The sequence below is a fragment of the Sorex araneus genome, chromosome X (assembly GCF_027595985.1).
Source record: "Sorex araneus isolate mSorAra2 chromosome X, mSorAra2.pri, whole genome shotgun sequence".
In the NCBI taxonomy this organism is placed as follows: Eukaryota; Metazoa; Chordata; class Mammalia; order Eulipotyphla; family Soricidae; genus Sorex; species Sorex araneus.
The window spans coordinates 156425565-156568527 of record NC_073313.1 but is presented as its reverse complement, the minus strand read 5'-3'; the positions used below and the strand labels follow the sequence as shown (position 1 = coordinate 156568527).

Genomic DNA, 142963 nt, shown 5'->3' with positions numbered 1-142963 from the left:
CCTCTCTCCTCCTCCCCCTCTCCTCCCCTCCCTTGCCCTCCCATCCCTCCCTTTTGCAGGTGCAGGTCAGGACAGGCCAAGGGCAGTAACCTATTTCAGTCGAGGTCTACTTAAAACCCAAGACTTCAGCAGCTTTCCCTGTAGCTGGGCAGGGTGGGAGCATGTTCGGGGCCCAGATTCTTGGCAGTGGACACCAATGGACCCACTGTTCAGTGTCGTTTGGAAGACCAGGATGGGCGTCTCAGTGGATGCCTCAGGATTGCTGCGGGGCTGAGTGCTGTGTTGGGCTCCCCAGGACGGTGATGATAGAAGGGGGCCTGAAGCTGAGTAACTGAGGCTTTCCAGTTCTCTGCTTGGTGCTCACTGCCCTGCTCCAGGCACGCAGGATGGGAAAGGAGAGGCAGGGGAGTTCCGGTGTGCGTCTGGGAGGGACTTTTGTTTGTTCAGCTTCCTGAGCATGCCCTCGGGTTCCGAGATCCTGCTTGGCCTTCCGTTTGTGGAATCCCGGAGTCTGGGAACCAAAATACCACATTTTAAAACCACAGGCTCAGAGAGCCTTAGAAATTGGGTCTGTTTGAAGCAGATCACAGACTCTCGGAGTGTGACTGGAGCCGGGGAGTTGTTACGTGAATGGTGAGTCCCGCGTGTCTGGAGCCATACTACTGCCCTGCTCCTTTCCCCGCTGACTTGGCTCCCGTGGATCCCTTTGACCCACGAGACACATCTGTTATTTGTGTCACGTCTGACACAACTACAGCTGCGTCTCCAGCTGCCGGGGATTAAGAGGTGCTGGTGCACGTGGCTGCCCTCTGGCTCCCCGGAGGTGGAGGATCAAGCAAGCCTCTTAGAGGAAGAGGAGAGAAACAGGTCCGCTGCTGCCCGGACTGCTAGTGCCCTGCTTCTTAAATGGTCCCACTCATGACCCCTTTTCACCCAAGAGAATGACAGCGTGGGTGAGTGTTGCCAGAAACATCACGGATTTGTACCTGGTTATTTTGGCATTCATTTCTGGTTGATGCACATTCAGAAGCCATCGAGAAGCTCTGTGTGTGTGTGTGTGTGTGTGTGTGTGTGTGTGTGTGTGTGGTGGGGGTGATCCCCCGTGTTCAATTACAGAACCCCCACTTGCGATCTCAACCCACAGGTTAAGCAGTAGGTTCTAGAACAGCCAGCTCCAGATGATCTTCCAGCTGCCTTCAGCTGCCCTGGGTGACCTTGGGTTGTAAGAGTACAGAACTGCCCAGCTGGCCTAACCCCAAATTGGTGACCCACAGAATTGGGAATAAAAATCGCTGCTGTTTTTTGCCAGGTAGCTGTAGGTGATTTGTTACACAGCAGTGTACAAGTGGTCAGGAGCCTGAATTAGGCTGATAGACTCTTGATTTTGGAGTCTCTGACCACTACAGTGAGAACATTATAGATGCATTATAGATTCCTGGGGCCAGAAGTGGAGATCTCTGCAGAATCTCTGGTGAGGAGGGTCTGTGAACTCGCCCCTCTGACTCCTACCCAAGGGCTAGAGCAATAATACAGAGGGGAGGGCACTTGCCTGGCGTGTAGTCGACCTAGGTTCAATGTGTGGCATCCCATTTCGTCCCTTTTGTCCACCAGGAGTGATTCCTGAGCAGAGAGCCAGGAGTAACAACCCCTGAGCATCTCTGGGTGTGGCCCCAAATAAAATCAAGCCCCAAAGCCTCCGATCCAGCGTTACTCTCTCTTTTAGTCCACAGACCAGCTCATCTGCTCATATTACCCCACCCATGGGGGGCCCTCCTCTTCCTCTTGTGCACACATTGTCAGTCTCGTTGCACACTTCACCCGGCATCTCTGTCCCTCCCTTCCAGGTCAGAAAGACTTTCCATGTTCATCTGTTTCTACACACCTCAGAGCTGATATGGGCTTGGTAGACATTTGCCTTGGCAGTTCTCCCTGTTCCTAGCACAGTTCCTGGCCTGGAATAAGGGCTCGTGAACTAATTTGGAGGTAAACCACCATTACCAAATTCTTCCTGGCCTATCCCCAGGCGCTGGGTCTTGTGATCTGTCCCTGTTGCTGACTGTCTCCATCCTTCTCGCCACTGCATCAGAAAGGTGAGCTTGCAGGGAAGGAACCCTTCTCATGGCTTCAGCTCCAGTTCAGTCTCCTCCACTCCTCTTCATTTCTCCTCTCTCTCCTTCCATACAATTTGCCATATAAAAATTACTGGCCTGGGCTAGTTAATACAAACAATATGTGGTGATAGATACTCATTTGGATTAGGTTTGGCTGTGCATCAGAAAGCCCTAGCCAGTCTCTTAAGTGATTTAGAGATAGGAGTTAATTTTCTCTTATAAGATAAAGTCCAGATGTCCCAGTCCAGAGTCTGAACTAGTCTCTAAACAGTCAGGAAACCACACTCTTCATTTTCCTACTGCCCTGCCCCTGCTTGTGGTGCAAAACAGCTGCGAGTGTGCCTGCCATCATGCCAGGTTGCAGTGGAAGGAAAAGCATCCACAGGAGCATCCTCTCCCTTTATGAGCACTTTCTATAATTTCATTCAACACTTGTCACTTACTTGGTCGCATCTGACTTGTTCCGGAGGGTCTAAAAATAGAACCTCTAAACCGAGAGGCAATACCCAGTTAAAATGAACATGGTCCATGTTACTGCAGAAGGAGAAAGAGTTGTTGGAAAGTTATTGGAATTATTTTGCATTAGCCACAGAACAGTGGGTGCAATGTGGGCCTAGGGGTGATTGTAGTAGTACAGAGGCTGGCAGTGAAGGGGGTGAAGGAAAAGGTGGTGTGAGGATGGGGTGAAAAAGCCATCCACATGGGAGCTGGGTTTGGTGACCCCAAGGTTTCTGGAGCCTGAGGGCCTCCAAGCCCCAGGGGAGCAATTTATGCTCTCACACTGATGTGCAGATCTTTAGCCTCCCACCTTCTTGATCTCTGCCCCTCACCCCCCAGCAGGGCATGGGTCAGAGTCCTCTTGCTTGTTCTGGAAATAATGCTGGGATGAGAACCAGAGGAGGGGCGCAGGAAGTTTGTGAGCCCACCGATGCTGGGGAACTGAGACAGTGACAGGACCCACGGGCCAAGCTACAGGTACATGGACAGAATTGGGCACCTGGGCCCAAACTGTCCAGGAAGGCAGAGAGGCAGTGTTCCCCGCCGCCTCCTTCCAAAGGACAGCTCCAGGCCTCTCTGAGCCCCAAATGATGGAGCCAGCAGTGACAGGGTCCGGCCAGAGTGATAGCACAGCGGGGAGGGCGCTTGAGTTGCACATGGCAGGGCTGGGTTTGATCCCCGGCATCCCATATGGTCCCCTGAGTAGCACCAGGAGTGATTCCTGAGCACAGAGCCAGGAGTAACCCCAGAGCATCACCAGGTGTGCCTCCCCCCAGAGGGGAAAAAACCCAACAGACAAGTGACAGGGCAGAAGGACTCAGAGGTGCGGGGGACTATGGGCAGGAGGTGCCCTGAGCTGCCCTCCAGCACGGGGAGAGGACGCACAGTGCCAGGTGGCCCAGGGCTGTTGCTGAAGGTGACTGTAGGGTGGGGCTCGGATAGGAGGGGCTGTCCTCTGGGGTGTCGCCCTGTGCCCCAGTGCCCAAGAACACATCTGGAAGCCATTAGCCCTGGAGCTGCCAGGAGTGAAGTCTTGCTGGGGACATGTGGCAGCTTCCCACCTGCTGGGGCGGGAATGCAGAGGACACCTTGGCCCGCTCAGCTCTGCATCCCCCTACACAGGTGGTCTCAGCCTCCGTGCCCTCCAGCCTGCATGCTGGACCTCAGAGGGATCCCCTCCTCCAGGAAGCCTTCCCGTGGCTCTTCTGCCCCACTCTGCCTGCGTCTCCTCTGCCTGCTGCTGTTCGGAGCTCTTGAGTGAGGCGACCGCCTCTTGCTGTCCCTCTGTGCTTCTTGGGAGGCGGCCACCTCATGGGACTGCAGCCTCTGTGCCTTCCCCTTTGCCTGGTGAGGGCAGGTTTGGTTCACTGCAGTTTCTATTCGGGGGCCACACCCAGCGGTGCTCAGGGATGATTCCTGGCTCTGTGCTCCGGGATCACTCTTGGCGGGGACCCGTGTGTGGTGTTGGGATCAAACTAGGCTCAGCTGCTGAGAGGCAAGCCCTTTACCCCCTCTGCTGTCTCTCCGGCCTTAGCGACCGGAGCTAGTGGGTCTCAGCTCACTTTGCTGTAGCGCCTTGCCCGGGACTATTGACGAGGCCACTGCTAGTCGCAGGAGCGTCTCTGGGGTCCTGCCAGGTGCCTGCACTTGGAGACAGATGCTGTGCCTCTCCCAGGGGACTGCAGGTTCCCTGCCCTCCTCCCTTCCAGCATTTTTCAGGCCACTGGCCAGCGAGGTGGTCTCTGAGCCTTCCCACGAGGCCTGCTCTGGGGTGCCTAGATTGCCCCAGTCTTGTCCCCAGATGGGAGAGAAATAAATCCTGCCTCAGGTGCAGTGGAGACCAGCCTGAGCAGGACTGTGTGTGTGTGTGTGTGTGTGTCCGGGCAGGCACACCAAGCCTGGGGACCACCGGCCTGAGCAGGACTGTGTGTGTGTGTGTGTGTGTGTGTGTGTGTGTGTGTGTGTGTGTGTGTCTGGGCAGGCACACCAAGCCTGGGGACGGCCTGAGCAGGACTGTGTCTGTGTGTGTGTGTGTGTGTCTGGGCAGGCACACCAAGCCTGGGGACCGGCCTGAGCAGGACTCTGTGTGTGTGTGTGTTTGTGTATGTGTGTGTGTGTGTCCGGGCAGGCACACCAAGCCTGGGGACGGCCTGAGCAGGACTGTGTGTGTGTGTGTGTGTGTGTGTGTGTGTGTGTGTGTCCGGGAAGGCACACCAAGCCTGGGGATCGGCCTGAACAGGACTGTGTGTGTGTGTGTGTGTGTGTGTGTGTGTGTGTGTGTGTGTGTGTGTTGGGGGCACCAGGCCGGGAAGGGGTGCAGAGCATTGGCTGTTCATACCCCATCTTTCTGGATGGAGGCCCCGAGCCTTGGGACAGATGGATGGTCAGAGCACTCAAGAAACAGTTCCCCAGGGGGCACCCCCAGACTCATGCCTCAGCAGCCCCAGGCACGCCCAGGACACAGGCCCCCTCCTGAGTGCAGGCCCCCAGGGAGGTGGGGCTTGGGATGGGGGTTGCCCTGCCAGCATCTCCCAGCCCAGCCCCAGGGAAGGAGAGAGAAAGTCAATTGGAAGTTCAGAAAAGGAAAGGCTGAGTGGGAGCCACAATAGGCAGTGATTAGCGGAGGGAAAGGAGGTCAGAGGCCTGTGGGAAGAAGCACCTGCCCTGGCAGGCTGGCACATCTGACCCAGGATCGACCCCTCGGTCCCACCCACAGGGGGCAGTGCTCCACAGACCCTGTGCCTGGTCTCATCTGGCCTGCCGGCTAGTGGCAGGAGGGAGGGGAGGGGAGGCAGGCAGGGGAGCAGCGTCCCGGGGCCCCTCCTGCCCTGTGGTCCAGCATGCTCCTCACCGCACCACCTTTCATTCTCGCAGTGGCCCTGCAGTGCAGGTACTTCAGCCCTGAGTTTAGCTCAGAAATGGACATTCAGGTTAAGTAGCTGACCCGAGGTCACACTGCTTAAAAGGGGCCTTGCAGAGCGTGGGGGGGTGGGGTGGCGGGCCTGCCAGGCAGCTATGCTTCTTGCTGTAAGTTGAGTGCCTGGAGGGCAGGGCCTGGGCCTCTGCAGCGGGGGAGGGGGGTGGGGTGGGGGGGCTGCTGCGCCTGGGGAGGGGCAGGCGAGAGGCAGCTGCCAGAGGAGCATTGACGTCATGGGCAGGACAGGCTGAGCCCAAGAAGGGTGTGGTGGGGAGGGGACAGAGGTGGGTTGGTTGAGTGCCGCCCTTCTCTGACACCAGCCAGGGTTCCCTGCAGGGACCTCGTCTGGACCTGGGGACCAGGCCACACTGAGCACAGGCCATGCCCATTTGAGGGGGTGGCACAAGTGTGGAACCGTGTGTTGCTTCTCCCCTCTTCACCCATGCCAGATGTGAGGCACCTGGGGTCCTGAGACCCCTGTCCCCCACTCCCCCCCACACAAACACCACCTCCGTGCTTAATCCAGGAAGATCACAGGCAGGCCGTTGCAGTGTGGCTGGAGCAGAAGGGAGGGGGACACTGATCACAGGTCAGGTATGGCTGAGTGTCCCTCACAAGGGCCAAAGACATCCCCTACATCCCCGCCCCTGAGCACCCTGTAGCTCAGAGGAGAGACATGTTTGGGGTCACACTTCTGCGACTGCCAGTTAGGGTCTCCCAGTCACGGCCTGCAAGGGAGCACATTCAGCCCTGCTCTGAAGCGGAGGGAAACGGGCCCAGTGGGGGCCCAAGAGGGGAAGCCACTTGTTCAAGGTCATGGAAGAGGAGGAGGACTGAGGAGGAGGAGGAGAAGGAGGAGGGCGAGGCTGGGTCTACCCCGCTGTTTGGCTGCAGGCCCGCTCCGCTCCTAATCACTGTGATCTCCTGCAAGGAAGTCAGCCGTGAGCCTGTCTGCACCCACCAGCAATTAGGGGCCCTGAGGTAGTGAGAAACGAGAGACGTCAGTGGAGTGTGTCTGATGAGGCTCATCAGGGCCCAGCGTGTGACACGTGTGTTTTTAAGACGGATCACCCTTCTCCTCGACCGGAAAGTTGCGTGGGGCTTTCTAATTACAGATCATTCCTGCTGGATTTGGAGTGGTGTTCCCTCTCCTCCCGGCTCTGTGTGTTCTGAGCAGGCCGCAGAACTTGGAAACCCGGAGTTGGCTGAACTTGTCTTCTGGATATTCATGGCTTAGCTTTTAGGAAGCCCCGGTGTTGGTTTATTTTTAACAAAGGTATGACTCAGTATTTTGAGAGGACGGTGGTGGTAGTGGTTTTATTTATTTATTAAATTTAAAAAAAACCTTATTTTTATTAATAACACTGTGATTTACAAAGTTGTTTATGATACAGTCATTTCCGACATTTAGTGTTTCAAAACCACCAGTGTGACCTTCCCTCCACCACTGTTCCCATTTTCCCTCCCGTTCCCAAACTGCCTCGTTCAGTGCTTAAAACATTTACTCTGTATTGCTTGTTCCAACAAAACTTTAAGAAACGGCAAATAGAGTGATCAGAAAATGAATTGGTAAGAGCGAATTTATGATTGCTATATGATTTTAATATATGTAAATAAGGAAAATAAAACCCTTTGATACAATGTAATAAAATGCTTGTTTTTATTTGCATTAATAAGTTTTCAACTCTGGAATCTGAAGGATATTGCATTACATTTTATATTTGGATCTCATTATGGTAATAATCATGCCTTCTCTGTCGTTAATAAAACTTTTAAAGAAATTCTGTGCTAATACACTTTGGAGTTTATATAAAATAGGTAAGGCCTATACATATAAATTCTCCCCATAGTTTGTATAAACTCTGTGGTTTGCAAAGTTGTTCATAATGATTTGTTACAGGCATTCAATATTCTAACACCAATCCCTCGACCATTGTCTCCATTTTCCCAACCACTCCTCAATTCTGCCCCTATTGCAGACCCACAATCATTTATTTTATAATTGCCGTTTATCAATAAATTGCTAACAGTGATCAAAAAATATTTCCTTTGAAGAAACTTACTGTAAATTGTTATATCTTACCATGGAGACATTAAGTCCTTATCTGAGGGATTCTTAAGTGGTTATTACAGGTTAAGCCTTCTGTATTACCATTTGGTTAGTCGAGATTGGTTGCCTTCTGTGTTACATCTCATCCATTCTGGTGTTCTACTACTGGATTATCAGTGTAGTTTGGAGATGTCACTGCAGGAAATCCAGAATGTTTAACTGGGTGGTAAAGCTGGAATAAAATTTTTAACTGGGCAGTGGCTTTGGGGGTGATGTGACTACGGGGGAAGTGAGTGTGGGTGGGAAGGTGGGCTCATCCCAACTCTGGGAAAGCCTGAAGATTTCAGTCACCAAGACCTGCATGCCTGAATTTTCAGCAGGTCAGTTTCTAAGCTTCTGGGTGAGGCTTGGTCCCGAGACAGTGGGGTCCGGCAGAGGCATGGCAGCGACATTCAGTGTGGGAGAGAGTGGCAGCCAGGGCTCAGTTTGGGCGGGTGCTGGGCTGGCCCCCCAGGGTGCCCCCGATGTCTCAGCCATGAGTGGGTGTCCGAAGGATTTTTGGTGGCTGGTTGATATCTCTTGGGTTATCTATGAGTCTCTGGAACAAGGCCAGCAGATGATCTTACATGGTGCCAGAGGTGCTTCGTGGGCGTCACTGGCAGGGCTTCCGGAAGTACAGGAGGATGGGGGGAGGTAGCCCATCCAGACTAGGATGCAGTATTTTGGATTTCACTGTGCTGCATATAAAAGGAGACAGAGATGCCAGATGGAAATTGACAGGCAGTGGAAACCTTGCTTTGTTCAGCAAACACCAGTCATCGAGGGTTTCAGCCAACAGCCAACCTTGTAGGCAGGTGGCCTGTGTGGATGCATTCCCTTATTATGCAAGTTATTTAATAAGACAAAGAGAAGAAAATGAATGATGGGGCCAGGATAGTGCAGCGGGTAGGGCATTTCTTGCAAGTGGGAAACCCGGCTTCAATCCCCAGCACTATGGCACTGTCATCCCATTCATCTATTTGCTCGGGCACCAGTAACGTCTCCATTGTGAGACTTGTCATTACTATTTTTGGCATATTGAGTATGCCATGAGTAGCTTGCCAGGCTCTGCTGTGTGGGAGGGACACTCTTCATAGCTTGCTGTGCTCTCCGAGAGGGGACCCATGTCGGCCACATGCAAGGCAAATGCCCTACCCACTGTGCTTTCGCTCCAGTCCACGTGGCCAACCCTAATCCCCAGCATCTCATATAATCCCTCAAGCACTGCCAGGAGTAATTCCTTAGTGCAGAGCCAGGTGGCCAGGAGTAACCCCTGAGCATCACTGGGTGTGACCCTAAAAGCAAAAAAAGAAAGGAAAAAAAAAATGAATGACCAGGAAGATAGCTCAGTGGTCAGGGGCGTATTTCTGGCATGCATGGGACTCAAGTTTGATCCCTGTTACCACATGATCCCCCCAATGCACAGCTGGGTTTGGACCTGGAAGCCCCCAAGTATTCCGAGGCCTAAGGAGCATCACATTGCTGGGCCTGAGCATTGAGCTATCTGGCCTGATTGGGTCCCTGAGCACTGTTTGGGAGTGCCCCTAAAAATGATTAACATATGATCAAAAAGAGAAGAAAATGGCATCGTCACTGGAACTCAGTGCAGGTCTATTTTGAGGAAGGCCTTGGCTTTGGGAGGACCTGAGTGGCAGATCGGGGCTGTTGGCATCTCAGGAATCTCCCGAAGGCATTTGGAACATCTCCCAAGATTCTTAGAGCGCAAGATGAGGGGCACTACCCAATAGCGGTGCCTCAGGGGACTGCTGGCTGCTGGGGGAGCTGGGTAGGAGGATTGACTGGAACAGGGAGGTGGGGGGGGTCACTGGCAGCCTGTGGGGCAGATGAGCACCCTCTGTGGGGCTCCATGGTTTGCTCAGTCTGGTGTATTTTCGAAGGATTGGGATGAAGTCACATAAAATGTGTGTCAGATGGTTGGGAGAAGGTAATGGCATCTGATGGCAGGATTGGGTTCCCCAGTGACTTATTCTGCCGTGACCTTTAGCTGACACTGCAGGTTCAAGTTCTTCATACTGATGGGACTCGGGCTGGGATGGAGGAGGGGCTATAAGCAGAGTGGACCTCGGGACTTTGCACGGGAGAGTCCTCTCATATGTAAACTCAAAGAGGGCAGCTTCTCCTTTATGGAGGTGACACCGAGGCTCCAGGGAGCTGAGTATTGGTCGCAGGTCCCGTAGCTCAGGAGTGGCAGACGCCAGATCCAAATGGTGCCTGGGGCTGGCGAGGCAGTTCAGCAGTCAGATGCTTTCCTTGCCTGCAGCCGACATGGGTTCAATCCCCAGCATTACGTATGGTCCCTGTGCCCTGCCAAGAGTGATCCCTGAGCACAGAGACAGGAATAAGCCCTGAGCAGTGCCAGATGTGACCCCCGCCCCCGACAAACAAAAACCAGAAGATGGTCAGGCCTAGGGCAGCTCCTCTGCAAGTGCTCAGGGCCAAGCTAAACAGAAGTGAGACTCCACATTTACGTGATGGTGCACCCAGATCTCATTGAGAGCCTTTCTGAGGCACTTTTGGGGTCACCCTTTAGCCAGCTCTGGGTGCAGCGACAAAAACATTGGGTTCCAGAGCCAAAAAAAAAAAAACAACAAAAAACACAAAAAACCACAACTAAGAATCAAGCTATGTTCCTGGTCTGTGCGATGAAGCTTAAGGGCTCAGGGCCATTGACGGGGCGGCAGGGTCCCTGGCAGGAAGTGCCCAGGGAAGGCCTGGCAGGCTGTGGGAGGCAGTGTCAGGTCCCAGGCCCTGGAGCTTGGGGAACATGTGGGCTGCAGGTTCAGGCAGCGCACACCAGCTGGGCCCTGCAACTGTAAGGCCCAGCAGGGAGGCTGGGCAGCGGTCAGTCTACACCCCTGGGCCCCAGACAGCCCTGGATGGAGAGGCAAGCTGCAGGGAGGGGCTGTACTGGAAGACGGAAGACGCCTGGGAGCCAGACCAGGGCCAGCTGCTCGGACCCCTGGGTAGCTGTGGGACCTTGGCGCTGGACATGCAGTTACTTTGTAGTCACTAGCTCGGTCTCCTACCGTCCTGCAGGAGCAGGGCCGGAGATGGTGTCAGGGCAGTAAGTTGCAGCCCCGCAGTGGGGGGTCATGCTAAAAAGGTACAAGGCCCACTGAGGTCAGGGGTCCCGGCTGTAGGTCGGAAAGGTGATGCTGAGATGTGTGTGTGTAGGACACTTGCCTTGCACACTGCTGACCTGGGTTCGATCCCTGGCACCAGGTGGTCCCTTGAGTCCTGCTGGGATTGATCCCTGTGCACAGAGCCAGGAGTAGGCCCTGAACACTGCTGGAAGTGGCTCAAAAACCAAAACCAGAAAGAGACGGAGGAAGGAGAAGCTGGGCTGCAGCAGCCAAGTTGTGCAGGGGCCGGGCACACTGGTCTGCCCCGCTCTGGCTCAGGACTGAAATCCCGTCCCAGGCCAGGAGAAGCCTCTGCTAGGTTTTAAGGAGAGTGATGGCCTTTCAGAAGCGTCACTGTCCCTGCAGGATGGACGGGGACGGGGTGGGAGGAGACGAGAGGTGCTTGGAGGCCGGAGTTTGGGCGGTGTGGAGAAGGGGAGAGATGATGAATCTGTCAGTGGCCACGGACGGGCTGGGGAGGTGAGGGAATAGGATGACATGGGGTGTCTTGACCCTCTGGAAGGGGGTCCCTGTCACCGAGACAAGTGACCTGGTGTGGGGTAGGCCGAGAGGTGGGTGTGGCTTCCCTCTGGATGAGTCAGGGGTGCTGAGAGCTGCAGATACTGGGATTGATGTCGGAAGTCTGGGAGCTACTCAGGGCTGGAGATGAGGGGGCCTGGGGTTCTCCAGCTGCCCCTGGGCTCCCAAGTGCTCCCTGTGGCTGTGAGTGGGCCAGGAGGGCCGAGACCCCGGTGGCTGCTGATAGGGGGTCAGTGGCGGGGTGCTTTAGGGAGACACGGAGCTTCCTGCCTCGAAAGGAACAGCGCGGGACCCTGTGGCCATGGGGTGGGTGCAGCACTCAGCAGACACATCCGGCCCCTCCCCCCCCCGCCCTCTCAGCACCTTTGAACCCGTATCACTGCCTGTCAGGGGGAGCGAATGTCACTTCCTCCTTCCAGGCTCCAGTCTCTGGGGCCTCGTCCTTCCCTGCAAGAGTTTCTGGAGGCTGTGCTGACCTCAGCAGCTGCCACCGCCCCCACGGGCTCCCGCTTCGCTCCCCGTCCTGCAGGAGCAGGGCCGGAGATGGTGTCAGATGCCTTGCTAGAGTTTCGCAGAAGCTGCTGAGGTAGCTTTGGCCTGGACTCGGAGGGTTTGGCCACCTGCCCTGCCCACCTCCGCAGGCGACCTGGGCCCGGGCCTCCGCCCTGCGCCCTACTGGCCCTGCCGCAGCTGCCCCCCCACCCCCCGCCTACTGCAGCGGCCAAAAGGGGGCCTGCGAGTGGAGCCTGGCAGGAAGGAGGAGGAGAAGGAGCAGGCGGTGAGGTGCTGGGGAGGCAGAGGCAGGCAAGAGGTCTGAAAGGGACCCAGAAGGGTGGAGGACGCCCAGGGTATCTGGCTCCCGGGATTTTCCTCGGGGAAATGGAGAAATGGGGTGGACGCACAGGCCTAAGAAACCCGGGTGTTTGGGGGGAGGGCAGCAGGCCTAGAGGGCAGGGGAGACCGTGACAGAGACGGGCTGAGTCCGGTTTCTTCCCATGGGAAGCCAAGAGGGCCCCTGCCCCCCACCTCCACCCCCAACCCATTTCCCATGCCTTTATCCCTGTCATTGGGAGCTTATGGAAAGTGGAGGCTGCCTCCTCCATCAGATTGGCACACTCCCAGGGGAGCGGAGCATGTGGAGACCCCTGGAGGCTTCAGCACAGATGGTGCCTCCAGCCTGTGTCCAGCCACAGAGCTGGGTGTTGGGCGGCACAAGGAGAGAGCCTGACCCCTTGGATCAGGAGATGCAGAAGCCCTCTCACAGGGGCCTCGTGCTCATACCACTGACCAACCCTAGCCTGTCCCCAGTGCTTGGGGGACGTGTTGCAAAGCTGCTAGGGAGGAGTGTCCGTGCCTGGCAGAGTCGTGAGGAGCCCAGTAACCCACACACTGTAGCAGAGGTGGGAGTAGGGCTGTTCCCGCCAGCTCTGTCCCTTCATCCTGAGATTAGCAGTGACTAACCCAAGGCAGTTCGGCCAGGGCACTCTGCGGGGAGGCCAGGCACCCTGACGGTCCCCATCTGCCTCTGCCGCTGAGATAGTTGGGGACACAGCTTTCCCAGGTGTCACCATTGCTTTCTTAGTTCATCTCTATGTTTGGGGTTTTTTTCTTTGGGGATTGCACCCAGCAGTGCTCTGGAGTCACACTGGCAGGTCTTGGAGACCCCTGTGCAGTGCTGGGGATGGGAGTGGGTCAGCTGGGTCCAAGGCAAGTACCCTGCCCTGTACTGTCTCTTGAGGGTTGGGCCATGCCTGGCAGTGCTCAGGGCTTGCTCTTGGCTCTGTGCTCGGGGATCACTCTGGCAGACTCGGAGTCATGTGGAGTACCGGGAACTGAACCCAGGTCATTTATGTGCAAGGCAAGTGCTTTACCTGCTGTGCTATCTCTCTGGACCCCTATGGCTTGTTTCAAAAGGAGACTTGAATTTTTTTGGTCTGTGTTTCACTATAAAATGTTTGAAAAATAGGGCCAGAGAGAAAGCCTGACAGGAGGCCAGGTTCGGTGTTGGCACCAGCTGGTCTCCTAAGCACAGCTAGGAGCCGAACATGACCAGGAGCAGCCCCAAAGCACTGCCAGATGTGTCTCCCCCTCCACCCAAAACTGAAAGAAAAATTGGAAAATAGAAATTGAGGGGGCTGGAGTGATAGCACAGCAGGTAGGGCCTTGCACAAAGCCGGCCTGGGTTTGATTCCCTCGAGCACCGCCAGGGGTAATTCCTGAGTGCAGAGCCAGGAGTAACCCCTGAGATCACCTGGTGTAACCCAAAAAGAAAAAAAAATTAAACATTTCCGCAGACTTAAGCTTCGACAGCTTCCTTGTCTTTTGTCTCGGCCTGTTTTCTCCAAGGTGGAGATAACAATTGTGCTAATCTTTTAAATTGCTCTATTTATTTTTTCTAATGATCATTAAGGTGATAAGGTGATGCATGCTCTTTTTTTTTTAAACGGAAAGTATACAGTAAGATATAGAGAAGTATAAAAAGTTGCTTATAATCCCACTATTCTGTCAAATGTTCATTGAAGACATTGGAATATTTGCTTCTGGTCATTTTTCTGAATCTCACAACTCTCTTTTTTAGTTTATTTTTGGATTTTAGGCCATACCTGGTGATGCGCAGGGGTTACTCCTGGCTCTGCATTCAGGAATAACTCCTGGCAGTACGTGGGCGACAATATGGGACACTGGGGATTGAACCTGGGTTGGCAGCATGCAAGGCAAGTGCCCTCCCCACTGTACTAGCTCAGGCTCCATGAACCTCATGCTTAAGAAAAACCTTTCTAGGTCTCTGCCTGCCAGCGCTCTCTGCTTACAATCTGGGAAACAAGATATTGTGCTTTTAGTAACAAAACCTCCATATCCTCCTGGCTTGGTGAGGGACTAACAGAGCAGCTTTGGAGTGTGGCTTCCCCTCAGTTTCTCATAAGACCTTCACTCCCTCCACGGTAAATGGATCAACCACCACGCAGCCTTGAGAGCCCCTGTACACTCAGGGCGCCCCACACTTAGTTCATGAAAGCTAGTGAGTGTTCATACTTTAGGGGGGCTGTCCCCAGAGAACCCATCGCAAGAGAGTATTTGGGGCAACTCTCCCCCTTGGTGAGTCCTTAACAGACTCTAGGACAACTCCTTTTGCCTCCAAGTCAAAGGAAGTGAGTTCCTTTCCTCCCCCCCACCCCCCTGCTGGAATGTGGCCCAGGCTCCGGACCAGTGTGATAATCCAGGCAGCTGAGAGGCGGATCCTCAGCTTTCATCTGGGCCTGTGTGATGACGCTGGGCCCAGGGTGGGTCTGCAGGGAGCTGGGGACGTTCAAAGGCTGCATCGGCAGAGGGACAGGAACCAACCTGAGCTCTGCGAGTCCAGCTTCCTGCTCATTGGCTTCTCCAGTTTTCTCGATCATTGGAACTGCCCAATGGAATATCCCCCCATCTCCCCTCCCTCCCTCTCCCCTACCTGCCTCCCTCTCCCCACTCTCTCTTTCTCTTTGTCTTCTCTCCTGGCACCTAGGGGGACTCTGGCTTGGCATGGGTAAATGTACGTGTGCCGTTCGGGAGGCAGGGCCCGAGTCTGGGCCCTAGTTTCCATCCCCTCAGCTCCGTCCCACCTTCCAGCACACGCTGGGTCCTGCACAGGCACTGGGGACATAGATTGATCCGAGGGTCTGGGATCATTGCCTTGACCTTTCTTGGCATCCCCTCGAAACAAGACCCAAACCTGTCTCCCTCTCCTGCCTTATCTCCCCCATTTCAGTTTCTCACACTGGGTTGCCACCGCCTCGCTCCCCAAGTGTGTGCCAGGCCACCTCCCTGCCACACTCTGTATGAGGCAGATGATGCCTCCCACCAGTCCGTCCTTCCTGTGGGGTTCAGAGACGCCAAGTCCTGCGTGCCCTGGGCCTCCTCGGAGCCCCTCTCTTAGGGGTCCCCGCCAGGTCTGCCTACTGCAGGCACAGGGACAGTGGCCTGTGCCCCCTCCTTAGGTGGCACTCCCTAGGGCCCTGATCTCCTGCTTTCTGTCCCTGCCGTGCTTGGCGAGTTCCTGCCCTGGAGGGAGAGCCAGGACCCGTTTAGTTCTCTCTCTGCCCTGCCCAGCCACTCCCGTCCCGCCAAGAGCTTGCAGGGCCTCTGGTGAGACCAGCAGGGAGGCTTGCTCAGATCCTCACCGAGGAAGGCTCCTGCTGGCCGGGAACATGCTTACTGTGGGGAGGGAAGACTGTTTCTCGGCTCCCCGTTAGCCCTTTCCCAAGGTCAGAGAATGGGGATTTGGTTCTCAGGAGGGCGGTGGGAGATAGACCCCCTGGCCCCGGTCCCTCCAGCCCGCTTTCCCCTTCTATGTTCTGGCCCAGGCTCTGAAGTCTCCACGCCAAAGGCCCCAGGTCTGGGATCCATCCCCTCTTTGGAAGGCCAAGTCCAAACCTTAATCCCTTGTTACGTAAGTGAATTATCTACTGTTCCCAACCAGCAGCCAGGTTCCCCCTGCCCCCCACTGCCGGCGCCTCCTTCTCCTCCTCCTCCTAATTGATTTAATCTTCTCATACCAGAGAGGTGGGTGGGGTTGGGAAATGGCGCGGATCAGAAGCCAACACATCAGTGATGTAGGCTCATTAATTACGGGGAATCTAGGTCACTGATTGGCTCCAGGTGACTGACCCGCCCTGTCCCCAGTCATTTAGGCTCCCAAAAAGTCATATTCAGCCCTTTTTGGTTCCTCAAGCCCCCATCCCTGCCTCATAATGGCTGTGTGTCCCCCGAGACCCTGTCTGTCCCTCAAATCTCCCCAGCTCCTTAGCTCCGGACAGAAATTCTTTGCATGCAGTCGGAGCAGGAGCACAGTTAAACCTGGTCAGTGAAGGAACAGAGGGGGGAGTGGATGTTGTCATTTGCGGGTGGGGTGCAGTCCCAAATTCCTTGTATTTATTAACCCAGTCTCTGACAGAGGACGTGTGGGTCCACCTTGTGCTCCCCACACCCCTGGATGAGGTGCCTCACTCCCTCTTGCTCTTCCCCTGTGTGAGTTTCCTGTGGGGCCGAGACATCAGCCATGTGACTTCTCTGGGACCCAGCTCTGCCACCAGAGATCCGGGACGTGCCCAGAGACCCCCAGCTAGATTCTGGGACAGGGTAATTGTCGCCCCAGACTCGGCTCTGGAGGCTGAAGCCCCCGGTTCTCTCAGCAGCTCAGACTCGAAGATTCTGCCTCGCTGGGTTGCCCACAGGACACGCCATGGAGTTCCTCATCCCTCCAGAGGCACAGAGCAGGGCACACATTTCAGGACAGGGTCAGCACACAGGTCAGGCTAAGGCCAGCTCCTTTTAGCAAAATAAATCTTGGTTTTTGTTTGCCTGTTTGTTTGGGGGCCACACCCAACAATGCTGAGGGCGTACTCCTGGTTCTGCACTCAGGAATTACTCTGGTGCTTAGGAGACCCCATGGGGAGGCTGGGGATTGAACTCCAGTCGGTAACATGCAAAGCAAACGCCCTACCTGCTGTGATGCCATTCCAGCCCCCAAATCTTGCTAGTAGGCTTTCACTGGACAGCCTGCAGTTCCCTGAGATCTCCTGGGGCCTTCAAACACTTTGATCCAGCATTTGCTCACCCCACAGCCATTTCTATGATGTTAGCAATGGGAAACCTCCACGACAATTAGCTTTGTAATAGTCGAAATATCTCCATGTTTTTTTTTTGTCTATAATTCTTCTGACATTCATCTTTCCTGACATTCATCTTTTCATAAATTCATGCAATTATCCATCTATTCACCCACACAACTATCTAATTATATCTCAACCCATTTATTCGCCAGCCCCACCACCCACCTATGTGTTCTTCCACCCATCTGTCCAGAGTCACTGTGGACTCACTCAGCTGACCAGCCTTAGCTAACCTACCTGCTAACTCATTTACCTTATAGGATTATCTGTTCATTCCATCATTTAAGTATCATTGATCACTAACAATGTACCCACCAACATATTTATACCTTTATTTAGTCCCTTTCTCAGTTACTTGTACATTTGTATGTACCATCCATCCATCCATCCATCCATCCATCCATCCATCCATCCATCCATCCATCCAAAACTTACTAAGATTATATTACATTAAAAATATTGTGTTTATGTTTCTCAAAATTTTGGATCACACCCAGCAGTGCACGGGGTGTATTCCTGGCTATGCACTCAAGAATAATTCCTGACCATCTCAGGGGACCATATAAGATGCCAGGGATCGAACCTGGGTTGGCTTCCTGCAAGGCAAGTACTGCCTGCAAAGGACAGAACAAAGTATTGCTCTGTCCCCATTGTGTAGTATTCTGATTCTAACATGAATAAAATTCATATTGTTCATAGCACAGCGATAGCACAGAAGTTGGGCATTCGCCTTTCACACGACCAACCCGAGTTCGATTCCTCCGCCCCTCTCGGAGAGCCCGGCAAGCTACCAAGAGTATCGAGCCCGCATGGCAGGGCCTGGCAAGCTACCCGTGCGTATTGAATATGCCAAAAACAGTAACAATAAGTCTCTCAATGAGAGACGTTACTGGTGCCCACTTGAACAAATCCATGAGCAAAAGGATGATAGTGACAGTGACAGTGAATATGAATAAAATAGAAGCCCTTCCTTCCTTCCTTCCTTCCTTCCTTCCTTCCTTCCTTCCTTCCTTCCTTCCTTCCTTCCTTCCTTCCTTCTTCCCTCTCTCCCTCCCTCTCCTCTTCCTCTTATGAGGAAATGGAACCAGCAGATTCTGTTGAGTACTATAAAATAGGAATAAGGAAAATGCTCTGAGATGCACTGGAAGTAATTCTATGGAGATGAAGCAGTGCATTAAAGATATGGGAAGAAGAAAGAACATCTTAAAATGTACTTATAGAAGAGCCACGTGGAGAGAGCTGGGGGCATTCTAGAAACCTACTATCTACTTGCTATTTGACATTTTCTCTTCTTTTTTGTGACATCCCTTGATTATGACAAGAGTTCACTTTTTTTCTCTTGAAGGAGATTCTGTTATTGCCTTGCAGGATGACTGAGGGCAAGTCACAAAATCTTTCTGAGCTTCTCTGAGTTTGCTGTTCAATTCCTGTCTCCATCAGGCCGTCTTTCCCCCAACTTTTAAGTATTTTTCTATGCTCTTGCAGAGAGATCAACATTTCCTCATATTTTAATTGTTATTTTCTTTTCTTGGCACTAATTATCTCAGTCCCACCTGTCTTCAGCTTTCTAAGCTCCATCTTCAGAGAAGAACTGTTGTGATATTGGGGCCTGAAGGATAGTACAGTGGGCAGGGCACTTGCCTTGCATGTGGCTGACCTGGGCTCTGTCCCCATCATCTCATACGGTCCCCTGAGCCCACCAGGAGTGATTTCTGAGTGCAGAGTCAGCCACCTCTGAGCACTGCAGAGTATAGCCTCCTCAGGAAAAAAAAAGAAATTTTGTTATGTGGGTGAAAGATTCAGTGCAAGGGGCATAGCACTGAAGTAGAAACCAGGAACCCGTGGATTCAAACCCAGCTTTGCCACGAAACTTTGTTATATAACCTCAGGCACATCACAGTCCCTCTCTGTTTAGAAACCCTCACACCATTAGGTTATTAGCATCGGATACTGCGTTTGAGATCGTCTAGTCCAAGGTCCTCTTCATCTTCAGTGGGTAAATGGGAAAACAGGCTCTTGAAGGACATGGAACCTGCTCCAAGGGCAAAGCCAGAACTAAACTTCAAATGTTGACGCTTTCCCTTACCCTACCACCACGTTTCCATTTCTTTCCACAGCCCCTGTATCTAACAGGGAGAACATTCTCTCCCACCTCCATCTTCCAGGAAAAAGTGTGTGCATCTTCCAACTGTTCTGTCTGTGTTACTGATTTTTGCTGGGGTGGGGGCTGGGTTTAAGAGCAAGTATTCCCAGCCCGACGGAGTTAATTATGTTCATCAGGAAGAGAGGAGAGAAAGGAACAAGGCGCTCTGGCTATCTACTGGGCTTTAATCAAATTGAGAAACGAGGAAATCCATCACCCAGAGAGAGGCTGAGGGAGCTGGAGAGCTCGGCTCCTGCAGGCGCAGCTCTGTAATGGTCTGGGAGCTGTCCAAGGTGCTGACATCTTCACTTACTGTTCCCAGTTTCAGCAAGGAGCTAGAGGGTCCTCTCCAGGCCCAGATAAAACAAGAAGGGTTCTGGGCACACTGGGGCAAGCTTGAAATCCTGGTCTGGACCCTAAATCTTAAATTTTATATTTATCTACAGGATTTAGCAATACGTCGTTTCTACGTCCAGAATTCAGGGTTGGTATTGAATAGAAAGAGGGGAGAACCCTAGACCCTTTGCCCTCAGGGAGATTATCTCACCCCATAAAATTGGATGCATAGTTACTGACTTTGGGAATTTACTTGCCTTGGGGGAGTATATGTGGTTTTTGATTTTTAAAAAAGTAGCTAATCAGCTTTATTAAACAAGTCATGAATTAGATGTTACCCCCTCAAGCACATAAAAAGGCACTATCACCAGATTTTTGCTTTTAATTCTGACTCAGAAATTCAGAGGTAAATACAGTACCAGGAGGCATGACCTGTGTCTATATGGAGCCCTGACTTTGATGTTATTCTGGAAGGTTCCCAGTCTGATTCAACTGAGGTAAAGTATCAACTATGATTAGGGGATCAGTTTGTACAGATGTCCCAGTAACCAAGCAAAGAACTCATATCTTTGAGCTTGCTGAAATTATTGGTGCTAGATATTTAGTGTCAAACAAGGAAGTCTTCCTGGTAAAGGGATGTTTGTGTTGAGCTTAAGGAAATGTAACAATTCTTCCCAAAGTTCCCTAGATCTTAAGACCCCTGAGGTCTCAGTCACAGCCATGCCTTCTCAATCCTTTACATTTATTCAGAAATAGCACAACCCTGGGCAAAGAGAAAGCTATTCTTTGAGGAACAATCTCAGGTAGAAAGAGTGGATGGATGACTGCAGAGTGAGGATAGGGAAAGGATCAGACGGGGTCCTGAGTCTGGGGTGGGGGGATGGCAATGGGATGGTAACAGCACAGAGGGAAGATGTTAATGAATTCCCAAGCTACTGATGCACAGTATTTGATTCATGTCCATTGTGTTTTGGAGCTGGTAAGAGGCATTTTATTGAATCTTGGATTGTTCAAGCAAGAGACTATCAAATTACAAGCTCATAGACTGCTCAGCTTCTACAGTCACATAATCATAGAAGGCCAGGGTATTAAAATCATATCATTGAGCAGAGCAGAACCACCATGTGTTGAAATGACAGAACTAAAGAACATGAGAGCACCTTTATCCAGAAGTACATATTCAAGAGTCTTAAGGTGCAAGCACTGCAGTATCAGCATGGGAAGAAAACACGGTTTATTGAACCCTCCCACATACTGATGTATACTGTTCATATCCAGTGCAGTGCTAGAAGTATTCTTATATATGTAGCACTGTCATCCTGTTGTTCACCAATTTGCTCGAGCAGGCACCAGTAATGTCTCCATTACGAGACTTGTTGTTACTATTTTTGGCATATTGAATATGCCACAGGGAGCTTGCCAGGCTCTGCCGTGCAGGTGGGATACTCTCAATAGCTTGCCGGGCTCTTCAAGAGGGATGGAGGAATTGAACCTGGGTTGGCTGTGTGCAAGGCAAACACCCTACCCTCTGTGCTGCCACTCCAGTCCCATTCTCATATATAATCCACTTAATTCCTACCATGAATTCTGAGCAGTTGCTCTTCATGCCTATTCAACGTGCACAGAGACTTATTAAACCCACACTTGTCTGAACTTTATCATGGGGAGGGCCTGACTCTGGCAGCCTATGTGGCAGCTAGAACATTTCCTTCTATGTCAGCCACACTCTCTCGCTGAAGGTCCCCATACTCATTCACATCCTTTGAGCTACACTCAGTCTAATCTCATACTAATATGCAGCTTTTCTGATGGGTAAAGAGTCCTTACTTCTTTCTTCTCTTGGATAAGCTGGTTTGTTCATCATGTAGCTAAAAATGGACCAACAAGACTGAGGATATATGTGATGGAATGGCCTGTAGTGGTCATCTTGTTCAGAGACCCTTTCCCCACCAGCCAGTAGAGGATGATGGCTGGGACCTGTTCAGAGTCCGGAGACCCAGCATTCCCTGGCTGTATAATTCTGGGCAAATGAGCTCCTGTCTCTGGGCACTCGTGTCTGCATCCATAAACTAAAGAGACCGATGATACTGTCATAGCAGAACTGACACAATGATTGAAAGAGATAATAAAAGAGAATTCCTTAGCAGAGTGCTTGGCACACAATAAGCAGTCGATAAATATTAGCTATAATTGCTGGAGGCCCAGAAGCGTGAGGACTTGCTGGAGAGCACAGAGTCACTCAGAGGCAGAGCAGAGGTCAGACCAAGGACTCCCGTCTCCTAGACGGGGAGTGGGGGCACCTGCCTTAGAGTAGCTTCAATCCATTATTTCCTTAACAAGGAGGTCTGAGTCATGCAGATCTAGGGTTTTACTGGGATCCTACTCTATTTCATGATAGGCTTTTCCCATTATAAATTTTGTGTATTTATTTTTGGGGGCCATACCTGGCAGTGCTGAGGGCTTGCTCCTGGTTTTGTGCTTAGGAGTCACTCCTGGTAGGGCTCAGGGGAGCATATGGATTGCTGGTGAATGAACCAGGTTTGCTGCATGCAAGGCAAGTGCCCCACCTGCTCTACTACCTCTCTGCCCTGGACATTCTGAGTTTTTAAGAGACTCCTGTGCTCCTAAGAGCTCTGATATAATCTCCAGCATAAGCTCCTCCCAGGAATGAAGAAGGATGCAGGGAACCAAATGTATCTTGTCCTTTTATGTGTCTGATCCAGGAGGGAAGCTTCCCAAACAGACCAAACCCACTGTGAAACCACCTCCCCACTCTTAGACCACTGGGAAACGGGGAAGGCCTTTGTGGGTAACTTGGACTCGTGACTAACTCTGACCATCCGTGGGGCAGGGCATCTATGTCAGGATGAGGAAGGGAGAATTGGCTCCGGGATGAAAATGAGCTTCCCCACCTCACCCCACTGCACATCTGCCAGGGAACCTCACAGTGTACCCACCTCTATCACGTGATTGGGCATAGCCCAATTCAGGTCATGGTTGACTTTGCCAACCCTCCCATCTTTTCCTGTTGGACTGTGAGCATTGGGAGAATAATAGTGGCTGTTAATTTAAAAAAAAAGCACCTACTAAATTAGAAGCAACATGGGGACAAGAGTCAAGATACATCTGTGGTGTAATGCACGATGGAGCTAAATATCCAAACCAGAGTCACCAACACCAAAATCTTGAGACCACAAACTTGTGAAGGTGCCTGTTGAGTTGGTAGGCTGGGCTGGGACGGGCTAGGAGAGAAACCTGGGAACACAGTGGGGGAGGATGAAACTGGTGGCGGGATCAGTGAAGGAACATGGCCATGTCTAAAACCTAACTATGAACATCTGTAAATCACAGTGCCTTTATAAAACAAAATTTGGAGTAGGGTAAGTAAAAGTACCTATCGTGGGTCAGCATTGTTCTAGACACTGTGGTAACCAGCTTCTGTTGGGCTTTCAGCGACCCATACCTCTTGGACACACCATGTATCAGGGTGTATCTGTGAAAACGATGGTGCGTCCCTTCCACATTAGATTATAAAGGACCCTATTGACTTTCATCTTGGTAGTACATGCTGGGTTATCTCTCCTGAACCACCCATTCGACGGGGAGAGACACCCTATCAGGAGTTCTGTTATGGACAGGCTCATGGCAGGAGGATCCAGACCTGTCCACACACCGCCCTCAAAGACCAGAGTTCTGACTACGCAGTGAGCTTGCAGGTGGCGCCTGCAGCCCCACTTGAGCCAGCTGATGAATACTCTGCCTGGTACTCAATGGCAACCCCACGCATGTTCTCGGCCATGACCTCTCAGTTGCTAACCCTGGAGTCCTTCCTGCTCATCAGAGATGAAGTGTGATAACAGATCATTGTCTTGGCTGTGAAGGTTTAAGGAAATTTATTCTGAAGCAGTCATGAGCCAATAGGACCACGCTATGACATTCAGTCCTCACCACAGCCCTGATGGAAGGAGCTTGTTTCTCTTCTTTCCAGGTGAGAAGACCAAGGCAGTGGTCATCCTGCTCCCATCAGAGAGCACTGGAATTGTTTTCCACTGGAGTCAGAAGTAGAATGAGCACCACTGTCTCAGTCGGAACGCCCTATCGTCAGCTCCCCAGAGATGGCTGAGTCATCGGGGCCAGAGGAGGAGGGCTCTCTCTGATGTGTTGCCTCCTTTAAAATTCATTTTTTTAGCAAGTAGGATGTTTGCCTTATACACAGCAAACCGGGTTCAGTGCCTGGCACTTGGTATGGTCCCCCAAGCCCCATTACAAATAATTCCTGAGCTCAGAGCCAGGAATAACCCCTGAGTATTATTGGATGTGCACCAAAAAGAAAGAAAGAAACAAACAAAACACCTTTTTAAAATTCCAACCAAATTAGTATCTACATTTTGTTTTTCTTTCTTGGTGCCAGGGATCAAACCCAGAACCTCATCCATACAAGATATAGGGTGGGTCCTTTAATAATTGAGTCACATCCTCTTTTTTTGGCTTTTTTTGGTGGGGGGACCATGCTTAGGGGTTACTCCTGGCTCTGCACTCAGGAGTTACTCCTGGCAGTGCTCGGGGGACCACATGGGAGACGGGGATGGAACTCAGGTCGGCCGCTGTGCTATCACTCTAGCCCACATCCTATTATCTTGTTTGTTTTGGGAATTTGACTCTATTTTATGTATGTGTGAGTCAGGGACAAGTAGGTTTATTAGAAAACGCATCGGGCAATTTTAGAGAGGGCGCTTTCCTCTTGAGCGGCCTTGGGCTGGTTCCCTGCCTTCTCAGGCATCGTTTTCTCTCTCCACTCTCGGGGATAATAATGGCCCCTGCACTCCTTCCCGGGAAACCAGGAGGAGTGGTGAAGGGGTTTTTGTTAAAGGCGCAGGGCTGTGATCATGGAAGGCTGGTTTAGAGAACGACGATCCCTCACCAGGCTCACACAGTTCCTCTGTCTGAGTGCTCCCGACTTCTCCCACCTGGGCGCACTCAGGAGACAGAGCAGAGGGGAGAAGCAGGAGCCCCAGCCGACTTCTCCAGCCTCCACCTCCCCCGGGCTCTCTTGGCCGTCCAGCAGCCCTGCTGAACTTAGTGGAAATTTCCTAAGCCTACCAGAGCGTTCTGCCGGCCGAGCCTTATCTGTGCCGTTTCTTGCCCTCGGACACTGCTCCCACCTTCTCCACCTGGCATGGCCCTCCTCATCTTTCAGGACTCAGCTTAGATGTCCCCACTTCCAGGGCGGCTCCGCTGACCTGGTTCTGGGCCTCACCACAGCTCAGGGGGGCCCCCGGCTCCCCTCCTCTGCTCAGAGAGGCCGTGGCACAGCCGGAAACCCAAACCGTGTCAAGTCATGCCCGGCTCAAAATAACCGGTCAATGGAATCAGCCATCAATCAATGTTTCAAGGGCTCCTCGGTGCCCTCCGGAAGACGTCCAAAACTGGAACTCGAGGCTTGCTCCCAGCCACAGCCTTCGGCTGTGGCTCCCCTCTCGCTCCTGACCCCCTGCGCCCACCGTGCTTTCCAGCCCGGAGAGTCTCGGATACACCTCGCTCCCCTGGGCCTTCCCATGCAGCCCTTTCTCGTGTCCATTCCCACGGCCACCCCAGACTGCTGCTCCACTGGTCAGCCCGGTTCTGCCTCCTCTGGGAATCCTTTCCCAGTGCCCTTGGGGAAACCCCCGGCTTCCTCTTTCCTCTGTGGCTGTGCTGGCTTCTCTGACAGCACAGCAGGCTGGCCGCTGGCTCACCTGGGGACTTCCCATGTCTCTCACTCAGCAGCACAGGCACACGGGGTGCCCACACAGCACCGGGTGGCTGGGTGGGTGTCGGAGGGAATGAATGAGGAGTGAATGAATGAATGGCAAATGAATCCATCCCGGCATCATCACTTCTGGGCCAGACCCAGACGGGCTGCTTCCCTGGGGTAATTCCATTTTGTAGCGAAAGGGGAAGCTGAAGGAAGGGACTGCTCAGAAGGGAGAGAGAAAAATCAATAAAAATGTAAATCTGGTTGAGAAAAGTTGGTCCCACGCTGGCTGGTGGGAGAGATAAGACAGGGCTGACGGAGGCCGGCTGACAGTGGAAGAGAGATTAGGGGACCAGCAGAGCTACAGCTAGGGCAGGGCAGAGGAATTCTGTCCCCCTCCACGCTGCCTCTGCCCTGTCCTCCCTCGACCCTGGCCAGCCCTGTGCTACCTGCTCGTTCATCTTTCAGGGGCAGGAGAAGAACCGACCAATGCTAGTCTGGTCAGGGTGCCAATGTGGTGGTGGTGGTGGGGGGGGACATACCGCCTCTATTTGGTCCTCACAACTTTCGGGGGACAAGAGACAGCAGTCATCAACTCACTTTCCAGGCGAAGAAACTGAGATGTGAAGTGGAATCCTTCGACTGAGTCACACCTGAGTGGCAGAGTCAAGATTCGAACTCAGATCTACTGGACTCTCCAACTGTGCCCTGATGGGAGACAACCTGTCTATGGTGACCCCCTCTCCAACAAGTTTTGAACTCACAGGCACTGTTGTACATATGTCTGTGTGCATTTCTCTGGAGTGGGGGTTTGGGTGCTCTCAGGGGCTCCAACTAAACATTTGCTCTACCACTAGGTTACATTTCTGGTTTTGTGTGTGTGTGTGTGTGTGTGTGTGTGTGTGTGTGTGTGTGTGTGTGTGTGTGTGTTTGCAGGGCCAGGACTCAAACTCAGGCCTCACATATACGAAGTACTTTCTCTGTCACTAAGTTACATCCTTGTCTCCTGGGTAGATAGGTTGATGGATGGATGGATGGATTGTACCTGGGCTCAGATTCAGGGCAAGTTCCTGAGCCACATTGCCAGCCCCTTCTATGTATATTTTTATGAAGGGCCTTCATAAAATGTTTTGCCTGGTTCCCCTTTCTCTGTATTGTATTGCCTTCCCAGAGAGGGTGGCCTTAGAGCTGGGCCTGGGGGATTGGGTGGGTCTGCACAAGGTCAGCCGGAAAGGCAAGCAGGGGGCCCAGGAAGGGTGTTTTAGAGGGGAAGAATCACATGCCTGAAGAGTAGTGAGGTTCCGAGGGTTCGCACTGCTCATTTATTTATGTTCTTATCATAGCTCCTGGCTCCCCAGGGCCTGACTTCTCTGGAGCTTTCGGCATAGATGGATAGGGCAAAGGCCAGGCATTAGGACATCTCTGCTGGTGTGGGATTTTACCACCCGAGGCCAGATCTACCCTCCCCGATATGCCCAGGTACAGGGGGCAAAGGTCACAGTGGCAGGTACTTGTGACTCCTCAGGGCTGGAGGCCAGATGGGAGAATCCCCTTCCAGGCCCACATCTCCACACTCCCTCCGAAGGGGGGATTCAAGCACGGGGCAGAGCCTGGAGAATCAGGCGGGTCCTCATCCTCTCTGTCAGTAGCAGACCCGCGGCGACCTAGGGCTCCTCGAGCACCAGGCTCACACCCCAGCCCAGGAAGGGGCCTCCCCTTGCGTGCTCGCATTTCTGTGTTTTTGTGCAATCAGCAGAGGAAGGACACTTGAGCCACAATCAGGGAAGATGGTTAAGTCTGTTTCTTCTCTCCGCCGGGCTTCCCCTGGGTCCTGATTTCCTGGATGTGGCTGGAGTGACCCCGGGGCCTTTCTGAGATCTGGCTAAAGGGGAAATGGTGGCGGGGTGGGGAGAGGTTTAATTTGTTCGATATTGTGCACGGGTTCTCAGTTCGCTCTGAGTGTAGGTCAGCACTTCGAGCCACACACATCCACGGCGGGACCGGCATGGGGGCCCCTCCCTCTTCATGTGCCGTCTCCCTCACTGGGAGGTCATGCAAAGAGCCCCTCAGTACTAAGGTGTCACATCTAGGGGGCATCTCAGGCCTGCGCCTTCACCCCGTCCCTGCCCTTCATCACCGTTGTGGCAATGACGGGGGGGGGGGGGGGGGGGGGGCTGCCTACACCGGGCGGCAGGGCTCACAGGGTTCCTGCTCGGGCTGCTGTGTGTGCGCTGATCTCCTGGGGGCTTCCTCCTTGAGTTGTGAAGCTCCAGCCGGTCCCGGCTGGAGCATTGCTGGGGCTTATGCTCCTGGCTCACATGTCTTCCGTGGACGCACTGCACACACCCAGCAGCGAAATGGGGTCCTCAGAGGTGCCGGGACAGAGCTGTCAGGACTGTGTGTGATGTCTGTGGCCGGCAGCAGGGCTACACACAGCTGCATGCTGCACGCACATACTTCCTGCCGCAAAGCCAGCCCCAGGGCCCCGGCAATGTGCTCTCGGTGTCATCTGCACCACAATACATGGGTCGTTGGGGGAGAATGGGCTTGAAACATAGGGGGGCTGGGCCAGCATGTGAACAAGATTCCTGGGCGTTGCGGAGAATGCACTTTGGAAGTGAGCGGGGAGCTGTGAGGGTCTGATGTGCGGGGCTGGGGGCCACCCGGGCTAGACCTGGTGATGCTCGAGTGTGACTGTGGGGGTGCAGGGAGTGCAGGGGACTGAGCTTGGGGCCTGGTGCCTGCCAGACACGTGCTCCAGCATGCTGAGCTAACTTCCGGTCCTGTGTTCTCTGAGGGACCTGAAAATTACATAATTTTCATTTCCCACAAAATCTGAACCTCACCCTGCTTAAAACCAGGCCCTGCTACTGATTTTAACTCTGCTCTTTGTCTGGAGTGTAGAGGCAGCAGCTCCCTCCTTGCAGGAAGGAACCACATCAGACAGGACAGGCTCTTCTTCTCACTGTGCTCTTGGGCAAGCCAGTTGTCATTTCAGGACCGTTTCCTCACCTGTAAAGTGAGATTGACAATCATTTGGACAGGTGAGGACTGGAGTGATAGCACAGCGGGTAGGGAGTTTGCCTTGTATGCGGCTGACCCGGGTTCGATTCCTCTGTCCCTCTCAGAAAGCCTGGCAAGCTACTGAGAGCATTCTACCTCACGGCAGAGCCTGGCAAGCTCCCCGTGGCATATTCGATATGCCAAAAACAGTAACAACAAGTCTCACAATGGAGATGTTACTGGTGCCTGCTCGAACAAATAGATGAGCAACGGGACGACAGTGCTACAGTGCAGTGCTATAGAGGATTTAGTAAACCTGTGACTTCCCGCCAGCCCCCAGGCCATTTCGAAAGGAAGTTGTCCAGCCAGATGAAAATTAGACCAGAATATAGAGAAGGGGCAAGGTGTCATGCCCAGGAAATAATGGTGAGCGATGAATCCAGTAAAACTTGGATCTAAATAGCTGGAAATAATGTGGTTGCTACAAACCCTAATGTAGTTTATAAGAAAGGACTTTTCCAATTGAAGAGACATTATGCAAGAATAAATTTAATAATAAGCTGTATCTATAACTCCAGCATATTTCTGCAAAGTCTGGGAGGGAGAAAGAATTATAAACTTACAAGCAGCCTCATCTTGTTGGAGAAGAGTTTGAAATTCTTGTCATTGATAAATACGGGCTCAGATATTTGTTCAACATTATCAAGCATAGCATCGAGCAAGAGAATAAAAATAGGAACGAGAACTTCCGTACTGCCCTCATCTTTCGTGTGAGAGAACCTCAAAGTCTTCTTGGTGCCCAAGAGTCATGTGGACCCCATCCCCCACCCCCACCAGCTTCTCCCCAAGTGCCCAGCTCAGGCCTCTGTCTCCTGCATCCCGACTGGCAGACCCCAGCCAGGTGTGATATATGGTAGCCACAGAACAGTCTAGAAGTAGGTCCCTCCTTGCAGGGAAGGAACCACATTGGCTAAAACTGGCTACAAAACAAGACCAAGTCTGATGCAGGAAAAGAACCAGGGGGGTTCAGAGCCAAGACCTCTCTCTGCCCATCTGCTCAGCGCCCCGAGCTGGCGCTGCTGCCCCCAGCCAGCCAGGCCTCCCAGAGAACAGAGCCTCGCCCACAGGCATCCCGGAGATCCCCAAACTCGAGAGACATGGAACCACACTTCCTGGAGACTCAGTCCCCAGCCCCTGGGAGGATGGAATGGTGAAATCGGAGTTCAAGGAACGGGAGTCACTGTGACGTGAGTAGGCCTCGTCACTCATATGAGATCTTTTATTTATTCATTTATTTTTGGTTTGGGGTCACACCCGGTGATGCTCAGGGGTAACTCCTGGCTACACGCTCAGGGATCACTCCTGGTGGTGCTCGGGAGACCATTTGGGATGCGGGGAATCCCGCCCAGGTCGGCTGTGAGCCAGGCAAACCTTCAGCCCCAAGTCCTGTGGCTCTGGTCTCCCCTCCAGGCGAGATCTCTTAGGTACATGTTTTGGGTTTGGGGCCACACCTGGCAGAGCTCAGCACTTCCTCCTGGCTCTGCACTCAGGTTGCTCCTGTGGGGCTCAAGGCCCTCCGCGGTGCTGGGGGTTGAAGGCAGGTTTCAGCCCGGCCGGTGCCTGCTGTGCAGTCCTTTGCTCACTGTGAGAACTTGACCATGACGGTCCCGGCCAGTGTCTGCCACCGGCGTTTGGTCCTTAACGGTAGAAAAAGCCCCAGTGGGGCCCAGTTTCTCTCTTCACAGAGGCCCAGGGTGAGCGGAGACCCTGACGTGGCTCCAGGGCTGGGCTTCCGAACCGTGCAAACCCCCACCTCCAGGGGGCGCCAAGCGGTTGGTTCTGGACTGGGGCCCTGGGGCCCGGCTCCAGGAGGAGGGTCAGGGGAGGAGACCTGAGTCCTCCAGATGGACATATACCACAGCTGGACTCAGGCTGAAGCAGGCAAGTCCATTTCTGCTGGACTGGGGAGGCAACTGATGCTCGGGGCTGGGCAGGGCAGACCCCTCCTATGTCCACTTCTCCAGCTTCAGGCAGACCTGATTTCGGGGCTGCCTGTCTGGCGGGGAGAAACTCATGTTTTAGAAGCAGCCGCCATGGCAATTTGGCTTGAGTTTCCTACGTTCAGACAAGCAAAGGCCCAGAGAGGGTCAGTGACTTGTCCAAAGCCACACAGCAAGTCAGCAGAGGGGTGAGAACTGGAGCAGAGGCCTGCACTGCCAAGGGCTCGGAGGCCGTCCTGCCCTGGGTTCCACTCACACCCGGGACTCTTGTGTCTTCTTGGGTTCCAACGCCTGCTGCTGCAGGGCCGGGGTGGGGCTGGTCTCCGGGGAGCCCCCCTCCTTCTGGTCCTGCTGCCTGAGGATGACCCAGATCAGGAAGAAGCAGATCAGGCAGCCCGACTTGAAGAAGAACTGGAGGCCGATGAACCTAGGGAGGCAGAGGGGTGGTGGGAGGGGGGCCCCAGCCCCGGCTGCGTCTGCTCTGGGGGGTGAGCAGGCCCGGCCATGGCCACCCACTGACCCTCCAGCCGCAGGGAGTTCAGGGGAGCCCTGGAGTGGAGCCCCGGGACACTTCCCAGGGGCTGGGGAGCAAAACCCCGGTTCCCTCCAGCTGTCTGTCTCAGAGGCTGATCATCACGAAGGGGCTTCCCGCTGCCCTGCCAAAGCCCTGGGCTGACCTTCTCTCTCTGGGAGACCCCAGAGCCCCAGTGGGAGACACATCTGAGAGGCAGTGTCCACTTCTGCTCTGGACTCCGGCCGGCCAGCCCCCAGCCCCGCTCCCCCACCCCAGGGGCAGCTGTGGGTACGGGAGCCTGTCCACATCCTCGGCATTACGTTTCTTTGAGCTCCCAGCTGAGCAGAAGGGGAGACCGAGTCCCAGGAAAGGCAGGTCATACCATGCAGAGTGGGCGCCTTCTCCCCGCCGCACCCCAGCTTCCTCCACCCCCCACTCCCTCCCTCCCTCCCTCCGTCAGCGTCTGCGATAGGCTGCTCCTGCTCCCTCCAGGCTCAGCCCTGCAGACACGCCTCCTGCAGACGGTGACCAGGAGCTGGGATTCGGCAGGGATGGCCGGCTCTCGGCTTTCCTCCTCCCTGACAATCCTTGCACCTCTCCCTAGCACCCCTCCAGCCGTCCCCTCGCCCCTCACCGGTTCCGGAGCAGGTCCAGGTCGTAGTAGCGGCAGACAGCACCGCGGCCACAGCTCTGGGCCCAGTGCACACAGGTGGTGTCGATGGCACTGCCATGGATCACGGGGCTGGGCATCCAGGCTGGAGGAGGAGGCACTGAGGCGGGGCTGGACCCCTGCACACGCCCCTGCCCCGACAAGCCACCAACCCGTGCCCACCCCCAGGACACCCCCCCGCCCCCCGTAGAACCCCGGCACTCTCCGGAACCCTGGATCAGCAGGTTCTTTACCCAGAACTCTCAGGAGCATGAACTGGATCCCCACGGCAAGGGACTTGTCCTCCTTCTTCACGCCCCTAGCAAGCAGGAATGGTCACTTGAGGACAGGGTCGCTGCCCTCAGGGCTCCAGACCCTCCTCTCCCCATTGCCCAGTACATCTCTTAGTCTGAAAGTCTAGGGGTCAGACCCTGCCCCCACTCCTGGCAACCTGTCCCAGCACACCCGTGACCAGGAGACTCTGCGCTCAGGCCAGGAAGGCCCTGGACACCTCCCTTCTCCATCTCTGCACCCCGGGACATTCCTCCCCACAGTGTCACAGCCAGTGGGGGGCTTGCACCCTGTCAGCGCCTACTCCCTGCTAGCAGCAGTGGCGGGCATTTCTGGGTCACTCACAGATGGTCCTGTCCTGCCTCCCGTCCCCCACGAGACGGGCATGTCATTCACCCCACTTCATAAAGGGAGACTGGCCAAGGTGGCAGAACTGTGGGGTGTCTGATCCTGAACCCAGGCACCCTTGCATCCATTCACCCCTATCCAGGTTGCCCCCTCACCCTATTTCCTTTTTCCTTTATTAATTTTTTTGCTTTTTGGGTCATACCCGGTAATGCACAGGGGTTACTCCTGGCACTGCACTCAGGAATTACTCCTGGCGGTGCTCAGGGGACCATATGGGATGCTGGGAATCGAACCTGGGTCAGCCGCGTGCAAGGCAACCGCCCTACCCGCTGTGCTATGGCTCCAGCCCCGCTCACCCCATTTTCTGTGACCAGCACCCGCCTCACCCCTGTGGTCTGCCTCTGGGATGCTCCCGTCTCTCTCTGACATTAGCATGGGGCTCCATGGTCTTCTGGGTTTTTTAGAAAGTGGATAGGGAATAATCACATAATCATGCAATAAGCAAATACACAAAATTGTTGGTAGAAATGTGAACATTAATAACCAGCACAGCAAAAGCTTGGAGCCATCCTGCTCTGAGGCTCCTCCCTTGCCCCAACCCAGATGCTGGCTTCAGCATCAGGTGACATTCATTGGTCAGGCACTGCGGATCTCCTGGGGACAATGGCAGAAGCTCTTAGAGCAGGAAGCAGCCCTCAGCCTGGGCTGAGCATGTGTGTGTGTGTGCATGTGTGTGTGTGTGAGGGACACTCTGAATCACAGGCCAACACCCATCTGCACGCACTTCGTAGGCCCTCTTTCTGCTTCTCTGACTGCAGTGGGGTGGAGGGAGACCACATCCTCCTCCCCATCCATGGAGGGTCTGGTCAGAATTACCCCAACCCCACTGTCCCTGACCTGGGCTGCTCTGACCCAGGAAAAGTGTCCTCCCCAGAGGTCACACCAGAAGGGCCTGTGGGGGGCCCAGGACACCGGGTCACCCTTTCTCTGGCTTCTTCCTGTGAGACCCACCAGCCGGCCTCTGCATTCACTCACCTGAGAATGAGCATGAAGGACGGGGTGTGAGTGAGGCTGGCCAGCGCTGCGGCCACGCTGGTCAGGAGCATGTAGGGCAGCAGCAGGTGGCCGCAGGCCGAGTCGCAGGAGCCCGCCAGCACGTGGCCACCTCCCGTCACGCAGCTGCAGTTGGTGTAGTAGACCTGGGGGCAGAGAGAAGGACATCAGCTGCAGGGATGGGGCTGAGCAGGGGGGCTCAGGGAGCCCTGCAGTGGGGGCACAGGTGGGGTACACACAGGGCAGAGCCCGCTGCAATGGGAGGGAAGAGAGAAGGGAGAGAGACCCTCAACACACACAGACACACATACACAACCACACCTATACAAACACACAAATGACACACACAAATGTACACAATCACACCTATGCACATTCACACATACACAACCACACCTATGCAAACACATAAATCACACACACATATACACACATGCACACTCACACATACACATTCACACATATACAAACACACAATTGCACACACATACAATCACACATATACAAACATGCACAAATCACACACATAAACATTCACACACAATCACATACACACATGCACACATTTACACTCTCATACAGTTACACACATACATAGTTCACATACACATACATGCACACACTCACACATACATGCACACACAAATCACATACAGATACATACAAACACAGTCACATATACATATACACGTAACACATACACACTCCCACTCCTATACACTCTCACACCTATACATGTATACAAACTCTCACAGACAAATACCCACATACACAAATTCTCACACCTGGGCACACACATATATACTCACATGCATACATACACACATGTACACTTTCACATGTATACATACACCCACACATACACATTTTCGCACATATGCATACTATCAATATGCAAATTTGCACACATACATATGCATACACATAACCATCTATACTGCATACAGCACACACACTTTTGTCTACTGACACCAGAATGTTCCAAATTTCTGATCATCTTTGCAAGGAATCAAAGCAACAAAAGAGTGTTTTGGGGAGGAAATGTATAGGGGACTCTCTCCATTCTCTTTCTCTCTCTCTCCACCCCACTCTCTGTCTCTGTCTCTGTCTCTGTCTCTCTTTCTCTCGGGTCGAACCCAGGGCTCCCATATGCAGGCATATGCAGGGCAGGTGCTCCCTGGCTCCTGGCTCTGTGCGTCACAGGTGTCAAGGACAGCTGTGGCTCAGGAGGGACTGAAGGCAGCACTGCAAGCCCGGTGACACTGGAAAGGAAGAGGAGGAAGGAAGCATGGCCAAAGAGGGTTCCTGGGCCAGGCTTGGAGAGTGGACAGGAGTCTGCCCAGAGAAATGGGAAGGAACAGGGGAAGGGTCAAGCTTAAAACCTCTGGCCCCCAGAACCCAACAAACCTTTCCCTCTGCTTGCAGAGGAGCACGAGGGTGGGGGGCTCTCAGTGGGGTGCTGGCAGGTACTGAGGTGCCTGGGAAACAAAACAGGAACCTGGAATGCAGCTCCCAGAGGTGTCCTGCCGACCAGCTGACCAAGTGTGGGCAGGGATTGAAAGCCTATTCCCCATACTCTCTACTTTTGGGCATCATGGCTTGCAACACAGACACTGAGAGGCCATCAACGTTTGGTCCATTATCTACTTTCGGCATGCATCTCCCATCCCGACTGGTTCCTCCAGCCATCATTTTCTTAGTGATCCCTTCTCTATTCCAGCTGCCTTTTCCCCTCCGCTCATGAAGCAGGCTTCCAGCTGTCTGCCATGGAGGCAGGGGGAGGGTGGGAAAGGGGGGCGTATACCAGGGATATTGGTGGTGGGGAATGTGCACTGGTGGAGGGATGGGTGTTTGATCATTGTGTGATTGTAACCCAAACATGAAAGCTTGTAACTATATCATGATGTTTCAATAAAATAAAAAAAAAAATCCTATTCTGGAAGCTTCCATGGGCTGGCGGAGAGCAAGCTGTCGCGTTCAGCCCTCAGTGTAGTGGGAACCAGAAAGGCCAGCGGGGTCCGGGAAGGAGCTCTGACCCAGGGCGCAGACTCTGCAGAGATGCAGTCAGACAAGGTGGTGCTGAGTCCCCTGGGTGTTGGGGGCCAGAGGGCGAGGCCTGGCTTCCTTCATATCAGCAAATGAAGCCCCTAGGAAACCAGGACCCCTAAAAGGGATGAAATATGAGAAAAGGCCGACCCTATTCCAAGGTGCAAGTAGACATCTGGCTGGGATGGGCTGGTGGCAGGAACCTGCAGCAAGGACCCCTGCCAGAGTGGTCTGGATACCTGTCCACCCTATGCCCACTGGAGCCAGTTGGCCGGAAACTCAGACTTTTCATTTCTCCCCGTAGGCAGAACTTCTTTTGGCCAGTGTGCTCCAAGAACTTCAGGTGTGCCAGGAGGATGCCGGAGACAGGTGTGCCCAGGAGGATGCTGGGAGACTTGTAAAGCTCTACACATGAGTGACAGACTGACAGACAGGATGGAGGTGCTCCAGCCTCTGCACGAAGGCGAAGAGACCCCAGGAAAGACACATCTGGAGGCAGGAAGGGGAGGGAGGAGGACGGAGGAAAGGGAGAAAGCAGGTGAGCACGCAGGGGGCAGGACTAAGGGTCCCAAACAAATAGCTCCACAGCCTGGGAGGTGCCTGCCCCAGGCAGTACCATCAGGACTTTTGCCCAGGAACCAGCCCGGGTCCCCTGCTCTCCTGCGGATTCCAGCCTGCATGAATGTGGGGTCTCTGCAGGGGAAAGCTCTTGGGGGAGGGTCTGACGACCCGCCTGAGACCAAACCACCCCTGTCCCGCTTCCTCTGGGCCTTAGTGGGGTGAGGGCCATCCTGAGCGATGTCTGGGGAACTGAGGAAGGCGTGGAGAAGCCCGTGGGTTCCAATGCCCTTCCAGGGCTCACACTAGATCCCTGTTGGTTCCGGCCGCTCTCCACCCACAGGCAGAACCCTTGAGAGAAGGGCCCGTAGCTCTGAGTTCTTAGCACCCTGCAAAAAGGGTCTTTTCCACAGGGAGTGCTTGAAGGCTGCTGCCTGCCTACGGGCAGAATGCACGCACTGCCACCCCCCAGGCCACCGGATCTCCTGGCCTGTACCTTGCTCTCTCCAGCCACAGAGCACCTCCACTGTGACCAAACACAGATGTGACCCCGCCACTCTGCAGCTGAGACCCACCCCTGGCTCCCCACCCTCGGCCCTGCACTCAGTCCCTTCTGACCTCACCCCCCTCCTCCAGGAACCCTCATGCTCTGCTTCAGCAAGTTCTCTGCAGTTTCCTGAGATACCGTGTGTGTGAGTATATGTGAATGTGCCCATGTGTGCACTCACATGTGTGCTGTGTGTTGGTGTGTGCACACGTGTATCTACATGTGCACCCACATGTGTGCCTGTGTGTTCATGATTGTGCACATGTCTCATGTGGGTGTCTGTGTGTGCCTTGGTGTGCCCCCATGTGTTTATGTGTGTTCATGCCTTTGTGCCCACGTGTGCATTCATGTGTACGTGAACCTGCATCTATTGATGCATCTGTGCCCACGTGTGCATGCATGTATACATGTACCCACACGCGTTGATGCATCTGTGCCCATACGTGCATATGTTGTGTGTTGGCATGTGTTCACATGTGTGAGTGCATCTGTGCCCACAAGTGTATGTATGTATGTGCCCACATGTGCCCGTGTGTGCCATGCACATGTGCTGGCCTCCAGCCCTGCTTCTGCCTCTCTGCCTGGAAAGCCCTTTCCTGGCTGGCATCTCCCCTGGCAGATTCTGGCTGTTCCCCTGGCAGACCCAGCATAAATGCCCCTGGGCCCTCCTGGACAGGCTGTCGGTCCCTCCTTCTGTGCATGCAGGGGGACCGCTGCGCCTGCCCAACAGCACCCCTGCAATTCCTGAGGCAGTGTCTTTGCCCAGGTTCCTCTAGGCTCCCTGGCACGAGGTTGCACCCAGGCCAGAGAGAAAGGCAGATCAGGAGAATAACATCCTGCACCTGCCCGCAAGGGGGAGAGAAAGAGGGGGGAGAGGAAGGGGAATGAGTGAGAGAGAAAATGAATAAGAGAAAGTGGGAGAGAAAATGGAAAGTGAGAGGAAAATGAGAAAGTAAGAGTGAGAAAAAGTGAGAAGGTGATAGAGAAAATGAGAGAAAACAATAGCAAAAGTGAGAGAATGAGAAAGAGAGAAAGTGAGAGAGAAAATGAGAAAGAGAAAATGAGAAAGTGAGAGAGAAAATGATAGAGAAGGAGAAAATGAGAAAGAAAGTGAGAGAGAAAATGAGAAAGTGAGAGAGAAAATAAGAAAGTGAGAACGAGAGAAAAGAGAAAGTGAGAGGGAAAATGAGAAAGTGAGAGAGCACGTGAGGGGAGAAGGGAGGAGTCAGAGGCGGGAGGGCGGGCTCAGGACTGCCCTGGCCTCGCACCCACCTGGTCTTTGCTCGGGCCGAGCTCGGTGGCCCGGGCTGTGCAGCCCGCATGGCATGGTGTGAGGTACTCCACACGTGTGCTGGTGTCACAGGTCGGGTTAAAGTCCCCCGAGGGGCAGGCACAGGCCTCCCTGCAGCCTGGATAAGGCTCCAGCTCTGTCTGGGCCCTGTGAAGAGAAAGGCCCGACGGGATGGTCTGCTTCCGCCCCTGCCGGCTCCCCTCTGCCCACCTCCCCGCCTGAGAACAGAAGCAGAGGCCCCGCCCCCTGCACAGTGCTCACTGCTCAGAGGGGTGTACAGGGCACAGGGCCAGCGCCGGGAGCCCCACCCCGAGGCTGAGGGCCTCCACCTGCTGTGCAGGCCCCACCCCCACCCACCCCCCCCACCCCCCGGCTCCTCCGCGGGCATTCTTCGGGAGCACAAGTGAAAGTCCTCTCAGGACTTAGTTCTGGAAAGAAAGAACCATTTCTGGGTGAACCAGATTGCTGGCTTTTGTTTCTTTGGGGCCACACCCAGTGGCTTACTCCTAGCTCTGCACTCCTGGGTTACCCCTGGTGGTGCTCGGAAACCATGTGAGGTGCCGGGGATCAAACCTGGGTCAGCTGCACAGGAGACGCAGCCATACCTGCTGCACTATCACCTGGCCCCTTTCATCAGCAAGTTTGAGCTCTGAGTGTGGTCAGGGACGCCCCTAGCTGTGCCCTCCCCCACACCTCTTCCTTCTGGCTCTGGGTCTCAGATTCTCAGTCTGTCGTTGCTCCTGGGCATCTCGTGATCTCCCGACTGTCTCATTCCTTGGCTCACTGAGTCCCGGGCATGATTGGCAGAGGACCCCAGTCTCACAGACCAGAGCAAGGTGCAGGCCAGGCGCCCCCTACGAAGGCAGAGGGCCGGAGCACTAGTAGAGTGGGGAGGGCATTTGCCTTGCATGTGGCGGGCCCAGGCTCCATCCCCTGCACCCCATAGGATCCCCTGAGCACCCATAGGAGTGATTCCTGAGTGCAGAGCTGATACTCAGCTCTGAGCGTCTTTGGGTGTGGTCCAAAAACAAAACAAAACAAAAAATCAAACCAACAAACATAAAGGAGAGGCACAGAGTTGGCCCCTGGGACTCTGAATATGACCTGGCTTAAGGACTGGGCAAACTGATTAGGAACCCAAGGGTCAGGCTGCACGGTGGAGACCAGACAGGAAGCGGAGAGTCTGTGGGCGTGGGGATGGCTGGGTAAAGGTCCTGTGCCCCAGCGACCAGAACGATCAGGATGGGGAGAGGCGGGAGGTGGGGCCATGCTGGACGGCCTGCAAGTAGAGTTGGGGTCGGAAGGGCCAGGAGCAAAGGGGAGACTCTTCCTCCCTTAGGTGGGAGGGTTTTGCATGTGGGGGCATTGGTCTGACACTGTCTCTGCAGGAAGGGACAGTCCCCATCTGAGCCCAGCGGGTCTCTGTCCAAGGCCACTGAGCTGCCTTGTCTGGGCACCGGTCCTCACCCTCCCGCACGTCTGGGCCCTGGGTCTCCACACTCACCCTAGCCTGTCGGTGACACCCGCAATCTGGTGGGTGGAGCAGCCCATGAAGAAGAGGGGCAGGCTGAAAAGCAGGCAGAACAGCGCCCCCAGCAGGCACAGGACGGTGCTGTGCCGGGGGCCCAGGCGCAGGCGCTTGACCAGGACCCCGCCCACCACGACTCCCAGGATGGCCGCGGGGATGGAGAGGCAGCCGATGAGCATGTTGGCGTAGGATGCGGTGATGGAAAACTGGCGCTCCAGGAACTTGGGCAGGAAGGTGGCCATGCCCGCCACCGTGCAGGACAGGCACACCTGCGACAGGACCACCAGCAGGAAGATGGGGTGACGCAGGGTCCGCAGCAGCACCCTGGGGAAGACTGTGGGGGCAGACAGGAGTCGGGGGGTGCCAGTCACCCCCTCTGTCTCTCGCCTGTCTGTCCTGTTCCCCTCAACTGCTGTATTCCGTCCTTGCCCATTTATTGCATCTAATTCTATTTTGCAGGGTAGGGCGTGAGGGTAGGAAGCTGGTTGTGGACTCCTGGCTCTGTGCTCAGAGATCACTCCTGGGGGTGCTCAGGGGATCCAGTTGGGTATTGGGGATCAAACCTGGGTGTCACACACGCCAGGCAAGCACCTGATCCACTATACTATCTCTCTGCCCGTCCCGCACCTAATTCTATTCCTCTCCATGACATTTCCCATGTCCTGTTGACGTTTGACTCCTTTTCTTTCAGTGCCAATTCATTTCTGAAATCCTACCGCTTCCTTCCCTTGTATTAGATTGCATTTCATTGTGTTGTTTCTTTTTATCTCCTCCCATCTCATTCCATTTCTTTAGTTCTCCTTATTCAATCCAATTTTTCTCCTCTAACCTCCGTTTTTGGGGGCCACACTCAGTGATGCTCTGCACTCAGGGATCACTCCTGTCAGGGCTTGGGGACCATATGGGGTCTGGGAATCAAACCCGGCTCAGCTGTGTGAGAGGCAAGCGCCCTCCCTGCTGTGCTCTCGCCCTGGCCTGTCCTCTGGCCCTTTTCATCCCCTCCCTCTACAGTACTTTTCCAGCCAGCCGCAGCCTGCGCTGTCCCCTCGGTCCCCAGCAGGGTCCTGCATCCCTGCCCCTCCTCCCTAACCCTGCTTTATGTCTCACTATTGTACTTTACCCGAGAGACTACACACTGGACTTCTGTTGTTTGTTTGTCTGTTCTTTGGACACCCCACCAGAGAGCGGAACTTCTTTACGGCAGGTATTTTTGGCTGTTGTGTTCATTGGCTGAATTTCTAGAGCGTGATGTGCAATGGGCAGAAAACCAGCACTGCACATAATGAGTAAAGGAATGAATGAAGGAAGGAAGGAATGGCCAGACCAACTAAATGGGAGCAAAGATGAAACTGTTGGGGTCGACCCAAGACCTCCGGAGAGGGCCTGCGAGACAGCTGGAGGGGTATAACATTGGCCTAGTGTGTGTGAGGCCGAGTGTGGGCCCCAGCCCCCCCCCCTCTGCCCTCTCTCTCCCCCAGGACTGGATTTTAAAACAAAAACCTAAGACCTCCAGAGTAAGTGAGGCCTGAGCAGGCCGGATGCTGAGGGTCTTCTTAGCGAGGTTTTGGGGGACAGAGGGGAAGAAATGAAGGGCCTGGAGAGGGGGGACGCAGAGAAGGAATTCCTGGCAGGGCCAAAAGCCTGGAGAGAGGGAGAAAGGTAACTGCCCTGGGGTTGAGGACAGGCCCCCCGCCCCCCACCGTGCCCCGCCTACTGCTAGCTGCTAACACAGTGCCTTGCTTAGACGTTTCCCCATCAGAGCTGGCCCCTCTGAAGGGCACGCAATGGAGAATAGGTGCCAGCTCGGGGCTCTGGCCGTCAGCACCAGGGGCAATCAGTGTCCTCCCAGACGTGTCAGCTCTGCCCTGTGCCCTCCTCTGCATCAGTAAGAGGGTGCAGGGTTTCTGCCAGCAGGAGGCGAGGGGCGAGGGGCGAGGCCTTCCGAAAAGCACAGGACGAGGATCACTTCCATGGTGGGGTGGTGGCCTGGCCAAGGGGTCCTGTGACTCAGTGGGGGTGTCCCTGTGTTCCCACTGTGGCAGGACCAGCCACCGTCAGGGGAGATGCTGTCACCAGTGTTGCTAAACCCAAGGACTTCCTAAGACCAGCAGCTGTTTCCCTGGGAGCCCGAAGATTAAGACAAACATTGCAGGCAGGGGTGGGGTGGAGCTTCCCCTCCTCTGGCCCAGGTCGGCTTCCTGGCCCTGGGTCCTTGCCATGAGTGGATGCTTCAGGAGGTGTGTGAGGTGCCTGCGTTCTGCGAACCCCAGGGAGTGGCTACCAGGACCCTGGCCAGGAGGGGCCGGGGCTCCGCTAGGCTGTACAGGCCCCTCTTTGCAGGGCCCAGGCAGAGGTGGGAGCTCATCTAAGGCCAGGGCAAGGCCGAGAGCCCCCAGATTCCCCAGCTCCTTGTGGTTATCCTCCCTTCCCGTACCCACCACCCCATGGTCCTGTGCCCGACGCCTGAGGGTCCCCTCGACCCGTCTTCACCCCCTTCTCCTGCGCTCATCTTGGGACTGTGCTGTCTTTAGCGGGGCAGTCAGAGAAAGGGGGTCTCTGAATGGCAGGCCAGGGGCATCTCCAGGGCAAAGCGAGTCTGCCCGTAGCTGAATATTGTGCTCCTCCTAATGCCTCCTCAGTCTGTTCCTCAGAAGACCCTCCTCTGGGATTCCTCCACTCAGGGGCTGTCTCCCCCATCAGACAGGGAACTCGGGGTTGTGTCTCCCTCATCAGACTGGCTTCCCCCAGGCCTCCTCCTCCAGCCAACAACCCATGGCTTCTCCTCCCTCCCTCTGCCCGTTCCCCACCCCAACACACACACACACACACACACACACACACACACACACACACACACACACACACATAGTTCCAGAGGCCTCAGGGCTAAGCCTCAAGACTCAAGGTCAGACTGGTCCCTCTGGAGCTGGGCAGGAAGTGAGAGGGACTGTCTCCAGCCCTGCCCCAGTCCGCTCCGGACTCAGGTAGAAGCTGCAATCACCAGAGACAATCTGGCCCCGGCACCCGAGCAGCTGCCCCAGGTTCCCTCTGGGCAGGAGCCCAAGCAGTGATGAATAAAGTCTCCCCGGAGCAGATCCAGCAGCCAGGGTCACCTGAGGTCAGAGAGAGCAAGGCAAACGCACTCCCCACCGTAGGCCCCAAGAGATGGATCTTACACCCTCGGGTCCAGCCCTCACTGTGCAAAAGGGAAAATGGAGGCCCAGAGGAGGGTCAGGACCCACAGCCAAACTGAGGCTGTTGGGTTTGGCTCCAAAGAGCCCTTCACCCAGGCCGCAGCCTAGGGAGAGAGTAAATATTTACTGCAGCCTCCTGTTTGGGGCAGGGAGAGGGGCCGAGCGGAGTTAGCACAGGCCCTGACCTCTGGGAACTCGCTCCCGAGAAGGGCTGGATGAGGGTTGGGGTAGCGGAGAGGTCGGAGAGTGAAGAGGTGGGAGGGAGAGACAGGAGGAAGGAGAGAGTCCCTGAGCGGGGCCTAAGGGATGAGGGAGAGTGGGATCGATCTCAACAAAGATGATGTTGCAGACATAGAGCATCGTGGGAGCAGAGATGCAGGGCAGGGAACTGAGAGGCCCATCGGCTGGGAAGAAGGATGGAGAAGGCAGGAAAAGCTTGGGGCTGGCCCTGTGTTCCTGTGTTCCACGGCCCCACCGCGCTCACTGACCTTTGATGAACTGGACCACAGTCAGGTCAGGCGCCATCTGGGCTAGGCCCTCTCGCTTCTCTGGGACCTCTCCAGGGCTCTGTTCACGGGGATGGTCCTCGTCCTGGGGAAACACATAACCGATGCCATCAGCCAGACAGAGGCACTCTGCACTGCACTGTTTGTGGGCAGGGGTCAAGGGCCCTGGGAGAGGAAGTTTCCAGAAAAGGGGCGGGGCCCACATCAGGAGCCATTATCTCTCTAGCCCCAACCCCCACCTTCAGTGTTCCATTTGTTCTGAGAGATTTAGCCAGTATTTACAAAGAGTGAACAAAATTCCTATGATTCAACTTTTGACATTCTTCTTTTTTTTTTTTTTTTTTGCTTTTTGGGTCACACCCAGCGATGCACAGGGGTTACTCCTGGCTCTACACTCAGGAATTACCCCTGGTGGTGCTGGGCTACCATATGGGATGCTGGGAATCAAACCCGGGTCGGCTGTGTGCAAGGCAAATGTCCTACCCACTGTGCTATCACTCCAGCCCCAACATTCTTAACATTCTAACATTCACCCCCAGTCTCCCGGAAATGAACCCTATAACTACCATCATCATTGCTTCTCCTGAGAGAGCACCCCCTTCCCTTCCCGGATACGGTCATGAATAAAAGACTGAGATTGTGCTTTTCTGTTTGTTTTCTTTTTGCTTTGGAGCCACACCCGGCAGTGCTCAGGGCTGACCCCTAGCAGGGTTCTGGTGACCATATGGGGTGCCCGGGATCGAGTCCAGGTTGGCCACACGTTGAGGTGCACGTCCTGGCCGCTGTGCTGTCTCTGCAGCTCTGACACTGCCCTTCCTATCGCGTGGTTGGTTATGTTGCCATCCCCAGTGCAGGCCTGTCACTGTCACCCCACCTCCAAAATCACCAGCCCCCCCATGGCGCTCAGGGTCACGACAGCCACGATCACCGCCTCTAACACCATGACTGCTGTCTCCACCATACGCTTCACCACCATCTGCAACACAGCCTCTGTCCAAGGTTGTCACAGCAGTGACAGACACTGGGCCACCATGGCAGGGATGGGCAGAAAGCTCTCAGTGTGGTTTCCAGTTGCCATAGCATTGATTTCCTGAGAGAGTGAAGCTCTCTGGGTCTTTTTTTTTTTTTTTGAGTCACACCCAGCGATGTTCAGGGGTTACTCCCAGCTTTGCACTCAGGAATTACCCTTGGCGGTGCTTGGGGGACCATATGGGGTGCCGGGGATTGAACCTAGATTGGCCATGTGCAAGGCAAATGCCCTACCCACTGTGCTATCGCTCGGGCCCCAGCTCTCTGGATCTTACACAAGCTTTCATGCGTGCTCCCCGACCGAGCCTGGCTCTCCAAAAGCAGGGCTCATGCTCTCTGTCGAAACCCTGGAGCCTAGCACAGGACCTGCAGCAATGCAAGGGCTGTCTGATAAATATCAATAAACATCGAAGAAAGAAAGTGAGGAAGAGGGGCTGGAGTGATAGCATAGTGGGTAGGGCGTTTGCCTTGCACGCGGCCGACCCGGGTTCAAATCCCAGCATCCCATATGGTCCCCTGAGCACCGCCAGGAGTAATTCCTGAGTGCAGAGCCAGGAGTAACCCCTGTGCATCGCCAGGTGTGACCCAAAAAACAAAAAAAAAAAAAAAAAGAAGAAAGTGAGGAAGAGACGGTTCCACTGGCTGACCGCATCCAGGTCAGACTCGCGGGGGAAGTCACTTCATCCACAGGCATCACTCCCGAGAGTCAGGAGAGCTCTTAGATTGCTGCCCAGAGCAGGCGGAGGATTTCCCTGGGTGAACGGACAGAGGGAGGGTCTGGGCACGCCTGGCCTTGGGGCTCTGCTGCAGAACCCCCTCCTCCTTGCTGGCCCTTCTGTGGGAGCCAGCTTGGTGCCCGGCTCTGCAGGACTCAGATGGGGTCTCAAGCTGGGCTGAGGAGGAAACTCCTGCTTTATCTGCTAAACCCCTGAGTAGAAGGCTTGCCCAAATGAAGAGGTACCTCTGTGGTTCAGCCATGTAGGGGCCTGCCATCAGCACTTGACCCTCGGTCGTGTGTGAGGCGAGGGGCCCACTCTGCGTTCATGCCTGAGCACTGGGCTAGCTGGGGCAGGAGCCACCGGAACCAGAGCTCTGGAACTGTGACTGGGGCAAAGCACCCGTGGGGTTTTGAAGAGTTAGTCAACAAAATGCATTAGAAAGCAGCTCATCGTTCATGTTTAGGGTAGGATAACAGAGAATATCTTTGGTCTGTGGGTTAAATAAAATAACTGAAATTTCCCCAATTAATTCCGTTTTCTTTGAGCATGGTTCCTAGAACATTTAGAATGATATGTACGCCCCTGCCTTAAAGAGAATCAGTCTATCTGATCCCCTCAAATAGGCATTGTTATTTTACTGCAAAATGGAATAAAAGAGCCTGCTATAAAGGATAAAATGAGATTTTTAAGAATTACAAATATTAAAAAATTTAAAAATAATTCAAGAGAGAGACAGACAGACAGACAGGCAGAGAGACTCTTCTTGATCCTTTCCCAGTCCAGGAGAGAGTGTGTGGGTGGCAGGAAGGTCCCAGATGCCCGAGGCAGGGGCATCTGCAGTGGCACTGTTCCCCAGAGCAGGGTAACCCTTCCCCCACCCCCTGCCCTACCAACTTGAGCATTTATCTCAGGGCGGGGCAGGTTCACCCACGAGACACACCTGCAGGTTTCAACGGAAAACATGATAAGTGCAATCCCTGTTCTTGGAGAAGGGGAGAGGCACCGAACAAGGCTTGACTCTAATCTAAGAGTCAAGTGCGCATGCGGGAGAGATAGAGATAGAGAGACACAGAGACAGAGACACAGAGAGAGACACAGGCACAGACACAGAGAGGCAGAGATAGATAGAGACAGAGATAGGAAGCTCTTTATCTCATGAGTTCTGCTTCTGCCAGGGGGTCCTTGGCTCATATAAACAGGAAAGCCAGCTGTCATCTGCTGCCATCCTTATCCCCCAAGCCAGCCACACAGCACTTTCCCATGCTCATCGTGCCACCACTGTGCCCACAACCTCTCATGTAGGGGTGTGGGGACCCCAACTTTTCAAATGTAGATTGTTTGATTTCCTAAGATTTCGTAGGGTTTTCTTGGAGGGGGGCGGTGCTGGAAACATTATTACTATTTATGTTGCATAACTTTCCAGCATTCTCAGCCCCCAGAATAACCTACCACATCATACCAAATAGTCACATTCAGCTTTAAAAACTCCATTCTTGCACCTTTTTAACAGAAGGGAAAAACTGAGGCCCTAAGAGGTCACTAAGGAATCACCAGTAGAGCAGATTCGGAAAGCCTATTTCAGGCCCTTAAAAACAGCAGAAGGGGCTGGAGCGATAGCACAGCAGGTAGGGCGTTTGTCTTGCATGTGCCTGACCTGGGTTCGATTCCCAGCATCCCATATGGTCCCCCGAGCACCACCAGGAGTAATTCCTGAGTGCAGAGCCAGGAGTAACCCCTGTGCATCACCAGGTTTGGCTCCAAAACCAGCAGAGGGGGTCAGAACGATGGTACAGTGGGTAAGGCACACCCAGGTTCCATCCCCAGCATCCCACATGGTCCCCTGAGCACCACCAGGAGTAATTCCTGAGTGCAGAGCCAGGAGTTACCCCTGAGCATCACCAGGTTTGGCTCTAAAACTAAAAAGCGAGCAGCAGAGGGGAGCAGGAGCACAGACTTTTAGGGGTTGAGGATTCAGGGAAGATATCAGGGAGTAACTGAAGATTGAGATTGGGAAGGAAGGAAGAGGATATTTGGTGGGGGGTGTCACACCCCATGGTACTCGGGGGATACTCCAGCTTCAGTGCTTGGGGTTGCTCCGGAGCAAGTTTGTGGACTGAACCAGGGCCTCCGGCAGCCAGAGCATCTGCTTAGCCCTTTGCACCATTTCCCAAGAAGAAGTTCTCGGGTGCAGGGAGGGAGCAGAGCCAACAAGGGGCCCTGGGAGCAGGCTGAGGTGAGGGAGAGAGCCTGCAGGACTGGGGCAGTTTGCTGGGGCAGGGAGCTTGAGGGCCAGGACACGGGGCCCAGCTCATCTGTGGCCTCAGCTCTGACCTTGCCCGCTGCCTGGTCTGCGGTGAACTTCTGACTAATAGTGGGCTCAGGAACAGGAAGCGGTGGGCTGGGCTCTGCGGGGGAGGTTGGGGGGTTGGAGGGAGGCTCTGCAGTGGCCCATCTGGCCGGGCTTTGCCCAGGTCAGCAGCCCGAGCAGGAGCGGAGGGAACTTCCCCTCCAGCCTGGAGCAAGCTTGCCCACAGGCATTGCCACCTGGGGCACTGTGGGTGGGTTTCATTCTGCTGGTTAGTAGCACCCAGGAACTGTTGTCTACCCAGGAAGTGGGGTCCTGAAGGCTCCGTCCGTATGTCCTGGGCTCTGTCCCCAGGCCTACGGCAGAACTTCTCCAGCCCTCAGTTCGGTCACTTGCAAGGCAAGCCTCCCTGGGCAGGCTGTGTTTAACTTCCTCTCCCCGAGGGAGGGGCAGTCCTGTTTCTAGCCACATGGCCAAGAGCCAACGGGCCGAGCATCTGTGAGCAAAGGATCTGCTTCCTTCTGTGAGCGGCTCCCACACCCAGGGGCCCTGGGCCCTGCGGGCAGGTGAGAGCTCAGAAGCGGCAGACGCATCCCTCAACACTCCCCTAAACTAACTCACTCTGGCAGCATTCACTCTCCTTTCTTCCATCTGGTGGTAGGGTCCTTTCTTTTTTTTCTTTTTGGGTCACACCCGGCGATGCACAGGGGTTACTCCTGGCTCATGCACTCAGGAATTACTCCTGCTGGTGCTCAGGGGGCCATATGGGATGCTGGGAATCAAACCTGGGTCTGCCGTGTGCAAAGCAAATGCCCTACCCGCTGTGCTCTCGCTCCAGCCCCGGATCCTTTCTTTTTTGGTTTGTTTTGGTCCATTCCTAGCAGAGCCCAGGGCTGGCTTCTGGCTCTGTGCTCTGGCTGGGCTCACAGGACCTTCTGGGGGGCTGGGATGAGCTGGGGATGGCGCATGCCTCGACTGAGTAAGGCAGCTCGGGTCCTACAGAGGCTCTACCAGCCACAAGCCCTTCGATCAGCGTGTTTAATCTCCAGACTCACCCCAGCTGTGAGCCCCTCTATTCCAGAACAGGGGGTGGGGGTGGTATGAAGATTCAATGAGATGGTGCCTACAAAGGGCTTAGAACAATCCGAGGTTCCCTGAAGCCATCAATGGAGCGTCCTCTCCTGCTCTTACTCTCTAGGTGAGCTACCGGAAGTCTTCTATGGAATGTTCTGAAAGGAGGGTAGAGGAAAGCTGGCAGCTCTTGGCCCATCTTCTGCTCATTCTCTAGACAGGGAGACTGAGGCCAGAGACTGCTGAGTCAGATTTTCTGCTCTAACATTCCAACAACACCTCAAGAATCAGAGGCATAGTACAGGGGCAAGGGACTTGCATACAGCTGCTCCCAAGCCAAAACAAACCAATCAGAACACCCCAGTGTCACTTGGCTACTGTGGAAAATGGCTCCCACTGTGTGTGTGACCGCCAGAAGTGGAAGTCGGGGCTGTGACGGTGAAGCATACACTCCCCACCAAGTAGCGCCCCAGCGCCCCAGACTGTGCTAACTTTAGGATGTCAAGCTTCCTCTTTTATCTTCTCTGTCCACGCAAAAGGTAGAAACGTATCCCTTGTCTGGGTACCTGGGACCCCAACATGGGGGGAAGCTGGCTCCACCTCACGGTCCTCTGGGTACCCAGCCCGCCCCGCCAGCGGCCTGGGTGAGCAGGGCATGCCTGGCCTGGGGACAGTCCCTCCTCACGTCAATATTTATTGCCTCAAAGCTGCTGCAAGTGGAGCATCGTGTTCTCAGCCCCTGGTTCTTTTTTAAGCAGCTCACACCCCCTTCCCTCATCACTCTCCTCTCCACGCTGCTGATGGATGAGCTCAGACAGCCAGACAGGCTCACAGCTGAGAGCCAGGGGACTGGTGCATCGCTGTACGGGGCGTCGCTGTATGGGGCGTCACTGTATGGGGTGTCGCTGTATGGGCGTCACTGTATGGGCGTCACTGTATGGGGTGTCACTGTATGGGGCCATGGGATCCCTGCTGGGAGCTGCTGGGGTCGGGGTGATGCATGTGCTCAGACCCCACAGGTACCAATGTGGTCCCAGGAGTCCAACGCCCACACGAGCTAGGGTTGGATAGGAGAGACAAATGGCTTATTTCAGGTCATGGGCTGGCCTGTGCCCGAGCCCCCTGGAGGCAAACATTTCACCCCTGCCCCACAATCCTAGGGGCTGCCCTGCTCGTTCAAACTTTGGTCCCAACATGGGGAGAATTCGCGACCCCGAGATGGCCCGGGCTCTCTCCGCCCTGTGCCCATTCCCACCTTCTATCCGCTCTTCCTCGAGTTCCAGAAACCTGTTCCCTCCAGTTGCTGCCTGAGGCCTGAGCTAGGCAGCACCATGAGGGGCGTCTGCTCCCGGCCGTCTTCCCCTCCTCGAGCTGTCTCCTCTGCTGGGCCTTGCTGCCCTCTGGGAAGTCCCCGAGCGGGGACCCGCACTGTCTCCGTCCTGCCGGACTCAGCCCCCACCCCCTAGCGCCCACCTCTCCACTGCGGCTCTCCTCCCTGGACAGCTTTTCTCTACCTGAGCCTGAGTGACAGCTGGGAGGCCCTGCTCACCCCCCCCAGGCTGCCTGCTGGGCCAGGTGGTGGCAGAGAGGCCCAGCCAGTCCCAGGCCCTGCGACAGTTTGAACCTTCTGCTCTTTGTCTCCCCCCAGCCAAGGGACTCTGCCCTGCAGGGCTGAGCTCAGGAGGGCAGCCTGGTCGGGGTCAGGAGAGATGATGCCAGCTTTTCCAGGCAGAGCCACTTTCATCCCTTCCTCTGAGCCCCCGAAGTCTCTAGTTCACAGTCCAGGAAACCTACTCCAATGTACCAATCTGCCACAGGAACTAGGATTATTTTTTGCTGCGAAATATTTGATAAGAGTTTTAGAACTGCCCTTTCAAAATTCTATTTACATAAGGGGGGGGAACACACCAAAAACCAAGAAAATTAGAATGACTCAGCACTGACGGATGATGTTTTTAAACCAATCACCTCCCTAATGAAAGGAGAAATAAATATTGATTTTCCCCTAAATATAAAGAAATATATATTTACAAAGACCCTGCTACCAATTTCTGCAGCAGTACTCTTAAGATCTCACAGTTAGGAGTGCTGTGGGGGACTTTCGTTCTAATATTTAGTCTTTGACCCCTGTTCCTGGCATAAAGCATTCTAGCCCTTTGCAATTTCGTAAACTCCCAGCATCTGACACTAAGCTCCTAAATCTAAATCCCTAGTATTTCCTGGGTGATAGGAGATAACAGCTTGCTTATCTGTCCGTTTATGGTGCTGGGGGAGGCCAAGGGTCACCCCCCACTGGTTCTCCTGCAGTCACACCAGATGGCTCCCAGGCCACCCCGACCAGGCTCTGGGGATGCCAGCATACATGCACCCTAACTCCTGTGCTGTCCCCAGCCCGGAAAGGATGGCTGTGGTGTCATGACGGCACGGGAGTAAGAGCCATGATTAGAAGCTGTCACTCTCCAGCCCAGCCCCATTCTCCAGAGAGGGCAGAGTGGAGGGAGCGGCTGATGACTGAGGCCCTCACCCCACCCGCTGTTCACAGTACTATGAGGGTCCATGTTGGTCAATGCTCCTCTTACAGGACTCTGGTATCTGCGTGTGGATTCATCTGTTAATCTGTGTGTGTGAATGAATGAATCCATGTAAATGTTCCCAGTGTCCGGGAGGTGTCCTAGCAAGTGATCAGATGCCAGGAGGGAACAGGCAGGGCTGTTTGTCATTTGTGATCTGACTAGAAGTGTGGGGTAGCCTGGGACTACTTGGATTGATGTCTGAAGCTGGGGCGCGGGGTAGTCTGCTGGAAGTGAGGCCTGTAGGGCCAGATGCAGTCCCCAAGGGGGTTCTGTCTGAATTGAGCTGACTCCTAGGAGACGGGTCTGGTTTCCAAGAGAAGTGGTCAGCTCACAGATCTGCTTGCTCACAGAACTGGAGTGAGGAAAAGGGAACTTTCCCTCTACACTCCCGCACATGGGCATAGTGGCAGGCCAGGATGGAACGTGCCTGAGTTGTCAAGGACATTGAATGTCATAGGATCAAGCTTTCATAGAATATTTTCTCTTTCTTTCTTTCTTTCTTTCTTTCTTTCTTTCTTTCTTTCTTTCTTTCTTTCTTTCTTTCTTTCTTTCTTTCTTTCTTTCTTTCTTTCTTTCTTTCTTTCTTTCTTTCTTTCTTTCTTTCTTTCTTTCTTTCTTTCTTTCTTTCTTTCTTTCTTTCTTTCTTTCTTTCTTTCTTTCTCTCTTTCTCTCCCTCCCTCCCTTCCTCCCTCCCTCCCTCCCTCCCTCTCCTTTGGGCCCACACCTGGTGGTTCTCAGAGGTTACTCCTGGCTCTGCACTCAGGAATCACTCCTGCCTGTGCCTGAGGGACCATACGGGATTCCAGGAATTGAACCTGGGTCAGCTGTGTGCAAGGTAAATGCTCTACCTATTGTACTATCACTCCTGCCCCAAGTTTGTATGGAATATTTTCCCCTTGGTCATTTTCCTTTGTATTTAGGAACAAATGCAGATACTGTTGCTCAGGTCTCAGGTTGGTGGGTCCCTGAGAGACTTGGAGCACCCCACCCCCCACTTGGAGTCATTTCTTCTGTCTGGTGGTCCTGGCCTGTCCCAGCACCTGCTGGGCCTCGGTCCTCCTCTGAGGAGACCTCTTGCCCCACCAGGAAGTGGGGGGCTCAGGAAGGGGCCAGAGAGACATCTCAATGGGCTGAGTCCATGCTGTGCACATGGGAGGTTTGGGTTTATCCCCAGCACTGCATTATTCCCAAGCACCACTGAGTAGTCCCCGAGCACTTTCAGCTGTGGCCCCAACCAGCCCCCCATCAAGGAAAAGCTAGCCCTAAGCCCTGGATAATTGCTCCTTACCAGGAAGTCCTTGTGGCGACATGAGTCTCTGCAGGCTCAGAGCAGCAGCGCCCCTCGTGCCGCTGGCCCCAGGGCACTCTGTACTCCCGTGTCCCCCTATGGCTGCTGAGAAAGCCCCGTCCATTTTTTAGTTTTGTTTCTGGCCCACACCCGGTGGTGCTCAGGGCTCATTCACCATTCTGCACTCAGGCATCACTCCTGGCGGCACTTGGGGGACCAGCCCGGGTTCCAGGGATTGCGGGGTGGGCGGCGTGCATGGTAAGTGCCCTATCTGCTTGCTGTGCTATGGCTCTAGCCCCAGGTCACATCCATCTCTATAGCTGGCTGCTTTGCCCAAGCTGTTTCCACGCCTAGAATGTTCCTCCTGCTCCTGTACATGCTTCCACATCTGGCAAAGTCCAGCTCAGATCTCTTCTCTAGACATAAATCCGACAGCCTCTCCTGCCTGCTCTGGTATTCTCAGTTTCCATCATGCCTACAGCTATAGCCTTCAGGGACAAGCGTGGAGGTTGCACGCATCTCCCGCTAGGACAAACAGGCTCCAGCAGGCTCGGGTAACCCTGCACTACCCTGGCTGGCCCTGCAACGGGGGCCTGGCACACAGTGGGCCCGGGGGGCTTACGTTGTTAGCTGGTGGGGCAGCCACTGCTAAGCCCCTGCGCCGGAAGCGGAGCTCATGCTTCTCCTTGGGCATCTCCCTGGGGAAGAAGAAGTAGGGGGTGGCAGCCAGGGCCACCGCACTGGCAGCGATGAGGAAGCCCAGCCACCAGGCACCCACCCATCGGGGGTCCTTCGAAGTCAGGCTGATCCCACCTAGAAGAGAAGACCATGGGCACGTGAGGGGCAGGATGGGCCGCGGGTCCTCAGTCACCATCCCAGGATAGGTTCTGACACAGGAGATGGTCTGGACCAGGACACAGGGTTCTGGTGTGACCTTGTCGCCTATGACCCGTGTGACCTATTGCAAGTGTCTGAACCTTTCCTGACTTTCTTCTCTCTCTCTCTCTCTCTCTCTCTCTCTCTCTCTCTCTCTCTCTCTCTGTTTTTGGGCCTTCTTGGGGTTGCTTAGGGGTTACTCTTCGCTCTGCACTCTGAAAGTCACTCCTGGTGGTGCTCAGGGGATCGAACCCTGATTGGGTGTGTACAAAGCAGGTGCCTTACCCGCTGTATTGTCTTCCCACACCTGGTGGTGCCCAAGGCTTCCTCTGGGTTCTGTGTTCAGGAGTCAGTCCTGGCGGTGCTGGGGATTCGTGGGGCTTGATGCCTGCCAGTCATGTGCCTTAAAGCCTGTGCTATCTTTCTGGCCCTTATGTTTTCTCAACTACTAAAAACAATATGTGTGGTGGCCAAGGTCACAGACTTGGTCAGGTCTCGAATTTCCTTCCTAACCGAGCGTTGGGTAAGTCACTTAACCTCTGTGTCTCAGCTTCATCCTCTATAACATGCTGAAGTGGTACCTCATCTGTCAGGGAGAATATTCTAGAAATGAACACATGCAGAAGAGCCAGACCTAGCTCAACAGGCTTCTGCTCTTCTTCCCGTCACTGTGATTATTGTATTGGGTGTCAGATCATGGATGTGAGCTTCAGCTCACCCTGGTGGCACCCACATCAGGGACCTGATTGGTGTCTTTGGACTCGGCCCCAGACTCTGAGGAGGCCAGAAGCAGCATGTCCCATTTCAGCTGGGACTGACTCCTTCTAGCCACAGGCAGCAGGTGCGTGCCCATCTCATGGAGAACCAAACAGGCCCCTGGGGAGACAGGGAGAGAGCAACAAAGCCTTGCCGATGGCATGCCCAGCTTCTCCCATCACTTCACAGGACTCAGCACAGCTGTGGGAGGCCAGCAGGACTGAGGATGGCTGAGACCCAGAGAGGCTAAGAGGCCTGTCCATGAGGCCAGAATGATAGCACAGTGGGGAAGGCGCTTGCCTTGCGTGCGGCTGACCTGAGTTCAATCCCCGGCATCCCTTCACCTCCGCCAGGAGTAGCTCCTGAGCACAGAGCCAAGAGTAACCCCTGAGCATTGCCGGGTGTGCTCCCTTACTATCCCCTAAAAATAATCCAGGGTCTGGGATTATTGCCTTTGCTTCTGTGTCAGAGGGCGCTGGGGACAGCTGTGTGCTCTTGAGGCTCACCTGGTGGCATGCGGTCAATGTCCACGTAGAGGCGCAACATGAGGCCGCCCAGCCCATAGGCCAGGCCTGGCCCCATCATGGTGATGGCAAACAGCACTCCTGCAACGGGTCACTTGGTCACGCTTCTGAAGCCCACTTCCCTCTGCCAACCAGTGCCCCCAGCTTCCCACAACCCAGACCACCTGCCTGGACGCCGGGGATGGTCCGAGTCCTCCCAAGCTTTCCTACCCATGCATGGCAGAGAACAGAGACTCAGGCCTTGCTGTCCCCCATTCCCCGGGGACTCCCATCCAGCTTCCCAAGGGGCGGCCCATCCTCACCCAGGTACAGGGGCGAGTTGCTCTGGTGGGCGAAGTCATCGATGTAGGAGATGCCGAAGGGCTGGATGGGCACCCCGCCCACACCCAGCAAGGTCTGTGCCACGAACATGATGGCCACGACTGTCAGGTGCTTTGTCTCAGCGCGGCTGGAGCAGCTGCTATTGGAGGCGGTGGGCGTGAAGGCGGGTCCCATGGTGGTGGGCACACACAAGGAGGCCTCCACGTCCTGCAGGGTCTTCTCTGAGAAGGAAAACAGATGTGGCACTGCTGACAAGGCTGGGGCCTCTGCATGTTTGCGTCTTTATTGGGCAAAGAGTGCAGCTAAGGACACTCTTGCCGTGCATGTGGCTGAGCTGGGTTGTGCCCCCATCTGGGCCCCGAGCCCCTCCAGGAGTGATCCGTGAGCTCAGAGCCAGGGCCCAGCCCCGAGTACTGCTGAGTGTGGCTCCCCCCGGTTCTTATTGAGGGGCTCACGCCAGTGGTTACTCAGAGTCTACTCCCAGCTCTGTGTTTGGGAGACCGTGAGGTGCTGGGATCCAAGCTGTTCCCCTGCATGAACTGCCCCATGATTCAGTGCTCCCTTGGCACGTGGCGGCAGGTGCTTCGCCAGGGTCGGTGTTACTAAATGTCTGATGACTCCTCTCCCCACCTCCCCCACAAACTTAGGGGCTGGGTGCTCTCAGGCCCCCTCACTGATGCAGAAGCTGATGCTCAGACTGAGAAGGGTAATATCGGGATGGGAACCTGCAGGCTGACTTCCAGGCCATGCTCTGAAAAGCCTCCAAGTCTCCCTGCTGAGTGGAGGCATGGGGGACAGTCGAGGGGCACCGGGGGGTCAGGTGACACAGGAGGTAGAATCTAGACGGGGCCAAGAAGAATGAACAGGATTTCCCAGAGGGAGAGTGAGGACCAGCACATACAAAGCCAGGGCCCTGGTGGGTTCTGCTCAGCTGCACCGCAGGCCAGGCTGAGGGCTGAGCCGGGCAGAAAGGACAGTGGAGGCTGGATGGGGGGTGCAGGGGATGAAACTTCGTTTTGGGGTCACTCAGGGCACAAAGACAGAGGGCAGTTAAGAGGTGTGTGTGGTGTGTGTGTGTGTGTGTGTGTGTGTGTGTGTGGTGTGTGTGTGTGTGTGTGGTGTGTGGTGTGTGTGTAGTGGTTGTGTATGTGTGGTGGTGGTGGTGGGGTGTGTGTGTGTGTGTGTGGTGTGTGGTGTGTGGTGTGTGTGTAGTGGTTGTGTATGTGTGGTGGTGGTGGTGGGGTGTGAATGTGTGTGTGTGTAGTTTCTACACTAAGTTCCAGATACTTATTCCCTTAAAGTCACAAATATTTGGTGAGCAAATTCTAGGAACTCCTAATACTATTATTATCTACCCAAATGTGGTTGTGGAAGTGGCTGGCCCTTTCCTGGAGCCCTGACTATGAACTGCGTCCTCCCAGGGCCGACTGTCTGGAAACAGCCACAGGACCTAGGTCAAGGCCCAGACCGTCCTCCCACACCACCTGGACTGACAGCCTTGAGAATGACAGGGGCCATCAAGAAAGAAAGTTCTATAGGACGTGGGATAGGCCGGTGGCTCTGAACCAGGTCCCTGGGCTAGCAGGGCACCAAGATGTTGGGCAGAGGCTTCTCTCTCTGGGCTTCAATTTCTTTGCTCCTCTGCATGGGTAATGATGCATTTGCTTTGCTGACCAGTCAACATGTGTGTGTGAGATATGATCCCAAAGTGTGCCTCTAGTGGATGGATGGACAGATAGGTGGATGAATGGGTGGGTGGGTGGATGGATGCAAGGATGGGTGAATGGGTGTGTAGATGGATAGATGGATAAATGGGTGGGTGGGTGGATGATGGGTGGGTGATGGGTGGAGATAGATGGAGAGATGAGTGGGTGTGCGATGGAAGAGAGGAGGTTGAGTAGGTGGATGGATAGGCAAATGGGGTTTGAGAGAGAGAGAAGAAGTAAAGTGAATACTCAGGATGGTTGGGTCAACAAAATCCCACTGAGATAAATAGGGTCTTCACAATTCTTTCATTGTTTTGATTTGTTCATCCACACATTCATTCTTTCTTTTACTAGTATCTTTTATTAGTGGCATAACACACACAGTGCTTAGAAGAGGGTCTGGCACATGGGAAGTGGTGTGTGACACTTTTTTAGAATTCCACAAATATTTCCAGAAGACCTACTATATTTAAGACCCTTCAGTAGGCTGGATGTCACTTAAAAACCAGCGACAGGGGCAAGAGCAATAGTACAGTGGTTTGGGTGCTGACCTTGCACACGGCCAACCTGAGGTTGAGCCCTGGCACCCCACATAGTCCCCTGAGCCCACCAGAAATGAGTCCTGACAACAGAGCCAGGAGTAAGCCGTGAAACCACCAGATGTGGCTCCAAAACCAAACAACAAAACCAAAGCAAAACAACCAAACAAACAAATAACAATGACATACAAGCAGACCCTCAACCAGTGAGACCCAGAGGGGCTCCCTCCTCTGCCTCAAATGGCCCTGTGCCCCACCCCCCATGGCCCCCGGGTCTGAAGGAGGCGTGCAGTGGGGTTGGAGAAAGAGCAGGTGATGTGGGAAACTTATCCCAACCTGACCAACAAAATCTGGAGCTCCCACCTGGCCCCTGCCAACACACACACACACACACACACACACACACACACACACACACACACACACAGCGTGTCTTCTGTGCTTACCGGAGCTGGCGCCCTCATAGCTGTAGGGATCTGAGATGAAGTGGGGGAGACTCATGAGAATCCCCGCCAGGGCCACCAGGATAGCCCCACAGCCAATGAATCGGGGCCGATGGACCCGGCTGCCGAAGTAGCTCACAAAGACAATCAGGGTGGTGTTCCCCACCTGCGAAGAAATGCAGGAACCTGTAAAACGGGTGCCAGGCTGGGGCCGCCCCAGTCTTTCCCCTGCTCCAACCTCAGTGTTCCCACCTCTGTAATGAACAGACCTATTACAGAAAAGTTACCTGGGTCCCTTTCTTAAATACCGACCCTGGGAGTGGGCAAGGGCACCCCCACCCCAGCAGGGGAGAGGCGAGGACAGAGTGGACGGGACTAGAAGTTCCTTTGGATGTGGGTTGGGCCCCACATTAGGACATGGAGAGGGACCTTCCGAGACCCCAAGTGTGAGTGAAACTAAGTCTAGAGCCAGAGGACCAAGGCTTGGACTTTTAACTTTATTTTGTTCGTTTTTAAGTCATGCTTGCTGGTGCTTTGGGGGCAATTCTGGCTTGGTTGTTCAGGGGACCATGTGATAGGAGCTGGGAATCAAACCTGCAAAGCATGTGCTCAGTGTCTGAACCCCAAGGCTTGGAAACTGGAGCCTTCAAATAAAAAAAAAGCATTTGAAGGGGTCGGAGGATAGTACAGCAGGTAAGGCGCTTGCCTTGCCTGTAGCCAACCTGGGTTAGATTCACGGAATCCCCTGTGGTACCCGGAGCTCTGTCAGGAGTGAGCCCCGAGTGTAGAGCCAAGAGTAAGCCCTGAGAGATGTTGGGTGTGGCCCCAAACCAACCAACCAAAATCTCCTAGGTGTGGGTGTTGGGGTGAGTTTTGAGCTTGTGGAACCTGGGATGGCAGCTGCCACGTGCACTCTCACCCTGCTGTTCCGGAGTGACCACACCCCAGCTGGCTGATGGCTTCTCTGCAGAGGGGTGGGGTGGGGTGGGGCCCCACCTGGGAAGGACAGTCCCTGCTAGGACCCAGGTCCCAGTGGCAGAGCTGCCCCGAAGCCCCAGAGCTGGGTCACAGAGCTCCTTTCCCATCCCCTGACATTTGGACAGTGTGTTTCGGGGCCGGGACAATTTGGAAGGGGCCGTTGAGGAGCAGGAGAGCTATAATGGGGTCGCGTGTACCTCATTGAAGGCGGCGAGCAGCCCCGAGATCTGACTGGAGAGGCCGAAGCGCTTCTCCACGGTGGAGATGGAGCTCTTGAGGTAGCCGGAGGTCATGAGCTGGGTCAGCTGCAGCAGGCTGTGGCACAGGAGGAAGAACTGCAGGGGCCGAGGGGCGTAAGGAGGGAGCAGAGCAGGGGACAGGGGGCAGGGAGGGAGAGGGGAGGGGGAGAGAGGGGGAGCAGGGAGAGGAGAGGCAGAAGAAGAGAGGTGGAGAGAGAGTGAGGGAGCGAGAGAGGGAGAGAGGAAGAGAGGGGGAGAGAGTGAGGGGGGTGAGGGAGAGAGAGGGGGAGAGAGATGGAAAGAGAGGGAGGGGGTATACAGAGTGGGAGAGAGGGAGAGAGAAAGAGAAAGTGAGGGAGAGAGGGAGGTGGGGAGAGATGGAGAGAGGGAAAGAGGGGGATTCAGAGAGGGAGAGAAAGAAGGGGTAGAGAGGGGAAAGGAGAAGAGAGAGATGAAGGGAGAGATAGAGAGGGGGAGAGAGGGAAGAGAGGGAGGGAGGGGGAGGGGGAGAGAGAGAGAGAGAAAGAGAGAGAGAGAGAGAGAGTCATTGACTAGCCAACAACTTTGCACACAGCTAAGAACCAGCAGAGCTGCTTTGGGACCCCTGAGACCTGTTCGATGGCCAGGACGGTCTTCCTAGGCCAGGCTGGGGGCATCTAGGACCCACCCTGGCCTGCAGAGTCAGGATGTCGGCAGCGGGTCAGGACAGTGTCCCTGTCCCGGGGCACAGCCATGGGCAGAGCCCCCTGCAACAGCAACTACAAGGTGTCTGAGGAGGCAGGGGTGGTGGGGAGCATCCCTTGGTAGAGCGGAGGTCAGGGTTCATAGGTCATGGGAGCACGGAGATGCCCCTCATGTCCCTGAGCAGACCCCCTTCCCAGGGAGGGAGAGCATGTCCTGGGCACTTGCCCTGAGAGCTGGAGGGACTCAGGGTGGGGGGCCCGCCCTCCCACTCGCAGCCCCCGTCTCTTCACAGCAGACTCAGAGCCAGGACTGCCCTCCCTAGCCCTCCTGCTCCAGCCTCAGTGGTACCTTGATGTTGTGGAAAAGACTTGGCCGCTTGTCCTGCGGCTTGGGCTTGGCCCCGTGTCCAGTCATGTCTTCTGCCCCCAGTGCGGCCTTGGCATCATGGTCTGGCATCTGGGGTTCCTCGCCCACTGGTCCTGCAGGGTGACATCGGGGTGAGGGGCGAGGAAGCCCACTAAGGGCCTGGGAGGAGGCCGAGCAGCCTGGAGACGGCTCCCCCGCCTTTCACGGCCACTGTCCTGGCCACAGCTGTGGTCACTGTTCCTAGCATGCACTGGGGCAACTGCTGACCCCTTCACACTGACCTGGAGTGGCGGAGGCCTGGGAGGGACGACTGGCCGCATCCCTCCAGGACCTTCGTCTGCCACCGGAGGGAGCAGGGCTGAGTCTGACTGACCTGTCCTGGGCGCAGGGTCAAGGCTTGGGCCATAGCCAACCGGAGGGCATTGTCACTCCTTATCCTCATGCCAACCAGCCTAAGCCCCCAAATATGCCACAAAACTGCCCCAAACCAGGTTGCCAGAGGGTACAGAAAGGGCCAACAGCACTTGGTTACCCCATTTATTTTTTCCATTGAGTTTTGTTAAAAACACCGTGATTTACAAACATTGGACAGTTTCGGGCGTTTAATGTTTCAACACCACCAGTGTGACCTTCCCTCCACCAATATCCCCAATTTCCCTCCTGGTCCCAACAGGACCCCTTTCAGTCACCCCATTTCAATGCCCACTTCCGGGACAATCTGAGAGCCAGGGGAGCGTTGCTGACTTGTGGGGCAGAGTTTTTGCAGGACTGACCTGGATTGTCCTCTGACCCCGGCAGTGAGAGGCCAACAGGCCTGTCAGAGGCATCTCCCATTCTCCCCTGATGTTTCATCTCAGTGGGGAGCCATTCTCCCCTGATGTTTCATCTCAGTGGGCATGGGGAAAACAAAGCCCCTCCCCTTGAAAGGGAAACCACCTGAGCTCCCAGCAGCCAACACCACCCCTTCCTGGCCTCCTGGAGCCCCAGTTCCTGAGGAAGTCTCCCCCATTGTCTTGTGCACCTCTCAAGTCTGCTTGGAGTTTCCCCTCATTCAACAGGCTCCTGGAACCTGAAAGCTGCTTTCGGGGCTCCTCTGACCCCAAACGACTCCAACTCCACCTCCGGACTGGAAGGCAAATACATAGAACTATGGCTGAGCCCGAAACTCACACAAGGGAAGGATTGGTGCTTCTTACACTGGGTGTCCCAGAGGCCAAGGAATTCTTAAACGCTGGGTACAATTCACCAAATTCACCCTTTGGAAGGCTACAATTCAGTGTGTGTGTGTGTGTGTGTGTGTGTGTGTGTGTGTGTGTGTGTGTGAGTGTGTGTGTTTGTGTGTGTGTGTTACCTCCCCTCACCATGATTTAATTCCACAACATTTTTTTTTTTTTTTTACTCCCGTAAGAAACCCCATCGGCATTTCACTGAGTCTCTTCCTTTCTGTCCCTGCCCTGATCCTGGTAACCCACTCATCAACTTTCAGGCTCTCTGGCTCTGCCTTTGCTGGATGGAGATAGTCACGGAGGAAGGTGGGGTGGTGGGGAGGCTTGGCAGCACATTTCCCAGAGCCATTAACACCCAGAGATGTTTGGAAAGACAAGATCTGTTCTGAAAGGAATCAGCCTGCTGCCAGTCCGGGATGCAGGCTGCATTCGCTTGGAGATGGACAGCCTCGATGCCCTGATAAGACTGAGGGAAGAAGAAATCTCCACAACTAACAGCCCTGTTCCTCAAGACTCACAGGCACTGGCCCTTAGCCCCAGGGAAGGCAGCCTGGGAGGACAACCTGTATAATCAGTTGCCTAAAGCCTAAAGGCGTTGGCAGCTTTCTTTGAAGGATGCAGCAATTCTTTTACGTTTAGGGCTCAGCTCTCCTCTCTGGAGACGCCCACGCACACTCTCCTTGGAATGAGTAAATAAAGTGTCTCTTCATCAAACGATGATGCTTCTGTCTCTGTCTTCTCCTAAAATTCATTTCTGCAATGAAGGACTAGAACAGAGGACCCAGATGGAGTTGGGGCTGACTCCTCTCTTCCTCTCGGAGAACATAACCTTGCCTGAGGCTTTAAAGCCTCCACTGCCTAAACCTGGGTGATAGGAACCAGGTGCCATGCTGGGTAGACCAGGGTCTCAGGGTCAGCCTGACAGCTGCGTTGGCAAGATTGGCAGGATGTGAGTGCCCACGCTGTGCAGGAACTCTCGCAAGGTTATCAGTCCTGACCTCCCCAGGCACGGGCCCAAGGAGAGCATCTGTATTTCCATATGAATTCTCAAGAGGAATTCTATAGGATGTGGTCTTTTGGCTTCTTTCTTTTGGCGGGGCAGGGGGTAGTTATTGGGTCACACCCAGTGATGCTCAGGGGTCAGGGGTGACTCCTGGCTCTGCACTCAGGAATTACTTCAAATGATGCTCAGGGGAACATATGGGATGTGGGTGATTAAACCTGGGTCCTTCATGTGCAAGGCAAAGGCCTGAACCACTGGACTATTGCTCCCGCCCCTGTATCCGGTTTCTTTCATAGACATAATTGTGGTTGTCATGGGTATGTATGTGGTTCTGGGGTTTGAACCAGGGCTTCATACATGCAAGGCAAGTTCTCTACCACTGAATTACCTCCCTGGCCTCTAGCATGATGTTGATAAGTTAGTACACGTGCTCTCAGGTAATAGAACAGCAGAAGTATGTTTACTTCTTTCTTACTTTCTTACTTACTACTATTCACTTTATGGGTGAATAGTACTCTACTATATAACTATATAGATGCATTGCATTTTGTTAGTTGGTGTGTATTTACGTTGTTTATGGCATTATGAACATTCATTCGTGTATGAATTTCTGTGCCCCCAATTCTCTTGTGCGTAGAGCCAATATTTGTTACTTTTTAGGTAGCTGCAAAACTGTTTTCCAAAGTAACTATGCCTTGTGGGGGCTGGAGGAGGGGTTTGGTCTCCCAAGCAGTGCACTATTTTGCACACCTGCCAGCCATGTATGCTGGTTCCAATTTCTCCACACTTTCACTAACACTGTCTTTTGATTATAGCCATCCCAAGAGGGCAAAGGAATGCTTTCTTGTGGCTTTTGATTTTCACTTCCCTAATGACTAATGATGCTGAGCATGTTTCCATGTTCTTATGGGTCATTTGCACATCTTATTTGGGGTGAAGAAACCTGTTCAAATAACCCAAGGTACTTGAGGAAATGGAAGTGCGTATGACTGGGGAGGAGTCCCGTGGGGGGCCATAAACACTCAGAGGAAACCAGGAGGTTTTGAAACAAAAGTGACACCTGACAGGGAGAGATAAGGGGTGCAGAGTTGGGGGGTAGGGTAGTGACTCTATGGAGGTCACTTTGAAGAAGAGGAGATGAAGGAGTTCAAAGTGACTGGCCCCCAGGAGACTGCTATCTCCTCCTGAGCCCTGGCTTCTTCACAGCTGAGGCCTGTCACGTACCTGCCACCTCCACCTCTGAGCTTACATGTGAAGCCTCTCCACAGCTCCGTGCCTCATTTTTGCCCCTGACGGGACACCTCAGCCGAGAGAGGAACCGGGTCTCCTGGCTAACGCTGCTGCAGGCATTCAAGCCCAAACATCAACCTTCACCTCACTCCATGCTCCCACACTGCCCTGACAGAGGGAAGAAGCATCGCCCCCAGAAGCCGCCATGCCAGCTGGAAGCAGCAGTGTCTGTGCACCGTGGGGGGGGTGGGCAGACCTGCCCAATGACGGGGCTGGAGCTGGGCCTGGGAAGCCAGAGTTCCCTGACCAGCTTTGGGAGAGACCCAGGGGATGGGGAAGGGAGAGGGGAGGGAAGGCCAGGGAACCGGCTCAGAAGCTCCTGCCCACTCAGGACCCAGCTGGGGGGCAAGTCCAGCCTTGAGCCTCAGGCCAGATCCTGGGCACCCCTGGGGCTCCCCCTGCCTCTGCTGTAGTTCCCTTTGTCTCTCCTCTCCCCTGGCCCAGTGTGGCCCCTGCAGCCTGACCTCTAGCCTCATGTTTCCCTGGGGGTGGGGGGCACTGAAGCGACCGGGGAGGGGGGCGTGCAGTAGTAGCCTTGGGTGCCTCTGGGGGCACTTCCTGTCTGTTCACTCAAAGGAGGTAGGTTTCCAGGGCGCGCTTGGGAACCTCTGTCCTAGGCCTTCCTGAAGCTTCCATCTCAGCCTCCTCTCCCAAGGCTCTTTCTGGAATTTTCCCCAAGATTCATTTATTTATGTATTTTTGGTTTCCAGGCCACACCTTGTTGATGTTGGGAAACTACTCCTGGTGGACTCTGGGGACCGTACGGGATGCTAGGGGTCTCACTCTGTCTCTCTGGCCCATGTTTCCTGTGGGGTGATGGAACCCAGGGTCTCACACAGTCGCTTATCTCTCAAGACACAGCTCTGCTGGCCATCTGGGAGGGAGAAAGCCCGCTAAGGCTCTGGGTGCAAGAGGGAAGCACTGCCCCCGCCTGCCCCCAGCTCTGAGAGCCACGGTGGGCCAGCACATGGCAGGGTCCATCCCCCCAAGCTTTTCAGTGGCCGAGGACTCTGATGAGGCGGCAAAGCCTTGTGAGCCAGAAGCCTCTGGGGCGGCAGCTCATTCCCCACAGACATGTGACTTAGATCCCCTCATTCTCTTGGCCAGGCACCCCAGCCGATCCCAGTTCTAGGGACAGTCTCAGGTATTGTGTGTTTGATGCTAAACCAGGTCCAGTTAGGGATGGAGGCAGGGAGCAAACCCCAGGAGGTTTGTCCTGTAGCCCGGAGGGAGCCACTTAGTTGGTCATGAGATCTCAGAGTCCTGCAAGGAACAGATTGGCCACCCCCCAGGATTCATTAAACCACTGATGCCAGCGGACTAGAGAGAAGGGAGCCCCCCCCCCCCGCCCCCTCACCCACTAACAGGTTCCATTCTTGCTAAACCGCCCTTGTCTCTGGAGTCCGCAGTTCTGACCTGGGAGTAAGGTGGTTTTGAGAGACAAACCCCCATCTTAGGTTGCTAGCACCGGAATCAAGCTGCATTTTCACACTGACCCTCATCTCCCGAGAACCAGTGCTGACCTCCTGGGGACACAACTTCCCTCCCGAGGCAGGTCCTGAGGCCTGGTTGTCCTCCCCTGGAAAATAAGCTTTCTCAAGGCGACAGTTGGGGACCCACCTGGGCCAGACCAGGGGGTTTGTGGGGGTGAGGGGCGGGCATTAGCCACAACCCCAGCCCCTTCTTTCCCGGTGGGCAGCCATGCTGGGGGCCGCAGGGAGACCAGTGTGTCCTGATGGTCGAAGCGGGCGGGCGGGGCTGCTGCATGCCTGTACGCCCGTCACACGTGGGTCAGGCTCACCAGGGGACTGTGTGTCCTTCTGACAGAGTGTCTGGTTCCTCTCAGTTTCAGGAAGCTTCTCTGTGCAGCAGGTCAGTGGGCCCAAACCCCACTTCAGAGGACGCCTTTGGGGTCTGCTGGGCTTGCAGCCCTCACTGCACTGGTGCTGGGCGGGGTTTCTGGAGCACGGCTCCTCCTTCCTCCCTCCTCCCCTTCCTTCCTCCTCCTCCTCATTCCTTCCTCCTCCTCCTCATTCCTTCCTCCTACTTCTCCTTCCTCCTTTCTCCCTCCTTGCCCCCGTCTTTTTTTTAAGTTATTTGTGGATCTACCTCAGGCCGTGCTAGAGCCATAGCCAGTGGTGCTCAGGTGCCAGGAGTTTATACAAGTACATACAAGTCCCACACACAAGTCCCACACACAAGTCACATGCTCCAGGACATGAGCCTCTGACTGGACTCTTCCGTTAATCTCTAAGCACCTCAGAGGCCATCAAAGTCCATTTTCTCTGATAGATACCTGCTTCTTCCAGGTTAATGGTATGCCTTTGCTCTTTCTCTCTTTCTCCCTTTTTATAATTTTTGGGTTATTTTTGGACCACACCCAGCAATGCTCAGAGCTTACTCCTGGCTCTTCACTCAGGAATTACTTCAGGTGGTGATCAGGGCGACCATATGGGATTGGGGGGAACGAACCCAGATTGGCTGAATGCCAGGCAAGTGCCCTACCTGCTGTGTGACTGCTCCAGCCCCTCTCCTGTTAGTGACAATTGCCCAGCTGCAAATCCCATCTGCTTTTGCAATCACACTGATAATGGCTCCTTTGCATCATCCACAACGCATGGGTAGGGGGTCCCTGACTTCCTAGCATAGAAAGCACCCACTGAGAGCCAGAGCCCCCTCCTGAAATCCCCAATCCTTTTCCCCCACCACACACACACACACACACACACACACACACACACACACACACACACACACACACACACACAGAGTCTTGACATTCAAAGCTTGAACCCATGCCTTACTGTCTGTGTTAGCTTGACTTGACCTTAATTAGCCATTTCCCTTCTGAATCTTCCTAGATGAACCAGCCCCAGTGAATGGCCTAAGTACTCACTGCAGGAACTGCCTGAGGACTGACAGACTTCCAGAAAGACCATCGGCAGAAAGTGCACCTCAGATTCTCCGATTCTCTTCCGACCACACCCACAAATCCTCCCCTTCCTGTTTCTACCAACAAACCTTGGCCCCGAGGCCTGTCATGAGTCTTACCCAATGCTAGCCAGGCTCCTTTCCCGTTACTCTCGAACTGAAGAACTGGATCTCAAAGAGCAAATTCTCGATAAATATTGACCTTTCCTCCCTCCTTGCTTTGGAGCTGGGCCAAAACTTTGAGAACTTGTTGTGGCAAGACAATGGACTTTGTCAGACTGTGTCAATAACCCCTGGGGGAAGCTGGCAGCGGCAGCCATCTGGCAGCCTCTGTCTTTCTGTCTTCTCTCTGTCTTGCCATTCCAGCCTGTCTTTCTGTCAGTTGTCTGTCCGTCCTGTCATTCTGTCCGTCTCTGTCTTTCTGTCAGCTGTCTGTCTTGCCATCCTGTCAGCCTCAGTTTCTCTGTCAGCTGTCTGTCCTGCCATCCTGTCAGCCTCTGTCTTTCTGTCAGCTGTCTGTCCTGCTGTCCACAATCTGTCTGTCTTCAGGCTTGCTTGGCTCCTTGTAGAATCTGAGAATTTAGGGAAATCGGTGAGCAGCAGGAGGGAAGCTGGGCATGGAGCCCTTCACCTTCAGCCCTGCAGGAAGGAACCCTGAAGAGAGGCCTGACCTGGGGGCAGACTGAGACCTTGGTAAGAGAAATCTCTACCAGTTCAGACAGGCCTGGCCCAGTCAGTGCTGCCTCAAAGGTCAATGGATGCCTGTAGTGAAAGAAGTCTGAGCATTTGAGCTCAGGAAGATCCTTGAGGTCAGAGGTTGAGGAGATTCTGCTCCTCTCAGCCCTTTGTCCCTTTTTTCCCCCTCACCGGAAGGGAGGTCATTGCTCTCTAAGCTGCCTTTTACCCTAAGGAATAGACTCTCAGCTGCTCCACCCCTGTTTAGTGACTTAGAGGAATGACATTTGAGGGGGTCCTCCAGGGGTTTCTCAGTGAAGAATTTCTGAGGAACTCATCTTTCGCCTCTCGCTCGGGGCAGAGACAAAATTTTTCCCTCTCTGTTAGGCGAAACCTTCCCCTTTCTCTCTCCTGGCTGCCCCCAGCCCCTTCGCACACACTAGAAATCCCACTTGTCCATTTTTACTTCAGGATATATAGCCACATATATTCTGCATACAAACACCCTTACAGTTTAAAGATCTGGGCCTTGGTTTTGATTCCTGGTCCACAGGAAGAAACACGGGCTGAGAAGCCTAGGGTTAACTCTCACGTTCTCAGGAGGGCTGAGTTTGGCTTGGGGCAACCCTGTTCCCCCATGTCCCCTCAGTCCTGAGTGCACAGAGCAGATCTCGTCTCGGTCCAGCTGCTGGGCCTGTGGACAACAGACACCCCTCAGGACGTCTCCAGCCTTGCGGGGTCCAGAGCTTCCTGCCCTTTCTCAGTCCTGAAACTCCCTGTAGGAGCCGTGTGGTGGCCCCTTTCCACACTCCCCAAGGTGTCTCCTCCCGCCTGCCAACCAGGCCCACTACAACCTCTGCTCCGTGCCTGGGACACTCAGCCCACAATTCCAGGCACCATTTTGGGGTGCCTCTGGGCACTCTCCTCAGCTGTCTCTTGTCCCCTCTTCCTGCTCCGTCCCCACCATTGGGCGTTCTAAGGTCTTGCTCTTTCTGAAGAACTTTTCTGAGTCAGAGAACAGCACCTCATCTCCCCCCCCCTACACACACACACACGCACATTCCTGGCCAGGAGGCTCTGGAGGAAGCAGCAGGGAGAGCAGGGAGGCAGAGGTTACCCCAAAGGAAGGGGAATGGGCAGTTTCCCTGTCTGTGCAGTGCCAGGTGAGTTGGGGGGGGGGGGCTAGAGGTGTTCACTGCAATGGAGGCCCACCTGGGGCCACAGCTGACCCTGATACCGGGAGAGAGAAGTGTGTTAGAGTGCTGGCATGCTGCGCATGTTTCATTTGTTTGTTTTTGTTTGGGGGGCCACATCTGAAGGTGCTCAGGGCCTACTCCTGGCTCTGCACTCAGGGATGGCTCCTGGCGGGGGCTCAAGGCATGCTGGGGATCGAGAAGGCGTGCCAGGGTTCAAACTCCAGGGTTCAAATAGGGCACTCAGGGGAGATGCCAGGGAAGGCCTGTGAGACGTCAGCTGTGTGCAAGGCCAATGCTCTATCCATTGTGCTCTTGCTCCCGACCCCTTCCCCTTGCTGAGTATTTTTAAGTTAGTTGCCAGCATTTAAAAATCAGGAAATTTCAGATAAAAACAAAACTTGAGATCATTTTTTTTTTTTTCTGAAGAGATTAGCCAGTGTGGCAACACTGAGTCCACATTCCTGCTGGGACCTCAGCTGACCCACGGCCCAGCCCGCCTGAGGCAACCTGTCCTCTCAAAGTCTCTCTGTGATCTGTGTCGCTGACCCTCTCACCTGGACATGAGCCTCCCCCTTCTCCACACTGGACAGGACCCAGGGCTGGGAGTCACTGAGAGTGAGAGAAAAGACCATAAAGATGTGTGTGGTCCCCGTTCCCTCCCTTTCCCACCCTCTGCCACACACACACACACACACACACACACACACACACAACTGGTAATGCCCCAAAGTATGTTGCTGAGGACCCTGGGCAGCCAGTCAATTAGTCCCTACCCCAGTGTGTGTGTCTTGTGGGGGGTAGGGGGAAGGGTAAACTCTTAGCATCAGCTCATAAGGACACGTGCTTTGAGTGGGCTGATGTGCTAGAAACAGACTAGAAACTGCAGACAGGCTCTTGTCTGGACGGGCAGATTCTGGAAGGCTTCCCGGAGGAAGGAACACCAGGCCAAGGAAGGCGGAACACGCAGGTTCTGCTCAGGGAACAGGGCAACTGGGCACCAGGTGGAGTGCTAAGGAGCCAGGCCAAGTCCAGGGCAGGGGCCGATGCGGACTGTCCTGGGCTGAAGCAGGGTAAGTCCTGGAAATTGGGAGCAGAGGGAGGGCAGTGACCTGCCCGCTGGGAGGTGGGTTAGCCTTGGCTGGGTGAGTTCCGGGGTGAGGGGGCCCTCTGAGGAGATGCCAAAGGAGTCTGGGCAGCCGTGCTGAGAAGCCGCCCTGGGCATATGTGCCCGCATGAGTGGGGCGCCCCCGCGCCACGTCCAGCCAGAAGAAAAGAGTTCTCAGAACTCTGTCAGAGACCGGGGGAGGGGGGGAAGCATGTCACAAAGGGGCCAAGGTGGCTCTGGAAACTCCCCAGACTCCGGCACTCGAGAGTCACAGCCAGGAAGAGTGTAGGAGAGGCAGCTCCAAGGACGGGCAAAGCACGGGGAGGTGCCCGGGTGGGGCGGGTCATCCCAGCCAGCCTGGTGCTCCCCCACCCCCCGCCCCCACCTCCTGCCCCACTAGAGCTCCCTGTCTGTCCCTGCCCGGTTCCTGCACCCCCACTCCGGCTCCCAGTGAGACAGACTCAGGCCTCCCCCGGGTCCCAGGGACGCTCTCTTATTTGCAGGGCCAGGCTGGGATGGGTAGGGAGCAGCTGAGACAGACCGTTCCACATCCTGATGGTCGCGGGAACCGGGACCCACTGATTCTCCCCACAGTGGAGACGGGGACCCTGACCCGTTGACTCTCCCTGCAGTGTAGACAGGACCCTGACCCGCTGGTCCCTCTGCAGTGGAGACAGGACCCTGACCCTCTGGCCTCTGCAGTGTAGACAGGACTCTGACCCTCTGGCCTCTGCAGTGTATACAGGACCCTGACCCGCTGGTCCCTCTGCAGTGTAGACAGGACCCTCACCCCCTGGTCCCTCTGCAGTGGACGGGGACCCTGACCCGGGGCCCCTCTGCAGTGTAGACTGTATTCCAGTCTTTGGTTTGCTGCTCGTTGCAGTGTGCCCCAGAGCGGCTGCTTCAGCCTCGGTTCTCTTTGGTAGGAAGGAGAGAGGCCTGGGGTGGGCGTGGGTGGGGAAATGGCAGCTCTAGGGTTCGAGTGGGGAGTCATCTTCCTCCCCGTGCTGGGGACCCTCACTCCCACCGCACTGTAGCAGAGGTCCTGCCTCAGCCACCATGGCCAGGGAAGCCCCCCCATCCCGAGCCGGCCCTCAGGTTCCAGCTTCCTTCTCTGTCCTGCAGACACTGTTCTAGCGGCGGGTGCAGCCCTTTCTCCCCAGCAAACAGTTTCGCATCTCTTTAGGCCTGACCCAGCTTGCAAGGACCCCAGCCATTGGGGCCAGAGAAGTAGTACAACGGGTCAGGCATTTGCCTCGCGTGCGGCTGACCCGGGTTTGACCCCGGCATCCCATATGGTCCCCTGAATACCACCAGAGGTGACTCCTGAGTGCAGAACCAGGACTAAGCCCTGAGCATTGCCGAGTGTGACCCTCCGCCCAAAAAAAGCGCTTCCCCCCTGCAAAAAAAAGAACCCCAGCAGATGATCTGAGAACTAGGCAGAAGCTAAGGGGGTGCTTGGGAGGGGTCTGGGGTGAGGGCTGCAGGGGGTCTGCCTAGGGTGAGGGCAGCTGGGGGTGGGGGGAGTGCTGCAGTTCCCAGTCCAGCCTGGGCAGGGACTAGGAGATGAGTTCAAGACCATAGGAGGGGGTAGGGGGCAGGGGGTGTGGGGTGGGTGTGGGAGTTGGCCTTGGCTGTCCTTTGGGGGAAATTCCTCTTGCAGGCCCCTTGTGGGAATGTGCTGGAAGAACCGTGGCCTGCTTGAGGTCCAGCTGTTGCCCAGCTCCCAGCTGTAGGCTCTGGAAGGCCCGTGAGGGTGGGGGAAGGGCCCGGCACTGTGGTGGTTTCCAAGCAGGGTCAGAGACCCTGAGTTTGGACTTTCTGTTCCTGCTTCTAGCCTTGGCCACCCCGTCTGGGCTCAGGATTGTCCAGAATATAACACGGGCTTGAGGGATGCTGAGCCCTGAGGGAGGGCCCCAGAGGGGAGAAGGTGGGGCCAGGCCAGCCACTCCCCCTACCCCTAGCAGCTGACTGTCACTTACTCCCGAAGGCCCTGGCGCACCCGTGCCATCCCCTTAAGAGGAGAGCACTCTTGAAAGAGCTGCTTTCGAAACAGGCTCCAGGAAGGAAGGAATGTGGGGGCGGGGGCGGGCAGGTGAGCCCAGAGATGCTTTCCCTGCCCCCACCTCTGCTTCCCAGAGGCCTCTGCTCCGCTGCCCCCTCCTGAGACAGAGTAGGTGCTGGTCAGTGCAGAAAGGGACTCTGTGGCCATCTTGGCCATTGCCTGCACACTGATGGAACAGACCAGCACTGAGCGGGGGGTCCAGGCCACCCCCTTCTGCCGCCCCAGCCCTAAGATCCGGTGGAGCAGGCAAGGCGCAGCCTGAGAGGAAAGAATGTGCCCCATCCGCCCTTCTCACTGACCTCAGGGAACCGTGTAGGAGCCTGGGAGGGCAGAGGAAGCCCAGAGGGCCAGGGGGTGAAGGGGGAGCAGGGTGAGGGGAGGAGGGTGAGGTGAAGCAGGGTGAGGAAGAGGAGGGTGACGGAGCAGCATGGAGGGAGCAGTTTGGGAGGAGCAGGATGAGGCAAGCAGGGTAAGGGGTGCAGAGGTGAGGTGAGCAGGGTGAAGATGAGGTGAGCAGGGTGAGGTGGGCAGGGTGAAGATGAGGCAGGTAGGGTGAGGTGGGTAGGGTGAAGATGAGGTGGGCAGGGTGAGGGGAGGAGGGTGAGGTGAGCAGGGTGAGGTGGGCAGGGTGAGGGGAAGAGAGTGAGGTGAGCAGGGTGAGGGGAGGAGGGTGAGGTGAGCAGGGTGAGGCGGGCAGGGTGAGGGGAAGAGGGTGAAGTAAGCAGGGTGAGATGAGCAGGGTGAGATGAGCAGGGTGAGGTGAGCAGGGTGAGGTGGGCCAGGTAAGGTGGGCAGGGGGAGGGGAGAAGAGGGAGCCGGGCAGGTTGAGGTAAGCAGGGTAAGGCAGGCAGGGTGAGATGAGCAGGGAGAGGTGGGCAGGGTGAGGGGACCAGGCGTGAGGTGAGAAGGTGAGGTGAAAGGACTAAGAGGGCGAGGGCGTTGAACATGACATCAGGCCGCCCCGTCTCCGGCTCCCCTCTGCTCTTGCTCACTGACTGGGTGCCCTCAGGCAGGTCACCCCCTCTCTGTGCCTGGGTCTCCACAGGACTGGGGAGAGCCTCTCTGCATCCTCCAGCCTGGACTCAGTGCGGAGACTGGAACCGAGGGCTGCCGGGTCCTGTCTGCCAGGGATCGAGACACCGGCCAGGACCGGGGAAGGGCCGAGGCGAAGAGAGGAGCTAGAGGGGAGAGAGAGGACCTCTCCCTCAGAGGGCATCCTGGGGGAGGTGGGAGGCAGGCAAAGTCGGGCAGGAAGGGCTTCTCTGAATCAGAAGAGGGGGAGCGCCTGTGGGACCCCCTCACCACAGGAGAAGGTACTCTCTCCGAGGCAGGGGCTGGCGGCGAGTCTGTCCTTGGCTGGAACACCCAGCCCCGTTTCTTCACAGGCTCTAGGCTCTCTCCATGCCCTCCCACTCCCCCCTGCCCCCCGAGTGCCCCCTGAGCAGAAAAAAGAGCACGGGTGGGGGGTGCTGGCCACAGCTCAGAGGGGGCTTAGGAAGCCAGATGGCAGTTACGATGCTGGAATCGGGGGCTGGAGCTATAGTACAGGGGGAGTACTTGCGCATGGCTGGCCCAGGCTCAAACCCTGGCATCCCATACGGTCCTCCGAGCACAGCCAGGAGTGATGCCTGTGTGCAGAGCCAGGAGTAAGCTGGTGTGTGGTGATCAGCGCTGGGTGTGGCCCCAGAACAAAATAAAACAAAGCAAAGCAGAACTCTGGGTGGGTCAGAACAATAGTACAGTGGGTAGGGCATTTGTTTTGCACGCGGCCTATCTGGGTTCAGTCCTTGACATCCCATAAGGTCCCGAGCTTTGCCGGGAGTGATTTCTGAGTGCAGAGTCAGGAGTATCCCCTGAGCATCTCCAGGTGTGGCCCCAGACCAACACCAAACAAAGACACTGGAATCTCCGTGTGTGCTTGTGCAGGGAGGGGCAGCTAGAGAACATCCCAGAGATGAATCCTGCCCGGGCCAGACCAACAGTGGAGGCACAGGAGCAGGGGGTGCGGGGTGGGGTGGGGGTGGACAACCTGAAACTCTAGGTCCTCCCCACCTAGGTCACCCCCTGGCTCACCTCACCTGGAACTTGACCAGGCCCGTGGGAAATTTCAGTTGTCAATGGCCTGTCTCCAGATGAGCTCACCCCAAATCTGATTCCATTGTCATCTCTCCTGTGGGGGCCCCCAGAGGAAGCCTCTGCCGCCACCCTCCTTCCTGCCTTGCTTGCCCCCTGCTGAGGCCAGCCAGCCCCAGAAGCCCTGGGTGGGGGCCTGATGCTCCCCTGAGTAAGTCGGACTCGGGAGGGGCACCCCGAGGGGACAGTCAGCTAGGACCTGGGCTGTCTGCCTCAGCTGCCTCCTTGCACATTAAGTGCTGGGTGCAGAGCTGGGGCGTGTGCCCGGAACCGGCCCCTCTGCCGCTCTCCCCACTCGGTGCTCCTGCTAAACCAGGGTTAGCATCTGGAGATTCTCACACATCTCCCGCAGTTCCCCCCCACAGCCCCGGCACAGTCTCTGCATCAGTTTCTCTTTCATCTCCACCTGTCAGATTGTCCGGCTGTCTGTCTCTCTACCCGGGACACCCACGCAGCGTTCTCCCCGTCCGCCTGTCCTCTCAGCCTTTGCTCTGGCCCCCGCTCCCATCTCTTTCTCTGCTTCTCCTTCCGAGAGGGGGGCCAGGGCTGAGTGTGGGGTGTGCGGTCAGCCCTCCCTTCCCTCTGGCCTTGTTCTGTGGCTCATCAGAGAGGTCACCTGGATCCCTGCCTCAGCTGAGTAAACAGCGTCCCTTCCTGGCCGCGGTCACCCTCCTTTCGCTCTGCACGTCCTCACTAGGTGCAGCCACGTGCCTGGCCCCGCAGAGGGGCCTGCGAGTCCCCCCAGCAGCCTCCTGCTGCCCCCCCCCCGCGTCATCTGGACTTACCTATCCGAGGCCCCATGGTTTCCGGGGTGCAGTGTGTTCCAGTCCTGACTCCGGGCTCAGGATCTGGGCTTGGCCAGGGAGAAGGGGTGCGCCGTCACCGGAGACAGCAGGGTGGGAGCCCCGGCAGGACGTGCCAACAATGGGAGACACCCAGGCCTCTGGCCCACAGCCACCGCTTCCAGGTCCGGGCTGGGACGTCTGCGGCACTCAACCCTGCCCTGCAAGTGCACGGCTGTGCCTTCTCAGAATCCCTCTGCTCTCCGCCCCGGGTGCTGTGGTCTGCATGGGAGGCTGGGTCTGCTCACATCCAACCCTTGTGTGGGAAGTGGCCACAGGCGGGCCGCCCCCCTGCTGATCCCCGCCCCCTGGCAGCTCTTGGACACTTTCTCCTACTCTTTTGGCTGCGGAGGGAGCAGGGTGACAGAGGGTGTTGGGGGAGCTTCCCTGGGCCCCTGGCTCAACTCATCTGACCCCTTTGGCTTCCCCCTCTGGGACCCACTTTTCTATCTGAGCCCCCTCCCCACCAATCTCGAATTCCTGTCCTTGAATATCGGTCACTCTCATGAGCTTGTTACTCTGCTGTCTTCCTCCACTGAAGCCCCTGTCTCTTGCTACTCTTACTCCCTCACCTCCTCTCTTAATTCTCACCTCCTGGATGAGCTCCTAGGACCCCGAGCGGCGAGGGCCGCTCTTCCCCTATGCCCTCCAGTGTCCAGCCTGCCCTGGGGGTGTGGCTTGTGGCTGCAGCTCCATCAAGGGCAGCCAACTCACAGGTGGTGCCAGCAGAGGGCAAATGAGAGGTTTTCAGAGTTTTCCAGAATGAAGAGCGAGGAACCAGACCGAGCTGGGCCTTCCCTCAGGCCTGCCGCATGCTTGTCAGGTGATTTTGGACAAGATTTTAGACGAGATCCTGCACATCAGATTCCCCCATCCGTTGGGAAGGGACAGGATTCTTGCATGCTGATTGGCCAGGAAACTCAGTAACAGTAAAAAAAAAAAAAAAAGTCAAGTTCAAAGACTGCAAGAAGAAAAACAAAACTGGTGACCTGCTCTCTCTTTTTTTTATTTTTTAAATTTAGTCATCATGAATGACAAAGTTGTTCAGGCTTAGGTTTCAGGCGTACGATGTTCCAACACCCGCCCCTTCACCGTGTCCACTTCCCTCCACCGGTCTCTCTGGTTGCCTCTGTAGCAGGCACTTTTAAAAATAAGTTTGGGGTGCTGGGGTTGTGGTGCTCTTACGATAGGGTTTCACGCATGACTCTTCACCCCCTTTCAACAACCCCCCGACTGACTACTTCCCTCCACCACATGCAGTGTTCTCTTCCCTGTTCTGTCCCCCACTCCCGATGCACTTCCTACTGGGGACCAGTTCTCATATTCTTTGATTCTCTTGCCTTTGGGTACTTGTTATTTCCCTGTGATGTTTCTTTATACACCACATATAAAGAGATGGTTCTGTGCTGGTCTCTCTCCCTCGGACACTTGCTCTCTCTTACCTGCACGGTCACCCAGAGGTGCCTCCTCCTGACCTCGAGGACCAGGTACTTACTCACCCATTTTGCAGATGGGGCAAATGTCTCAACCACAGGCCAGGGGGTTTCTAGTCAGTAGGTGGGGAAGCCAGGCCATCAACCTTGGAGGCTAAAACCAGACTTTTCCCTTCTCCCAGGCCATGTCACCCCTTCTGAAGAAGACCTCTAGGTCTCCCCAAATATAGGCAATTGAAATCTTTCTGACCCCATTCCAGGAATAAGGTTATTTTATGGACCAGAGCTGAGGGGCTGGGAGGGTCTCCCTTTCAGCATGCAACGAGGGAACTATTCACGTACCCTGCTGAGCCCCCAGGATCGATATGAAGGTTCTAGTAGAACGCAAAGAGCTTTTTTTTTTTTTTTTTAAATTTTATTTTATTGAATCACTGTGACAAAAGTTACAAAGATTTCAGGTTTAAGTCTCAGTCATATAATGATCAAACCCCCATCCCTTTACTAGTGTACCTGTTCCCCCACCAAGAACCCCAGTATAGCCCCTCCCAACCCCCCACCCCCCTGCACCTGAGTGGCCAATGATCTTCACTTTATTCTCTCTATACTTTGGATACATTCACTATTTCAACAGAGAACTGACTATTATTATTTGGAATTTTCCCCCAACAACCAAACCTGCTGAAAAGGAATCACTTGACAGTTTGTTTTCCATTGCTGAGAATGAAGATTATAGGAGCTTGCGCAGCCTCGACAGTGGCTGCATGGTTTTGGATTTCTGTTGTTTTAGCTTAGTTTATAGTCTAGATGCATTTCTATAAGTCTCTGGGTGCCAAAATGGGTCAGTAGACCTCCCGGATCATAGTCTTTAAGGAGCAGAGGGGCCGTGTTGTGCGCGGCTGCTCCGGATCTCATCTGGGCGGAGGGCGTGCTGGTAACACCCCCATCCCATGATCTCTTGCGTGCCACATCACTACAAGCTAGTACCTCTAGGTTGTGAGTCCTAGAAAATGGTGGACGCCACATGGGCGCTGCTGCTGCTGCCACTGCTATCTTCCCTGTAGAAAGAAAACGTTGGGAGAGAAGATCCATCTCCCTCCCCGGGCGGCATGGGGTTGTAGCTCAGCTCACAGTCTAGATGCTTTTCTATAAGTCTCTGGGGGCCAAAATGGGTTAGTAGACCTCCCGGATCATAGTCTTTAAGGAGCAGAGGGGCCGTGTCATGCGCGGCTGCTCCGGATCTCGAGAACGCAAAGAGCTTTGGAAATAATCACAGATGTTCTGGGTACATCAGAGACTTCTTCATGCAGACTCGTTGCAGAAGGAATGAATTGGAGGAATAAGAAACGTGATTAGCAGAGCATGAACTGGGAAAGGCCTCAGGTTGCAGTGACAGCAAGATTCTGTTTGAGAAACCCCAATTGAGTCTATGTCTCTAGGCCCTTATTTATGCAGGAATGCCATGGATGTGTGTTGTCTGTCTGTCTGCTGGGTAAACAGTGCTCAGGAGGAACAGCAATACACTGTGGTGTTGTTCACGTTCCGTGGACTACCAGCAATGCTTGGGGGATTGTGTGGGGTCGGGATTAAACCCCCAGGATTGGTTACATGCAAGGCAAGTGCCTTGACCCCTCTCCAGCCATCTTCAACACACGCTGAAATTGATGCTAATTAAACCAAACTCAAGTGTGAGTCACCTGGGGTAAGGTGGCACCTTCCAGCAGCAACATTAAACCCATGTGAACATGTGTGTCACAGAGTTGGGGGTGTCTGGGTGGGGGCAGCTCTCCAGACTCCAGACAACAGGTGCAGATTGGGGGTTGGGAGGTGGGTCTAAACCTTTTAGACTCCCTGAAAGCTCAGTTGTCCTCTCTAGGCCCCCCAAAGCTGAAGAAGTTCTGTCCATGCCTGGGTCTGGGCACAGGCTGGGACCAGCGCAGCTACCAAGTTCATCTCATCAAACACCTAAATGAAGCTCAGTGCACTCCAGAGTATGGAACAGACAGCGCCCACAGGCACAGAAGTCTTTATTTATCACCTTAGTTCATCTGGGAGCTGGGGAGCAAATGTCAGCGACCTGGGATTTCCGGGAGTCGGGCAAACAAGACTTCACATGCTCCAGGGCTAATCCTGCAATGAGATCTCCCCAGGGGGCAGCCAGAGGCTTGAGGCTCACCCGGCCTGGCTTGCACCCAGGCCTTGCCACTCGTCAGCCTGGCGCCACATGGCTGAGCCTTACGCATTTCACAGAGATGCAGATCCCAGCACCATCTGCAGATCCCCACAGTTGGCACAGTTGGCACAACCTGGCATCAACTGTGCAGTCTGTAGAACTGTGCAGTCACCAGGGCCCCTGATGTCCGCCTGGTGCCATGTCCAGACCAACCTCATACTGCAACTCCATTCCCCGGTTGTTTGCATAGCCCAGACCCTTTCCCCTCTTGAAACCAACCCATTCTAGGAAAGGTCTTTTTTCCCCTCTCACAACCCAGGAAAAGTGGAGATGCTTTATTTCATAGAACATTAGGGGTTTGACTCTCAGGGAAGAGTTCTGGGTTGCAGACCGAAGACCTTCCTTAAGAACCCAGCCTGAGCACTATTTGGTGGTGGGGCTATATCCTCTTTGGGTCTCAGTGTTCCCATCTGTCAAATGGGATCATGAGGGCCACCTACTTTGGGAAGGCCGCCCAGAAGATGGGGCGGGGGTGGGGGTGGGCATGGCAGTGCGAGAAGGGGAAGAGTAGCCAGAGAAGACTCTTTCCCGAAATAGCCTCTAAACTGTGCCCTCAGCACTGTGCTCATACTTCCCCTCTAGCCCACAGCCAGGGAACGGATATCTATAACAGGGTCCACACAGAAAGGCCTCCAAGCCGAGCCTGGGAGTACTCTCCCCATCCCAGGATGTCTCTGGGGCGCCAACCCCAACTGTGCAGACTGCTAGCACGTGCCCCTCAGCCATCAGTCAGGCTGATTTTAGCCCCCAGCACGCTGCGTCTCAGACAGGCCATGGCACTTGCCCCGGGCGTCTGAGTGTCAATGAGGGTGGGGGGGAGGTTGCTGTGGGGGTCCCCTGGAGAGCAGGGCTGGATGCACAGGACACAGAAGGCAGAGCGGGGACACGCGGTCAGTGCCGCCTTCTTCTGACCAGGACAGAACCCAAGGGCGGCTCTGCTGGGGTGTTGCCCCCTCACTCCCCATGTCTCTGCCAGACTCTTCCTGGGCCTCAGTTTCTTTCAGTAGCCCAGAAGGCAGAGAGCCCATCCTGCATAGGCCCCTCTGCTCCCTATAGGCGTGGCTCCTGGGTCACATGAGGGAAGCACAGCTCTGCAGGTAGGTGGGTATCGGGCCTGGCACCTTCAGTCCACGCGCCACGGTACCACCTCCATCCATCTCACCCCAGCAGTGACCTTGCCCTGGCCACTGCGGCCTGCCCCAGGCTGGAGAACGGCACTGCTAGAAATTCTGTGCCCTAGAGCTCGATCCTGACCCACGAGGACAATCGCTGAGTCTTAGATCCTGCTTCGTATAGGCAAGGGGACTGGGACTATCCCAGCGGACTACAGGAAACCGCGGTTTGGCCCTCTTTTGTTCCACTCTGTCTCTGCTGCCTCGCCCTCCCAGAGGCCTAGCTGGGAGCTCACTCGCCCTCTCTGACCCGCGGTGCCCTTGTCTGGGATGCACCTTGTGGGGGCTGTCTGCAGGCTGATGGATGGAGGCGCTGGTGGAGTTCCGAGCAGATGTAAGCCCTGATTAATAGGGGGGTGGCAACGATGAGGCCCCCCGGCCTGCTGAAAGCAGAGGGCGAGGAGGAAGGAAATCACGGGGCAGGTGTGAGTTAGGCCATGGGCCTGCCTCACCAGGGGGACCCCCCTCGGTGGGGGGAGCTCAGAAAACTGAGGCTTAGCCGGAGGTGGGCAGCCATCGTCATTAGCAGCTGTGGCCCCATCGTCATTAGCAGCTGTGGCCCCGTGGGTGCCGCTGGCTGCACTGTCTCGTGGGGTCCACCCTGGGCAGAGGCTGCCCTGGGACTTCTAGGCCCGGACACACAGGTAAGGTCAGGGTCCATTTCTTCACCCTTCCGCTGTGCTGAGGGCTTAGAGGGACAGTCACAGTCTGTTGGGCACACCCCCTGCTTTGTAAGGTGTCACACAGGGACACCCAGCCCTGGAGCTGTGAATCATTTGGCTCTGGGAGAGACACAGGAGGGGTGCAGAGAGGAGACAGGGGAAAAGCATCTCCCTGCTGCCCCCTGGAGGCCGGAGAGGTCCCTACCACAGCCCTTCCCCCACCAGGCCGCAGGGGGAGGAGGGGCAGGCCTGGGGGCTGTCTGTGCTCCCTCCTGTACTCCTGCCCACGCCCCTCCCCCATCTCCTAACCCGGTCTTGGGTCTTGTTCTCTTGCCTTCCTCCCTCCAGGTGGAGGCCCCAACCTCCCCCCTGCCTGTCTCACCCTCCAGCCCCTCTTCCAGCGACCCAGAAGGAACCTTCTAATCCTTATATGTGGCCACCCTCTCCCTGCCTCACCCTCTCTCCCAGCCCGCACCCTGTGTCCTCAGAATAAAGCCCTGTTCTCAGCCCTGTCCTTTCTTCTGACCTTCGCTTGCAAGCAAGAGTGGTGCTGTGGGGAGTCAGGAAGTGGGGAGCATGGGGATGACCCGGAGGACAGGACTGGAGCACATGCTTCATAGGTCGAAGACCCCTGACGTGAATCCAGGGCCCCCACACGGTCCCCCAAGCACAGAGCTGGGAGCAGCCTGCAAGCAGTCCGGTGTTACCCAAAGCACTGCACCACCCACCCCACAAAAAGATTTCAGCCTAGAGGCTGGCCTGCTAGGGCCTGCCTCCTGATTTCCCCGCTGGCTTTCTGTGTTACTTCATTTTCTGTTGTGTGGCTAAAATACCCACGCGAGGATACTGATGGCTTGTACCAGTGGTCAGCCCATGGATGGGTCAGAGGCGCTCGCCGGAGCCCCTTGGGAGGTAACCATCACCGCCTTTCAGCTCCCAAATCTTCCACCTGCCCAAACAGCAGTTCCATGGCTCTGTGTGCTTCCACTCTCCCTTGTCTCTGTCCCCGCCTGGGAAGAAAGGGGCTCCTGCCATGCTGGGGGCAGGTGGGCGGGGCGACCATGCCGCATTTCTTCAGGAGAGCACAGCTCTCCAGATGCAAGTTGCCAGACTCATTTCTGAGGCTTCTAAGAAATGAGGGAGGGACCCGAGTCACCCTCCTCTCCATAAGGAGCCTGGCTTGGGGAAGGCCGGCAGTAGAGGCTGCGCTGCTGATGTACCCCGGGACCACAGGCACACAGAGAGGCAGTCTGGCATCGAGCTGGGGAGACGGGAGCCCCGCCTCTGCCCACGTTCTGACCCCCTTGGTGGGGGTTGGGGCGGGCTCATTGGTTTCTGTCCTCACTGGTTTCATGTTTTTGGGTCACAGGGGTTATTCCTGGTTCTGTTGGCAGTTCTTGGGGGACCACATTGGGTGCTGGGGATAGACCCAAGTTGGCCGCATGCACGGCAAACACTCTCCCCTCTGCTACTGCTCTGGCCCTGTCCTCACTATTTACTCAGAGCATCGTCTGCGGTTTGCATCTGGCTTGAACTTCTCTTTCTTTCTGTCCTCACCCTCCCTGCCTCCCCTGCCCTCCCTGCCCCTCACACGCTTGCCCTCGACTCATTCTCTCTTCTTCCTCCTGTACTCGGGTTTGAAATAGTCTCACTGTCAAAGTGGTGTTGTCCTCATTTACAGGACTTTCCCCCATTATTTTATTTTTATTTTTTGTGTGGGAGAAACACAGCCGTGTGCTCCTGAAGGGGGGAGACCGGGGCTGAGGGATCACAAGCAGAGCAGACTGGGTTCCCAGCTATTTCAGGGGGTCTCCCCAGCCAACAATTCTGACTCGGTAGCAGTCCTGCTTCAAGGCCACATGGGATTCCTGTCTCCTGAGTTAAAGACATGAAACATTTCCTAGAAATGACCAGCAAGAGAAGGCTGTTTGGCACAGCAAAGCAATCCCATCTTTATTTGGGGGCCACGGCTGGAGGTGCTCAGAAGCTACTCCTAGCTCAGTGCTCATGCCTGAGGGACCCTGCGGTGCTGGGGGTTGAACACAGGCCTCCTATCTGCACAGCCTGTGCTCAGCCCACTGAACTGTCACTGGGCTCCCAAGCCCGTCTTGGGTGTCATGGAGGGCGGAGGTCAGCCAGCGCCTAGCCATGTGGCCCTGGGCGCTGCTCATGGCTCTGGTGGCTGCCATCGTAGTGCTGACACCGTCCAAGCCCTTCGCCCTGAGGCACTCCAAGTTCCTTACCACACACCAGGATCCTGCCCTCTCCGTGAGGAAGTGCCAGTCCACGCGGGTCATGGGGATGGGAAGAGACTGCAAACCAGTCTCCCCTAGAAAAACTAAGCCGTCAAGCCGGGTGATGCTGCTGGATGGACGGTTCCCCCCAGTCCCAGTGGGGAGCGACAGCAGAGAGAAGCGAAGGCCCAGGAGATGCGGCGTTTGGGAGTAGTAGCTGGGATTCAGACCCTAGTGTCTTTGGCCCCCACACTGGGCTCACACTGCTTCCTGGTGGTGGCACGGACAGAGCCGGTGTGCCCTTGCGGGAGACCCCAACCAAGACCCACTGTGATCTCTGTCCCCGGTGTCCCCTGCCTAGGCTCTCCTGGCACTTATTTATATCCCCTCTTCCCGCCTTGCACTTTCCTTTCCCAGCCGCCTGTCTGTCGGAGCTGGTGCTGGTGACAGAGGAGGAGAGGGGCGAGACAGAGAGAGACAGTGTCGTCGCCACTTGTCAGCTAAGCAGTGGCGCCAGGGCGGGCAAGGGCAGCGCCCGCTGGGTGGGCGCTCCGGCCTTCTGAGCCCTGGGACGCTGCTCCTGAGAGCAGAGAGTCCCCTGGAATCTCTTCCTGAAGGCACTGAGGCCTGGAGGGCCCTTCCGAGGTCCCACCCCAGAGAGGTGCTCAGGGCTGCATCACTGGAAAGTGCTCAGGACCCCAGCTGCCTTCTGCCCCCTCTTCCCAGGCTGACCTGTGCCTGGACAGATGCAGGGACTGCCCTCCTCCCGCCGCGCGCAGAGGGTGGAGTGACAGAGACCCATGCACTGTAGGTGCTGCAGCTGGCCAGTGTCCCTGGAGCCCCCAGTCCCAGTGGGAGCGCAAACTCTGCGCCCCTGCCACTTCCCCGTCCTGCCGCTCTCACTCTAAGCTCCCCTCGTCCTCCTTCCCCCGCAAACCCCATCACAATTCGGACTTTCAGCCATGTTTGTGTGTGTGGTGGGGAGGGGAGCCCCTGGACAGTAGCCAAGGGTCCTGGAAGCTGCCCACAGCCATCCTTGGTCCCCCAATCCAGTGATTTCAGTGCTAGGGCCAGAGGAAGTGGCGCTGCCTGGGCTGGGCAATGCTGGACACTCCACAGCCAGGAACCAAGCCTGGTGGTGCTCAGGGCTTACACCTGCTCCGTGCTCAGGGGTCACTCCTGGCAGGGTTTGGGACCCTTTGTGGTACCGGGAATGGCCGTAGGCAAGGCAAATGCCCTTCCCTGTCTCATCTTTCCACCCCCCTGCAGCTCTCCTGATTCAGCAGGAGCTGCCAAGCCAAGAGCACCAGGTGGGTGGAAGCAGGGGTGAGGGATGCCAGTGCTCTGGAGGGCACATGTCAGGGAGCAACAGGCAATGAAGTGGAGGAGGAGTTTCTCCAGATCACAGGGATGCATCTCCAGCCATGTGAGAGGGGCCAAGGGTCACTAAGCGGTAATGACTAGAGCCTTTGTCCATGGTTCTACTTGTGTTTCAGTCTCTGCACTATCGTAAGGGCTCGAAAACTTGTGGCTGACAGCCAATCTCCACCGCAAGGCCGACATGACTGCCCAGAGCCATCCTGCTGAATCTAATTCCTCAGCCTCAAATCAAGGATCAGAACTGGTCCCTGCCAACTCACAAACCTCCTCCTTTGAAACTCTCCATCTCTCCCCAATCATTGCATCAGCCACATCTATATCAGTATAGCTTAACCCAAATCCTACCCCTAGTCCTAACACTGACCACCAACTATAACTCTAATGCCTAATCTTAATCCTAACTCTAACCCTAAACCTATCCCTAACCCTACCATTAACTCTAACCCTATCCCTAACACTAATCCTATCATTAACCCTAACCCTAGTCCTAACACTAGCCCTAACCTTACCCCTAATACTATCCCTAACCCTATCCTTAACCCTAGTCCAACCAATCTCTATCCTTAAACCTCTCCCTCTCTCTCTCCCTTACCCTATCCCTAACCCTATCCCTATCCCTAACCCTAACCCTAGACTAACCCTAACCCTAGACCTAACTCTAACCCTAACCCTATCCTTAACCCTAGCCCAACCTATCTCTATCCCTAACCCTATCCCTATCCCTAACCCTAACCCTAACCCTAACCCTAGCCCTAACCCTACCCTATCCCTAACCCTAACCCTAGACAAAACCCTAACCCTAGCCCTAACCCTAACCCTAATCCTATCCCTAACCCTATCCCTATCTCCCTATCCCTAACCCTATCCCTATCTCTATCCCTATCCCTATCCCTAACTCTAATCCTATCCCTAACCCTATCCCTAACCCTAGCCCTAACCCTACCCATAACCCTAAGCCTAACCCTAACCTTGGACAAGTGCTCTCTTCACCCTGCCCCTGCTGAATAATGGAGTTTCCTGCTGGAAGCTGCTTTGCTCCCTCCTGCGCACCGCGGAGCAACACCAAAAGCACTGGGGTGACTGGCTGTCAGTGTTTTCTCTGACTCAACACACTGCCAGCTTTCTGCACGGCAGAACAAACCATCGTGGGCCTTGGTGATGGTAACCTTGGAAACGGCCAAGCCACAGGAAGCCAGATGCAGAGCAAGAGGCATCCCTGCCCACCACCCCTGGATTTGGGGAAGAGGAAGTTACAGAAAAGACCACCCAGGGGAGTGACAATGGGCTCCAACGTCTCTAAGGGGCACACTGGGGTTTGGGAACCTGAGAAACTCCCTGGTCACCACCCTGATTTTGTGTTTTGTTGTTGTTTTGGGGTCACTTTTGGTGGTGGTCAGGGGTCACTCCTGGCTCTGTACTCAGGAATCACTCCTGGGGGTACTCAGGGGAACAGATGGTTAGCTGGGGATCAAACCCACGTGGTCAGCCTGCATGGCCAGCGCTCTTCCCGCTGTACGGTCACTCTGGCCCACTATGCTGACTCAAGTAGCTTCCGACTACATGAGAACTGAAATTCAAAACTAGGGTTCTCCGGCCCTGGGTCCTAAGCCCGGAACTTTCCAGGTACACAGAGAATTTTACAATATTTTCTCCTTTGCGGTTGGTTAATTCAGAGGCTACAATGAGGATGAGCAAATGTGACACCTCAGGTCCTGCCTGCCTGGCCCTCGCCTTGCTGTGTGACTTTGAGCCATCCTTGTCGGGAGCCAGGCTTTGCCTAATACTCGAGAAAACCCTCAAGAACCTTGACATTCTTTTTTTTTTTTTTAACTTTTAAGTTAAAATTTTTTTTAATAAATCACTGCGAAATACAGTTACAGATTTACAAACTTTTGTGATTACCTCTCAGTCATACAATGATCGAGTACCCATCTCTCCACCAGTGCCCATTCTCCACCACCAATGCTCCCAATATCCCTCCTACCACCTTCCACGCTCCCTGCCTCTGTGGCAGGCACATTCCCTTTTACTCTCTCTCTCTCTTTTTGGGTGTTATGACTCCTTGATGTTCTAGGCCCCTCCCAGTAGACTGTCAATCACGTTCTCATCAGCAGGAAACTTAGTGGTACTTGCTGACTAGCCACCTAGGAATCCCTAGAAAGCTGTTTTGCCCTGGGCCCCCTATGTAAGGGACCACAAGGGGGCAGGACCCCAGCAGGCGAGGGCAAGGAGAGGTTGCAGGGAGGTGCCTGGTGGTACCACACTTGGTCCCAACCTGGTGCTTCTGTTTGAGGTAGCACAGACTTGGGCTGAGAAGGGAGAAGCTGGAGTGTCCTGGCTGGCAAGGGAGCTGGTCCTGAACCCAGGAGGCCTCAAAGGAAGTGCCCAGCACTGATTGTAACCCAGGTAGGGACAGAATCCTGGGAATGAGGTTGGGGGACTGGGAAAGGTTGTTCAGGACCTCACCCCCCTGGTAGAGGAGCTCAAGAGGTCCAGGAGATAGACTGAAATATTTCTGCACTGATGTATTCCAATCTGCGGCTCGTTTGCTGTGTGGCATTGCCCAGGTGAAAGTTCCTCTCTGGGCCTCTCCCACCCCAACAGCAACAGTAAGGGAGCACAGCCAGAAGCTCTCCCTGGAGTCCAATGTTGTCTGAATTTGCAGGAAAGCTGGAGAGAAACCTCGGCGGTGGTCAGGGCAACATTTTCCTGCAGAAACCCCAAGAAGCACCAGGCAGACCTATGGCGACTCAGGGTCAGGGGAATGAGACCTGTCATTGTATTTGGCATATGAATATGCCCACAGGGAGCTTACCAGGCTCTCGCATGCAGGCAGAAAACTCTTGATAGTTTTGAGGGCCTTTCCAGCTTCAGAGGGAGAAGACACTTAAGCAGAAGCATTACAGGGCTAGGAAAATGCTCTTTTCAATAAGACACTTACAGAAGCAATGGCGTAGGCTCGTCTGCATGGAACAGAAGTCTGCCTGAATCGTGTCCGGAGATGACGCCTCAGTCACCCAGGCTTGGTGAACCAGCTCCTCACAGGCCCTCAGCAGCTGCTTCTGAACATGCACACAGATGCAGGAAACTTTGAGGAACCCAGACTTTTCTAAAGCCCAAATGGACTTGCTTTCCCAGGCCATGTTCTCTCTTGGACATTTATTCCTCTTTCTCTCCCCTCACATCTTTCTAAGTAAATTTCTTTCAGTAAAATCTACCTTGTTTCACAAGGCCTACAATGAGTAGGGCACTTGCCTTGCATGCAGCCAACCTGGCATCCCAAATGGTCCCCTGAGCTCCACCAGGAGTAATTCCTGAGCACAGGGCTTGGAGTAAGCCCTGGTGCCTGCTCTAGTAAATCGATGAACAATGGGATGACAGTGATACAGTGATGTCTTTGACATCAGCCCAAGAAACTGTATCACTGTCATCCCATTGTTCATTGATTTGTTTGAGGGGGTGCCACTAACGTCTTCATTTGTCCCTGTCGCGTGCAAGTGTAGCCAATGGCGTCTGTTTTCCAAGAAACAGGAAAATAAAAATATGTTCACATTTCATGTGTGATTTTATCTATTTTATGACCACACCCAGTTGCGCTAGGGCCTACTGGAGCCCTGTGCTTGGAGGTTTCTCCGGGGAGCTTGCAGGAGCCTATCAGTGATGCCAGCAATCTAACCCAGGCCTTCTGCATGCTGCTCCTGGGCTCAGCCCATCTCTCTGGCCCCAGGACCTTTGGCTTAATTTTTTCCCAAGTGAAAACCAAAACTTCTGAATTCTCCAGGTGTTCTGTCTGCAGAAAATATATTTCAAGATTTCAGGGCCAGGAGACTTGGTTTCCTGGACTGAAAAAATTCTGGCATAAACTTGCTCCTAATCAGGGTCTACTCTCCAGCCCAGCCCTTCATCTGTGAGGATCAGGAACTCAGTCCCCTGAAGAGCCCGTCCCTGCTTACCTACCCGAGAGAAGGTTTACACAAAAAGGGAGATATGGGGGCGGTTCAGGAAAACAAAGTAGAACAGTTCTCAGGGCCATGATGGGGAGAAGCTGCGCGTGAATGTTCGCACAATCACTCCAAGTCACTTAGTCAGGGAAGGAGTGAGTCACTGCGGGTGGATTGGGAAGTGTTCCCCGGGGAGTCTTCGTTGCCAGGCCTGTGAGTTAACCCCCAACAATCTCCAGGTGACTCTGCAAACCCTTGGTGTTTGCTCATGGCCCTGCTCCTGGGCTCTGTTCTCTGTGGCACCCTCTGAACTGGAGCCAAGGCAGAAAGGATCCAGGCAGAGGGAAGGAATGACAGAACATTGATGACAGCAGCTGGGAGGAGGGACCACATGTGGCACGATCCAGGAGGTATCCTGGAGTCTGCGTCCCCAGTGCAGGGAGAATCCAGCTTCAACTTGGATTCCATTCAGGCTTCGACTCCCACCGAAGACACACACAGGCCTCTCACCTTGCAGGCTTGTGGGGACCGAGGCAGCTCCCCGGGACCTGGGCCTTTTGATACCAGAATAGGTAGGAATGAACAATTAGGATGGCTAGTTCCTGGGTGAGGGGACAAGAAGAAAGAGTACAATGGTGATCCCCAGGGCAGCTGGTTGCACGGGACACAGAGCTCCAGCAGCAGGAACATGGGGAGGGAGCTGTTATGGGGTGAGCGGGAAGCATTCTGTAGGGCTCCTTGGGGGAAGCAGCTTCCCAGGTCATGCCATCATAGAATGCCCCAGAAAGGGAATGGAGCCCATGGGCACAGAGACAGAGAACACTGATTCACAAGACACACGCCCCAACCTGGAGGGAGAGAGGTGACCTGGGTGGCACAGAAGTGGGCATCCACTGTTTACAATAGCCAGAATCTGGGAAAATATCCTGAGTGCCCGAGAACAGATGACTGGGTAAAGAAACTTAGGTACATCTACACAATGGAATACTATGCAGTTGTTAGAAAAGATGAAGTCATGGAATTTGCATATAAGTGGATTAACATGGAGAGAATCAGGTTAAGTGAAATGAGTCAGAAAGAGAGGGATAGATATAGGAAGATTGCACTCATTTGTGGAATATAAAGTAACAGAATGGAAGACTAACACCAAGGATAGTAGAGATAAGTACCAGGAGGATTGCTCCACAGCTTAGAGACCGGCCTCGCATGCTGGGGGAAAAGGCAGCTCAGATAGAGAAAGGAAAACCAAGTAAAGGGTGCTAGGAGGGCCTGCTCAGGATGGGAGAGGTAGGCTGAAAGTAGACCATAGACCAAACATGATGGCCACTAACTACCTCTACTGCAAACCACAGCACCCAAAGGGAGAGAGAGAGCAAAAGGGAATGCCCTGCCACAGAAGTGGGGTGGGGTGGAGGGGATGGGGTGGGGGTTGTGGGAAGGATGCTGGGACCATTGGTGGTGGAAAAAGGGCACTGGTGGAGGGATAGGTACTTGACCATTGTATGACTGAAATGCAAGCACGAAAGTTTATAAGTCTGTAACTGTACCTCATGGTGGTTCACTAATAAAAAAATTTAAAAAAATATATAGAATATGATGGTAGGGCATATGTATATTGCAAAAAAAAAAAAAAAAAAGAAAAAAGAAGAAGGAGAAGAAGAAGTGGCCATCTTCAGAGGAGGCCTTAGTGCTCATGAGTGGGAAATCTTTCCCTGATGCCACAGACTCCAGGTTCAAAGGTCCATAAATTGAGTCAAAGAGACTTACACTGTGTAGAGTTTTCCCTCCAGAGTTTAGCTTTGTCACTCTCAACCGGAAGTCCTGTTGGTTGCTAGGTAAAGAACTCCATTCAGGGACTGTATGGGGAGATAACTGTGCTGCTGGGATTTATGGGCCTGAAGTGGGCCAAATCTGGTAAGCAGCTCTATGGAACCATCCCTAGAACGTTCTGTGACCTGTGTTAGAAGAAACTAGTTAACCCTATCAGATAGCCTTAAAAGAACTACTTGAACTAATAAAGGAGTGATGATTTAAAAAAATTGACATTTGGAAGACATACATGGATGATTTTCTGTTTTTTTTTTTTTCAAATGTCTTTATTTTTATTATTATTTTTTTAACTGTATAATTTTAATTCCTTTTTGTTTTGAGCCATGATACAAGAAAACAGTCCCTAACCCCCTTGTGTTTTCAGTCTTAAAGGATTAGGTATATCAAGCACCCATTTTACATAACATAATTTGGAAGTTTATTTATATGATCATTTTATTTATTTATTTATTTTTATTTTATTAGTTTATTTTTAATTAGAGAGTCATCGTGAGGGTACAGTTACAGATCCATACATCTTTGTGCTCATGCTTCCCCCATACAAAGTTCAATAACCCATCCCTTCACCAGTGCCCATTCTCCACCACCCGTAAACCCAACATCCCTCCCCTCCTCCCCAGTCCCGTCTCCCCCCACCCCACCCTGCCACTATGGCAGGGAATTCCCTTTTGTTCTCTCTCTCTGATTAGGTGTTGTGGTTTGCAATAAAGGTGTTGAGTGGCCATTGTGTTCAGTCTCTAGTCTGTATTCGGCCCGCCTCACCCTTCCCCCACATGACCTCCAACCACATTTTACTTGGTGGTCCCTTCCCTGAGTTACCCAGAATGAGAGACCAGCCTCCAAGCCATGGAAACAATCTCCTGGTACTTATTTCTACTATTCTTGGGCGTTAGTCTTATAGTCTATTATTCTATATTCCACAGATGAGTGCAATCTTTCTATGTCTGTCTCTCTCTTTCTGACTCATTTCACTTAGCATGATACTTTCCATGTTGATCCACTTATATGCAAACGTCATGACCTCATTTTTTCTAACAGCTGCATAGTATTCCATTGTATAGATGTACCAGAGTTTCTTCAACCAGTCATCTGTTCTAGGGCACTCGGGTTTTTTCTAGATTCTGGCTATTGTAAACAGTGCTGCGGTGAACATATAAGTGCATATGTCACTTCGACTATACTTTTTGGCTTTTCTGGGATATATTCCCAGCAGTGGTATTGCTGGGTCAAATGGGAGCTCAACCTCTAGTTTTTTGAGAATCGTCCATACTGTTTTCCAAAAGGGCTGAACTAGCCGGCATTCCCACCAGCAGTGTAGAAGGGTCCCTTTCTCCCCACATCCTCTCCAACAGCGGTTGCTTTTGTTCTTTTGGATGTGTGCTAGTCTCTGTGGTGTGAGGTGGTATCTCATGGTTGTTTTGATCTGCATCTCTCTGACGACTAGTGATGTAGAGCACTTTTTCATGTGCCTTTTGGCCATTCGTATCTCTTCCTTGGTAAAGTTTCTGTTCATTTCTTCACCCCATTTTTTGATGGGGTTGGATGTTTTCTTCTTGTAGAGTTCAACCAGTGCTTTATATACCCTTGATATCAACCCCTTATCTGATGGGTATTGTGTAAATATCCTTTCCCATTCTGTAGATAGTCTTTGTATTCTGGTCACTGTATCTTTTGCGGTGCAGAAGCTTTTTAGTTTAATGTAGTCCCATTTGTTGATCTCTGTTTTTACTAGATTGCTTAGATCGGGGACAAGACAAGGATGCCCGCTCTCACCACTTCTCTTTAATATAGTATTGGAAGTATTAGCAATAGCCATCAGGCAAGAAAAAGATATTAAGGGGATTCAGATCGGAAAGGAAGAAATCAAGCTCTCACTATTTGCAGACGATATGATGCTATACCTAGAGAAACCTAAAAGCTCTAGTAAGAAACTCTTAGAAACAATTGACCTATACAGTAAAGTCGCAGGCTATAAAATCAATACCCAAAAATCCATGGCCTTCCTATATTCAAACAATGAGACAGAGGAAAGGGACATGAAAAAAGCAATCCCATTCACAATTGTGCCCCAGAAAATCAAATATCTTGGAATCAGCTTAACTAAAGAAGTAAAGGACCTCTACAAAGAAAACTATATAACTCTACTCCATGAAATAAAAGAGGACATGAGGAAATGGAAACATATCCCCTGCTCATGGATAGGGAGAATAAACATTGTCAAAATGGCAATACTCTCAAAAGCATTATACAGATTTAACGCGATCCCTATAGGGATACCCATGGAATTCTTCAAAGAAGCGGAGCAAGCAATCCTGAAATTTATATGGAACAATAAACGCCCACGGATAGCTAAAACAATTCTTGGGAAAAAGATGATGGGAGGCATCACCCTCCCCAACCTTAAACTCTACTACAAAGCGGTAACAATTAAAACAGCATGGTACTGGAACAAAGGCAGAGCTGCAGACCAATGGAACAGGGTGGAATATCCCCACACACAACCTCAAATGTATGATCATCTAATCTTTGATAAAGGAGCAAGAGATGTGAAGTGGAGCAAGGAAAGTCTCTTTAACAAATGGTGCTGGCACAACTGGACAATCACATGCAAAAAAATGGGCTTAGAACTCGACCTGACACCATGCACAAAAGTCAGATCAAAATGGATTAAAGACCTCAACATCAGACCACAAACCATAAGGTACATTGAAGACAAGGTCGGCAAAACCCTCCAGGATATTGAAGATAAAGGTATTTTCAAATGTCTTTAAAAAAAAATTTTTTTTTACTATTGAATCACTGTGAGAACAGTTACAGAGCTTTCGGGTTTAAGTCACAGTCATACAATGATCAAACACCCATCTCTTCACCAATGCACATTTTCCACACCCAAGAACCCCAATATACCCCCCATCCCACTCTCCCCCTGCCTGTGTGGCAGATGGTTTCCACTTTACTTTCTCTCTACTTTGATCACATTCAATATTTCGACATAAGAGTCACCATTATTATTTGGAATTTCCCCCCAACAATCAGACCTGCCAAAAAGGCATCATTAGATAATTTGTTTTCTATTGCTGATTATGAAGAACATAATGACTGTGGAATTCTGATATTTTAATAATTAGGTCTGGAGGGATTTCTGCCAAAAGCCCCTGGGTTCTGAAATTTCTTTGTGTGCCTCTGGGACCATGGCCATTAAGGAGCTCAATAAGTGGGGTTGGAGCAATAGCACAGTGGGTAGGGTGTTTGCCTTGCACTCGGCCAACCTGGGTTCGATTCCCAGCATCTCATATGGTCCTCTGAGTACCGCCAGGGGTGATTCCTGAGTGCAGAGTAGGAGTAACCTCTGTGCATTGCCAGCTGTGACCCATAAAGCGGGGGGGGGGAAAAAAAGGAGCTCAATAAGTAGCAGGAGAAACCATTTGTGGGCTGTAACTTGAGGTCTCGTTGGGGCGGGGGAGAAGGGCTGGGCTGGTTCTATCCCACATCGCGTGAGGTCCTGCATGTCTCGTCACTGCTGGCTCGTACCTGACTGTCCAATAGGCTCTGAAAGATGGCAGCCACCGAGCCGCCAGGGGGAATAGGTGGAAGGGACAACACCTTCACCCCTTCCCCTGGAGTGGTCCGGTGCCAGTAGCTTAATGCTTTTCTGCCAAAAGCCACTGGGTTCTGAGATTCCTTTATGTGCCTCACATGGATGATTTTCAAGACCATTTCACTCAGATGGAATAAAAATTTCCCCCTCATCTCACAATCTTATTGAGATAGTTTATATTGCCTTTGTATTTTTTTAAGAGCTTATGGATTTCTACCCCCCCTCAACCCCTGCCCTGAATTAGAAGGGTTAGAAGTTTATATAAAGGATTCAGTCAGGGGGCTGGAGCGATAGCACAGCGGGTAGGGCGTTTGCCTTGCACACGGCCGACCCAGGTTCGAATCCCAGCATCCCATATGGTCCCCTGAGCACCGCCAGGAGTGATTCCTGAGTGCAGAGCCAGGAGTGACCTCTGTGCATCGCCGGGTGTGACCCAAAAAAAAAGCAAAAAAAAAAAAAGGATTCAGTCAAGTTCCGGTCCACCTATGAAATCAATCTCGGCCCCAAATACCCAGCCTTGCCCCCCTCCAATTATGTGGCACTTGGGACCAGAGTGATAGCACAGTGGGTAAGGAGTTTGTCTTGCACGCGTCTGATCTGGGTTCGATCCCTGGCACCCCATATGGTCCCCCAAGCACCGCCAGGAGTAATTCCTGAATGCAGAGCCAGAAGTAACCCCTGAGTAACGCTGAGTTTGACCCAAAAAGCAAAAAAAAAAAATTATGTGGCACTGACTAATGTCCAAGTGCACTATGGGAGAGCTGTGAGAAGCTATTCCACATGTATGGTTGAACTTGGGCCCCTGGGCTGCTGCTCTGGCTCTTTATCAGCCTTGCTTCTTCGAGTGTTTGTGCCCACCTCTGCTCCCACCAGAGAACCCGCCTTTCACTCATGGCTTATTAGGTGCCTCCCCACGCTAGGGATCTTAATTTGCAAAGAAATGGTTGAGTCTGAAAATCATGGTAGGAAAGAATCCTGTGTGTGTTCTAGTTTCCTGGATTGTTCTGGCTTCTAGATGTGTCCTGATGCTCTCGTAAAGGGTATGAGGAATCGTCACCTGTATTCTATCTGCTAGGTCTTCCCTCTCCTCCCTGTCTTCCTCATTTTCCTCTCACTCTTCCTGCTACCCTGGTCTAGGCATGGTGGCGCTGGAGCCTAGCCTCTACAAGTCTACGTACCTCTTTGTACTGAACCTATCTGCCCTGTACTCAATCCTCTTCACTACCACCATTGTCCCCAAGATGCTGTCCCTTTTCTTGCTGGGGGACCTCTTTCCCAGGTCCCTGCCTGCTTCCTGCAGATGTACCTCTTCCATAGCTTCTCCTGCTCCGAAGTTTTCATCCTGGTGGCCATGGCCTACAACTGCTATGTGGCTACCTGCCACCCACTGCACTACCCTGTCCACATGACCCCCCACAACAACACTGCTCTGGCAGCCAGCGCCTGGCTCACGGCCCTTCTCCTGCCCATCCCTGCTGTGGTGCAGACCTCCCACATGGCGTTTGACAACATCACCCACATCTACCACTGCTTCTGTGACCACCTGGCTGTGGTCCAGGCCTCCTGCTCAGACACCACACTGCAGACCTTCCTGGGCTTCTGCATTGCCATGACCGTGTCCTTCCTGCCCCTTCTCCTGGTGCTTCTCTCCTACGGCCGCATCCTGGCCTCAGTGCTTCGCATCAGCTCCCGAGAAGGACGCTCCAAAGCCTTCTCCACCTGCACCTCTCACCTCCTGGTGGTGGGCACCTACTACTCATCCATTGCCATAGCCTACGTGGCCTACAGGGCTGACCTGTTGCTCGACTTCCACATCCTGGGCAACGTGGTGTATGCCATTCTCACTCCTGCCCTCAACCGCCTCATCTACACCCTGAGGAACAGGGATGTCAAAGCAGCCATAACCAAAATGGCATGTCCCTGGGACCCAGGGAATTATGGGGGCTTTTAATCCTGAGATATAATTCTTCCCTAGGATATTAGTGTACTAAGACAAAAAACGTCATCAAAAATTTTTGGAAGGAAAGAATGACTTATAGAAGAGCTAAAAATACACCATCAGGCCTTCCATTTCAGTTAATGATAGGCTACATTTGAAATCAACTCTTCTGTGGGAAGATATAAAAATGCCAGATAAAAATAAAAAATATCTTCTTAAGTATCTTCTTAACAGTAGCATAGATTTTTCTGTATGTTAAAGCTAAAATGGCAATAAAGATGAGAACAGAGGGTGAATTATTAAGACATGGATAGACATATCGATCACTGCAACAAAATAGAGAGATCTGAAATAACCCTTAAATGCATGTACAATAGATATATGAAGGACATACCCTTGTGGGTTAGGGTGGAGAATGGATATATAATAAATGGCATTGGGACACTCAGGTATCCTAATGTCAAAAATTATATTTGGCTCTGTAGGATAATATGGGGTTTGTCCTTGCACAGGGAACTTAATTTACCTTAGAGCAATGGTCTTTCTGTATGGACACAGGAAGACAGTTAATGTTATGCTTTATAACGTGGGAGCTGATTGACCCCAATAATATTTACTCCCGGGCATCTGCTTTCTCAACTCAGTTGTCCTTAGTTCCTAGTACCCCAAAAGCAGGGTCCTGACGAAGGACAGAATGGACCCAGGGCAAGCTGTGAGCTACCCTGGCATCAAAATGGACCAGGCTAAAGCGCCACAATACTCAACTATAAATTGAGAGCATGGTCATAGACAAATGCTCTCATGATCCAAAAGTAACGATGAGACTAGGACCCTGCTGGGGTTAGGAAGACTAACCTGGCCTGATGACTGTGGTCTGGAATATATAGTGAGATGTCCTCAGGAAGAACCAAACTTAAAGTCTGATATATCTCTTACTGTGCTCATACAGAATGACATTGCTAGAAATATTAGAAGTGAAATCATTATAACTATTTAATCGGATTACTAGCTGAGGAAGGAAGAAAGGGACACACCCTGACACATTCTTGTTTGGACCCCACCCTTGAGCGGATCTCCTAGTAATCTTATCAAGATCCTTAGATGAGATTTTGTTAATCTCCTCAAGAAATGGTCTTACCCTTCTTTGTTGATTTGTTAATGTTAAACCCACCTTTGTGTCACCACCCTATGAATTTGCTATATAAACTGAAACTGAAGGAGAAGACAGGGGGCACTGACGGGAGACAGAAGAAGACAGAAGAGACAGAAGAAGACGACACAAGAGAAGACACAGAAGACACACGGGAAGATACAGAAGCAAAGGAGACAACACAGACAGAAGACACAGAAGCAAAGACAGAGAGAGAGGTCGGAAGAGACGAGAGGAGAGACTGCAGAGGCAGAGACAGAGAGACAGACAGAAGAGAGCACAGCGGCACACACAGAAGCAGAGCACAAGGAAGAGCCATCCTGATCCAGTCCTTACACAGCAGCTCGAGAACATCGAACGTGAGTGGTGCGTGTGAGAGAGTGCCCTCGGACAACGGGACAATGGACAATGGAACGACACGACACATCATCGAAACGACACATCATCGACACATCATCGACACATCATCGACACATCATTGACACGATACATCATCGATACGACACATCATCGCGTCTCCCCCTCCCACGCGAGCGCCACCCTTGAGATTTTTTTACAGGCTCTTATTTCAAGATAACACAAATTTAAGTCTCATGAAAACCTAACTAGACAGTACAACAGGTAAGGTGCTTGCCTTACATGAAGCCAACCCTAGTTGGCCCCCTAACATCCTATATGGTTCCCCCAACCTGCCAGGGTTCAGAGTGCAGAGCCAGGATTTATCCTTGAGCATCAGTGGGTGTGGTCCAAAAAACAAAAACAAAAACAAAATAAAACAAAAGAATAACAACCTTAAAAGTACCCAAAAATGTAAATAAGAAAGAATGAAACTTTAGTGGGGCAATGATAGTACAATGGGTAGGGTATTTGCATGCAGCTGACCTGGATTCGCTCCTAGGCAACCCATATGGTCCCCAAGCCCTGCCAGGAGTGATTCCTGAGTACAGAGCCAGGAGTAAGCCCTGAGCACTACAGGGTGTGGTTCTAAAACAATGAAACACCCCCCCAAATCAACAAACAAAGAAGGAATGAAACTATAGGAGACTATAGCTCTGATTTTGGGATGAGAAAATCCAATTTTAAATCATGATGTCTTAAACAAGATTTGAAAATGGCCCTAAGCCTGGAGAGTATGGGAATTGTTTTTAAAAAGTAAAGTTTCTGTTTTTTAAAAAATAATACCCCAAAATACTAGAAATCCAGCTTCAGAATAAAATATGTTATTTTTCAATGCATAGAAAAGACCCAGCATTCATAGCCAAAATATACAGAGAATGATTTCAAATCAATATGAAAAAGGTAGTGAAGTCATTAGGAAAATAAAATAGGGTAAAACAATGTCCAATCAATATAAGAAAATGTGTTCAACCTCTTTAGCAATGCAAGTTCAAATAATGTCAACAAATAGATATCACTAGGAACCATTCAGAGTGACTAATTGCGAGTGTCTGATACTATTCGGGACGGCAGGGATGTGGAAGAATGGTGTGTGCACATCTTTTGATAGTGGGGACATTCATTACATTGAAAACCACTTAGGCAAATACCACTATATCTACCGCTACTTTAGCATGTGAAATTTACATAGGCTCCATGATCTAGCACTGCACCATTTCTCTGATTTTCAAATTATTCATAGATGAATACTGTAGAATACACCATGAAATATTTCATATTCATGCAACAACATGAATGAATCTCACATGGCACCAAGCAAAAGAATGAACTCAAGTAATCCATGTGGTATTATTCCAGTTATTTTCCAAGTTATATAGAATTGACAAAGCTGCACTATATTTTTAATTGAAACATAGAGATATCAGAGATGATGTGTATTATGAAAAAAAATCCCTCAGAATCGTGTGTTACTCCTGTATTACTCAATACAGGAGGGAGAGGGTGATGATCTGAGTGTGCCACTCAGGGGTTTACAAAGTGATGTCAGTATTTTATTCTCTCTCCCCGGCTGATATGGTTTACAATTAACTTGCATGTTTGTGACTTAGACATTTCTGTGCTGTCTAGCCATTATCTTTACAACAAACTCTTATAAGGCATCACTCTCTCGGGGAGGGGGCTACCATGGTAACCTCAACATTTGGTTCACATCTTCCCCTGCTCATAATGGAGTTTGCTGATTATGTTCACAGAGAGTATGGAAGAGCTGGATGCAATTTCCCCCAGGCATGCATTCAAGAAGCCTTGCTGAGAAACTGGGAGGTTTTAGACCCTGCAGTAAAAGCTAGAGACTCAAAGATAAACCAGGACATTCACTGCCCTCGATTTGCTCACAGTCTAGAGAGGGAGACAGACATGGCCAGAAATAGTGCAGTGTGGTTGGTGCTACCTTAGGGGGGATCATGGGGCACATGGAGCAAAATGGAATTCAAGGTAAAAATGCCTTCCAATAACCTTTCAGTGTCTGTGTTGCAAACCACAGTTTGCCTAAAAGGAGAGAGAGAGAGAGAGAGAGAGAGAGAGAGAGAGAGAGAGAGAGAGAGACAGAGAGACAGAGAGACAGAGAGAGACAGAGACAGAGAGAGACAGAGACAGAGACAGAGACAGAGAGACAGAGAGGGAGAGAGAGAGTGTGTTTATGGGAAACAGAGAGAGAGCAAGAGCGAGAGAGAGTGTGTGTTGTGTTTATGGGAAACAGAGAGAGAAAGAGAGAGAGAGAAGAAAGAGAGAGACAGTCTGCCATAGAGGCAGGCTGATGGGGTGGGTTGTTGGGAAGTGAAAATGGGGACCTTGGTGGTGGGAAATGTACACTGGTGAAGGGACAGATATTGGAACATTGTATGACTGAAACCCAATCATGAACAACTTTGTAACTGTGTCTCTCACAGTGATTCAGTTAAAAAGGTAAAAAGTAAAAGAAAGCCCCTCCCCCAACGCCTTCCAGGGGCTAAAGCAATAATATAGCAGGCAAGAAATTTGCATGTGGCTAATGTTGGTCAATACCCAACACTCCGTCCAGTTCCCCAAGCCTACCAGAAGTAAGCCCTAAGTGCAGAGCCAGGAGTAAGCCTTGAGCATAGCCGGGTGTAGCATCCCCAGAATGATTTCCATAAATAGGTTTATGCCTTGGCGCCTGCTTCCGGTCGAGTGCTGATGGAGTGACACCATACAAGTGGGAGATTGAATAGAAGCCCCGAGTTACTCACCAGATAATCTTCATTCCAGGGCTGTCTGGGGTTAGGGTGGCCCCCTCTGATTCTGCCCACCAGGAGGGGCTGCCTGTTAGCGTGGACAACCTCTGGATCTCCGTACTCCCACTAAGTTTGGGCTGGAGAGGTGACTCAAAGGCCTGGAACACATGATTGGCATGCAGGAGGCTCAGGCTTAGTCTTGGCACGTGTATGGTGTTCCAGGCACCATCAGGAATGACCCCTGATCTCCATCAAATGTGGCCCCCAAAGCCTCCCCCAAAGAAAAGAAATGAAGTTTATACTCAGTTGAACCAAAAGGAATTTAAACTGAGTCCCGTTCAGGGGTCACATAGCTCATAGGGGAGTTGGAACACACAGACTGAGCACTCTTCAGGGAGTCAGAAAGGGGAAAGAGCCTTCTCAGAGCAGTGGACGGAACGGGCTGTGCCATTTTCATGGCACGTATGAAGAGGAGATTCTCCTTTGCAAACTGGGATGAAGTCCTTAGAAAGGACTCCAGCCGAGAGAAGAATTTCCCCAGATAGTAATGAGTGTCCTCAGATACAGCTTTCAGTTGTTGTTATTATTGTTGTTCATTGTTTCTGTCACATCCGGCTGTGCTAAGGCCTTCTCCTGGCTGTGCACTCAGCGGTCACTCATATACAGCATTTATTTTATTTTTTTAAAAAAATTATTTTTTTTAATGAATCACCGTGAAAAAAGTTACAAAGCTTTCAGGTTCAAGTCTCAGTCACTCAATGATCAGACCCCATCCCTTCACCAGTGCACATGTTCCACCACCAAGAACCCCAGTATACTCTCTCTCCCATCCCCCCACCTGTGTGGCTAAAGATCTTCACTTTATTCTCTCTATACTTTGAATACATTCACTATTTCAACAGAAAACTATTATTATTTAGAATTTTTCCCCAACAATCAGACCTGCTGAAAAGGTATCATTTGATAATTTGTTTTCCATTGCTGAGAATAAAGAATATATGAGCTGTCTTGGCCATTGGTTTTGGATTTCTGATATTTTTAGCTCAGTTCACAGTTTCAGCTCAGTGACCCTAGTCTTTAAGAAGCAGAGGAGCCATTGTGTGTGCGGCTGCTACGGATCTCGTCTGGGCATAGAGCATGCCCGTAACACATCCATCCCAAGATCTCCTGCGTGCCACGTCACTGCAAACTCGTACTTGGTTCTAGAAGATGGCGGTCGCCACGTGGGTGCCGCTGCTGCTATCCCCGCCAAAAGAAAGGGTCGAGAGAGAAAACCTTTTCTCCTCCCCGGGTGACGTGGGATTATAGCTCAGTTCACGTCTAGATGCATTTCTATAAGAAGCTGCTGGGTGCCAAAAGTGGTCAGTAGCCCTCCAGGATCGTAGTCTTTAAGAAACAGAGGAGTCATCGCGTGTGCGGCTGCTCCAGATCTCATCTGCATATACAGCATTTAAAGTCACCACAATAACAGAAAAGGGTGAAACAAGGCTTTTTTTTGTTAATTCTAATCTTTCACTTCTGCCACTTCTGCCTTTAAATAAATATCATATTTAACTAATACGCCACATTTAGGCTTTTCTTCCCAGTTTGAATACCAATCGATTCATATATTTGCATGTATTTATGTCTCAACTGCAAACATGGGTGTTGTGTTCCAAATCCCGGCGCAACAGCCGTGTTTCCGCTCTTTGTGAGAGAAACGGTAGCGTGCTACACTCCATTCTGCATCTCGATTTTAAAATCTAAGCGGAAGTGCACAGAGCTATCTATTCTTAAGATGAGTATTAAAAGGATGCAACAGCATGTGCACTGGTAGAAAGAGTCAAAGAGGTGAGGCAGGGAGCGGCCGGGTGATGGGCTTGGGCAGGAGCTCGGAGCCCACCCCGGGGAACAGCAGAGCTGGCAGAGCGGGAGGTGACTGTGGGAGACATGCCATGGGACTTCTCCCCTGACCGACGAGTGTGACAATGGAAAGAGCTACTGGTGGATTGAGGAGAGGTGAGAAGGTGGGAACTTCATGTGGGAGAGAGAAGGGGACCAAACAGGGACTCACAGACTCGCTCTTGCTGGCATTAAGGTACAGTTATTGCCTGCAGAGCCTCTTATGTTGAACTCAGATGAAAATACATTGTACATTGAAAACGTATCCATGAAATACCTCCTTAAAATTGATCTCACTTTCACCTAAGAGAACAAAGCTTGCCTCCACTCAGTATGCTTGATGGATGGCCATATGATCCTCTTGTTATTGATTCTCCCTAAACGGGAGTTTTGCTATTTTTATTTTAAATTGAGTATGGGTACGGTGATCAGAACCAAGTTGGTTTATAGACAGCCAAACCTGATGGCTTTACCTGACCATTTACCTATCCTCAGAAATGACTGTCTAAACTTCTTATCAAGAAAGTTAAAATTGTCGGGGCCAGAGTGATAGCACAGCGGGTAGGGCATTTGCCTTGCATGCGGCCGACCCGGGTTCGATCCCCGGCATCCCATATGGTCCCCCAAGCACTTCCAGGAGTAATTCCTGAGTGCAAAGCCAGGAGTAACCCCTGTGCATTGCTGGGTGTGACCCAAAAAGAAAAAAAAAAAAGAAAGTTAAAACTGTCAACATAATGGCTCCAGATATCATTCATGTATAAAGGACATATATCAAAAGCCTACTACTACCATATTTTATATCTCAGTGTCACTGGGAGGGGAGAGAAAGAGAAAGATTAAGCAATAAATCCCAAGATTTCAAAAGCTAGTTTAAAAACACCTCTGAAGACCAATATGGGATGGGATGCTGGGAACTGAACCCGGGTCGGCCACGTGCAAGGCAAACGCCCTACCACTGTACTATCGCTCCGGCCCTAAGAAGGCCAATATCTAAGGACAAAAAAAAACAACAAACAGGGACCAGAAGGACTGGCCCACAGTTGGAAGTTTGCCACAAGTCTGTGGGGCAGAGGGCAGTTAGGATAGAGAAGGGATCACTATGACAATAATAGTTGGAAATTATCTCTGATAAGAACTGAGTGCTGAAAGTAGGTAAAAGGATATACAGGATAACCTTTCAATATCTGTATTATTACAAGTCAGTATGCCCAAAAAGATGGAGAGGAGAGGAGGGAGGGAGAAAGAGAGACAGAGAGACAGAGAGACAGAGATAGAGACAGAGACAGAGATACAGAGACAGAGATAGAGACAGAGACAGAGATACAGAGACAGAGATAGAGACAGAGATAGAGATAGAGTCAGAGACATAGAGAGACAGAAAGACAGAGAGAGACAGAGAGAAAGTGCCTGAATAGAGGCAGGCAGGGAGAGGGGGCAGGAAGGAAATTAGGGATATTGGTGGTGGAAAATATACATTAGTTGGAACAGTATATGACTAAAACTCAATCATGAGCAACTTTGTAACTATGTATCTCATGGCTGTTCCAACCTATGGAACCGGATAACGAGGTTCACGAGGAGAAAGTGCGAGAATAATACGGTGAAGGGAGACACACACACACACACACACACACACACACACACACACACACAGAGAGGTGAGCAAGAGCTACTTTATTTTAACTCCACAGCGCTTATGTATGCTTGGGCTTCAATCTATTTGCATCATGGCCTTAAGATAAAACTAGAAGTAACTAATGGCACTCGGGGGCAACTAGGGACGATAACAATAGATACCCAGAAAGCTGATCATTAAACCACAAGCCTACCCCAAGAATGTCAAGTCCTGTCTGTCTGTTCCTGTTGGCTAACCATCCTGCTCTTATAAAAATGTCCCAGTCCTCTGGTTCTTGTAAAATGGCTTTCTCAACATGTTTATGCGAATGTTTGGCTGCAAACTGTATGCTGAAGGCCCGCTCACCACATCTCCTCCCATTTTTCTTAGAGTCAGTGTAGTTTCAACAGGACATTAACCAGCAAACGAGACTAGTGGCCTATCCCCCTCCAGGGTCGCGGTCAGACCCAAGCAAAATTGAACCCACTTTTGTAGGGGGGAGGTGTTCTAGGGGCCTAATCTCCATACAGATATGCGAGCTCTTGGGCAAGGGTTTGGGATCAGTAGGAGGGAACTCCCTTGCCCGCAGATACCACCATTCTTTGAATGTGCCTAGTCCGGAGGATGAGTGCTGGCCCCAAATGTCAGCGGGCGCTGGGAGGCAGACTTTTTAAGCTTTTAGGGCATCTGTCAAGGCACTAGGGTCCTCGACATATCCCCTGTCTGCTAGATCTAGTTGATGGTAGTGAACTTGTATGGGCTTAGCTTGCAAAGAGTCTAATTGTTGTTTAACGAAGGTAGTCAGGTGTCTAAAGGCCCATGGCCTGAAGGAAATTATTAGCAGTAATCCAATTAAAGGGCTGAGGACGTTGGGTAACAGAGTAGTTAGCCAAGGGGAAGTGGACAACCAGGTTTGAAACCAACTTTGTTCCTGCTCTCGCTCTTTTTTGACGTTCCAGGCCCTCATTGGGACCCTGTTTTTGGGTGCTAGGAACTAAGGGCAACTGAGGCTTAAGTCGAGAAAGCAAATGCCCAGGAATGAGTAATATTTGAAGCCAATTAAATCCCAAATTACAAAAGCATAATATTAACTGTTTTCCCTTGTCCATACAAAAAGGACATTGCTTTAAAGTAAACTACTCAAAAGACATAAGGAGAGCAGAAAGGCAGTATTTCACTCATACATATAAAATCATAGGTTCTGGGGAATCTGACCTTACAAGTTAACAGAGTCTGATTAGGATAAAAGGTGATAGACCGGTTGGAGAAGAGAGCATGGAGAGTTTACAGATAAACACAGTGGAATGGAAGTGTCTCGGGAGCACTGTGATAAACCTAAGCTTCCTGTGGCAAGGGGAACAGGACATACCAATGTTGTCCTAAAATGTTTAAAGCTACATTCCAATAAACACAGGGGAATAAGGGTGCTTCAGGCGCACTGTGATGGGTATTACAGAAAAACCTAAACTTTTTCTGGCAAGGGAGAAAGGACAAACCAATGATATCCTACATCCCATCTCCCCCTTTTCTGTTTACAAAATCACAAAAAATTGAAATAGAAGAGCAGTTCCAAAAACAAAAGTCTCATTAGTTGTACTAAAACTTCAGTCCATCCTTGAACCAAGACCAGTGCTTGTTGTAAAGTGTCCAATTGTCATGCACTGTCATTAGTGACATAGTCATTTAGTCACATTTTGAAGAAATGAAGTATTTGGATCAAAAATTGAAGAGTTGTTTCTGCAACAGCAGCAATAGTGGTCACAGCAGTGAGTCCCAGGGGAACAGCTATAGGAGTCTGATGAACTTCATGAAGCACTGGATCAGGCAGGGAGCACTGGATCAGGAGCATCACTGGATGGAGCCACGGGACCAAGGTCAGTGATTTCTTCATTAATATTTTTGGTAGTCTCATCTAGAAGAGAAGAAGAGCAAATCTCAGGGCCTTTCGGATCCCTGGAGGGAGTTATGTTATCAAAATGTTTTACTAGACTCTCAGGAAGCCATCGGGCGACTCCCTCCTTGATGTCAAATATGTACACAGAGCCTCGACCCCATATGAGCACAGGATCGAGGCCGTTACATTGGGCAGTCAAGGGATATTTCCACAGGGCTGAGGCATATTGTTCTTTCGTGGTAGGGTGCCAGAGTCTATCGGTCGAAGATTTCCCTTGAGAGTCCAAATTTAAGAAATTCAGGATAAAAGGAGTGTGTGCCCGAATGTTATGGGACGCGCCTTTAATAGGGCAGATTTCTCCCCCTTGTAGTCAATGAAGAGTATTTTTGAGGGTGAGATGGATTTTCAACAATCCCTTGTCCTTGAAGATTGAACGGCATACTCATGTAAAAGAGGAGCAGAACTCCTGAAAGACTTTTCCTGTATAGCCAGGCCCATTATCAGTTTTAATAATTTTAGGTTTCCCCATAACAGCTAGGTAGGAGAGGGTGTGGGTAAGAACATTCTTTCCCAATTCCCCTGCTTGTAAGGTCCCATGAAGGAACCCACTAAAGGTGTCTATTGTAACATGCAAGTATTTTAATTTGCCAAACTTGGTGATGTGGGTGACATCCATTTGCCATATATTGTTGGGTACCAGCCCCCGGGATTAACACCGAAGTGGGTAGAGTGGTCACACAAGCAGGACATTGTTTCACTATTTGTCTGGCTTGCTTGCAGTTTAGGGAAAACATTTGTCTCAGAGTATTGGCATTAAGGTGATGCAACAAGTGAGCCTGTAGGGCCACTTCAACTCCGGTGGAGGCAATCAGCCCTGCAAATCTAATATCCCCATCGGCCAAGGCATTTCCTTGTGCAAGGGGAGTAGGGAGACCAGAATGAGCCCTGAGGTGTCTGATAAAAAAAGGGAGACTTCCTAGTCCTAATCAAACCCTGAATCTGTATAAACAAACTTACAGCCTGGGAGGAAGGTTTAAGATAACTTACAGTTTCTAATAAAGGAATAAATAAAGTAGGCAACATAAGCACTATCAGTATACAACTTAAAGGGAATATTATTACAATGGGAGAAAACAGCAAGGACTGCGCATAATTCTACAAGCTGAGCTGAATTATGTGGAGTTGAAAAGGTGTATGTTTGTTCATTTATTACAAATGCAGCTTGTCCAGTGGAAGACCCATCAGTAAAAATTGTACCAGCCTCCGGAATAGGCTGGGCTGCACAGGCCAAGGGAAAAATGAAAGGAGTAGTTTTAAAAAATTGCAATAATCTGTTAGCAGGACAATGGTTGTCTATGGGACCCAAAAAGGAAGCGCAAGCAATAGGCCACATATCTTCATTTTGGCAAAGCCAATCAAGCTGTTTTTAAAAATAAGCTTGAATCAATTTATCAGGATCTCTGCCAAAGTGCTTTTGGCTATAGTTGCATCCCTGCATAATTATTTCTGCTACCAGAACATAGTAAGGAACCAAAATCTTTCGGGGAGAAGCCTGACCATGGATCCAAGAAACGGGGTTATCTTGCCAAATGAGGCCGGTAGGAGTACGTAAGGTGGCCAATATGATAAGACACAACGGTTTCTCGTAATTGATGGCACAAACAAACTGCTGCAATATAGCCGATTCCACTTGAGTCAGTGCCAGCCAAGCCTCTGGCGTCATTTCTCTTGGAGAAGCAGGGCTAGGATCACTCTTTAGTATATCAAACAGAGGTTTAAGATCCCTGGTGGTAATATGCAAATAAGGTCTAAGCCAATTTATATTTCCTAACAATTTTTGAAAATCATTAAGGGTTTTTAAATGCGAGGTTTCCTCGACCAGGACCTGGCCCCCTTCTTAGTCAAATCCTAGGAAAGAAAAGGATTCAGTAGTCTGTACTTTCTCGGGGGCAATTTGTAGACCTGCTCATGAGAGGTCCTTTACCAATTGATGGCAGCATGAAGAAGGGTACCTTCATATTCCCCTCCCAGCAAGATATCATCCATATAATGAATGATATAGATTTGTGGCCAATGCACACAAATAGAGTCAATAACTTGGAAGACAAATTTTTGGCAGAGGGTTGGGCTATTGGCCATTCTTTGAGGCAGAACTTTCCATTGGTATCTTTTCATGGGTCCTCTAAAATTAATTACAGGAACACTAAAAGCAAATTTTTCCCTGTCTGGTGGGATGTAAGAGGATAGAGAAAAATCAGTCTTTTAAATCAATAACCATTTTTTTGTATAAGAGCTGGGGATAGCTACTGGGGAAGGCAAGCCAGGTTGCAGGGCTCCAAAGATCACCATGGTTCTGTTTATTTCTCTTTGGGGCCACACCCAGCAGTACTCAGGGATTATTCTTGGTGGAATCATAGGACCATATGGAATGCTGGAGATTGAGTCCAGGTCATGGTCAGGCCACATGCAAGGCAAATGATTTATCTGCTGTACTATCATTCTGGTTCCAATTTAATGTACTCTTGATCATATAAACAACTTAAATTTCATTCTTTCCTTGTGCTATTTGTTTATTTTTCAAATAACATGGTTCAAGTTTTTCCTCCCCTTATACTCTCTCCAATATGTTCCCATATAGCCATATAGCTATATGGGAATTGTCCATATAGCCTTTATCTATTTTCACCTTCAAAGATTCTAAGCTTTTTGTACTAGCTCTTTTTAAATTGTTTCTAAGCAATATAAATTTTAAATAACTATCTCATTTTTTAAAATCATGTCTTCCAAATAATCAAAGTTCCAGTACTGGACACTATTTCCATAAAGTATGTGGAAACTAAATAGCATACACTAAAATCCATAGGGCCAAAAAAAAAGTAACAATAGAAACCAGAAAATATTTTGAGATGACTGAAAATAAAAACAGCAAGCCAGAGCTTTTAGAATAGGAATAACAGTGTTTAGAGAGAAACTGGTAGCTGTAAATGCCTAGAATGAAAAGAAGAAAGTATCTAATCAATAATCTCATTATAACTCGAAGAAAGTAGAAGAGGAAGCAAACAGAAAGGAAGTGGTAAACACAACATAATAAAGATTAGAGTGAAAACAAGTGAAAATGTTTAGTTTTTTACCAGGTCTCAGAATAAGGAAGAGGAGCTATTATTGTGGTGCAAAAACAAGGAATTTTATTGCTAGCTCAAGCGAGGGTTCAAGTCCACACTGACACAACGGCTTCCAAAACAAGGACCCTGACTCTCGTTTCAGAGGGCATTATCTTACAGTTATCTTACATTATCTTACAGTTACATAAGCTACTCATTCTTTGCAGTTAACAAAAGACACTTTCTGGCACTTGGTGATTGAGCCCACTTGCTGGCCCAGGAATTTTCCAGGTGGGGTCAGGTTGGCTAGCTACACATTGTTTGCTTTCAGGAAGATGAAAACTAGCTAACCAAGGTCTAGCTGGATTTTCTTGTTTGTGCTGCCTGTCACGGCATTGCCATTGCTTATGATGTGGCTCATTTTTTCAAAAAGATTTTAGGGGAAAAAATAGCCAAAACTTTATGAAGCTAACATTAGGTTTTAAAAGTTAGGATTTTGGGAGATTGATCAAGAGGAAGAGAGAAGACCCACTTATTGAATAGATAATAAATGCGTGGATGTTACTATTGGCCAGATGGAAAGAAATAAAAAAGGGCAAAGGACAAGAGTATCAGAAACTGAAGCCTGAGGTCACCTCTAGCTCCCTCAGGGGACGACTTATGTCACCAATGAATGACATGAGAACCTGATTTTTCTTGGGGTAGAGGGTCAATGTGAAAATGAAGGGTTGGGCTTTCAGGGGTGGGAGTAGCTAAGAACTGACTTGCCTTTGGGTGAGCAAAGGTGGCTCAGGGAAAGGAACTGCCTTTCACCCTAGCCAGCTTTTGGGAATGTGTGTATGCATGTGTGTGCATACATGCACATGTGTGTGCATGTATGCACAGCCCAGAGTGGTGTGAAACCAGTTCTCTGGATTTTTTGTTACAGTGGACATAGATCAACCGGTCATTTCCTAGAAGTATGAGGACATTTTTATTCTCAGTGGTAATAAAATAAATCCCATTTCCTCCTATAATGCTGTCATAGTAAGTTTTAGAATGTTGGCTTTCTGCACTGAAATCACAGCCAACAGCTTAGCTCTCCTATTTAGGTTCATTTCCCTTAGCAAAATGGAATAAAATTAGAAACGTAAAAGGCACCAGAAGTCTGGGGTTTTGTTTGTTTTCTCCTGCTTACAGCAATTCTACCAACTGTTGCTCCCCATCTGGGCTCTTTTGGCCCAGCTACCCAAGTCTTTTAATTAGTTCCATTCACAACATCCCAGAAAGCTGTTAGCCATTCCCAGGCTGCCAAAATCTGGTTCTGAATGTTTATGAAGGAACACTGACTGAAAAACAGGAAACAGGGGAACAAAACTGCACCAAAACACTGGTGATTCAGCAGGATTCTTAGGATGGACTTCAGCCTCTAGAATTAACAACTCGATCTTTGCTAGAAATGGCTTCAACATTAATCTTGATGACACGAGCCAAGATCCAAATAGACAAATTTAAACCGAGGGCAAAGTCCTGTCTCCTGTTGGAGGGACTGGTCAGCACAGGGGGGTTCTTGATGTCTGTTCAAAGAAGCTGCTCAGAGCGTTTTTTTGTCTCTCTGGGGAAATTCGAGAGTCCGGAAGGAGCTGCAGCCTCTCTCTGCTGCGCCTTCTTGCTTGTTCGTTTGTTTCTCAAAGTCTGATTCTCAGCTGCCAGAGGCTTCTCATCCCCCCTCCTGCACTGTGATCTGAGGCCAATAGAGATCTATCCCTGAAATCTCTCCACAGGTGGAGATGGATGCTCGGGTGCCACCTTCTCCTGTACCAGGTGCTGGTCGACCTGGGATGACTCATTGCTGTGACTCAGGAACTGGCACCCTCATGTCCACCCCCCACAACCACATCTGGTTCCTGTGTGTGGTGTGTGGCCCTATTCTGTGTTGTTTATTTTTAAGTTTTATTGTAGTTAGGCAACATGGTTCCAACAGTGTATGATTTTATGTACAGAGTTCTGCGCTTTCATCACCACCACCTGTCCAAGACCCTCCACCAATGTTCCTATGTCACTTCTAGAGACTCCCTCTTCTCTCCCCTCTCTCCATATCCCCACTGCTTGTTAATCTCAGTTCTGCATTCAGAGTCCAAAGCTTTATCATCATCCCATACTGTCCAATCCCTTATTTCTTCTCTTCCTGAGCAACACTTGAGTGAGACCATCTAGGAACCCATATCAGAGAACTAGCTCAGCTGGTTGTGCCCCCAATGACATACTTAAAGTTTATTCATTATGATATAGTGGGGAGTCCCAGGTAAACTAGTTAGTCCAATTGATCGCTTTAAATCTTGCTCACAAAAAGGTTTCAATTGAAGTAAAAGATGGGATGGCTGCAGGTGAGAACATAGATAGAAGGAAGTCCCCAGCCAGGCAAGTGCTCCCTTCTGTTCCTTCCCCTTCTCTCCCTCACCCTTCTCCCTTCTCTCTCCTTCCCTATATCTTTCCCTTTTCTTCTCACCTCCTCTCTTCATTTCTCCTTCCCTTCCTCCCTTTCCTTTTCCTTCTCCCCTTCCCTCTCTTCCTCTCTCCCTCCCTCCTTCTCTCTCTTTCTCCTCTCCTCTCTCTCCTCTCTCTTTCTTTGTTCCCTCACCTATTTCCAGGCAGACGTTAGGACAGCAGGGTTCTCACCCCAGGCATACATGGCCTAGGCCAGATATTATGGAAAAGTCAAGATGACAGTGACAACTGACAGTGTAGCAAGTCCCAGCAAGAGGACATGAGTGACAGAACTCCAGCTACAATGTCAGACTAGGACAATGTATACTGGATAGAGAATGGTGGGAGAAGAAGACCAGGTCATTGCACGGTGGAGGTGAGCAAACAGCAAGGGGCTGGACTTAGGCGTCATATAGTGGACCAGGTATTGAGAGATGGAATAAGTGATGTCATACACAGGTTAAAGGAGCGATATGGATATTGAGGAGGGATCCGGATCTTAAACTTTTAGTAAACTCCAACTTTTTTGTTCGGTTTGTTTAGGGGCTCTACTTGGCGATGTTCAGGGCTTACTCCTAGCTCTGCACTCAAGGATCACTCCTGGTTGTACTCGGGCACCATATGTGGTGCCAGGGATTGAAAGTGGGTCAGCCACATGCAAGGCAAGCACCTTACATGTTGTACTATCTCCCTGGCCCCTAAACTCTAACTTCTTAACTTCTGAGTTTTGTATACTCTTTTTTTTTATACAATTAGCAAGATTCCATGAACTCAGGGATAAATCCACTTTTGTACTAACAACTAGTATTATTTTAATAGCAATACCTAGATATAACTTAAATAATCGACAGGAATACTGTTAGAAATATGCAAAATTATAGCTTATTTCCTATGTATGACATGAATATCAAGTATCAGAAAAAAGAATGAAGAGCATCAGCCCATAGGAAGGTATCATCAAGGTAGAGTATAAGGACAAAACAATTCAATTTGTTAAAAGAGGAAAAAAACTCACACCAAAAAATTTGTAAGCACCCACCCACCTTACTTTCACCATCCCTCCCATACACACACACACACACACACACACACACACACACACACACACACACACACACGCTGCTCAAAGGCCTGCAAGGAGCACAGCAACCCTGGGAAAGGAGAGACATCACCCACAAAGTGTTGATTTGTTGAAAATTTTACAAGGATCAATTTATTACTTGTGAAACTTGAAACTGTGTGGTTGGTTCACATATGAGAGGAATAGTGATGATGATGCTGGAGGGGTCCCTGGGTGACATAAGTGAAGAGGGGAGGAGAGAGCAGGCAGTGCTCAAGAGGAAACCTGCCACTTACTCTCTGTCCACTCTGGCACCCTGGAATGGCTGGGGAAATCCAGGACAGTTAAGAGTCTGCTGTGGGCCTTGCTCATCGTAGGAAGACAGAGTCAGTCCTAGACTACCCTGACTACCCTGGTCTTTTTGGTTCTAGCCTTTCCTTCACAGAAAAGAACTTCAGAAGGAGTTGAACACTGGAGTTAAAAAGGTTTTATTTGGAAGGAGAGAGAGAAGAGAGAGAGAGAGAGAGAGAGAGAGAGAGAGAGAGAGAGAGAGAGAGAGAGAGAGAGAGAGAGAGAGAGAGAGAGAACACTAAAGAAAGAACATATCCCCGGCGCCATCTTGCCGCACTCAACAGTGAAGAACCCGGCGGGCACCACAACACCAGAGAATCCTCGGGGCCCCATACCAAGCCGATATCTCCAGGAACCCGAGATGGAGCAGGTGCAGTCTCCCCGGCTTCTCCAGATGGAATTCCGGTGACCATGAGCTTCTATAAGCATGGCTGGAGTATGTGGCTATCAGGACTATTCCTCTGGAGTGCACAGGCATCCGTGCAACCTTTCCTGACATGCAAAATGAGCAATGGAGAATAAATGATCTAGCATCTGCTCCTGCCCAAATCTAGAGAGAGAGTGGTGACAAGCCAGACCTCGCATGATGGAGGGTGGAACCAGCCCCTCTCCCCGCCCTGATGAGGCCCCGAGTTGCCACCCATGAATGCCTCCTGGCTCCTGAACAGCCATGATCCCAAAGGCACACAGACCAGTCTTGGAAACCAGTGGCTTCTGGCAGAAATGCATCTGGACTGAACATTAAACTACCACGCTCTGCTACCCTGGGTGGGGAAAGGTGTTGGTCCCTTCCATCTTTTCTCCCCAGCGGCATGGTGGCCGTCACCTTTTCAGATCCTACTGGACAACCAGGTATGAGACTGCAGTGATGTGACAGTAGGGGCCCTCACAGGATGGGGGTGGAATCGGCCCCTCTCACTGCCCTGACGAGGCTCCGAGTTACCACCCATGAATGGCTCCTGGCTCCTGAATGGCCATGATCCCAGAGCACACAAACCAATCTCGGAACCCAGCAGCTTTTGGCAGAAATCCCTCCAGACTTATCACTAAATTATCAGAAATTCAAAATACTCTTCATATCAGCAATAGAAAACAAATTATCTAATGATGCCTTTTCAGCAGGTCTGATTGTTGGGGAAAATTCCAAATAATAATAGTGGGTCTTTTGTCGAAATATTGAATGTGATCAAAGTGGAGAGAGAGTAAGGTGGAAATCATCTGCCCCATAGGTGGGGGCGGGGTGGAATAGGGGGTATACTGTGTTTCTTGGTGGTGGACGGTGTGCACTGGTGAAGGGATGGGTGTTTGATCATTGTATGACTGAGACTTAGACTGGAAAGCTTTGTAACTGTTCTCATGGTGATTCAATAAAAAAAAAAAAGAAAAAAGAAAGAACATGGATTTTCATGGTAATGAGGATTAGGTTCTTACTTCAGTTTTTCCAAACCAGGGAAACAAACAACAGCCAAAAACCTGTGAAGCTACTGAATGTATTAGAAAAAATTATTCTATTTGGCAATATATTATCAGTTCAAATGTTTTTGAGTTTCTATGAACAAATTTATTAAGAATGCCCATTTTTAAATTCTCAGGTTAATCCATTTATTTATATGATCACTAATTCATTAATAGAATATAATGTTTACTTAAAAATAACATTAATTTTTGTTGAAATTATGTAGCCTATATTTAATCTACAAATAATCCTTTGTACCTTTTCAGTCATTTGAAAAATTCATTGTTTTCACAGACTTGTATCACTTGTTATCCCTTTGCTCATCGATTTGCTCGAGCGGGTGCCAGTAATGTCTCCATTTGTCCCTGTCACATGCTAGTGTAGCCCAATGGCATCTGCTAGCTCTAGAAATGCAAAGAGCCTCAAACCGTTTGTTTAGGGTCTTGACGAAGAAGTCTGAACATCTTGTAGGTGGGTGGCCACACGTTCCTTTGACGTCCCATGGAATCCAGTTGGTAACAGCTCTAGTTCAGCGATCGTCTTCAAATCGCATTACATGTCTGGCCCATCTGATTTCCGACGCCTTGGCAAACGAGACAGCGTCCCTGATTCTCAACTGTCGACAGAGGTCGGAACTTCGGATTTCTTCTCTCACTTGAGTGAAACGTGATACTCTAAGCACAGCTCTTTTGATTAGTCCTTGGGTAACTTAAATAGCATTCTCATCCTGTTTCCGTAGGTCTAGGCCTCTGAGGCGTATGTTAGTGCAGGAAGAACAGAAGAATGGTGGAGTCAAAAAGATGTGCCCAGAGCAGAGCCAGAGGTTCTTTGTCCTCTTAACAACTTCTTTGACTCTCTTGAAGACGTTCCACGCTGCTCTTTTCACAGACAGTTTAATAAAATATAAATTATATCACTGTAAAAAAAAGAAAGAAAGAAAACTCATAGGCTTCTCTCGAGTGGAGAGCGAGCCCCAGTACTGGTCCCAGAATTAGATATTTAAGTATGAAAGTTCCCATCTCAAGAGGGGAGATGCAGGGACAAATGTCCTTGGGCACCACATGAGCTTGGCACCACATGAGCGTGGGCTTGGGCATCATGTGCTGTGCTTCCGTTGCTTTAGGAGGCTTTTATGGGTCTTTCCAACCTGCCTTACAGGAGGGGAGGTGGGGGGAAACTCCGGGAGCCTCTACCTAGGTCCCTAGCTAGGGTGGCTGCCAAGGGTAAGAGTTGGGATTGGTTGATGGTATTCTTTGAAACTCCTTTCCTAGTCTTTGTTCCTGCTGGAGCTTTTGGGTGTGGGTGAGGTGGGGGAGAAGGAAGAGGGGTTACACAGCCTTCTTTGGGTCCGTGTTGGCACCAGGTAAAGATCTTATCAGACCTTAGTTCTTGTGTCCACACAAGGTGGGCTTTTGTAGCCTTTGGATTTATTACTTCCCAGGAACTCTTTGCCATGGGGGCCCATCCCTATCTGCCTGCCTGCTTCAATAGCATGGGGGGGAGAGAGAGAAAGAAAAAGAGGGAGGAATGGAGGGAGAGAGAGAGGGAGGGTGGGAAGGAGGGAGGGAGGGAGGGAGGAAGGGAGAGAGAGGACAAGAGGAAGAGAGGGAGAGGGAAGAGGGGATAGTGTCCAAGCCTTCACTAGTTCTGAGGGGGGGGGAGAGAGAAAAAGAGAGAGAGGGAGGGAGGGAGAGAGAGGGATGGTGGGAGGAAAGGAGAGAGGGAGGGAGGGAAGGAGAGAGAAGGAGGGAGGGAGAGGGAGAAAGAGAGGACGAGAGGAAGAGAGGAAGAGAGGGAGAGGGAAGAGGGGGTAGTGTCCAAACCTTCACTAGTTCTGAGAGAGAGAAAGAGAGGGGGGGGGGAAGAGGGGGTGGTTATCCGAATCTTCGCTGGTTCTGAAAGCTTATCATAGTCACAGCCAGGGTTTTGCTATTTTGATTTATTAAAATACTAACTCTCACTTCTTAATGTTTGCTCTGTGGTAGCAATGCGCTAAAGCAACTAATCCTCCCCAGGAGCCTGTACTGTAGTGCTGGATTCTTTGTGCAGAAAAGAAAATGAAGGCTCACCTGGGGCAGGGTTTTGTCTGAGGTGGTCTCACTGCAAAGAACTCAGGGGGGTCAACCAAGAGACAAAGTGCTACTAAATCAAGCAGTCTGCTTTTGTTTTGTTTTGTTTTGTTTTGAGGGGGGGGGTCAGAGGTTGGCTACACTGGCAGTGCTCATGGCTTCTTTCTCTGGCAGTGCTCATGGCTTCTTTCTTGCTCTGGGCTCAGGGATGCCCACTGACAGGGCTTGGGGGTAGCTTCGTGCAAGAAAAGCACCCTCCCCACTGTAGTTCAATAAGATAGCAACTGTACAAAATGGCATAATTAGATTTTAGAATCATAGAGTGTGTATTTTGGCATATCTTCAAAATCAGACTGATCTTTTTTTTTTTTTTTTTTTTTTTGCTTTTTGGGTCACACCTGGCGATGCACAGGGGTTACTCCTGGCTCTGCACTCAGGAATTACCCCTGGCCGTGCTCAGGGGACCATATGGGATGCTGGGATTTGAACCCGGGTCGGCCATGTGCAAGGCAAACGCCCTACCCGCTGTGCTATCTCTCCAGCCCCAATCAGACTGATCTTTTAAACTAGTGGTTTTTCAATCAAAGCTGACTATAAGAGGGGAATAATGTGTGCGCTACTGTTTAAGGCAATTAGGGTGAATGTGTGAGTGTATTTTTGTATAATTGAGGCCAAACTAGTTAGAAATAACGTATGGATGCAGACTAACAAATAGTATGTAGATGTAATTAGTTGTAAGCAGAAAAATCTAATTCAATCATCTGTACCAACCCCTCCCCCAACAAATAAATAAATAAAATCACTTTGAATTAAAGCCTTGGGTTTAGGCCCACGACCTGCCAACAGCCACCATGGGATTTTGGACAAGTCCCTCCCTTTTCCCAGATTCTGGTTTTCTTCCAGATCAAATAGCAGAAACATTGAGACTCTGCCTCTCTTCCCAGACCAGGGGGGAAACGGGAATAAATCTCTTCCATCGTAAGCAAGTCTGAGACCCAGGAGGGTTGTTAATGATGCTGTTTTCATTAGCAGCACAGCCCAGAAAGTTGTTCCCAGGAGGTGGGTGTGGGGCCCTGCAGGAAGCTGAGGAGGGCGCCAACTTGAGGAAGAGGCCCCAGCAGGCCATGGCTCCAGGATTTAAGGGGTAGTGGCTGCCTCTGCGTGGCCTTTCCCCCAGGGTCAAAAGTCGTTAACATAGAAGCTTCAATAAAGATGAAAAAGAAGGAGATCAATCACGCAGGTGAAAGGTTGGGTGAGTAGACAATCAGGGAAGCCGGAATGTGTGTGTGAGTGTGTGTGTGTGTGTGTGTGTCTGTCTGTCTGTCTGTCTGTCTGTCTGTCTGTCTCTCTGTCTCTCTATCTGTCTGTCACTCTGTCTGTGAGACCTGAACCAAAGACCTTCTCCCCTGACAGGCTGATCCTGGTGACAAGACAGAGGTGGATGATCTTGTCAGAGTGTCTCACAGGCCTATGGTAGTCACAGAAACACAAATACTGAACATGGCATCTGTCAAAACTTGAGGTGGTGGAGCCAGAATGGAAACCTGGCTGATGAACCTGAACTCGACAGTTCCCACAGATCCTGCCTGTTTTCTAGTGCTGAGGAAAATAGACCTCTGCCCACATTTTAAACAGGCTAAGAGCGGAGAGCAGGAGATGCCAAGGGGCAGCTGAGTCTGAGTGACATGACGTCACTGTGGAATGAGTTCAGGATGTCCTTGAGATGGTCCAAGTCTGGCTTTGTAACAGTGAGATGTACTCCCGGTTCTTGAGATAGTCTCACTCTTGTCCTTGCTATGCAGATGACATGCCTGAGAATTTTTGCTTCTGTACTCTCCCACCAGCTGCCTGCAACGGCTCCAACATGCATCAATATTCTCTAAGACAGAACTCTCTTTTGTTCAGTGACCGTCTTTGGAACGTGAGCTGAGCTGGGCCCGCTGGCAGACGAAACCTCAAGTCTCAGAGCCACGGCAAGATGGGAGCAGCACAGTCATGGAAATATGACACAATGACTGTCAAGAACCAAGCAAGAACCTAATGGTTTAAAGCAGTAGGTGTTCTCTCTTCTGTGAGGCATCCATCCCGGGGCCTCTCCCTGGGCCTAACGAAGCGGACACAGATCAGGATTACTGAGCTGGAGGAGACAACCTCCTCCATGGCCTTAATCTTACAGACGGGAAACCAGAGGCTCAGAGGCCCCAAGCCACAGCAAGTAAACAACCCCGTTTGCCCAGGAGCCAGACTCCGGTAGCCAGGACAACTCAGCTCTCCAGAGCAGGCTGGCACCTGCCTTCAACAAGGCTCTGCTCGTCACCAGCGTCCGCTTTCCTCATTTGCTCAAGGGACAAAACCCACCCTCAGCATGATTGGATGTAGGAGATGATGCACCTGAAATGCAGCATCTGCTTCCAGTGTTGCTCTCTGTCCTTCTCGGTCACTCACCTAAGATATATCCGACTGATAAACAGCCCTCACGAGGAGAGGGTCACCTGTATCAAGAAAAAACACCCTTTGGAGCACCCCGCGCTTCCCTGCCCTGCGGACTGCCGGCCAAGTGGCCGGCACGCTGACCCCAAGCGCCGCCGCCATTCTGTCTTCCGGCAAAGGTCTGTGACGCTCCCTCGACCCGCCCTTCCGGACCCAGCGTGCTCCGCGGCCCTGATCACCCCGCGCTTCCCTCCCCTGCGGACTGCCGGCCGAGTTGACCACTGCCGGCTTGTGGGAAAGGGGCGTGGCCTAAGAAAAGTGGGCGTGGCCTCATTACTGGCGGCGGCGGCAGATAGTTCCCTCAACGTCCTATCCAAGACTAACATCCTAGCTATTCGCAAGCAGTAGGACAATAAAACACAAGACTTCACATAAGAATTGAAGGAAACATCTCAGTAGGAGACCAGGTTCAACAACCGGCAAGTAAAAAGCCAACCACTATTAACTGAGCCTATCCACAATCCTTTTTCGCAACAAAAGGAAACAGGGACAGTCATCTTCAAGGGCCCTCTTTCATACCACAACAACAACATGAAGAAACAGCAAAAATCCCCACTGCAAGCAGAGGACGATCAAAGGAGTCCGGAAACCTCAATGGGCGTTTCCTACAAACATGACCTCTCTGAGAAAGAATTCAGAGTTGAAATCCTCAACATGTTCAATGAACTCAATGCAAAGATGGACAACTTCAAGGAAGACCTGGCAGAAACAATACAACAGACAGCCGACAAAATACGGGAAGAAATGAGAGCAGAAATAAAAAACCTTCAAAAAGAAATGAAGGATTCGGTACATGAAATCAAAAACTCTCTGGCTGCCCTCAACAATAGGATGACTGCAGCCGAAGACAGAATCAGTATGCTTGAAGATGAGCTGCAAAAGGCCTACAGGCAACAACAAACCATGGCAAGAGTCCTCAAAATAGCTCTAGCCAGAATCAGAGTCCTAGGGGACGATTTCAAGAGGAACAACATTAGAATCATTGGACTACCAGAACCACAGGGAACCAACCCCAACTAAAAAGACACAGTCAAACAAATCATTGCGGAAAACTTCCCACAGCTGGACAATGCGGGCATCCAGATTCAAGGCGCCCGAAGAGTGCCAGCTAAAAGAGATCCTAACAGAAAAACCCCAAGACATATCATAGTTGCAATGATGGACATCGTTCAGAGAGACACAATACTGCAAGCAGCAAGGTCCAAGAAGGAAATTGCATACAAAGGAGCACCCCTTAGACTCACAGCAGACCTATCAGAGGAAACCCTCCAAGCTCGAAGGCAATGGTGGGATATAGTGAAAAAACTCAATGAAATCAACGCTTCACCAAGAATACTTTATCCGGCTAAACTCTCATTCAAACTCGAAGGAATCATACACTACTTTGGGGATAAACAACAGCTCAGGAACTTCATAGACTCAAAACCAAACCTAAAAGAAGCACTAAAGGGGCTATTGTAAGACAAGAACAACCCCTACAAGCACAACAAACCCTTGCACAAAGATGGCACAAAATCCCATAACAATAATCTCCCTTAATGTCAATGGTCTGAATTCACCAATTAAGAGACACAGACTGGCAAAATGGATTCAGAGACTGAACCCAACATTCTGCTGCCTGCAAGAAACACATCTGAATATCCAGAACAAACACAGACTCAAAGTCAAAGGATGGAAAACAATCCTGCAAGCAAACAACTCCCTCAAGAAAGCTGGGGTGGCGTTACTAGTATCGGACAACATAGACTTCAGGTTGAAAAAGATTAGAAGGGAAAAGATTAGAAAAGTGAAGGCCACTTTTTATTAATCACGGGATGTGTACATCAGGAAGAAATCACACTCCTAAATGTCTACGCACCCAATGAGGGACCAGCTAAATACCTACAACAGCTGCTAAGAGACCTTAAGAAGGACATCTCGAGCAACACAATAGTAGTTGGAGACTTCAACACTGCACTGTCTCCTCTGGACAGATCAAGCAGATTAAAACTAACCAAGGAAATACTGGCTTTGAAGGAAGAAATAGAAGAGAGAGGGCTAATAGATCTATACAGGGCTTTATATCCCCCAAAAAAGGAATACACATTCTTTTCCAGTGCACATGGAACATTTTCCAGAATAGACCATGCGCTAGGCCACACAGCATACCTCAACAGAATCAAAAAGATAGACATTGTACCAGCTATCTTTTCAGACCATGATGCACTGAAGATAAAACTTAATCGTGGACAGATGCAGAAAACCAAATCAAACACCTGGAAATTAAATAGCTCGATATTGAACAATGAGTGGGTCAGGAAGGAAATCAAGGAAGAAATCAAGAGGTACCTGGAAACAAATGAGAATGAAGACACGAGCTACCAGAATCTGTGGGACGCAGCTAAAGCCGTTTTAAGGGGAAAATTTACAGCTCTGCAAGCATATCTCAGGAAGGAAGGAAGGGCCCACATAAATAACTTTACTTCACAGCTCAAGACTTTAGAAAAGGACCAACAAAAGGTGCCCAAACCAAGCAGAAGGAAAGAGATAATAAAACTTAGAGCAGAAATTAACGACATGGAAACCCAAAAGACAATCCGAAAGATCAATGAAACCAAGAGCTGGTTCTTCGAGAAAATAAACAAGAGTGATAAACCACTAGCAAGACTCACAAAGAAAGAGAGAGAGAGAACCCTTATAAGCCGAATCAGAAATGAAAAGGGGGACATCACAACAGAAACCAATGAAATTCAAAAGATCATCAGAGACTACTTTGAAAATCTCTATGCCACGAAACAAGAGAACCTAGAAGAAATGGATAAATTCCTTGACTCCTATAATCTCCCAAGGCTGAACCAAGAAGACCTGGAGTATCTGAATAGTCCAATTAACATCAAGGAAATTGAAATGGTAATCAAAAGTCTTCCCAAAAACAAAAGCCCAGGTCCAGACGGATTCACTAGCGAGTTCTTCCAAACATTTAAAGAGGACCTTTTGCCAGTCCATCTCAAGCTTTTCCAGGAAATTGAAGAAACAGAAACCCTCCCAAACAGTTTCTATGAGGCTCATATCTCCCTAATACCAAAAGCAAACAAAGACACCACAAAAAAAGAAAACTACAGGCCAATATCCCTGATGAACACAGATGCGAAGATCCTCAACAAAATATTAGCAAATAGAATTCAACAACTCATCAAAAAGATCATACACCATGACCAAGTGGGATTCATCCCGGGGATGCAAGGATGGTTTAACATCCGGAAATCAATCAACATAATCCAGCATATCAACAAGAGAAAAGATAAAAATCATATAATCATATCAATAGATGCAGAGAAAGCATTTGACAAAATCCAGCATCCGTTTATGATGAAAACACTCGCCAAAATGGGTATAGAAGGGACCTTCCTCAATATAGTCAAAGCCATTTATCACAAGCCAATGGCAAGCATTGTTCTCAATGGGGAAAAACTAAGAGCCTTCCCTCTGAGAACAGGGACGAGACAAGGATGCCCACTCTCTCCACTTCTGTTCAATATAGTACTGGAAGTACTTGCAACAGCGATTAGGCAAGAAAAAGATATTAAGGGCATTCAGGTAGGAAAGGAAGAAATCAAGCTCTCACTATTCGCAGATGATATGATACTATACCTAGAGAATCCTAAAACCTCTACCAAGAAACTCCTAGAAACAATAGACTCGTATAGTAAAGTTGCAGGCTATAGAATCAATACTCAAAAGTCCATGGCTTTCCTATATGCAAATAATGAGAGAGAAGAAAGTGACCTGAGAAAAGCAATCCCATTCACAATTGCGCCTCAAAAAATCAAGTATCTTGGAATCAGCTTAACAAAGGAGGTAAAGGACTTGTATAATGAAAACTATAAAACACTACTTCAGGAAATAAAAGAGGACACAAGGAAATGGAAAGACATCCCCTGCTCATGGATTGGGAGAATTAATATTGTCAAATGGCAATTCTCCCCAAAGCATTGTACAAATTCAATGCGATCCCTATAGGGATACCCTTGACATTCTTCAAAGAAATGGAGCAAGCGCTACTGAAATTCATATGGAACAATAAGCCCCCACGAATAGCTAAAGCAATCCTTGGGAAAAAGAAAATGGGAGGAATCAACCTCCCCAACTTCCAACTCTACTACAAAGCGGTAGTCATTAAAACAGCATGGTATTGGAACAAAGGCAGAGCTGCAGACCAATGGAATAGGGTTGAATACTCTGACATACACCCCCAAATATATGATCATCTAATCTTTTTTTTTTTGTTATTTATAGTTTATTTGCCTAGAGGAAACCTAAAGGTCATTTGTTTATTTATGTTATTCATTTTTGAAATATTACCAGATTCTACAAATAGACACAATCCTTGTCTATTTATCAACATAAAATTGAACTTTATAATAGGAAAGTTAATATAGGCAGGGAATATTATAATATTAAAAATCATTGAAAAGTAAAAGTGAAGTATTTAAATATATACTTAAAGGGCATATTCGATATGACAAAAACAGTAACAACAAATATCACAATGGAGATGTTACTGGTGCCTGCTCCAGAAAATCCATGAACAATGGGATGACAGTGCTACAGTGCTACTTAAAGGATATATTATCTTAATTGTCATGTGAAAAATAAATAACTTAGACATGAAATTTATGTTAATTTCAAAGTCTGATCTTCCTTTATAATATTTTGTCCTCACCTTTGGTTTTATCCTTCAGAACCAAATTTTAAATGTGACTAAGAACAGACTGTAATGTGATTTCACCTGCAATTCCCACTGCATATGCTGGTCACTCTCATTAGCGTGTGCACACATGTTGATTAGCCTTAGGGTGCATTTATGTGCCACCAAAGAACTCAACATGATATTGCTTCAGTCAAGATTTTACTCAGGCATTTTGGGTTTCTGCTGCTATTACCTCTTTTTTTTTTTTTAAATTTATTTATTTTTAATTAGAGAATCACCGTGAGGGTACAGTTACAGATTTATACACTTTTGTGCTTATACTTCCCTCATACAAAGTTCGGGAACCCATCCCTTCACCAGTGCCCATTCTCCACCACCCGTAAACCCGGCGTCCCTCCCACCCTCCCCACTCCCATCTCCCCCCCACCCCACCCTGCCACTGTGGCAGGGCATTCCCTTCTGTTCTCTCTCTCTAATTAGCTGTTGTGGTTTGCAATAAAGGTGTTGAGTGGCCGCTGTGCTCAGTCTCTAGCCCTCATTCAGCCCGCAACTCCCTTCCCCCACATGGCCTTCAACTACAATGTAGTTGGTGATCGCTTCTCTGAGTTGCCCTTTCCCCGGAACGTGAGGCCAGCCGCGAAGCCATGGGGTCAACATCCTGGTACTTATTTCTATGGTTCTTGGGTATTAGTCTCCCACTCTGATATTCTATATACCATAGATGAGTGCAGTCTTTCTATGTCTGTCTCTCTCTTTCTGACTCATTTCACTCAGCATGAAACTTTTCATGCCCATCCACTTAACTACAAAATTCTTGACTTCCTTTTTTCTAACAGCTGCATAGTATTCCATTGTATAGATGTACCAAAGTTTCCTCAACCAGTCATCCGTTTTGGGGCATTCGGGTTTTTTCCAGATTCTGGCTATTGTAAACAGTGCTGCGATGAACATACATGTGCAGATGTTGTTTCGATTGTACTTTTTTGACTCTCTGGGATATATTCCCAGCAGTGGTATTGCTGGGTCAAATGGGAGCTCAACCTCTAGTTTTCTGAGAATCGTCCATACTGTTTTCCAAAAGGGCTGAACTAGCCGGCATTCCCACCAGCAGTGTAGAAGGGTCCCTTTCTCCCCACATCCTCTCCAACAGCAGTTGCTTTTGTTCTTTTGGATGTGTGCCAGTCTCTGTGGTGTGAGGTGGTATCTCATGGTTGTTTTGATCTGCATCTCTCTGATGATTAGTGATGCAGAGCACTTTTTCATGTGCCTTTTGGCCATTCGCATTTCTTCCTTGGTAAAGTTTCTGTTCATTTCTTCGCCCCATTTTTTGATGGGGTTGGATGTTTTCTTCTTGTAGAGTTCAACCAGTGCTTTATATACCATTGATATCAACCCCTTATCTGATGGGTATTGTGTAAATATCCTTTCCCATTCTGTGGATAGTCTTTGGATTCTGGTCACTGTATCTCTTGCGGTGCAGAAGCTTTTTAGTTTAATGTAGTCCCATTTGTTTATCTCTGTTTTTACTAGATTGCTTAGTTCCGTGTCACCTTTGAAGATACCTTTATCTTCAATATCGTGGAGGGTTTCGCCGACCTTGTCTTCAATGTACCTTATGGTTTGTGGTCTAATGTTGAGGTCTTTAATCCATTTTGATCTGACTTTTGTGCATGGTGTCAGGTCAAGGTCTAAACCCATTTTTTTGCATGTGGTTGTCCAGTTGTGCCAGCACCATTTGTTAAAGAGGCTTTCCTTGCTCCACTTCACATCTCTTGCTCCCTTATCAAAGATTAGATTGATCATCTAATCTTTGATAAGGGAGCAAGAAATGTGAAGTGGAGCAAGGAAAACATGTTAAACAAATTGTGCTGGCAAAACTGGACGGCTACATGCAAAAAAATGGGCTTAGACCTCCATCTATCACCATGTACAAAAATCAGATCAAAATGGATTAAAGACCTCAACATCAGACCAGAATCCCTAAGGTACATTGAAGATAAGGTCGGCAAAACCCTCCACGACATTGAAGCCAAAGGTATCTTCAAAGCTGACATGCTACTGGCCAAGCAAGTGAAAACAAAGATAAATAAATGGGACTATCTCAAACTAAGAAGCTTCTGCAACTCAAAAGAAACAGTGACCAAAATACAAAGACAATCTACAGAATGGGAAAGGATATTTATGCAGTACCCATCCGATAAAGGGTTGATAACAAGGATATACAATGCACTGGTTGAACTCCACAAGAAGAAAACTGCCAACCCGATCAAAAAATGGGCTGATGAAATGAACAGAAACTTTTCCAAAGAAGAAATCCGAATGGCTGAGAGGCACATGAGAAAATGTTCAACATCACTAATTATCAGGGAGATGCAGATCAAAACAACAATGAGATATCATCTCACACCACAGAGACTGGCCCACATCCCAAAGAACAAAAGCAACCGGTGTTGGCGTGGATGTGGGGAGAAAGGGACTCTCCTTCACTGCTGGTGGGAATGCCGACTGGTTCAGCCCTTTTGGAAAACAATATGGACGATTCTCAAAAAGTTAGAAATTGAGCTCCCATTTGACCCAGCAATACCACTCCTGGGAATATATCCCGGAGAGGCAAAAAGGTATAGTAGAGATGACATCTGCATTTCCATGTTCATTGCCGCTCTGTTTACTATAGCCACAATATGGAAAAAGCCAGAGTGCCCGAAAACAGATGATTGGCTAAAGAAACTCTGGTATATTTACACAATGGAATACTACGTAGCTGTCAGAAAACATGAAGTCATGAAATTTGCATATAAGTGGATCAACATGGAAAGTATCATGCTGAGTGAAATGAGTCAGAAAGAAAGAGACAGACATAGAAAGATCGCACTCATATGTGGAATATAAAGTAGCTGAGAGGTACAAGCTTACAATGTTGTGATTCCTGGCAGACATTTCTCTGGACTTAATTACTAAAATACTAAAATACAGAAATCCAAAACTATGCTGCTGCTGGTGCGGCCTCCTGACCTCATATCTCTTCATTCTCAGCAATGGAAAACAAATTGCCAAATGCTTTCTTTTCAGCAGATCGACTTTAGGGGGGAGAAACTCCAAATCAATAATAGTGAATTTTTTGTTTAAATATTGAATGTAATCAAAGTAAAGTGAAAGTAAAGTGAAATTTACCAGTTACACATGCGGGGTGGGGGACTGGGGAGGTGGGGGGAAGGGGGGAGGTATATCGTGATTCTTGGTGGTGGAATATGTGCACTGGTGAAGGGATGGGTGTTTGAGCATTGTATAACTGAGACTTTAACCTGAAAGCTTTGTAACTTTCCACATGGTGAATCAATAAAAGAATTAAAAAAAAAAGAAAAAACACCCTTTGATGTATATTCAAAATAAAACCACTTCATGACTCAACTGAGGCCAAAGATCAGTGTAAGATGAAGCCAACTGTCTTGTCGCAAAACCTAAGGATAAGGGCAGATTTGTCCTCAGTTTACCCTTCTGCTCCCACCCCAGAGTTCAATCCTTGCTTTGCTTAGGTTGGCAGACAAGAGCTTAGCCTCGGAAGATCAGCCCTCAAGGGATTTTATTTTTCATCCCAGCATCCACTGGCCCATCACCCACCCTTTTTTTGAAAACTTCTTTGCATAAATCTCTTCTTTTGACTTTGGAGACAAGATGACTCTACCATCCTCCAACCCACTGGCTTGTTGCCAACAAAGCTCTACCTTGCTGTGTCCCCATGTCTCTCTTTCCAGCTCTCAAACAGCTGTGGAATTGGCTAAAAAAATATGTGCAGAGAAGTCCAGAAAGTTTCTGACATTTACCACCATGCAGCACAAGTGCTTTTCAAAAAAAGATCAAATGCTAAATTCCTTCCAAAACCTTTTGCACTGCTCCTCCAGCAGGCTCTCCAATGCACGCTTGGTCTGTTTCGTAAACCCACAGCTGCCAAAACAGTTTAGGGCATGGAAAAGTTTCAGTTACTGGGGCTGGAGCAATAGCACAGCAGGTAGGGCATTTGCCTTGCACTTGGCCATCCCAGGTTCAATTCCCAGCATCCCATATGGTCCCCTGAGCACTGCCAGGAGTAATTCCTGAGTGCAAAGCCAGGAGTAACCCCTGTGATCGCCCCAAAAAGCAAAAAAAAAAAAAAAGAAAAGAAAAGAAAAGCTTCTGTACCTTGGGTTAAGCCCATCCATTCAACTGGCTGGTCTGGTCTGAGGCTCCAAGAAGGTCGGGCAACTTGGCTCAGTGCAGAGAAACTCAGGCTCAGGGTAGGCTGGTGGTCTAGCCCTCCAAGAGACTCAGGTTCCAGTCTGTACCCTTGCCAAAAATGCTCGTGGCCTTGGACCAAACACAGCCTTTTCTGATGCCCTGCATCTGTATCAGAAATGGATTAGGTTAAGATGATTTAATCACTAATGGCTCCTTCAGTCCAGTTTTATAATTCTGTAGCAAAACAAAGCCCACTGGGAAAGCCACTTTCGGCTTCCATCTGGAGCACAGGGCTCCTGCAGAGGGTGGTGGCACGTCGTTAAGTAGAAGCAATCAGGCCTTGCAAGTACCACTGGTTTGGGAAAGCCACAGGCTTACAAATAACCTGGGACACGCTAGTGCGATCTTGGCAATGACCAAGGAAAGCAAAGGAGCTGTGACACCGCAGAAAGAAGGGCCTTGTTAGTCAAGGCCAGGCCAGACCTCTGGGAGGAGGGGATGCTGGGTCTGAGTGTGGCAGAAGAATAAGATGGCAGCGAGACTTGCCACCCTCACAGGGCTGGGAGAGAGAAGGCTGGACGGAAATGGACTTTGACTGGCCAACACCAGTGTCATCTTCTTTTCTGAGAAATCTTATGAAGGCTGGGTCCAACCCTAGACCCACGCTGCATTTGACTGTCACTTCTATCTAGTTGTGGGAGCTTCTTGTTCTTTCCTTATCTTTCACGACCTCAACACTTTTGATAAACAATGGGAAACCTAAACATGCATTACTGAGTAGAAGAAGCCAGTCTGAAAAGGCTGCATACTTTATTTTCTAATTATATGACATTCTGGAAAATATAAAACGAGGGAACATAAAGTGCATCAATAGTTGCCAGGGGAGGAATGAATAGGTGGAACAGAGGATTTTTAGGGCCTTGGAAATACACTGTGTGATACTATAATGGTGGATATATGGGCATTAAATCCACAATTTACAAACCAAGAGTGAGTCCTAAACCAGGTTCTTGGTGTTATCAATGTAGATTCAAAGAATATAAAGAACGTTCCACCTTGAATGGACAGTTGTTGGAACTTTATATGACTGACACCCAATCATGAACAGCTTTGTAGCTGTGATTCAATACAAAGAAATTTAAAAATTTAAAAAAATTCCATCTAATTTGAAAAGATATATGCAGAATTATGCCCAAGGCAGAGCTGTTTACAATAAAAAAGATCTAGAAACAGCTTAAGTACTGGGCTGGAGAAATGGTGGAGTAGATAAAACGCTTGCCTTGCATGCGGCCAACCTGGGTTCTAAGCACCCCGTATGGTGTTCTAAGCACCACCAGGAGTGATCCTTGAGTGCAGAGCCAAGGGTAAATCCTGAGCACTGCTAGGTGTGACACAAAAATCAAAAAAGGAAAAAAGAAACAATCCAAGTGCCAATAACAGATGAATAGATAAAGAAATTGTGGTATATACACACAGGGAAATACTACTCAGTCTTTAAGAGAACATTAAATCTTTTTATTTGTTTGTTTGTTTGAGTTAGCCTGCTGTACAATCATCTGAAACAGAAAAATGAAATCTTGCCTTTTGCTAAAACTTGGAAGGAGCTAGAGAATGCCATGTTAGGTGAAATAAGTCAAAGGGAAAATGACAAATATTGAACCAAAAACTGCCCTTAAAGCTTTTCTTTTCTTTTCTTTTCTTTTTTTTCTTGGACCACATCTGACTGTGTACTAAGGGCTTACTCCTGGCTTTGTGCTCAGGGATCACTTCTGGAGGGCGTCAGGGGAGCTAGGGATTGAACCTGGGTCAGCTGCATGCAAGACAAGGGTCTTACCCACTGTACTAACACTCTAGCCCTCCAAGAACCAATTTTAACACTGCCATGTAAATAAAAAATAAACTGGAAGTTTATTTTTCATCAACATTATTGAGGTATAATTCTTATTAGGATAAAATACTTATTTTTAAGTCTGTTTTTTTTTTAAATTTTATTGAATCACCATGTGGAGGGTTACATAGTTCTCAGGATTATGTCCATTATACAATACTCAAACACCCTTCCCTTCACCAGTGCCCATCTTCCATCACCAACCCCCCCCAGTATACCTGCCGCCCCCTCCCACCTCCCCAGTCCCCACCCTTGTAAGTGATAAGTTTCACTTTGTTTACGCCTTATCTCGATTACATTCCATGTTTCAACACACAACTCACTACCGTTGTTGGGGTTTCCCCCAAAAAAGAAAAAGACAGTCCTATTGCCAAGGAGGCATTTGATAGTTCTCCACTGCTAAGAATATAGAGATATTAAGTCCCGCTGTTTGTTACGTAACTTTTCTTTTTCCCCCTTGCCCCGCGCCACCGAGTTCACGCTTGTTTAGTAATCGTCATGCTGCCTGACAAGGGAAAAAAAAACCCGAAATCCGAAAAGGATGGTTATTTCCCGTCATCCGCAGGCGTGGGGCTCTGGCTTAGTTGATAGACTAGTAGAGTGTCTGCAAGCAGTTTCTGGAACCGAAGGTCTTGCGCTGGTATCGGCTCCGGCTCAAGATTCCACCAGCGTCCCATTGTTCCATGTACATAATTTTTCCCCTTATATCCCATTCCCACGCCACCAGGTCTGTTTGCTTAATGGGCATCACACTATAGTTGACTCCACGCCGCGTTTCTTCCCGAGAAAGAAGAAAATTTCTTCTCAGCCGGCGTGGGGATATAGCTTAGTTCAGTCTAGAGAGATGGCTACCACTTTGATTGCCTTCAATATTTCAGCAAAAGACTTACTATTCTTGTTAGGATCTCCCACAAAAGTCCGACCCATTAAAATGGAACCATTACATATTGCTGATGCTAAGATGACATTAGGTCGCGCGGCTGCTACTGCGGTTTTGGGTTTCTGTATAAAGTCCAGGGAAAGTACAACCAGAAATAACATCACTACAAACTTTTACCCTTTTATGGTGCTCATAAGATGGAGAAACCTAGAGAGAGGCTCGGCGTCTCCATTTTGCGCTCAGCAAGCCGCGGCCCCTGCGCTGTGCTCGGGAGGAAGGAGTTGAGAGAGAGAGGTTAAAAGAATTGGGGGATGCCCGGTTTCCACTGTTTCAGCCCGCTGTGGGGTCTCCGATCGCATGCCGGAATTAGTTCAGTGGGCTGCTTGGAGTCCAAGGTTCGCTTCCTTGGGCTCTTCCATCATGCTCTCTCCGCGGCAGGGTCCAAAGGGAAGCACACGTGGGGGAGGTGGGTTTAAGTATCTATCTGCGGGGGGTGGGGGTCACCGCCCCCGCCCCCTGGGGTCTCCCGCAAGCGCGCGTGTCCTGTTTCAACTGGCTCGGCGTCTCCATTTTGCGCTCAGCAAGCCGCGGCCCCTGCGCTGTGCTCGGGAGGAAGGAGTTGAGAGAGAGAGAGGTTAAAAGAATTGGGGGATGCCTGGTTCCCACTGTTTCAGCCCGCCGTGGGGTCTCCGACCGTGTGCTGGAATTAGTTCAGTGGGCTGCTTGGAGTCCAAGGGCGCTTCCTTGGGCTCTTCCATCATGCTCTCTCCGCGGCAGGGTCCAAAGGGCTTAAGTCTGTTTTAAAGACTTTAAAGGAGCCAGAGCAATAATGCAGTGAGCAGGGCGTTTGCCTTGCATGTGGTCAACCTGGTTCTATACCTGTCATGCCACATGGTTCTGAGCACTGCCAGGATAATTTCTAAGTGCAAAACCAGGAGTAACCCCTGAGCATCGCTGGGTGTCACACCAAAGCAAACAAACAAACAAAGGAAAGCCAAAACAAAAATCAATCTATAAATCAAGACTTTTGACAAATGCTTCAATTTCATAATTGCTATCTCAACCAAGAAATGGAAGATTTAATTCCACTCCCAAAAGATTTAATTGCATTTTTTTTAGGCAATCCTCCTCATTCCTGTATTAGACAAATAGTCATCTGTAGATTAGTTTTATTTTTCTAGACTTTTATGCAAATGGAATATATTTTATTTCTTTTGCTAATCATGATGCATTCATGTTCACCCAATTTATTGTATATATTTTATATACAATAGTCATTACTACTCCCGAAGAATATTTCTTTTAATTTATTATTTAACTCTTGCCTTTCTAATCAATATCCCTTAACTTTTTTTATTATTTTGTAATTAATGAGTCACAGTGAGGGTATAGTTACAGATTCACACATTTTCCTGCTTGTTTTTCCCTCATGCAATATTCGAGAGCCCATCCCTCCACCAGTATAAATTCTCACCACAAATGAACCCGGTATCCCTCCCACCCCCGAATCCCATCCCCCTCCACCCCACCCGCCTCTGTGGCAGGGCATTCCAATTTGTTCTCTCTCTCTCTCTCCTTTTGGGTGTTGTGGTTTGCAATAGAGGTATTGAGTAGCCATCATGTTCAGCCACTAGTCCACTTTCAGCACGCATCTCCCTTCCCGCGTAGGATCTACAGTCATATTTTACTTGGTGTTCCCTTCTCTATTTAGAATGACTTTCCCCCAGCATATGAGGCCAGCTTCCAAGCTATGGAGCCAACCTCCTGGTATTCTTGGGTATGAGTCTCCTACTCTGTTATTTTATATTCCACAGATGAGTGCAATCTTTCTGTCTGTCCCTCTCTTTCTGGCTCATTGCACTTAGCATGATACTTTCCATGTTGATCCACTTACATACAAAGTTCATGACTTCATCTTTTCTAACAGCTGCATAGTATTCCATTGTATATATGTACCAAAGTTTCTTTAACCAGTCATCTGTTCTCGGGCACTCTGATTTTTTCCAGATTCTGGCTATTGTAAACAGTGCTGCGATGAACATATAAGTGTAGATGTCATTTCAACTATACTTTTTTGTATCTCCAGGATATATTCCCAGAAGTGGTGTTGCTGGATCAAATGGAAGCTCAATTTCTAATTTTTGAGAAACATCCGTACTGTTTTCCAAAGGGGATGGACCAGTCGGCATTCCCACCAGCAGTGTAGAAGGGTCCCTTTCTCCCCACATCCTCTCCAACAGTGGTTGTTTTTGTTCTTTTGGATGTTTTGCCATTCTCTGTGGTGTGAGGTGGTATCTCACGGTTGTTTTGATTTGCATCTCCCTGATGATTAGTGATGCAGAGCATTTTTTCATGTACCTTTTAGCCATTCGTATCTCTTCCTTGGAAAAGTTTCTGTTCATTTCTTCGGCCCATTTTCTGATGGGGTTGGATATTTTCTTCTTGTAGAGTTCAGCCAGTGCTTTATATACCCTTGATATCAACCCTTTATTGGATGGGTATTGGGTAAATATCCTTTCCCATTCTGTAGATTGCCTTTGTATTCTGGTCACTGTGTCTTTTGCGGTGCAGAAGCTTCTTAGTTTAATACAGTCCCATTTGTTTATCTCTGTTTCTACTTGATTGCTTAGTTCCGTGTCGTCTTTGAAGATACCTTTATCTTCAATATCGTGAAGGGTTTTGCCGACCTTGTTTTCAATGTACCTTATGGATTGTGATCTGATGTTGAGGTCTTTAATCCATTTTGATCTGACTTTTGAGCATGATGTCAGGTCAAGGTCTAAGTCCATTCTTTTGCATGTGGTTGTCCAGTTATGCCAGCACCATTTGTTAAAGAGATTCTCCTTGCTCCACTTCACATTTCTGGCCCCCTTATCAAAGATTAGATGATCATACATTTGGGGTTGTGTGTAGGGATATTCCACCCTGTTCCATTGGTCTGTGGGTCTGCCTTTGTTCCAGTACCATGCTGTTTTAATTGTTACCGCTTTGTAGTAAAGTTTAAGGTTGGGGAGGGTGATGCCTCCCATCATCTTTTTCCCAAGAATTGTTTTAGCTATCCGTGGGTGTTTATTGTTCCATATGAATTTCAGGATTGCTTGATCTATTTATTTGAAGAATGTCATGGTTATCTTTATAGGGATCGCGTTAAATCCGTATAATGCTTTGGGTAATATTGCCATTTTGACAATGTTTATTCTCCCTATCCATGAGCAGGGTATATGTTTACATTTCCTCATGTCCTCTTTTATTTCATGGAGTAGCGTTTCATAGTTTTCTTTGTAGAGGTCCTTTACTTCTTTAGTTAAGCTGATTCTGAGGTATTTGATTTTCTGGGGCACGATTGTGAACAGGATTGCTTTTTTCATGTCTTTTTCCTCTGTCTCATGGTTTGCGTATAGCAAGGCCATGGATTTTTGGGTATTGATTTTATAGCCTGCGACTTTACTGTACAGGTCAATTGTTTCTAAGAGTTTCTTAGTAGAGATTTTAGGCTTTTCTAGATATACTATCATATTGTCTGCGAATAGTGAGAGTTTGATTTCATTCTTTCCTATCTGAATGCCCTTAATATCTTTTTTTTGCCTAATGGCTGTTGCTAATACTTCCAGTACTATATTAAAGAGAAGTGGTGAGAGTGGGCATCCTTGTCTTGTCCCCGATCTTAGAGGAAAGGCCCTTAGTTTTTCCCCATTGATGATAATGCTTGCCATAGGTTCGTGGTAGATGGCTTTGACTATCTTGAGGAAAGTTCCGCCAAAACCCATTTTGGTGAGAGTTTTTATTATGAACGTATGTTGGATATTGTCAAATGCTTTCTCTGCATCTGTTGATATGATCATATGGTTTTTATCTTTACTTTTGTTGATATGATGGATTATGTTGATTGATTTCCGAATGTTGAACCATCCTGCATCCCCGGGATGAATCCCACTTGGTCATGGTGTATGATCTTTTTGATGAGTTGTTGGATTCTATTTGCTAGTACTTTGTTGAGGATCTTCGCATCGGTGTTCATCAGGGATATTGGACTATAGTTTTCTTTGTTAGTGGTGTCTTTGTTTGCTTTTGGTATTAGGGAGATATGTGCCTCATAGAAACTGTTCGGGAGGGTTCCTGTCTTTTCAATTTCCTGGAAAAGCTTGAGGAGAACTGGAAACAGGTCCTCTTTAAATGTTTGGAAGAATTCGCCAGTGAATCCGTCTGGACCTGGCTTTTGTTTTTTGGGAGATTTTTGATTACAGTTTTGATTTCCTTGATATTTATGGGCCTATTTAGGTATTCCAAGTCTTCTTGGTTCAGTCTTGGGAGATTGTAGATGCTGGGGACTGTTCAGGACCCTGAACAAAAGAGGGCCCCGCAACCTTTACTCTGGACAAACCGGAAAATTCCATTACCAGCGTTTGCCTAACCTGAGGCACAGGTGCCCTTGTGACAAAGGAAATAGCTAACCTCTAGAAGTAAAAGTAGCCCAGGGCAGTTAACCAGGAGACCCCAAGAGCCCGTAGAGTAGAATACCTTCCTTTACACTAAAAGCCATACTTTACCTTACAGAACCTTGTACATTCCGCCTAACAGATGTTCCTGCCAGATAAACCCTTGTCTTCCCATCCCCACTATTTCTCAACCGACTAGTAAGAGAATATTGCAGCCCACCATAGAACACCCCGAACTTTTCCTTATTTGGTCTGAGAAGACAATTCCCTGATGATTGACAACTCATGTACCAACCCCCTGCTAAAAAGGTATAAAACCAGCATGGCTGGTAATAAAGACGCTCTTGATCAGCACGTGTTGTCTTGAGCCTCTTTCTTCCTAACCTCACCAGTTTTATTTTCAGGTCGGGACCGCTCACAGAGCCCACCCAATTAGGAACGCTTTCCACGGTTATCTCTCCACGGGCCGGAGAGATTTCAGGGAAACGCGCATGTAGGAATCAAGGAATTCATCCATTTCTTTTAGGTTCTCTTGTTTTGTGGCATACAGACTTTCAAAGTAGTCTCTGATTATCTTTGAATCTTCTTGGTTTCTGTTGTGATGTCCCCCTTTTCATTTCTGATTCGGTTTATTAGAGTTCTCTCTCTCTCTGTTTCTTTGTGAGTCTTGCCAGCGGTTTATCAATCTTATTTATTTTCTCTAAGAACCAGCTCTTTGTTTCATTGATCTTTCAGATTGTTTTTCGGATTTCCATATCATTAATTTCTGCTCTGTTTTATTATTTCTTTCCTTCAATCTGGTTTGGGTTCCTTTTGCTGGTCCTCTTCTAAGATCTTCAGCTGCGAAGTCAAGCTGTCTATATAGGCCCTTTCTTCCTTCATGAGGAAAGCTTGCAGAGTTATAAATTTTCCCCTTAACACAACTTTAGCTGCATTCCATAGGTTCTGGTAGCTTGTGTCATCATTCTCATTTGTTTCTAGGTATTTTTTGATTTCTTCCTTGATTTCCTTCGTGACCTACTCATTGTTCAACAGTGAGTTGTTTAATTTCCAGGTGTTTGATTGGTTTTCCGCGTCTGTGTATGATTAACTTCCATCTTCAGTGCATCATGGTCTGAAAAGATAGTTGATACAAGTTTTATCTTCCAGATTCTATTAAGTTATAATTTGTGGCCCAGAACATGGTCTATTTTGGAAAATGTTCCATGTACATTCTTTCTTTTGGGGGTGTATAGCCCTGTACAGGTCTATTAGCCATGTCTCCTCCATTTCTTCCTTCAGAGCCATTGTTTCCTTTCTGAGTGTTGTTCTTGTTGACCTATCCAGAGGTGATAAGGCAGTGTTAAAGTCTCCAACTACTATTTTGGTGCTAGTTATGTTCCCCTTAAATTGTTAGGAGTTCTTTTAAGTATTTTGCTGGTTGTTCATTAGGTGCATATACGTTTAAGAGTGTGATTTCTTCCTGTTGTACATATCCCTTGATGAATAGAAAATGACCTTCACTGACCCTTCTGATCTTTTTCAGCCTGAAATCTATGTTGTCGGACACTAGTTTGGCCACCCCAGCTTTTTTGAGGGAGTTGTTTGTTTGCAGGATTGTTTTCTATTCTTTGACTTTGAGTCTGTGTTTGTTCTGGCTATTCAGATGTATTTCTTGTAGGCAGCAGAAAGTTTGGTTTAGTTTTTTAATCCATTTTGCCACTCTGTGTCTCTTGATTGGTGCATTTAGACCATTAACATTAAGAGAAATTATTGTCATGGGATTTTGTGCCATCTTTCTGTAGGGTTTGTTGTTCTTGTAGGGTTTTTCCTTGTCTTATAGTAGCCCTTTTAGTCTTTCTTTAAAAGTTTGGTCTTGAGTCTATGAAGTTTCTGAGCTGTTGTTTCTCCGTGAATGATTCCTTCAAGTTTAACTGAGAGTTTAGCCGGTTAAAGTATTCTTGGTGAGGCGTTCATTTCATTAAGTTTTTTCACTATATCCCACCATTGTCTTCGGGCTTGGAAGGTTTCCTTTGATAGGTCTGCTGTGAATCTAAGGGGTGTTCCTTTGTATGTGATTTCCTTCTTTTATCTTGCTGCTTGCAATATTGTGTCTCTATCCACGGCATCCATCATTCTGACTATGATATGCCTTGGGGATTTTTTATTTGGGTCCCTTTTAGCTGGCACCCTTCGGGCTCCTTGGATCTGGATGCCCGAATTCTCTAGCTCTGGGAATTTCTTAGCAATGATTCTTTAATTGTGTTTTTTTCATTGACATTGTTTCCCTGTGCTTCTGGTATTCCAATAATTCTTATGTTGTTTCTCTTGAGGTCATCCCCTAGGACTCTAATTCGCTCTAGAGCCATTTTGAGGTCTTTTGCCATTATTTGTTGTTGCCTATATGCTTTCTGCAGCTCATCTTCAAGCTCACTGATTCTCTCTTCGGTTGTAGCCATTCTACTATTGAGGGATCCTACTGAGTTTTTTATTTCATCTACCGATTCTTTTAATTGTGTCACTTCTGTTCATAGCTTTAAAATTTCTGCTCTCATTTCTTCCTGGATTATCTTGGTAGACCATTCCAATGCTGCATCCATATTCTCCCTTAATTTTTTGGATGTTCGTTCCATAGTTGCTTTGAGTTTGTCAACCATCTTCACGATTTCCTCTCTGAATTCTTTATCTGAGAGGAGGTTGTATTTCTGGGAAGTCCCTGTTGAGGTTTCTGAGTTCCTCTCTTCCATCTCTCCTGGCGGTGGGGATTTTCGCTGTTTCTTCATGTTGTTATGGGCTTTACTGTCAGGTGCTCTTCCTTAGCTTGTGAAGGGCCTCAATTGAAGACGTGGGGCTATGATCTCTTTACGAAGGACTTTTTGTGCAGCTTGATGTGTTCACTGACAGTTTTTATGAAATTAGGATAGGCTAGGCTATTTGACTATTAGCATATAGTGACTAAGATGACGAGGGTATTCTTCAGAGGAATAGGTTATACCAATTGTGACCAAAGCCCGATGGATGGAACAGGAGAAATAACCGTGGCTGCTCCAGAAGGAGGCAACGCCCCCTTTTGAGACCACGCCCCCTAAAGTGAGGACATGCATCCAACAACCTGGGGAAGAGGTGGGGGTCAGGGCGGCGCCAAGAGGTGACTGAGAGCAGCAAGGCCAGGCCAGGAGCTTCAGAGCCCCAGACCGCGGGCGGGGGGACGTCTATAGGAGAGCTCCTCCATGCTGGGCAGGGTGGGCAGGCTTAACTTTTATTTTTTGCACTAACAAAAATTCCTAGTACAATATTTAGAAGTAGTGAAAGCAGATATCCAGGAATCAGCCACTCATCATTAAATATTCACTGTATCACTGTCATTCCGTTCATCATCGATTTGCTTGGGCAGGCACCAGTAACGTCTCCATTCATCCTGGCCCTGAGATTTTAGCAACCTCTCTTTACTCGTTCTTCCCAGTGGTGCTGCATTGGAGACTATTTCAGGGTAAAGGGAATGAGACCCATCATTGTTACTGTATTTGGCATATCGAATACACCATGGAGAGCTTGCTAGGCTCTGCCATGCAGGCAGGATGCTCTCGACACCTTTCCAGGTTCTCTGAAAGGGAGAACTAGGCTATAAGAGGTTGTGGCCTTGCACTTCAGGGAGCATTGTTTTATAATCTCTGGATCTTGGCCATTGATGAGATTATATGGCGGTGGGTGTGGCTGCCAAGTTTATAAGTTTGTGGGTGTGGCTGCCAAGCTACTGGAAAATGGGGAATCTGGGTGGAGGAGGCCCAGTCCCAATCTGAGCAGGCTTGGATATCTCAGCCCCGGGTCCCGCACACCTGGATTCATCTGCCAGTTCCTTCATGCATGAGGCTGGTCATCATTAAATGTTAAAAATTAAATATTAAAAATTAAACCTCACCGGGGGCTGGAGTGATAGCACAGCGGGTAAGGCGTTTGCCTTGCACGTGGCCGATCCGGGTTCGATTCCCAGCATCCCATATGGTCCCCCAAGCACCACCAGGAGTAATTCCTGAGTGCAAAGCCAAGAGTAACCCTTGAGCATATCGCCGGGTGTGACCCAAAAAGAAAAAAAAATTAAAAAATTAAACCTTACCATTAAAAAAATTGAATGCTTTTCATACAATGACTAGAAACACATTGTCTAGCATTGCCTTTTGTCAGATGTGAGTGGTGGTGGGTCTAGTCTCGAAATATCAAAGGTAACTCAAGTAGAAAAAGATAGTATTGTGCAAATTTCTGCCACACAGGCAGGGGGAGGTGTGGAATGAGGGGAGGGGGAGACACTGGGGATTTTGGTGGTGGAAAATGTGCATTGGTGAAGGGATGGGTGTTTGATGACTGTATGATCGAAACTCAAACATGAAAGCTTTGTTCCTGTACCTCACGGTGAATCAATAAAAAAAATGTAACTTAGTAAGAGGAGAGGATAATTTTAATACATTCACAATATAAATAAGAATATAAATAAATAAATATATCAAAAATATTAATAAGAGGGGGCTGGAATGATAGCACAGTGGGTAGGGCGTTTGCCTTGCTCGTGGCCCACCCGAGTTTGATTCCCAGCATCCCATATGGTCCCCTGAGCACTTCCAGGCGTAATTCCTGAGTGCAGAGCCAGGAGTAACCCCTGTGCATCACCAGGTGTGACCCAAAAAGCAAAAAAAAAAATTAATAAGAATATAAAATTTTAAGAAAAATCTAAATAGGTCTATTAAAGTATAAAAGTTGGTTTATTTTGGGGGGAGCACATATGGCGAGGCTCAGGGCTTTCTCCTGATTCTGCACTCAGGATTCACCCCTGGTGGTGCTCAGAGATGGTATGGGATGCTGGGGATCGAACCTGGGTTCGTGTGCAAGGCAAAGGCCATACCCGCTTTACTATCTCTCTGGCTTCAGTATAGAAGTGTTTTAACTTAAAAGATAAGGCTGGTTTTATGTTATAAAATATCATCATCATCATCATCATCATCATCATCATCATCATCATCATCCCATTGATCATAAAATTTCTCCAGTGGTCTCAGTAACGTCTCCATTCGTCCTATCCCTTAGATTTTAGAAGCCTCTCTCTACTTGGCTTTCCTAACGATGCCGCATTGGAGACTCTTTCTGGGTCAGGGGAATGAGACCCAGCTTGTTACTGGTTTTGGCATATGAATACACCATGGGAGGCTTGCGAGGCTCTCCCATGTGGGCAGGAAACTCTCAGTAGCTTGCCAGTTTTTCCCAGAGGGAGAAGTAGGTTATAAGATATTGCTCGGCTGCACGCTTCTGGGAGCTTGCTTTTAAGTCTTTGGATGTTGGCCGTTGATGGGATTACACACACCTGGGTTCCTCTGCCAGTACCTTCATGCATGAGGCTCATCCCAACATCTGGAGAGGGGCCTTGAGCAAGGCTGTGGCTAGGTTCCGGAGGTCTTCAGCCACCAGGAGCTCTGCTCAGGGAGGAGAGGGAAGCTGGAACCCATCCCCTCTGAGGGGCCCTGGGGAAGATAGGCGCGGGGGCAAGAGACTCTCTGCGTGCCTGGCATAAAACATGATATTACAGATAATATCTATGCATCTGCATTAATAAGTAAAATATTGTAATAAAACTCTCTACTGAATAGTCATAGAACACTTAATATAAATGAAATGTTAATTTATTAGTAAAAAAAGTGTTACGAACCTTTAGCAAGCTGGGAATAGAGAGGCCTTCCTTAATCTAGGATAGGTCAGCCATAAGCGCTGTGAGTGAGTATCATACTCAATGGAAAATTGCTGAGAAGTTTGTCTTGCCTTTCAAAGATGCTCCTTTAACACTTCTTACAAAATCATTTCCAAGGACATGAATTCCCTAAGATGTTGCCTGTCCATGAAGTCTTGTATTGCTCCTTCAGATCTGAATGATAATCAAGCTGGATGAGTATCCTTGGTGAGGTAGTCATTTGATCAAGGTTTTATTTTTTAAAACTGTATCTATATATCCCAACATTCTTCTGGCTAGAGTCTCATTTGATAATCTGCTTTAAATCTCATGGACTGTCTTGTAGTTTTTCGATTGGGGGTTATTTATTTATTTTCTGGGTTGAGCTTTCATTTTCATGTTATAATATTCCACAACAGGCTTGGAGTTTATTTGTAACCCGTTGGAGTTTCTCAGTTGCAGTCTGAAAGAAATAATTAACTTTTACTTTCATTATTTCCTTTATGTTGTCCCAGGAACAGCTACTAGTAGGTAGTTTTGTCTTTTCTTAATAAAAATATAATACCAATTACTGTAGAAAAAAGCCCATTAACATCTCATTACAATAAAGTCTCAACTTATTGGCCTTACAATAAGGCCTCTGAAGTCTTATTCATAGACACTCAACAACTGTAAGATGACATAGCCTCAGGTAGTTTAGGTTTATTGGGTTACTCCCATCACAGTGCTCCCATTCCTCTGTGTTCATTTGTAACTTCTTTATTTGTGCTCTGTTGACTTGTAAATATTGTTTTTCTCTTCTCCTTGAGTCCTTTGCATAGTTGATTCAGAGCCATGTCCTTTTGTATGGGCACAGGAAGACTGCAGCAAATGTTATGCTTTTGTAACCTGGGAGTCATTTGACTCTACATGATATTTTCCTCCTGAGCATCTGTTCTCTTGACCTAAGCCTCAGCTGCCCTTACTTCCTAGCACCCCCAAAAGCAGGGTCCCGGCGAGGAATGGGATGGACCCAGGGCAAGCAGTGAGTTATGTGCTACCCTGGCCAAAGTGCCATAATGCTTAGCTGTAAGTTAAGAGCTTGGTCATGGACAAATGCTGTCATGATCCAAAAAGTAATAACTAGATTTGGACCCTGCTAGTGTTAAGAATGATTAATCTGGCCTGAGCGCTGTAGTCTGAGTCTGTGGCAAGATGTTGCCAGGAGAGCTGCCTTGCAAGCCTCAATGTATCTCTTACTGTGTCCATACAAAAATAACTAGTATTAAGATGTTGATGAAGTTTTTGGACTGAGGAAAGGAGAAAAACACCTTAAGAGGTATTTTGCCTGCCGGCAGTCAGGAAGGGCTTTCTTATGTTGATTTTGCTGACAGACTGTGTGTAGCCTAGAGGGCAAGGTGAAGAGAGACAAGTAGAAGGATAGACTAGAGGAGAAAGAGCAGAATCCAGAGAGCAGGGATGGAGGAGTGAGAAGCTAGGAGAGACAGAAGGAGACGGGAATGAGGGGCAGTGTGAGACTAGAATGAGGGGCTCAGAGAGACTGGAACAGGAGTGTGGAGAGAATGGAATAAATGGCAACTGATCAATCAACCGCCTTGGCCCTTTTATCTGCCCCATGGCCTGGGCCACCCTGGCTGGGACAGTGGCCTGGGATGGATCCCCCGAACGGGGGCCATGACGGGGACAGCCACCAGGGCTCTCCCCCAGCCCCCCCCCGATGTTTATTTTTTAACAAACAAACCAGTCCCAAAACACTCCAACTTCTTTATTTTCCCATACAATGTCGTTTTAAAAAATAAACATCAGGGGCCAGAGAGATAGCAGAAAGTCCATGCATGCAATTGACCCCACTTCAATCCCGGGAATGACATATGGTCTCCTGAGCACTGCCAAGAGTTCCCTGAGCCAAAAGATAGGAGTAAACGCTGAGCATAGTCAGGTGTGGCCCCAAAACAAGCAAAAATAATAAATAAGAATAAACATCATCAGTATTCAAATACCAAAATGCATCTACTTCAGTATGTAGGTTGGTGAGTTCTGATACATGTATACACCTAACCACAACCACAAGAAAGAAATAGACTATGGTCATCAATCCAGAAAGTCCATTTTGTCCATTTCCAGTCAGTCTGCCTTTCCAGTTCTGGCTCCAGACCATCGTGATCTTACTCCTTTCTCTACAGGTTGTTGGTCCTAGAATTTTATATAAGTGGAATCATATAGTACATAATATTTTTTAAGAGAAGTGACTCCTGTAGCAAGTAGATGTTTAATTTATATAATGGCATTCCAACCTGTTACGGTTCCACATGCAATATATTCTAGTTGCTCACTTGATATTTTCAGTGTTTTAAATTCTAGTCATTGTGTTTATCTTGAGAACTCATCATAGATTTTGTTTGCACTTCCTTAATGATTAGCATTGTTCAGCATATTTTCATGTGCCCACAACCATTTATATGTCATCAAAAAGTTATCTGTTTGCATTCATCATGCAAAGAAAAGGCTTGTTCATTTTGAGTTTATGAGTTCTTGACATATTTTTTTTTCTTTTTGGGTCACACCTAGTTATGCATAGGAGTTACTCCTGGTTCTTTCACTCAAGAATTACTCCTGGCAGTGCTCAGGGGATCATTTGGGATGCTGGGCATCAAACCTGGGTCAGCTGCATGAAAAGCAAATGTGCTACCTACTGTGCTATTGTTCCAGCCCCTCTTGCCATATTTTGAACATGGATATTGCATAATACCCACATAGTTCTCCCAGTTTTTCGCCTCTTTTTAATTTTTTATATTATGTCAATTGAAAACAGAAGTTTTAGATTTGGATACGATCTGGTTTGTCGTTTTTTTTTTTTTTCTCTCGTTCCATGATCTTGAGATCTGAGGTCAGATATCTTTCTTCTACCTGCCATCCTATGTACTCCATGTGAGCACCTACTGGTCTTGCTTAGAATCCCTGAGTGCCAGTCCTAGTCTCATGACTCCTCACTTCTCCTTCAACAAGATGAAAACATTGACCATGAGCCAGGGGAAACTTGCTAAACTCCAGACACGAAAATTAGTGGGAAAGAAACTTCTTTCTCAGAGAAAAGAAATTGGTTCACACAGATGATTGTTTTAAAAACTACTTATCTGTGGCATGTTAGAATAACAGAACAATGCAAGGTATCAAAAGGATAATACCTACTTATGCTAACTTATAGAAGTGAGAAGGATGGGGAAACAGAGACAGCAAGCAGGGGAGTAAAAAAGAGGCAGACAGGAGGTAACAGGTGTATAGGGCAGTAGGTGGTATGGAGGTAGGTGGTATTCTGTGGCTCAGATATATGTGTTTATCTGAGCCACAGAATCAACAACATTGTAAGCCTGAGACCCAAAACTGCAACAATAAAAGTTAAAAATGTGTCTGTCAAGGCGGCAGGGAGGGAAACTGGAGGCGTTGATGAAGGGAAATTGACTGTTTATGGGATTGGTGTTGGGAAATTCGATGCCTGTAATTCTACTATGAGTAGCTTTGTAAATCATAGTGTCTGGATTAAAAATAAATAAATAAATAAATAAATAAATAAAAAGAATAAGTTACAAAGCAAACAGTATCTCTGGTGTTGAGGAGGATAATGTGTTTACAAACCGAGGCACAGTATGATCCATTTTTAACAATGCTTGCAGTCAGACAGATCTGCAGCGAACGCTTTTAACCGTTATGGGCCCTGCTGAGAAAAAGCTGCTGGCAGAGCCATTGCCCAGCACTTGAAACCAGCATGGTGCAGGCAGTTTCAGGCACTTGATTGAAGTTCTTCCGGAACAATGTGTGGATGGAAAAGCCCCACTTGCTCTTGGAGAAATGAAGATGGATTTACTTGAAGGTCCAGTGAACTTCGATGAAACTTCCAAGCATACTCAATCGAGTCAACCTCAGAATAAGAGCAAACTTGAAGAAGTTTCTGGGAACCACTCATAAATCTGATCAGATCTAAATGTCAAATATCTTTCAGCTCAAGTGCTTCGAACACGTCAGCTCTGGTTTAGCTTTTTGCTGGCCAGCAATTCATTCTTCGCAGTTAACTAGGTAAAAGAAACTTGGGAATGAAGTTGTAGCAAAAGTTAATAAAGTTGTACTGCAAACCATATTGCCCATAAGTAGAAAGAGGAAAATTGTCTGCCATGGGGTCAGGGGGAGGGGTGGTGTGGGGGAGGGGAGGGATGCTGGGGACATTGGTGATGGAAAATGTGCATTTGTGGAGAGATGAGTGTTTGATCATTGTATGACTCAAACTCAAACATGAAAGCTTTGTAAGTGTAGCTCACGATGTTTCAGTTTTTAAAAAAGTGAATAAAGTTCTTTGCCTAGTTTTAATACACACACACACACACACACACAGAGAGAGAGAGAGAGAGAGAGAGAGAGAGAGAGAGAGAGAGAGAGAGATCTTTGCCTACCTCAAAGTTTTGAAGATTTCTCTCCCAGGCTTTTCCTCCGGAAGGTTTATAG

The 142963-nt window shown here is 50.5% G+C and overlaps 1 protein-coding gene and 1 pseudogene across 1 annotated transcript; one reads left to right on the top strand and one right to left on the bottom strand.

Moving 5' to 3' along the window:
• Positions 1-29127: 29127 nt before the first annotated feature.
• SLCO2B1 (solute carrier organic anion transporter family member 2B1) lies at positions 29128-74153 on the bottom strand. Its single transcript, XM_004620664.2, has 14 exons — positions 73517-74153; positions 59090-59220; positions 58016-58153; positions 56844-57006; positions 54134-54373; positions 53814-53912; positions 52298-52488; positions 42673-42775; positions 38967-39324; positions 37444-37609; positions 33003-33166; positions 31583-31647; positions 31314-31434; positions 29128-30592 (listed from the first exon to the last, which is right to left on the bottom strand). Exons 1-14 carry the CDS (start codon positions 73530-73532, stop codon positions 30418-30420), a joined length of 2130 nt encoding a protein of 709 aa, XP_004620721.1. The 5' UTR covers positions 73533-74153; the 3' UTR covers positions 29128-30417.
• A 4620-nt stretch (positions 74154-78773) lies between these two features.
• On the top strand, positions 78774-94004 carry LOC101539031 (olfactory receptor 2AT4-like; annotated as a pseudogene).
• Positions 94005-142963: the final 48959 nt, after the last annotated feature.

Excerpts from the sequence above, each read along its gene's own strand:
- SLCO2B1 (XM_004620664.2), bottom strand. Across the intron at positions 58,154-59,089 it reads GTCTTTTCCACAACATCAAG|TTCTTCCTCCTGTGCCACAG; the intron begins GTACCACTGAGG and ends CGGCCCCTGCAG. Across the intron at positions 31,435-31,582 it reads CATGCTCCTGAGAGTTCTGG|CCTGGATGCCCAGCCCCGTG; the intron begins GTAAAGAACCTG and ends CTCCTCCTCCAG.